This window comes from Colias croceus, chromosome 24, assembly GCF_905220415.1.
Source record: "Colias croceus chromosome 24, ilColCroc2.1".
NCBI classification, from domain to species: Eukaryota; Metazoa; Arthropoda; class Insecta; order Lepidoptera; family Pieridae; genus Colias; species Colias croceus.
Window position 1 is genome coordinate 4,549,112 of NC_059560.1, and position 144,179 is coordinate 4,693,290.

General features: G+C 30.7%; 1 protein-coding gene across 1 annotated transcript; it reads left to right on the top strand.

Annotated features, from left to right (window-relative positions):
- Nucleotides 1–11,584: 11,584 nt before the first annotated feature.
- LOC123702910 (dopamine receptor 1-like) lies at nt 11,585–108,347 on the top strand. The gene is made up of 8 exons (XM_045650758.1): nt 11,585–11,816; nt 88,474–88,620; nt 98,789–98,876; nt 101,800–101,980; nt 102,540–102,668; nt 103,718–103,963; nt 104,761–105,008; nt 107,648–108,347. Exons 2-8 carry the CDS (start codon nt 88,591–88,593, stop codon nt 107,953–107,955), a joined length of 1,230 nt encoding a protein of 409 aa, XP_045506714.1. The 5' UTR covers nt 11,585–11,816; nt 88,474–88,590; the 3' UTR covers nt 107,956–108,347.
- The last annotated feature ends 35,832 nt before the right edge of the window (nt 108,348–144,179 follow it).

A 144,179-nucleotide genomic window follows, 5' to 3' on the forward strand; every position in this document is an offset into this window, starting at 1 on the left:
TTGAAGCTATGATATATATTACTACTATATACATTATAATATTATATATACTACCTATATACATACAATATAGCTATTTGTATACTTTTATATTTGTTTAGTATTTGTAACTTGATGTAATTTATAATGATTGAATTAGAAATAATTAAAATTGTATTTATCAAAATCGTTCAAGTGTGAATTATTATTTTTATATAATAACTAGATTTCCGCCCGCGGCTTCGCCCGCGTTTGCAAAGGAAAACCCGCATAGTTCCTGTTCCCGTGGGATTTCCGGGAAAAACTATCCTATTTGTTAATCCAAGTTACCCTCTATATGTGTGCTAAATTTCATTGTAATCGGTTCAGTAGTTTTTACGTGAAAGAGTAACAAACATCCATACATCCATACATCCATACAAACTTTCGCATTTATTATATTAGTAGGATTTAGACAAATCAAATATTCATTTGGATTGCAAAAATAATTATTTATCATTAATAAAACTAAATATGTATAATGTATATACTTTAATTTTGATCTTCCCATAAATATGAAAACAACCGAAATAATTCCAACGATGTAAATCTAAATCTCTTTAGATTCGGAAATACTCATTTTAGTACAAAAATACCTGCTTAGATCTTAAAAATGTAACACTTATTTTCAGCAGTCGTATAAAAATTGAATTATAATCAGTACACTTTATTCACGAAATACAAAATTGACGCGTAAAATTTTTCTACGTTTTATTTTTATAAAGCTTTATATTGCTCAACATTTCATAAATAAAAAACAAGGAAATACGAAAAATAAACCTTTAAAATTAAGAGGAAAATCCGCACCCAAAAGAACGCCGATTAACCGAAACGCCAATTATCCGAATTGGTCCTAAGTGTAATGGTTTTTTTTGCTAATATTTACCTCTATAATTGTATCTAGTATTGCAGAACTGTTTGTTGAACTGAAAAAAAGTGTTTTCTATGCGTGACTTTTCGTATTTCTTTATGTCTGACAGTCTGACTATCCGAATCAACCCCGGTCCCAATTAATTCCGATAATCGTGGTTCTACTGTACTTAAACAAAGAATGTATGTTGAAATTAACATTAAACAAAATTCGAGAGAATTATAAGTAGAAATTGCGTTGTTAATTAAATTCTTTGTAGTCACAGGTGACTTGTTAGAGTGGAAAAAAGATTTCACAGGTCGTTAGGTATTCAGAGCGTTCCAGTGCTTTGCAATAATGCGGGAATATACGGGCCTTTACTTGGTTAATAATTAATGGTCTCTGTAGGTGTTTAATACTCTGTGGTAATTGATAGAAAGGTACATTAAGTCGTAATAATATAGGATACCTACTGGATGTAATTACCTTTTGTACTTTGTTCTTTATCGTGCGACAAACGTTTATTAAAAAATAATATCATAATATTATCTACCTTGATACAGTGGTTGCCGCGTTAGCGTAGCACCGAGGGGTCCTGGGTTCGAGTCCCGGTGGAGACGAAGAAAAAAAAAATGTCTCGGTCTGGCAGGACACAGAAGGCTCATCTACTTGTCCCGAAAGAAAATCGATCAGTGAAACAGATGTATAATGCATCTGCCCCTTACCCCACAAGGGTACCTACATGCGACTCCACTACTACTACGTAGTAAACAGCTTATTTTTGTCTCCGTCGTACCTATATAATCTATTTAACTCTGTGTGTAGATAGTAGAAAAGGTTTAAATGAATTCTTTAATACAGCGGTGTTTGATTTAAGTGAAGCATTATAAAAATTATCTTCAAAACATTATTGGCTTTTCAACTCAAGTTAAGAAAGATCAACATAATAAATTGCATCTATAAATTATTATTGCAAATAATCTAATAGGAATGTACTATGTACATTAATAAAAAAAAAAACACACACAATTTTTTCCTTTGTATGAACAATAGATATAATAAAAAATAAAAAAATACGAGACGCATCCGTGTGTTTACAAAATGTTCATAGTTAAACTGATATTGCAAGTCGGAGATAACTCGGATGCAGGTTTATGAATTTAATACAATATTATTGCATTATGTTTAGTGATTCCATAATATTCAAGAGTATTTATAGGAGTTTTAAACGCATTCATATTTTTTTATAGTGTATTGAAATATGTATTGAAAGATGCACTTGTTAAATTAAAATTCTGTAGACAATATATAAATGTCAAAAAAACAGCTTTCCCATGTAGAAATAATTCTAGATCCAGATTAAATATAAACCTGCATGAAACAATAAAAACTTATTATTTGCTTCCTATTTTTAGTATCTTGCATTTTCCTGACCACAGTTTTATAATTACACCTCATATTTTAAACTGCAAACTTGATTTCTCTACGGACTTTACAAAACAAGAAGAAAAACATATTTGCTCTGTACCCGAGATGTTAATCGAATAAACATTTGCTGAAAACTTATTATGGTGAAAAAATAGCGACGGAAAGATTTCTAACTGACTTCAAAAGAGATTTCGCGACTCGCTTATTTTAACATCGGTATTTTAATTTTAATTTCCGTAGGTTCTTATGAATCTTATGAAAAAAATATATGATTATTTTAATTTCCTAAGGATAGATTAAATCGGTAAAAGTTCAAAAATTAATGCGGATAATATATGTTTCATAAATTGTTTAATCATGTCAAAATCCATAAAATGATTACATTAAAAAATCTTCTTCGTAAAATATGATACTTGAAATTTTTTTAGTCTTTATATTTTATAGATGGAATGTGTAAATGTAGGAGATTAAAATTTTCTAAGTAGCCACCAAATTCAAATTATTGTAAACATGCTAACTTGCTACGAAAGACAATTAACTCACACTCGACACGAGAACGTTGATATAAAATAATTAGATTAAAACAATCTGTTTGAAAAGGTGTTTTGTTTTTATGATATCTCGTAAGGTTGCTTTCTTGTTATAGTGTGGACATAATAATAGGTAGTAACAGTGTTTCTACACCCTCCAATAAGCTTTTATTACAAGAACTACGTTGTAAAATGTAATAGGTTACATTATACATTATAATCGAATAGTTATTACTTTGGTTATTGTTATCGTATACAATAGTTTGTCATAATTATTTTCAAACTAGCAAAATATAGTATTTGCTTCACTCCTTAATTTTGATTGAATTCCATTCTGAAAGTATCAAACATTACTTGATTGTTTATTTTTTAAAGAGCCTGGTTTATTATTAATGCAAAAACAGCATATGGATACATAGATAATTAATTTGAGACAGAGATAGATTTGCAGGAAACTGCGTGGTTCAGTATATAAAATCAGAAGTCATACCTAAGGACTCCCAAATCATAATATATTAAGAAAGTTACACAATACATACCACAACAAATGTTACATTAGATTGTTTATATAATTGACAAGAAGAAAGCATGTATAATATACGTTGAGATCAAAAGCATTCCAATTTCCCAAAGTTTTACAATTTGTCTCTCTCTTATTCTTCGATTTGACGCAAAATCTCATAGGATTTGATGTTTATTTGTATTGTTTGTTACATTTCCGAATTTATTTACATAAGTTACTGTAACTTGGTGGAAACTTCAAGGTCTTAATTTATACCGATGTTTTCATAAGAAGATCTATATTGGTTAGATATTAGAGCCGGTTCTTTCATACATACATACATTTAATTTAAAATTACTTTTTATTTACTGTACTTAGCAATAATATAATAATTTGTAAAATAAAAGAAAAAAATATTTATAATAGAAACTGATTCTGTGAATGAGATTTTTATTGGAAATATTAATCAAAATATTGGATAAATTGTAGATTCACGATAAAAAATATGTTTCATAGTTTCACATACAAATTTAGATTTTATTTTATTTTGAGATTACAATATGCATTTAATGACCTTCCGCGACGAACTAACAATTCTTCATAAAAGTGTTTATGTAAGTAACTGTAGTGTTATATCATACAGCTAAAGAATAAAAAATGAGACCAACTTTTTCAAATAAAAATGCATTAGATGCAATTCATTTGACAATTATTGTAACTGATGTTACAGGCGTTTCCTTTCACAGTAACCATTCCTTTTTATAGTGCAGTTTCCACGATAGTTTTATGCACTTTAATGTTTTTTAATGTTTATAGAGTACATTTATACCAATTTAATTTTAAAGCGGCCTTTTTATTTTGCTGCTGAGATCAATTTGTAATTTATCTATTGTAATGTGTACACGCTTAATGATCATTTACTTATACACTTACTTATAAATAATAATATAACCTATATAAAATAGTCTATAATGTTTTCTGTAATTTATACAACATATTTTGAACAGGGTGCGCAATGCGCATACAGGCATGAACTTTTTCACGCAAAAGCGAATTTTAATATAAGTAGGTCATAGTGAATCCGTGTCAAAAAAAACCTTTCAGACAAATATCTATTAAGTTTTTAAATCAATGCAAAGCAAGAATAAATAACTTGTATTAAACAATCTTCAAATATCAATCCATACTAATATTATAAATGCGAAAGTAACTCTGTCTGTCTGTCTGTTACTCAATCACGCCTGAACTACTGAACTAATTTGCTTGAAATTTGGTATGGAGATATTTTGATACCCGAGAAAGGACATAGGCTACCTTTTATTGCGAAATATTATGTACCACGGGCGAAGCCGGGCGGACAGTATGACATTAACCATTGAAACATCTCAGTTATCAAAAACAATTTAATTCTAACAAGCCAAGTCGACTGTAAAGAAAAGGAAATTAAAACGGCTGGTGTATATTTATTCTTGATAAAGGAATTATTGTTTTGTGATATTGAAGCCAAAATGAAACTGCAATGGCTTATTAATAACTAGCTTTCCGCCCGCGGCTTCGCCTGCGTTTTCAAAGAAAAACCCGCATCCACAGTTCCCGTGGGATTTCCGGGATAAAACCTATCGTATATGTTAATCCAAGTTGCTCTCTATATGTGTGCTAAATTTCATTGTAATCGGTTTAGTAGTATTTGCGTGAAAGAGTAACAAACATACACACACACCATCCTTACAAACTTTCACATTTATAATATTAGTAGGATAAGATAGAGCAAAATATTAACAAAATAGTGTATTGCTAATATGTATAAGATAACAGTTGTAGGTTAATTTGCTTTGACTTCATTGAAGTAATAAACTTTAGCAATTTTAGATCTCATCTTATATTCATCGTAACTGCACTACGCTTCCTTCATTTTTAATTATTATACGTAAATATTTAGTTAGTTAGATCAGTAATTGCCTAATCCTAAATAATTATACTCTTAGTCTGAATATCTTTGGAACCCGACTTATAGAAAAAGACGAGACAGTCTAGCAAAGCACAAAAGACTATTCTTGAAAAGAAAATCGATCATATTATTATCCCGACACTATATAAGGGACTTCACACGTACAGAAAACTAAATTATACAATTAGTAAGCTAGTTTTATTATCTCTTAGAATTTGAAACGTCTCAGAAATTCTTTTCAAATGTTAATAATTAAAGTGATCTTAATCCAGTTATGTTAAGAGCTTGCCACTTAGGCATTTTATTTATTCGTATTTTTGCTTTCATTTTCTACGAGATATTTTAATGATGAGGAACGAATTGGAAAAGGGAATTTCAATTAATTAATTTCATAAATATTATATATGTAGATTACATAATATAGTTAGACTAGCTTTCCGCCCGCGGCCTCGCCATCCTTTGTCTGAAACCTAACAAATTATATACCAAAACCTTTCTCTTGAATCACTCTATCTATTGAAAAACCGCATCAAAATCTGTTGCGTAGTTTGAAAGATTTAAGCATACATAGGGGCAGAGAAAGCAACTTTGTTTTATGCTATGTGGTAATGATATAGGAAATAAGGTACTTAAATACGCGTAAATTAAGCGTCTCATTTGAAAACACAGTCAAACTTTTCTTCTAGTCTTAAATAATAATACTAAGAAGAAAGTTTCTCAGAAGCAGATTGAGTGAATCTTTAATTAATTCTAAATTTAAAGAAGCAATAAATGACTTTATAATTACAACGAAATCAAATTCCTCTAAAAACCTCTCATACGAAAATAAATAAAAAGGTGTTTTATAAATGTTATTTGACCTTCTTAAATACTTGGACCGTTGGACGTTCGTTTGTGTGGAATGCGTGGAACGAAGCGAACATTTCGTTTTTCTTTATTAAACATTCTGATATCATCTTGTAAAAGTCCTGGAAATCTATAGATGCCGGTATAATAAAGCTAATGAATTTGTACGTATCTTAGAGTTTTCTCTCCAAGTAGAACGATGATACATTAGTATTATGGGCCCTTTTCACAATGGGCAACGTTGGCCCAACAATGGTTTGCCGACAATACCGCGATTATGAATATATCTACAATGACGGCGAATCATAGACATTTAGGCCCTCTACACTATAGTCAAAGAATACATAATAGTAGCTAAACGCTACAGAACGGACGCTTTCCGCCTCCCGCCAAAATTAAACACTTACCTCACCCGCACGATCACGCTATAGATGGCCCGCATTTTTCTGCAAGGACTATACGCAACGAAGATTGACAACATTACTCAAATTGACTTAAAGTAATTTTATTATTTTGGATTTGTGATTATCGTTTTTTGTAGAAAATGGTTAGATATTGTGCTGTTTGCGGATGTATTTCATCAGAAAAACGCGAATTTCTTTACGCTAGTCACAAATGTGCCAACCATAAAGCGTTAACACACACATTTGCAGTCTCTACAGTGTGATTGTCAAAACGATAATTTTGTATGGAGTGTCCGCGGTGTGCTATAGTGATTGCCTCTACCCGCCCAACGTTGCCCATTGTGAAGAGGGCCCGATACAATACTTTGTTGGTAATCAAATTTAAAATTTTCACTATACTATGAAAATAAATATCGCAAATATGATTGTTCAATGTACATTGACGCTTTTTATACAGTACCCACTCTTTATCGATTTTCATCACTGGTCCAAGATATACGTACCTACATATTGTTTATAGATTGAACATTTTGAAGCGAATTTCTCTTTTGTCTTGTTAAAAATTCGGCTCCTTTTGTCCGAAAAAATCTCTGAACATTTCCGATTTTACTTTTTTTCAATCACTGTGTTCCTTTTATTATTTGCACGTGCTTTCTGAAACAGAATAAATAAATTTAATTGTAAGAGTCCTAAGAGTACTGTGTTGTAAGAGTCCTAGTACATTTTTCTTATAATTAGATAACATTTGAATTAGTTAGATAAGAAGAGAAGAGAATATTTTCAGGTTTTTTAACCGACTTCAAAAAAAAGGAGGAGGTTATCAATTCGGCCGGTATGTTTTTTTTTTATGTATGTACACCGATTTCTCCGAGGTTTCTGAACCGATTTACGTGATTCTTTTTTTGTTCGATGCGGGATGGTGTCGAATTGGTCCCATAAAAATTTTATTCGGATAGGCGCAGTAGTTTTTATTTTATGAGCATTTTTGTCTGTAGGTATTTGTAAATTTTGCAAGTGCAACTTTGAAGTCGGTTGTTTTTAACGCAGTTATCACTTGTTACATAATAACCATCGAATAGGTTAAAGTTTTAAGGAGTATGAAAAATAGATGTTGCCCGATTATATGATCTACCCAATAGGCACGCATTCTAACTAACATTGATCTAACTAACATTGTGACACGAGAACTTTATATATATATATATATATATATATATATATATATATATATATATATATATATATATATATATATATATATATATATATATATATATAGAAAAAAGAAGATGAATATGAAACTTGTAAAATGATATTTATTAACACAGCTATATATTGATTATTTTCCCAACGTGAATGGACTTGTGCATCGAACCCTAGCTTATTCGGTTGAAAATCCAGCCAAGCCAGCAATGTGCTCAACCGCAAATGTAAACATAGTTCGATCACCTCGTGTTACATGCTTCATGTGTATGTGTATAATTATAATATCGAATTTATTGTCCTTATTAAATAATAGAGTACAGTTTCAAAGGAACGTGTATTCTTTAAACGAGATCAATGCTTAAAGGATAATAATTTCGTGTAAATTTACGCTCAAAGAACAGACAATTGAGTGAAATAATAGCTCACAGTAGTAGTCGCTTAAAAATATTAATTTAGATATCCTTCACGATTCAAGTAAATAATATCCTGTCCTGTCCTCTATGTTGTGGTCACCGATTGAAGCTCAGAGCATTTTTTTTTATTGTCGATAGGGAAGCGCATGACCACAATCTCGCCTGATGTTTAGCTGAGATGTGGTCTAAGATGGAACGTGCTTCCCTAGAAGATATCTGTTCACTCTACGCTTGAAGACCCCCGTATTGTACTCGACTGGAAACACAGATTCAGGAAGCATGTTCCAGTCCCTCGCGGTTCAGATAAAAAACGTGGAATCGAACCGCATCGTGGCATTTCTTCATTGCCATGACATTTTGCGTAGAGGCTGTTTTACCACCATACCAAATCATACTTTTTTAATTAGTTCAGAACAAATAATATAAATGCATAATATATCTACGGATAATACATATATACCCATATTTTTACGTTAACAATAAAAGCACGAAATTAAAGATTACTAAATAGTAAAATATATCTAAATAGGAATTCATTTATTAAATAATCCAACCGTAAGATTTTGTGCCCCATGATTTAGCAAATTATTACAAACTTATATAATTAGGATGTGGGTTGAAAACATCGTGATAAGCAAAAGTTGCCTTACATAGACTTTCACGGGCCGCTAGGTACTGACCCTAAAACATCTTTTATATTTAGATGTATTGAATGAATTTTCATTTATTAAAATGTATCCATTTAGAACTTGAAATATGATGTTGATGAATAAATAAATAAGATGCTAATTCTCAAGGGATGAACATAGATCTTTAGTCTGATTAAAAGATACGAAACATCGGTTGAAAGTTACTATACAGGATGTAATCGTTAAGTGTGCACAGGCGATTGTATGGGAGGGTTTAAAGATATTTTTTTTGATATTTCTCGTTTTATTTTTAAAAATTTATTACGGCCCTTTTACTCATTATGTTAAATAGTTTTTTGTTATCTGTAATAGTTACGGTATAATCACTTGTGCACACTTAACGATTACACCCTGTATAATGCTTATATAATGCTCTACTGTCTCGAAATAGGTTTTTACGTGTATTTTTTAATGTTGGAATAAAATAAATATTTCAGGACAATTTTTCACACACGGCACGATCACCACACCAATAAAGTTGCAACTGGTTGTATTATAAGGCATTTTTCACATCCTAGTTATTAGATTTGTTAAAATTAGAATATTAATATTGCTTGAAGTACAAGGAATTGGATGGTTCATAAGAATAGAAAACGTAAACATGTACTACGGGCGAAGCCGGGGCGGACCGCTAGTAAACAATATAAACAGCGAAGTATTCAAAATAATTGAGTTTATAGCAAATAAGTTAAACGCAAACTACCATAACCTACTATTTCAATATCACATTTTAAAGCAATTATGTGACTAAAATCAACCATTTCTCAAACACACTTTTGTAATAAATTATCATCATCATCATCATCATCATCAGCCCATATACGTTCCCACTGCTGGGACACGGGCCTCCTATGAGGGTACAGGCCATAATCCACCACGCTGGCCAAGTGCGGGTTGGCGGATGACACATGTCGTCGAACTTTTTAATTCTTCGACATGTCGGTTTCCTCGTGAGGAATTTATTATTTTACATCGTGATGTAAAATAATAAATTATAATCCGTAGATAATATTATTATGATAAATTAATTCCTGCATAGAAATTGCAATCTGTCAAACTAAATTAATTCCTAGTTATTATTAAGCCAAAAGTGAAAAATTTATTATTTCCATTTTATCAATAAAACGATATTGAAGCCTCACTGTTACAGAGTATTTGAAAAGTTTATTAATTTAAATTGGAATAACAATCCGATGAAATTGCTTTGAAATGGATATAAGAATGGAACTATGGATTTGCGATGATTCATTATTTTTATCTCTGTAGTATTGTTTATCAAATAACGCTTTAAGCTTTTTATATAGTTTCAACAGTCAATATTTGTAATTGATTTTAAATGTTGATTTGTAATATTATGACGAACAATAACAAATAAGAACTGAAAAAAACAATAAAAACAGTCCTCGCCATAATGCTGATTTCTGTAGGTTATTTGTTTTGTGAGGTATAGATTAGTTAATAGATTAAATAGTTATGTAAGCAGAGATAACTATATTATTATGGTGTGTATAGCATTTTTTTAAATGGTCGTGACCACAGACTAATAATAATATACTACGTATACAAGTCGTGACTCCGTGTTGGTCCAAAGTCGTAGCAAGCGGCTACAGTACGAACGAACTGAATCTCACGAAAATCACATACCTAAAGACTGTAGAAAAAATGAACTATGTATGAGGTATATTTTGTAATAGTGCATTTTTAATGAATTTAACCTTAAAATTTAAAACTTTGGAAATTATTTTTAATATAAACCTTGTTTTGTTAAAAGAATACGTGTGGCACTCGAGGACTGCCGCGGCCGCGGTAAACCTATTGCATAGCATCGCATCGCTGTGCCGGTTGGAGTGGGGGGGGGGGGGTTAGGTTTTTTCGTTACGGAATTTTTACATTCGGTCGCCGCGCTCAAAGTCTGAGATAAAAGCTATGCAATATCTTAAAAATGAATATTGAACATACATAGTTTATAACAAAATGTGCGCAAATAAAGTCGCTAGGAAAGCTAGTATTCTACAATAAACAGTTTGTCGACCATTCATTTACTGGTGTTACTCAATTCAAGTTAAAACTATTTCTTCATGGTATGTAGGGACATCAAACATTTGAAAACTATCTAGAACTTTTGATTTAACTTCTACACGTGTAAAAGTAGTTCTATGGAAGCAATCAAATAATTTTACACCGAAGTCAATTGGTTGATTCATTTGTCCATTGAATAACTAACGTAGATGTCTTATACGTAGATGATAAAGTAAAGACTCGTGTCTTCCTGTGAACTATTGGATAGACGTATTTTACATAGGTACCATATTTCACTGATAGAAATAGCATTTTTTATAAGTTTCCACTGGGAATAGAACCCAGGATGACCATTTTAACGACAAATAATAATTAACTTATAAACTTTCGATAATATTTTTTATTACCGGACATTTTTACATACTAAGATTTTTAAATTATAATCTTAATTATAATATATAAGCCTATATAAATAATATAAATATAGCCTATATATAAGCATAAGTATAAGCATCTAAATAATATATATAATAATATAACTAATCAATATATTGAGACAAAACACATGACTTACCTTAAAATTTTCAAATCCACATGAAAATTACACTCAAAATACTAATAAAACACATATCGTAGCAAAATATGCTCTTCGTAGAGCATGGCGGCAATCTGCGGCAGTAGACTCTGGGGCGCCGTTCATATCGGCCACTAGTTGAGCGCGCCAACCAAGTTCAAGAGCGGGACAATTTGGACAATTTGAAATTCGAATGCATTAACATTTTTTTTTTAATTAATAATCTGTGGTGAAAATTTGGCGCGCACGTTGACGTTTTACTTCTCGATTGTTTTTTTTAATCGTGGTTTTGTTTGTGGTCAGGTTTAACGTTTTGTAATAAAATATTTTTTGTTTTTATGGACACGGAGTGGAAATATTGCTTCAAACACGCGAAGTTTTTACTTCAGGTGAGTTATGTTATGGATAAAATTCAATTACGGCCTGCAGTTAAATTTTTATTATTTAATGCGTCGCATATAAAAGTTTATAAAATTTTTAACCTTCTAATATTATAATGCACAAAAGTTATTTACTAATTTTAATTGAATTAAATTACTTTATAAGAATTTATTAGATTATAATTTATTAATAATTATAATATTTATTTCTCATCCATATACATAATTTATTTAACCTATTGTCTGAATTGAATTTAAAACACTTAAAAGAGTTTAAGCTATGAAATACGAAGATTTATATTACAGATTTATGACATTTTGATTTTAGATGATTATTTTACAGGTACATTAGCACTATATTAAAAATAACCACTTTCAAAATGCGAACTATTTCTATAATGTAACTTTTTTGCTATAGTAGACAACAATATTATCTGAATTTGTGTCTTAATAGTTTTAATCTGTGTTTTGAAATTCAGTTCACTACATCTTGTTGTTCAAATAATAAAAAATTGTATCAACAGTATGAATTTCCTTATACTTACTGAAATAAAAAGTTATGTATTTCCAGCGACACTTGGGCTATAATAAATGTTCAAAAAGAAAACTTTTTAATACAGAAATGATCTGCCAACAATCATAACGGGGACTACATTGCGAAATTTTACATTATATTGTATTCTACGAGGACAATTCCTTTGAAATGTTATTACTTTTCAGTGTTTTAACACTTTTTAACATACGAATAGGCGTCTAAAATGACTTTTATAAATGCAGAGGTAGATAAAGCGTATTTTTCTTGCTTAAAATTTGATTTTCTTCTTAATGTGTAACATTTGTTCGCATTGTCTTAACACTCAAGTACCTACCTATTTACATAATAATTTCTTTATCGTTTAGAAAGCGACCAATTAGGCTAGATACAACTAAGTAATACCTCCAGAAAACACGTATTTTTAAGTTCTCCCCTAAACATACTCAGAATATTTATTTTAATTTTAAAAGTATTACCTAAGATTGAGATGCTTCAGCTAACTATTGAATTTTCCAGAATATAGAAACCCTTCCTCCGAAGTGATTTGAAGCGATAAAGCACTCATGCTGCGAAATTTAGCGCCTCAAATTGAAAATAACCCTTGGTTGTAGTTAAATAAAGTTCAAAATCCCAAATGAAGTTTAAAACAAAACAGAAATTTTGAAATGAATAATGTTTGATATCACCTTCATTAGAGAGAAAGAGAATAGCAAAGGAAGCAACATTTTCGCGTTAATTTTTTCTGAAACTTTTAAGTTCACATTTTTTTTAATTTAGTATTACTTTTGTGAGACTTCGCTTTATGGTCATTGAGATAATATGAATATGGAGCAGACATCACGAACAAAATCTGTGCGCCAAGCGCGGCGGCGCGGGGCGCGCGAATGACGGCTAGACAGTCATAGATTATGCGATGTCACTGACTCACCGCTATAGCGGCGACACTTTGTTTCATTCTGTCTATTTTATTGGGTGCCACTGATTACATGCACGTTGACTTGAAATTTTCTTTGTACTTACTTAATATTTATTTTAGGTATAAACTGACTTTACTACGCGGGGCTAACTATATCTGGCATATAAGTAAATAGTGACGTCATATGGAATAATTTAATTTTTTTCGTGTTTTAGGTTCAGTCAGGGAAGTTTTATTCCTTACAAATTGAGCCTTTTTTAGAAAAAAAATAATTTTTCCCTTTCTTCACGGCCCAGACATGGAAACCTTGAATAGAAAAAATATTAATTACTTATCTCTGAACTAGCAGTCCGCCCCGGCTTCGCCCGTGGCACATATTTCGCAATAAAAAGTAGCCTATGTTCTTTCTCAGGGTCTTAAGATTGTCTGTGCCAAAGGAGAATGCCCATGAAAGTATGGACCACAGTACAGTGTTGCGTCAATGCCAGAGTGGTTTTGGAGGGTTCTTCGATATTCAAAAGATTTTTACCAATTGATTTTTTTGTGATAAAAACAGGGGTTTTCAAGATATTGAGAAAAATGTGAAATAACCTCAAAACTTAAATAACCCCGATTTAGTTAGGTTTATGTGTGATTTAGGTAACATTTTATCGTCCATAGGTTATTTTTCGATTACTTAACATATTATTTAATCTATGCGTAGAGCTTATGCTTTCAGACAAAGTCTATCTGTTCATCGGCTAGTGTAGGTAGGCACCAGAAATCTTCCGGGACGGATTTCAAGAAAACCTAAATATATACTTAAAAAATGCCAATTGAGTTTTTATTCGGTTTATGTAATTCGGTTTATGTTGTTGTTGTTGTTGTTGTTTGAATCATTTTTTCACTACATATTCGAAGAAAGAAACAAATAAGAAATAACTGGTTACCTACCAAGCTATGTCATAATAATTTTTTTTTTATATATACATATTTATATTATTTTACTTCACTATCTTTGTTAAAACAACCTACAGTGTATAAACAATACCTTAAAGAGTGATTTTATGTTAATTGATTTTTTTTTTATAATTCAATGAAAACAATAATCGATATTAATACATTTAGCTATTTACCATAGTAAATGTAATAAGTTACCGCTTGGTTACCGTGGTAACCTGTAATGGACACTAATTAATCTATAATAATGGATCTAAACAATTACATGTCTTATTAGATTTTACAAAACATTCCCTGTTCAAAATATATTTTCCGATGGTAAGAAGGCCTCTAAATTGCCGAGATTTTTTTTTAATAGTATTGTTGTCTTGATGCATGAGAAAAACCAGTACCAAAAATGGGCATTCTCCTTTCATCAAAATCGGTCCAGTAGTTTATGAGCCTATTAATTACAATCAAACAAACAAACAAAGTTTTCCTCTTTATAATATTAGTGCAGATAAATAAATAATAATTCAATTATACGTTCAAGTCAGTAGCTTATACAATATCAATTAAAAACTTGATTAAAATCAATTAACAAAAAAAATTGGTGATTGAGTAATTGATTTTCATATTTCATGATTTCACCTTTTTTCAATTAACAACCAGTCTATGCTTTTCTAAATATGTAAAATTATTATTTTATACTATAAAAATATACGCCAGCAAATATTACTAACAACACTTATTTCATTCCCAATGTCATATCTTAAATTTTTAATCTATGACAAAATGTCGCCCGCCAAAAATTTTGCTCTAACTAAGTTTTAAAAATTATTATCTAATTACTTACTGATGAAAAGTTATTCCTTTGCACTTTTCCGTATTCTTTGTATTATTTGTGCAATATCGTAACACACACGTAGACATATTTGATGCGTTTCACTTTAAAACAAATAAAAAATGAGCGTGACGTTCGCGCCAATGAGCGGAGCAAGCGACTGAGTGCAGTTACGCCAGATGACGTATGTTGAGCGGAACATATGTGATGTAGGCGGTATCGACTCCATATTAATATTATCTCAATGTTTATGGTCTTTAAAATGGATTTTAAAGGAAGATTTAATGCACGAAACATTGTATTTTGTGTGGTCTTTTTTATACGATAATCTTTTGAACGTGAAAAGTAGGAATTAAAAGTTTTTCTGACTATTTTAAGAATTCTAGAACGAAAAAGAAAGTACTTAAATGTATTTTATAAAAACAATCCAGAGGCATCTAGAGAGAAAAGAAACTTTATTAGAACTTAGATGAGATAGTTCTTGTAATTAATTGAAATAAAATTTATATAAAAATGTGTAATAAATGCTAACTATAAATTAAATATTTCTTAAAAAATTTTGGGTTGCAAATTTATTTGTCTTAGGTACTTATCCTTAATAATTGAGATTTGAGCCTATTTTATTTATTACTATTTCAAATTCCTTCAGTACAGACTCGCAGGTAGAGCTCGCAGGTATCGACATCAAACTTGATATCGATACCTGCGAGCAGTAACTACTGCGCAATAATGGCGCAATAGCTTGTCGAAAATAATTAATGAACACCATAATGTGGTTTCAAAATTTATTTTCCCATAAAATCAAGCTATATGAGAACGCGTCACAGTCGTGCAAAGATAGAAATATTGGTGATTTATATGAAACATACAAAAAATAAACGACAACACACAATAAAATATACACCGGTATATTTCTAGCTTCAGTATTTATGTTCACTTTCGTCTTTCGTTCTAATCCCAAAGAAAATAACACATCGAACTGTAACAAAAAACACAATAAAATAAATGTATTTCGACATTCAATACAAAAATTACAAAAAGGTACTTCATTTTACCATCAAATCACAAAGCGCAGGTGTTGCCGCTGGATTTTCAATAGCGGCAAAATAGAAATCCGTGGTCGTACTGTCATCAAATGTAAAGAAAACGACAGGCTTTGACAAACAATATTCCTATTTATTCTGTGTTTCAAACATAATTTATGACGACGATTGGAAAATTTAAAACATCTGTGTGCTTTTTTTGATGAATGTTGAGGTTCGTAATAAGTGGTGAAAGGTAAATTATTATTAGAGTAGATCTTATTTGTAATTTTGTAATAGGATGTGTACTGTTATTTCTGCGATGACTAAAGAAGGTATAATATAATATTAACTGTTGTATTGTGTTGTTGTTGTGTCGAAAATACTAAAAGAAGGTACCTAGGTAGTATTTTCGGCCAAATCGATGTTGCAAATCGATGATGCGAAGCAACTGTTTTAGTTTATATTATTTTACGGTTATTTTTCTTTTTTTAGTTAATGCAATACATATAATAAAAAAATATATGAGATTTCTTTTCCGTGTAACAAAGTTAAACCGTAGCTATAAAGTTAACAACTATGGCGAAGTTACTTGAATACCCGGTATTGGGATACATTTATTAGTATTTCTTTTACCAATTTTTTCGTTTCGTGTAAAATATCATAAATTTATGATATTTTGTTGTGAAGATTAAGAATTTATATTATTAATTTATCCGTTCAATTCTTGCAAATTTAATAATTTATTAATATGAAAAGTTATAAAAATGATATGTATAGGTATCGGAATTCGTCCTCTCGTTGAGCGCTATGATTCTGTAACTTTTAATGAATATAGTATAGCAAGTAGGTACCTACGCTTACAACTTATGAACAAATCACATTTTGAATCCGTTAAAATGTATGGAATATTGTTCTAAAATAAAACACCAGATATGACTCAATGAAAATCTCAAAAAAATAAGCCTTCGTCAGCCATTTTTAAGACACAGGTATTAGAGGGTGAACGTATTGCCATAATCCGGACATAATTCCAAAGATTTGAGGAAAAAATACACAGACGCCTTAATAATAAAATACTTGCTACAGGTATCGATTTGAACGTGTTTCGTATTTATTTTATTTATAAGCAATACAAGAAAATAAAACAATAAGTAGTATACACGTATGTATTTAGAAGAAGGCCATTTATAGCTAAAAAGAAATCTTCTAGGCAATCTGTAGCAAGGATTATAACTACTGATATACTTTATTTCGATTGAAGAAAAGAAGCGGAATGAAAACATACTTTCTATTAATCATAAAAAAATATTGGTTTATTTTTACCTATAGGTAATTATCATGTTCAATGTTTCCATTTCTTAAAGTAAATAGTTATTTCTATAAATACTTACCTTCTAAGCCAGGTCTATAATAATGTACCTTTAAAATTGGCATGATTTCGCTCAAGATATTAATAGGTTCATTATATTTGCATTCTAATTAAATTGATGTAGTGCATAAACGTCTGAAATTTAATAATTATGAAATATAATTATGATTTGAACGTGTGAATATTATGTTGCAGGCACGTGAAGCAGTAATAAGCTTTGTTATAAGATTATACACGAAATATTGCTAGAGCATGGCGATGTTTATTAAGAACTTAATAATAGGTACTAGTACTTATGAAACTTACATTTATTTGCATAATATATTATTTACATGCAAGCAGAAAGAGCCTGATAAGCTAAATAATCAGCATATAGGTAGCATGTTATGTGTATTAGTTACTACTTAGGTCTTTTATTAAATTATGTTGAAAAAAGAAACAATTTTATGACATTAAATAAAGGTTTTACGCAATAGCTTCCCCAATGACCTATTAGTGCTGATTTACACAGGGTCAGTAACTGACTACAAATTCGAGGCAAATCAGTGCTGACCCGAAAAAAAACCCTGTGTAAACAGATTTGAAGTCAGTACAGAGGCTTGAAGTCTATGTAAACAGTCAAAGTCAGTCACGGCGCCGAAATTCGGCGCCGTGACTGACTCGTCTACTGACCCTGTGTAAATCAGCACTTATACTAGTAGACGCGGCATACGCCAACATCATTGCACTAAAAAACAGCGTAATTAATACATACCTACTTACTAACGCATTATCACCAATACAGTTGTTCTCTCTTTCACTCTCACGCACGAGACATAATACATGTCTCACTCATGTACTTCGTAATAACAACTGCCGATTAAAATATAAAAAGAACGTCCAGCCAAGACGCTGAATGGTGCGTGACTAAGTGAAACTCGGGCACTTAGCTGAGTTTTTTCTTGCCAAAATAGAGAGCGGGTAACGTATCTAGCTTTTTTATATATCATAGAGCTTCCCTACATAAAATGCAAACATTTTCTAAAAAAATATACACAACATACATGTAGGTATGTATAATAATCTATATATCTGATCCACATACAAAAAATACAAATTTAAAATGAAAAGGAAAGTCTAATTAAAAATTATGCCCTTAACTTTTGCTCTCATCAAACAAACTTCAACAAATTCCAGAGGACCCACACAAACGGTTAAAACACTCAACTGTCCTCAACTTGTCAAAAACTCTTCCAGTTAAATGCTATGCGTCGCTAATGTTTAATTCGATAAAGTCGTAACAAATGAAATAATTATATTATATTTATTTCTGTACCGCGCGGCTTCAACCGCAAAAGAAAAACGCGCAAAATCAACTATTTCTCGAGCTCATGTCCTATTCTGAATTCTGATGTATAACTTATATGACTGTAAAGTTTCTTCCACATTGTCCAGTGTTTTCCTGAAAGACTAACAAACATTATAATCCTCCATCCATCGTCAGAAACTTTAGCATATATAATATTAGTAGGACTAGGAAGGCCTAGCGACCCGCCCCGGCTTCGCATAGGTGCAATTATGCATGTTATGTAAACATAATACTAAAACACATACATAAAACTATTAAAAAGTCTGCATAGAGATCCGTTGTGTAGTTTTTTAGATCCCAGCATACCTATATAGGTACACACAATGAAAAGAGACTTTGTTTTATACTATGTACAGATAAAATATTATACGAATATTATGTAGTCACTATAATGCTTCTAGTATCTACAATAATTTAGATTCTAGCTCGTTTTGACAACATTGAAAAAATGTATTTCATACAGTTATTTCGCGTGGCGTGAACAAACATTTAAGCAAATAAAATTCTAAACAAACCGCTAAAAACTGTATCTGTCGGAATGTTTTTGCAGACTACACTAACGAATATATCAACTGGCAAATAATCTATTGAATAAACTGTGTATCGGAATTTTCAAGAGACGAATTAACAAGCACTTTCTTTGCGGGCGTGACTTACCACCTTGGATCTCGTCACCACTTTTCATCAGGTGGGACTGGGGTCATACCTATTTACGTATAAAAAAATGTATTTAACGTATAAGCATCATCATTAGATAGTAGCTACCTTCACTACCTTTGCCCTACCTTTACCCGTGAGAAATACAAATATAATAAAAATTTACTATAATTTACTATAATTAACTTTACAGAAATTCGTCGAATCACGCGTGGTAGGAATAAGATGGGATGGCGCGTAACGGAAAAATGTCACGCGTAACGAAAAAATGTTACACTAAATTTTTTTCCAAGCCCGATAAAGAAGTTTCACTTCAATAATGGTTTTAGAGTAAACTCGTACACGTTCGCAAAATTAAATTTATTTTAGTTTACATCTGAATTGACGCGACTTATAATAATTGACTTATTACTTACAAATTTTTAATCATACTGCATCCATAATAACACAGTAAAAGCCCGATTACTCGCTTGTTCAACTAATTGGGTGCGATTATTTAAATTATATATCATCTGTAAAATTTCATATAATATTTTCACGTAGCATTGTGACAGGTGTGCCGTGTGACCAATTCTGAATAGGGAGTAAATTGAAATTCATGGCTTGCCGACATCAAAGGAAACTATTGGCTTTTGTGATTCAAATAGGTACTGTTGTTTTTGTGGTCACTTTTCGTAAACACTTTTTCGGTTTGAGTGGAAGACAGTTTGTGAATGTTTTTCTAAAGTGTTGTGATAACATGTTTCACTACAGATACTTTTAGGGCTAATTTTTCTATCGTTGGTTAAAACTTATTCATCGAATAATGTATTAAACTACCATTTCAAAAATGTATTCTAATTGGCCGTATTTGACAGTTTACAGGTGACATTTTAAAATGTTCGTGTAATACTTTATTGGACGGATAAATTTTAACCAAGGATTGAAAAATCGGCACTGAAATAAACCGACTCGAAAATATTAAATGTTTTTTTAATACTTACATCTCAGGAAAATAAAGTTATGTACCTACGTATAAAAAAATACACATAGTTTAGAAAATACACTGCACATTGAAAAAAATAATTCAAATAATTTTGCGTGGTGGCAATAGATTGCAGAAGGGCAAATATTAAAACATTTTGCAAAAAACATTCCATCACACTATTGTTCTTTGCAAAATCTGTCACAAGAGAAAATTATATTCCATAAAATCCTCTGTTTATCTTACAATTCTATAAAACACTAGATCATTCTATAAAACTAGATATCGCGGTCGTGGATACTTTCATAAAAAAGTCACTCATGATATTCATCATTCATGTATTTATGTATTGTAATCAAATCGGAGTTTGGTGGATAAAATTTATTCATTTTAAACTTCGTTTTAGATTACTCTGAAACTATTAAAGCTTTGTACAATTACTTTGGATTGAACGATCTGAACCCTTTGTGGTCAGTTCCCTGAATATTTCTATTATCATGTATTTTTGATAGTGCGTAGAAATACGGGTTTCGATTTGAACTTTGAACTTAAGTAATATAATATTGTATGAGGAATAATACGTTTTCAGTTGTCTCGAGAATTATGTATGTTAATGAACGTTCTATAAATTTTAAAAATATAGTGTCCTTTATAGAATCGTAAACTATGTAAGTATTTGATTATGTGATGAAGAGCTATGTATGCATGATCTCAAGAAGGTTTCTAGTTGATCTTTGATAGTATATTAAGGCGAAGCCGGCGTACACAGTTAGTAGTAATAATTTATATAATAAAAAGTGTATACTGGTTAAATACCTTACTATTTACTTAGAACCTTGTTGAAACGTTGTCGTAACAGTTTTATTATATTACTAGCTTACCGCCCGCGGCTTCGCTCTCTTTGTCTAAAACCTAATAAATTATATACTACAACCTTCCCCTTGACGCTCTCGCCTCTATCTATTAAAAAAAACCGCAAAAAAATCCGTTGCGTAGTTTAAAAGATTTAAGCAAACAAAGGGACATAGGGACAGAGAAAGCGACTTTGTTTTATACTATGTAGTGATAATCAAGACAATAGGTCGTTTTTCCCAAATCATTATGAGTAAAGCTTTCAAAATTCAAAATATTAATGTATTTTTTATACATGAAGAACATTGAATACTATTAACACAGTATCTATACTAGTACGTACATATGTCAGTATCCTGTCAGTCATTGAAATTCGTATGATCATAAAATGGTTCCAATTAATTAATATTAATTAATTAAAGTTAACTTTATAGCGTCGTTAGCGACACATTAAACTGTAATACAATAATTATCGTAACAAATTTACGATCGAATTACGACTGTTTCTAATTATTACGTATTTCTTTTGCGACGGAAAAATAATTGGAATTAAGAAATAATTGCTTTTTTGAATTAACAGAAACCAATTATTCATACTTCAACTTCGAGGACATTATAACTTTTTTGTGGTTTGTTATGTAATTAAAAAAAATAATGTAGTTACACCATGAACTGAATTCTTCTATAATATAAAAATGAATCGCAAAATGTGTTAGTGAGCGCATAACTCGAGAACAACTGAACCGATTTCGTTAATTCTTTTTTTATTACATTTCTTGAAGTACGAGGATGGTTCTTATGGAGAGAAAACATAAAAATGTACTACGGGCGAAGCCGGGGCGGACCGCTAGTATTATATAACTACATTTTTGCATATTTTAAGAGATTTATCGATTGTTTTGTTATTAAAATAAAAACCTATAAACCTGATACCCTTTTATAAATTTGTATGCTCACGCTGAACTTTCGTGTGTTCAGGCATTCCGTTACACAAACTATTATTAAATATTTCCCTGTATAACAACAATATTTTTTAAACTTTGGCGTACATTTTTATTTTATTTACTATTCATATAATAATATTTGGTATGAACAATGTTGCATATTGGTATGAAACCGTAGAATGTTATCAAACTCAAAATATAGTCTGCATTCTAGAATACGGTATTTGGTTTATCTCCATCGGTTATTTACCTTGTGTTGGTTATATTCTTTGATGTATAAATATCTATTTACTAGCAATCAAATTTCTAACATTTTGTTTCCAATAATAGTTTCCTTGTCAAATTATTAAGTTAAAATTAGTCGACTTATATCTAAGCTATGCAATCATACCTCCATGTTTCAGTAACATGAGTTGGTAGTATCTCTAAAAGGCTATAAGGAAAATATTATGTAAGTCTTCAAAGAACATTATTCATACTATAACAAACATATTAATTTTCTTGATTACAATATTGTGTTGCTGTTTTATCGTTAAGATTTGTGTAATACATATTTCTTCACACGTGAGAGTCGATAAATGACTATCTAATTAGCACCATCGGCTATTTTTTTATAATTTGTAAGTCAGAGACAAAATAAAATACCTCGTGAGGCGTCAAAATCAACTTCAACAGTTCAGTGCTTTGTTTAGCAGTTTTAACGTAGGCGTTCGATCCCCGTCTGATAAATAAGGTTTCATGTATTATGCAGAAGGGCCATCGCTAAGTTGGCTGTGTTCCAAATACCTGTACTATTTACTTAGAACCTTGTTGGAACGTTTAAGAGTCGTAACAGTTTTATTCTATTATATTTAATAGGCGAACGTTTTCTTTTAGAAGCGGGTCGGGTGTTAATGGCACAAACATATATTTAGTTGATTGTTTTCCGACTTTTAGTATCAAGGAGTGTGTGAAAGTGCTTCTTGTGTTTGGTTTAGATATGGATATAAGATTTAATGGCTACGTATGGAGTACTTTATGATGTTATTGTTATATAATTTGGTATTAATGGGCGCTAAATAATACATTGATCTATAAAATATACTGATATATATTTATAGTTCTTAAAGTTTGAATATTTTTTTAATTATAATTATATATATATTGAGAACTTCTACAACTTCAGTCCTTCTACAACTTCAGTCCTATGATTTCCTGACATTCGTTATTATCATTCAGGTTGTAACTTGTTTTCTATGACAGATAAACAAAAATTTATCATCTGAGTTTATTTTAATTGCCAAGTTTACAACTGTGTTTATTTGAAGATAATTAAATCTTTCATCTCCATTAAAATGAAAGAGGCATCTTAAAAATTGTTCATTGAATCAATTTAATCAAAAGTTATAATCTACAAGTTTACTTTGAGTTAAGATTGGACCGGTTCTGAAATGCTTCAATTATCTTTGTGAATTATTTGTCAAATTCCACTTGTAAGCAATCAAAGGCATCTGTTTTTGTGACTAATGAAAAATAAATAAAGACGAAGATTTCGTTTATATTTAATAATCCGCTCAAAGACTTGATCTTATTGCATTTGGACTTGAATCACTTTCGTAATAAGGCTATTTCTTAGTAAACAAATAAGGAAAGCTAATTATTCCAGTTAATGATATTATACAAGCGCTTTATATAAATCGCATTATAAAGCTAAATTACTCACAATATATTAATTTCAACTTATCATTAATAATGTTTATTTCATATTTCTATAACATATAAAATTAATGTATTGCTTAGCCCAAATCTTCAGAACAGCTGAATCGATTTCGTTAATTCTTTTAAATAATATTCCTTGCAGTACGAGGATGGTTCTTATGGAGAGCAGGCGAAGACGGGGGTGACTGCTTGTTGTTTATAACTATATTAAATCCTCTATTTCTTAAGCACTATATTGTAAAGATAACAATACTTTAATAAAATTACCAGACTTGTGATGTGTTAGATATGCCTGATAAATAAAATACCAAAGAAATTGATTCTATTCACTCCCAAAACCAACACTCAAATTTGCAACAAAGCTTACACAATTGGTTATTGAATCCACGTTTCAACGTTTTCCTTTCCAACACTTCTGAAAGAAATTGCGTTGACGTAAGAGCTAGTTTTCACGCCTGTTTGTAAGTGTTGAGGAAAAACGGGATACATATTGTTACTTTGCGTCTTTGGTCTGTAAACAGTATCATATATTTGTAAAGAAATATGGTAAGGGGAAAGGAATATTAAATATACAGAAAGTATTTATTATAACAATAGTAGTAATATAATGTAGGTGATTACAGCATTGATATATATTAAATACATTTAGTTAAAATTAGATATTGTTAACTACAACGCCCATAAATGTGTCGTAGCACGATCTCTATGCTGCTACGATTATTGTAGAGGTAGCGTAGTAAGTCGTAGCACTCTATATAGTGTTTAAAGATAATGATTTCGATCTTTGTACCCGACTGCTTCAGTAGGATATGTTATTATAACATGAAACAAAATATATTCAATTCTCTATTATATTTAACTCGTATTAATTATGACAGAAGGTATATTAATTTACTGGCTACTTGAGAAGACCTTTATTATAAGCTCTATTTTTCTATATCCAATCAAGCCTTTGAAAACTAATTACCAGCTCCTTATCTTTAATAACATAGCAGTTTGAGCATTGGTTGTGGCATGTATAATTATTTTTCTTAAGGATTATAATTATAAATGGTTATTTTGCTCCAATGACGTGTACTTCAAAGGTTTTGTAGGACGTAGTTTAATTACTGTTATAGGACACATAATAAGTCTCTTAATAGTACGTCTAGCTGTATTAAATTTGATTGAACAAGTTGTATTTACATAAAAAGATGGAAATCATATTATGAAAGATTAGATGCAGGATTGAACGATTCCAATGTTGTCCAAAGTACGGATGAATACAAATACATCGTCAACTGATTTCATATGTATGATTTGACGAGAGCAAAATCTCAGTTGAACTATTTGAGTATGATATTTCTCATATGAAGTTTGTTTCAAGAACGTTATCCTATTGTACTTATACAAATATCTAATAATTACTCAATTCTCAGGAGATATTTCATTATTGAACTCACAGTTTTACAAAAAGATACAGACTAAAGTCGCTAAACGATCAAAACACAGCTTGTATAATATCGTGTTTACATTTAAATACAGTGGAGTGAAATTCTGAGTTGTAAAATTTCATGGTAGGTAAACGCAGGTATTAACGACCCCTCTAAGGCAATTTCAAAATCAACCATATTTTTTAAGTATACTGGTTCTTCTAAAGATTTATAATTTCATTTTATATGCTAGTGTTATGTATAAAAAATGTATTTATTGAAGCAAATACATTCTAATAAAGGATTATCTTGTAAAAAATAATTTACAATGTGACTTAGTCGATTGTTGCTATTACCGACCCATAAAAACGGCTGTGAAGCTATTAACGATTTTTATGCAGCTATTCCCGATCGTATGTGAGAGGAAGCCTTTTTCCAGCAATGGAATGTATAGAAGCTAGTGATGATGATGATTACCGATCTTAATAAAATGAAATAAAAATGCAAATATATTCGTATTTTTTAATTGTAGTTATTTTTAATAAAACAAATGAGTACCTACTTTTTAGTAATGAACTAAATAATTATAAACTTTTAAATTAATCAACATAATACTATTAATATATGTACATATATTAAATTAAGGATTTTAAACTCTAGGATATTTCGTTATGCTATTTGATTGATTGCTTCGGCGAGTTGTGTTTTACTGAATACTTTTCGCCGCTTTCGTGGCTCCATATTTCTGGAAAAAATATACCTAATTATATGTTTTATGTTAATTTAACCTAAAAACCTAAAAATATAATTTTTTTTAATTTTTTAAATTTAACCTAAAAATATAATTTTTAATAGGCACCTATTATGTCATAAAAGTAATAAAAATATATTTGCACGCTCAATTACGAGCAGAATGTTTAAGGATCAATATTATCTGTATATACAAACATCTTTATTCTACATTCTGCAAATAAAGCAATTTGAATTTGAATTTGTAGATCAGAAACTAAACAATCTATATTCGATCGGTAATAGCTTCCTATAGTTGCTATTGCCGACCCACATGGGTCGGTATTAAAGTATGTAAGTATAAACCTAAATTGTATTACCGACCCATAAAAAAATGGTTATTTTAATTCATTTGATCATCAGACTATAAAATAGATTATAATTGATTAATGTCATACAAAATATGAACAAATGCATATTGTTTAAACAAAAAAAAAACAATGATTTACTTCTGTAACTATTCGATAGGGATCCTCGAAAATATCATAACTTTGTATAAATTGACAACGCTAAAAGACACAACACTAGACAAAAAAGTTTAGTCGCTAATAGATTTTTATGAAGACTCATAGCTTAGATTTAAACTGGTCCATAAAACCACTTGTGTTAGTGTGATATAATAACATAAAAGAAAATAAAACAAAAAGTTACGTTGCTGCCATTGCCGACTTACGGGTCGTTGATACCTGCCGCGGCTTAAACTGGTGAAGCTAACACCGTCCCATTTTAATTTTAAGTTTTATCGTTTCAAATTACTTTTTATTAATAAAATGTTGTAAGAAATGAAAAGTTGACACTTAAATGCATTGACATTTAGTAATATAAATTAAAGTATAGATGTCATTTGTTTGTAAATGTCTTAAAAAGATACTCACAGTACTTACCCGAAGGAACAACGGAACAGTACGACACGTCCTGCTTCCACGCTACCCCGCAGCAACTTACGCATTTTAACTCTTTTTTGCTCAGTTACTCACTCTAACGTTAAAGTATACGATGCTCAAGTAATACATTCGTGTATAACTTTGCCTACCTATAGCTAAAATAGTTCTGGAAACGTTTAAATTTCGAATTACTTTTATAGGTCGGTAATACCTTCAGATTTTCGATGGGTCGTTGATAGCTGCGTTTACCCTATTGTTTTCAGCGACGCCATCGAATTTTTTCATTTGTAAATTCAGACGGTGTTTTCTAATTCCGTGCTTCATTAAACTTTTTATTATAATATTTATTTAAATATTAATGTTGTCACGAACTTCTATTCTCTTAGAATAGGACTAGAGTTATAAATAATTAGACCAAAACATACGTTCAATAAGAGAAAATGTAACTTAGGTAATTCATGTTTATCAAAATTTATGCTACATATTATATGATAAATGCGAAATTTAGCTTGTTTGAATAGTTCTATGGAAGATTGTCAATAATAGTAATGATATCAAAATTACTGCACAAATTTTGATGACCATCGCAGTATTGTAGACCTATAAAAAAAGCAGACAAACTATTAAAGGACTATCTTTTTTGTGAGAGGCTTGTATTACATAAATCAAAACAATAAGTCACAAACCGTAATACAATATACATGATTAAAACATACACTTTATGAAACGTATATACATTGGTATATAGAAATCTAAGAAAGAAATATATAAAAAAATCTAGAAAGTAAAGCTTTTTTAGTAGGTCTTATCCATACAGAGAGATTATGTCTACATACCTATAGCTAATGTTACGCTAATCTCATGTTAGGTCAAACTGGCTTAGAGGGATCAAGCTCTTTTGAGGTCATTTAGATCGTACGATGTGACCATAAACGGAATTTGGAACAAAATTGTGTGGAAAGGGGCAATTATCGTCTGGAAATTGGTTTATAAATTGTCTTTGTGCTTGGTTGTATAGGCTAATTTTGTTTGTGTATTGATTTTAATGTAGTGATGAATTTTAATTATTTTGAGGGTATATAGAACATAGTTATTAACGCTTTTAATTAACGAAGAATATGTAACTACATTTATATACCTATTATTGAAATACATAAGCGAAAGCTATATAAGTCTGGGGTCTATATTTTGATGTAAGGAACTTTGTTCAATATTTTTTTTTTTATAAGAACCATTATACACTACTACTTAAGAATTTTACATACCCTATGTATATTATAAGTAATAAAATACTTATATCAATTAGGTACGATACGACACGATAACGATACGATTTGATCGTATCGCAGTCGTGTCGTATCTGCAATATCTATTCGTAAAGCTAACCGGATTTTCTCACATCCCCGTAACATACTAAATTAAACAACACCCCGTCGACGTGTTTACTAATTTTATGGAATATATTATCTTACATAATATTATGTGCTAGTAACACATGTTCTTATACAAATAACGAAGCTATTGTTACGTCTTAGATTGTGTTTGTTTTGAATAATTGTTTCATCTTGGTGTTCATATTATTTGTTTTACATTACGTTACTTCTCATAGAGGATTGAGTTAATACTAGGTACATATAGATGTTTATGGTAAAGTAAAGGAGAATGTAAACATATAAATTATTTTAAACAATTAATTTAGGTATATACCGAGTGTAATCGTTAAGTGTGCACAAGTGATTATTCCGTAACTATTGCAGATATCAAAGAACTTAAAATTGATATCTAAAGTACTATTGAATAAAATGGCAATAATAACATTTAAAAAATAGAACGAGAAATATCCAAAAATGTTACATTAACTATAAAGCCAATATCACAACCAAAAATTATACTTACCTACATCAATTTAAATCGGTATGTTAATCCTACACCTTGGATCTAAATTAAACGTCAGAATTCGATAGACCGTGGTAAACCACAGCTATCGTATCAATCTGGTAAAGAACAGACAGCTACGAAAACTAGGTTAAAAACAATCTATAGTGTAATAATAAAAGCTCAATTGTTTTTGTTTGGATGCGCTTATCTCAGGAACTACTGGATTTCATAAATTATTTCTCAGTTTGATATACGCGCTTATCTCAGGAAAGTGTTCTATTCGATGACAAAAATTACAATATTACTGTGATATGTACATGAACCCTGAGTGCTATATTCTATATAATATCTACTAGGAAGCCAGAATATAATGCTAACAATTAATGTAATTTTTTTATTCAAATACTCAATTTGCGTAAATATAAATGGTCGCTTAAAATGACAAATTCACATAATAGAGGTACATTAATCTGATTGTAGCCACAGACGGATTACCTACAATCATAAATTCATATTCACTATGAATAATCTAATAGTACTCTATGACCAATGCACGTGGAAATTAAATCTTAAATAATGATAGCTTAATATGTAAACGAGAATAAAGTGAGTAATAGATTTTAGTAATACCTACGTACTACGTACTAGAACGACAAAATTTCTACTAATTTTTATCGTTAAAACTGGTAAACCAGTTTACTAGAAACAGGATTAATATTATTAAATGATTTTGTGTCTGTTTATCTTTACGTTAAAAAGGTAATTTATTTATTTATTTATTTATTCTTCACTGTATTGGAAATACAAGTAGTTAAAAAGGTTAATTAGGTATATCAGTTTTTATCAACAGATTACAAGGGCAAATCCCTACTCTTATAACGCACATAGAATAACAGAATAAAATAATTATAATACTTTTTCTTATAATAGAAAAACAAGTGTAAACAATAGATGTGGCTTTATATAGAGAAGAACAAATTAGATTCAGCTATATGATGCCATACTACATCATACAACCTACGCTGTACTGTCCGCAACACTTAGATGATATTTTTCTTATGTGGCTAGTGCTCTTGCATTCTATAATTTTATAAAATAAGTAACTACAACTAAAAAAGTATATGTTTTCTTTTAATATATGATGTATATTAGCAAGCAAAATATATAAAATATGACCAAAATATATATTATATAAGCCAAAGTTGACCAATCTTAATCGCGATAATGTCGTGTTTGAAATTCGGACACTATGTACAATGGAAATAATGCTGCTTTAAGACATCATAAAATTAATACCTACCTTTTGCTGAACCAAACCTCCCATTGGGATAAGCTCATAATTTTCATTTAATCCCTATAGTAGTTAATTAAGAGGTTATAAGGAGCTATTAGTCATTGTTAAAGACTTATACACGGATTAATACGTAAACTTTTTTTAATGATTTATTCTGATTTTTCAAATACTTACTAACGAACGAATTGAGTCAGTTTCACTATTTGCTGATAGTGTTCCTAAAATTCTTATTATTTGTAATTTGTACCGTGGGTGGACCTGGGTTCGATTCCCGGTGGAGAAAAAGAAAAAAACAGTGTCTGGCAGGACATAAAAGGAAAGGAAGACACCTATTCAAACTCAAACTCAAACATTTATTTATTCAATTCGACTTCTTCTAGAAGCACTTTTGAATCGTCATTACATATTTTTTACATTTACCATGTTATTTGTCTTTAAGAAAATCGATCAGTGAAACAGGTGTATACATATTACCTTAGCATATTACATAATGCATCTGCCCCTTACCAATTAGAAGACACGGGACTTTTCTTAGAACATAACTAGGTTAAGTTCTGTTTAGCTGAACATAGCTGTATGTTCTGTTTCGCTTATCTGTGAAGGTAAAGTGGCTACAATTTAAACAACAAAACACTAGAATATGATACACAATCCAATACCACGATTCGAGATCATGTATTCAAACCCACGCTCAGCACTTTGCTCCAGCAATTCGCTTGATTTCCTATCTATTTGATTTATTTGTATATAACGTATTACGGTATGTGGATGTTCTTTCTTGTGTCGAAATATACGTTGGTTGTAATTTGTTGGAATAATAATGGTGTTATAGATAATCTTGAACATTGTGATAGTTAATTAATGCTGAATTGTAATAGCACCTTTTTTATCTACATTCTTGCAAATAAATGTAATTTGAATTTTATTTTTATTTTTATTGTATGATAGGGAAGCGCTTGACTATCTCGCTTGATGGAAAGCTGAGATGTGGCCTAAGATGGAGCGCGCTTCCCTAGAAGGTACCTGTTCACTCAATTTGTGTATTATAATGTGATAATATTTGTAGCAATAAAGCCACGAGATAAAATGTTTTGAAAGAACTAAAAATTTAACGATTACTTTAGTTTCGTCAATTTCTACGACTTAAAGGTAAATTTTAAACATTTAATGGCTGTTGAAACGATATCTTCCTCAAGTTTTTACCCTACAAGACTAAACCTGATTTTTTTTAGTCTAAGAATCGAACATGGAGCTCTTCGTCAGAATAATATGTGTTAACCAGTGTACCCAGACGGACTGATTGTGGTAAATGATTTTCTGTATTTGAAAAGAGGGATTTCTATTGTTAGCTTTACGGCCAGTAATAAATGTCACAATACTTCAATGTACAAAGCTTTTGTACATTTCATTTATTGGTATTAAATTATTTATCTCTATAGACTGTTTATTGAATATTGTTGTAAAACGGTTTTGTACTATTTTGGTAAAGGAGCTATTGACTTATATACTTTTCAAAAAAATTAACAGTGTTTACGAATATGATATAAACAAGAATGTGTCTCATTTTACCCTTCTCAATTTGTACCAACTTTCTTTTTCTTCTCTTGTCTTAACGCTTTAAATAAAACTAAAATTTATTTTAATAAAGCCTTATAATTTGACCTTCAAATAAATACATTTTTTTTAATGCTAGTTACTTTCAAAATTAACACTTTTTAAATTCTTAATACCTATTTAAATTACAGCATGTTTTTGTTCTAAAGCGTATAAAATAAATAACTATAAGTGAAATATAAACACATCCCATCACAATCGCATAATTATTCCCCAATAACATCCTCCTGACTGTAATTAAAACAAAGATATTCTAACACAAATAGCTGCATGTCATATGCAGTCGTGGTTGACCGCGTATCTGTAGCACACAAAACCGCAAAACCATCATACAATGCTCACTGACTGACTTCAATATATAAGTACCTATGTACTATTAGTATAGTATCTGTGGTACTTTAATTGTTCATCTCTTTATGTAATATGATAAAGCTGAAGAGTTTGTTTGTTTGAACGCGCTCTCAGGAACTATAGGTCCGATTTGAAAAATTCGGTCTTAGATAGCCCATTTATCGAAGATGGCTATAGGCTATATATATTATCACGCTAAGACCAATAGGATCGGAGCAATGCGGGTGAAACTGCGGGGCACAGCTAGTATATAATAATAGTATTTAAGTGTTATCTGTATTTTTGTGTGGGTGCATATTTAAATACTGACGGCTACGTCTAGGAAAATTCGATTTTTTGCGTCGAATTTATTTTATTTGGATATTTTATTAATTAGAAATTATATAAATTTCATACTGTTTATTTACCTGTGAAAGAGGAATGATATTAAATTAATAATGATTGAGTAAACCTCAGATTTATCTTTTATTGACCTACATTTAGCGAGTATTTATCAAAAAAGTAAAAAGTAAACACAAATATTATGTTCGACGAACGCGCAAAATTCATATTCAAATAGAATTTTGATCATATTTATATTTGCGTATTTATAAACAAATATTATGTTGCAAAAAATAGTGGCAGTCGCAATTTAAAATAACTTTAAAAAATAAACATTCAAAAAATTAAATATACATACTTTTATTTAATGTTTTATTTATTAAACAATTAAGTGTCAACGAGGAGTCATATTTTTGTTTTATATATTTTTAAACTAGATTTCTGCCCGCGGCTTCGCCCGCGCAGTCAAAGAAAAACCCGGATAGTTCCCGTTCCTGTGGGATTTCCGGGATTGCGTCATTTTCCCGGGATAACAACTAGCCTATGTCCTTTCTCGGGTATCAAAATAACTCCCAAATTTAATGTAAATTGGTTCAGTAGTTTAGGCGTGATTGAGTAACAGACAGACAGACAGAGAGAGTTACTTTCGCATTTATAATATTAATAATGGATTGCGGATGATATTTTGACATTTTAATTATAAAATTTTTCAACATGGGCGATATTATCGTATAAAGTCCTATGGAGCTTTGAGATATAGTTTTAATTTATTCATAAGAGATCACTGGCCTTAGAAATTAGAATCAACATAATCAAATTCATAGTATTAATGACTCAAATCGCCATGTTCTTTTTCTGTTTAAATAGAACAAATTCAATATAAAAATTTCAGGCGTGTCATGAATGTGTCTGCAAAAAATCAGCTACATCAGACGGGTCGTATAGAATCGCAAAGTTGACCTAAACATACAGAAAAAGTAAAATATAAGATTGTACATACGTACTTGTTAATACGTCTGTATTGGCAGAGGCTTTGTATCGAAAATTTATATCTGATTTTTAAATATTTGACCCCTATAACCTTGGGAGCGTCGCCCAATAAGCTCTTTAGAATCGTTTATAAACAATGAATATTATCGTTGAATTTAAGAGGCGTTTGTGGAATATTTTTGAGATTCTATCAATTAGTTTTAAAGAAGTATGTGAGTGTCTAATATCGATCTCCTATACGACAATTTTATGTTCTGTTTATGCTCTTTCTGTGCGAATTTAGTATGCAATAAATATTAGGTATATCTATCCTAAATTGCAGTCGTATCATTAGTTTTTAATATTTGTTGGTAAGACTCTAAAATAAGAAGTTATTATATACATCATACATAACGAATTTTAACCATACCAACCATGTTCGGCTTTTCTGAGTAGGTAGTATGATATTAAAAGCGATCTTCAAAGTTCAAAATCTGAGACTTCCCAAAATAATGTGCAAAAATGAACAAAAAGACCTCAATTATCAAAACGAATGTTTATCGTATTTAACGACGTTTTAAATTATATCTACTAAAATAGCATGTAAAACTTTGTAAGACTAGAAATAATAAGGACATTATTTTAAGTTGACTTGACGTTGACGAGTTTAGATTCGTTTATTAAAATTAAGTTTTATTCTCAACTCGTTTACATTTAACAAAAAGGTTTTGAATCTATATTTTGTTTATTTTGATTTATTCTTATACTTATATCATCAGCCTCTAAAATAATGTCGAAATTAATGTAATACATAATAAAAGAGGTTTCTGTAGACTGTAGGTATAATTTAATATAATGATGGAAATTGATTATACTTTTCTTAATGTTATAGTAACTTATTATTTTATCAAACTAAATTATCCATTCGTACTAAAATTATAAATATAGATGTAGATCTACACGTCTTTCTTCTTTAAATCTGTGAAAGAAAAAGATAGGCTACTTTTCGCGAAAATAAACTTAAAAAGAATGCAATGTCCGGAACAGCGATTTCTATGAATGGGCATTTGTATTAAGAACTTTAGTCGCACGATAAAATGAAGACAAGTGAAATCAAGAGCGGAATTATAAAAAAATAAATTTTAAAATAAATATGTTAATTACACTCCAATATAAACCTCACATTATTTAGCTTTAATTATCCTATACTAGCTGTCTCCTGTGCTCCTGTTGGTCTTAGCGTAATAATATATACCTAACTTATAGCTTATTACTTGATAAATGGGCTATCTAACACCGAATGAATTTTTCAAATGGGACCATTAGTTCCTGAGGTTAGCGCGTTCAAACAAACAAACAAACTCTTCAGCTTTACATTATTAGTATAGAAAACCTTCTTCACATTATTTAGTATCAATTATTAGCCCTATAAATATATCAGTTCTGTTAATAAAACGTTGTTTTAACGCTCATGTGTATCCATATCACTTACCATGAATTACACTGATTACATTGCATGAAACCACAAGGCAGCTATAGCACCTAAGTTTAATTAATATAGTTCACACATCGCTTGTATATCGAGTCGATAGAACTAATGAAAAGTCAATAGTCTGTTATTTACAGGTGCAATGTTGAACAGTGCTTGTAATCTATTTCGGCTATTTTTTAGTAATGTTAGGTACCTATGTGTGTACAGGTAACATACAGGTATATTATTGTGTATTAAATTCGTGAAGTAAATTATTAACGTGCCACCCTATGTAACACCCTATGTATATTGAAATTTTTATATATAAACATATTTTGTCTATGAAATGAAATTAGTTTTACTGTATTGTACACGTTGGTCGTGGTACTACATTCATTATCTCAGACATAAAATATGTTTCTTACAAACACTATAATGACTACAACAGTCAATATAAAGGAGTTTTACTATCCCATTGTTTGGATTTTGTTCTTGTTTGGCTACCTAAGTACAAATAATCCTCAATCCCCAACCATGTTACGCCAAAATTCCTCCAACAAAAAGGTATTCTTAAAAATAAATCCGAACATCTAATTACGTGAACATTTCAACAAAATGTCTTACCTTCTAAATGCCTTCTAAGCTGGTTAGCAATGAATTATGCCAAGATTAATATCAATCAAGATGAACGATGTCACTCGGTATTTGTGTAACGTCACGGCTGACAAACTTTTAGATATTTTGACAAAGTTCTGAATTTGTCGGCTTTGTAAAAAACATTTTTTGATGAATTTTGTAAAGATTTTAGCGAACAATTGTGTAAATTCTCTTGAAATTTAGAATACCTATTTTGTTTGAACCAAATAGGGTAGATAACCTAGTTTTATAACTTCTTATTCAAAAAGATACATAAAAATATATTATAGAGAGTATAATATAGGCGCTTAGTATAATAGGCGATAGGAAGATAAACAAAGATGTATAGCAAAATAATATTTATACAGTCTTTTATTAATTTTTGTAGGTCGAAACAGAAAAAAGTATCCTTGTTGTTATTCAAAAAAGTATTATATTATTTGATCTGATTTAATGAAACTTATGCAACAGGTTAATAAAGTATGACAATAAATTACCCATGATATGATATATATTTTTCTATATACATATTAGATACTAGCTTACCGGCCGCGGCTTCGCCCGCTTTGTCTTAAACCTAATAAATTATATACTAAAACCTTTCTCTTGAATCACTCTATCTATTTAAAAAAACCGCATCAAAATCCGTTGCGTAGTTTTAAAGATTTAAGCGTACATAGGGAAATAGGAACATGGGGACAGAGAAAGCGACTTTGTTTTATACTAGGTAGTGATACTAAACAGTATGTTTTATACGGTATTTCAAGTATTTACGGATATATGTAATATGTTATTTTCAACGTGGATTGACCGCCCATCGTTTTCAGAACGGAAATTGCTCCAAACGCTGCATTTCACATTGTGTTTAGAAATCATGTTTTCATCATTTTATCAGCCGTACTAGTTTCCTTCTTTATTCCTCGAATAATAAGCTTTACTTCCTTATGAATAGACTATATTCGTCTGCGTTTGACACAAATCTTTTGATTTAGCGCCGTATAGAAATGTACTAAAAATATATAGAAAATTCGTTGTCAAAAATCGTAGTACAAAAGATTTATAAATTTAGTATGTGTGTTAATAGTATTACTTGATTACAATCATTATATTTTGTGGTAATCCCCCGTAATAAATAATGCACTGAATTCTATCCTACTAATATTATAAATGCAAAAGTCTGTGAATATGTGAGTGTTTGTTACTCTTTCACGCAAATAATACTGAACCGATTACAATTAAATTTAGCATACATATATAGAGGGTAAATTGGATTAACACATTGGATAGATTTTATCCCTGAAATCGAACGGGAACGGGAACTATGCGGGGTTTTCTCTGAAATCGCGGTCGAAGCCGCGGGCGGAAAGCTATACTAGCTACTTACATATTTTCCGTGCAGTTGTTTAGTTTCCATATAATAATCTACATTTTATTAGCTGTTAACAAAACAAGTGATAACTGCGTTAAAAACAACCGACCTCAAACTTGCACTTGCAACATTTACAAATACCTACAGACAACAATGCTCATAAAATAAAAACTACTGGGCCTATCCAAATAAAATTTTTATAGGACCAATTCGACACCATCCCGCATCGAACAAAAAAAGAATCACGTAAATCGGTTTAGAAACCTCGGAGTAATCGGTGTACATACATAAAAAAAAACATACCGGCCTAATTGATAACCTCCTCCTTTTTTTTGAAGTCGGTTAATTAGTAGATAACATATTGCTCCTTTGCTTTCAATTGCATTTGACTCAAGAATAATTGAACGTAAACATGCTACGTAATAAGTTTTCAGTAATTATGTATTCAGATAAAGTTATTTCTATCTAATGAGAAATGATGGTTTATTGCACGTTCCAAAGAAGTTATGTTTAGTTTAGGAGCTGGTTAATTACTCGATTGCCAATAGTGCATATTCATTTGATACTGTCTTATAATAATACTGCATTGATAATCTTTAAGCATGCATTTGACTATAAATTATTGATAGTGTCTAGTATAGCCACAGTTTTCATTAATTACGGTTTCATTAATAATAATTGTAGTAGCATCACGGAGCTATGAATCTGTGAATATGAAGTAGCTTATGTATCATTCTAAAGATTAAATTGTTCAATTAGGTGTATATATATCGTGCCATAGTAAATAACGAAAATTGAGCCTGTATTTAAAAACGTTAACAATCGTCCGTTAAAATAATATTCACATTCAAATTCAAATTCAAATTCAAATTCAAATTCAAATTATATTTATTTGCAAGAATGTAGTTACAAATTATTATTGTATCCAAGAACAATATTCCTCGACATTATACTGTATAAAGCGAATGGCTTGTACAAAGTTAAGGCTATATATAACCTATCCCTTTATTAATTTTAGCATACACGTGCAAATAAAGACCTTAAGTGGATTCTCTGGACTTACTAATTAAAAATGTCAAAGTAACGGAGTTGAAAAAGTTTAAGCTTCCCGGGAAAATACAGGTGGATGGTGAGTTATTTAAAATTGAACTTTATGTGTGTGGGCTAAAGCGGATATTGGTGGATTTGTAAAAAACAATAAAGCTTTAGTTCTAAAATCCTTTTACTGCAGTTTCTAGTTCTGTAAATGTTTGTAATGGGGTAATTTTTAAAGTGGAAACGTTTCTGCACAATGTAAATGTGAATTTACAAACGTTTGGTCACATTTGTTATTTTAATTTTAATTTATGAAGTCAAATTGATTAAATTTATTCCTTTCGTTATTGTGATATTGAGTAACTAATATATACAGCTTTATATTTTGTATTAGCTTCCCGCACATGGATTCACTCGTTTTGTCTAAAACTTAACACATCATTATATTATACGATAGCACTACAACCACTTTATCTATTAATAAACCTTATAAAAATCCATTGCATTGTTTTTCCCTACAATATTAACTGCATACGTATCTATATCAACTCTAGTACAAAAAATATTCAAGAAGAAAGCAAAAACATATTATTTCTGAAACAATAAAGTCTAAAACGTTCTTACGGAAAAACCTATTTTCTGTCTGTTCAATTTCTGAATTCAGAACTTTTATCATTCGAACTCCATCTTCATAAGAAATATTGCTTCTTATTATTTTTTCAATTTTGCGAACGTTGAGACAATTTATTACGTATTAGAAATTCCGATATTAATATTGATATCGTATTCGTTTTATTTGGATATTTTTTGGGAAATAACTTCATTTAAATTTAGGAATATCATTTGAAAATCAAATTGGAAAGAATCTTAATATTATATACTATCAATAATATCGTCGTCTCAAGGATGTCTCTATAATAACCAAGAATTTTATTTTAATCATAATATAATTTACTATACCGGCTATGTCTTGTGTGGAAGGCGTCGGTCGCCTCTAGCACAGGTTTATACCTAGTTGAGGCGATCGTCGAGTTCAAATTGTATTGTGTTGTGTACCTATTACTTAGTACTAAATAAACGATTTTTATTTTTATTTATTTTTTAATTAGGAGGTAGGAAGTTGAGAGTAGTAAATAAATATTTTTAAAATGAAACATCACTTTCCTGCTCTATAATCTTGAAGGAGATGGAATTTAGATTTGTAGAGCTAGCGCGCAAGAGCAACTTTTGTCTCCGCAACTATTTTGTCTCCCCCATTCAACTCTATGGGCTAATAAAAAAGTCTCCCGGGAGTTGCGTCGCTACGTGCGCGAACTTTCTTAGAGCTAGCGCGCAAGAGCAACTTTTGTCTCCGCAACTATTTTGTCTCTCCTATCAACTCTATGGGCTAGTAAGAAAGTGCGCGCACGTAGCGACGCAACTTCCTTTAGATTTGATGGGAGAGACAAAATAGTTGCGGAGACAAAGTTGCTCGTGCGCGCTGGCTCTTACTAGCCCATAGAGTTGATGGGAGAGACAAAATAGTTGCGGATACAAAAGTTGCTCTTGCGCTCTAGCTCAAACAATTGCTGGCGTGATAGTTATTGATATTCATTTTATATTATAATAAGGTTGATATAAATGAGCAATAAGTATTTGCAAATTAAATACATAATATCAAATGTATATATTATTATATAATGTATCTGTTTCCATGTTTTTGAAGGGCAATGCTAAAGTGTATTAATTGTACTTTGAAATGGAAAATGAGTGAGTTAATGAGTTGATTAATTATAACAGTGCTCTTATTACGGTTTATATTTGAGTTTTATGATTTCGAATTGAACATGTTAATTGCCAGCTTTCCGCCCGCGGCTTCGCACGCACTTCACGCGTAGCAGATGTTCGTCTACATTTTAATTCGTATGTATAAAATTTGGAAATATACTTTCAAAGTTTTATATTACTTTTTTTTCTGACAGATAGAATGAACTAGAATTTAATAACAGTGATGTCCTGACTGTTGCTATAGGTAAACCAGAATCTGATGGCAATTGGGGAAATCAAAATTTTGAGTGTGCAACCCTAGGGAAAATGGACTGACCGATCTTGATACTGCTTATTTTTTATTTTGTCCTCAACATCATTAGTCACATTACATAAGTGAACAATACTGTACCAAATAATGAGATATCCACTTAATATTTTGTAGGTACTACTTACATGTATAATATACATATTACTTTATCTATGTAATACATATTATTATTTACACATACCTATATTTGTATATTCAATATCATTAAGCCATGTAAAAATATGGATGTAATGATAATGCAGATCAAAACTAGATAATGCTAATATTTTTTTTTATAAAATAAAATAAAATAAAACTATGTTTATTTTCGTAAGTAATAACAGATACACAAATAATTATAAAATTGACTTGGACAGCTTGGACTTGACGTAAAGCCGTATTGGAAACTCCTGTAATAAGTTTTCATAAAATTATATTGTAATCAAAAAACAATATTATAGTTAGTTACCTACTTATAATATTTTTAATTTTAAGTATCAAAACGGGTAAGTCCAATTTACCAATAAAATATTCAAAATTGAAAATTGTGATGTGTTTGACCCTTCTTCATCGAATGTTTTTCTATACACATTATAAACAACACCTCTTGCTTGTGATCGCAGCGGCTTTTTCGACACCTTCGAAGATTTTTTAGACAAAATCCTAAAAATTATTCAAGAATTGCAAAGAAGACAAATAATTTGACAACCATTTTGATAGTTGTCAAATAAAATTGCCATATGAAAATCTTTTATTTCTTAAATATAAATATGCCATCAGATTCTGGTAGACCTATATTAGCAATGGTACGCAAACGTCTAAAATCTAAATGAAGACATTAGTTTTTCTGTATTTACTATATTTGGTACCTATTTGTACTGAATATTGCCATGGTATATCATCAATTTAAAAAAATATGTACGGGTATCATTTACATTATTATGATTCAAAATTATTACATGCTTACATAATATATCGTTACTTAATATCGTAACGATAAAACGTTAATTCTACAAATAGTCGATGCAAATTTGCTAGATGTAGAGTCACGTAGAGTCTAGAGTATAGATTATAGACAGTTAATTAGACGACTAATATATAATATTACTAGCTTTCCGCCCGCGGCATCGCCCGCGTTTTCATAGAAAACCCCGCATAGTTCCCTTTCCCGTGGGATTTCCGGGATAAAACCTATCCAATCTCTCAAGTTGGATCAAACTGCACATGGTGTGTGAATTTTATTATAATCGGTTAAGTGGTTTAGGAGTCCATTGAGGACAAACATTGTGACACGAGATTTATATATATTAAGATTTTAAAAAGGCAATATACATTTTGTTCTTACTCAATTACCGTAACGATTAAACGTAAACTCATATAGTATACCACCTATAGTACAACATAAAGCTAGTTTGTCAGCTGAAGTTCCTTTATCTTCTATGGTCATAGATAGTAAATAATATCTACTGATAAAACATAATAGTTATATAATATATAGAAAGACAAAATATTTGTTAGTCATTATACAAATCGTCGATAAAATGTAAACTAAAATGTCCTTGTTAGCTGACGTTTAATGAAACAGCCAACAATGAACTCCGTAGACGCTAATAGTTCACGATTTGAATTCCAAATAGCAACTGCTTGTGAAACTGCAAGTTTTGTTTTATTTCAAAGACTGCAAGTTTATAACGAGGGCTTCCCGTTTAAGGTGGAACAAACGATGATTATTTGTCCGTTTTCTTGTTTTAGTTTACTGCGAGGGAAAATATACCCCGATTGATCTACAAGACTTACTGTTGAAGTAAAATTTTGAAAAACAAATCAATTGATAATTCTATAAAAGAGATTATATTATTTTGTTGCAGTTCATTACAATTTTTATTAAAACTAGTTTATACTATGAACACTAGGTACGTTACAAGATGTTCATATTATGTATTTGATATTTATATTTCTTCACCAAACAGAAGTCTTACAGACAATCTATACTAATATTATAAAGCTGAAGAGTTTGTTTGTTTGAACGAGCTAATCTCGGGAACTACTGTTCCGATTTGAAAAATAGTTTCGGTGTTAGATAGCCCATTTATTGATTCATCACGCTAAGACCAACAGGAGCGGAGCAATGCGGGTGAAACCGCGGGGAACAGTTAGTATTTATATAAATGAATTCATGAGAATTGACCGATTCGAACGAAACAAAGTTGTAAACATGTTTACGCAATTAGCGATGAAGAACAAATCATAAAACGAAATCCAATATTTAGAATAACAATATCGAATAATTAGTAAAGTTATTCAAATCCGGCCGCCATTTATTAAGTCCATTACTTAACAAAGATTAATAAATTCTTATCCGGAATCATTTGTAACATTTTGCCAATATCTTTGGCTTATCAGATAATAAACAATCTTGAATAGAAACAGAAACGGTAATTATTTATGGGTCTCAATTTTTCATGTAATATTCAACATTCCATATATTTATTTAAAATTGTAATACAATATTACGTTGCATTTACATGAAACGAGCCAATGCTCATTCTAACCCCACTATGTCATTTTTTTAGTGTAAACTTAATTATTTCGTTATTCTTAGTGCGTTCGAAAAGATTGTATGCAATGTTCTTATACTGAACAACACTGAATACTAGTTTTCGTATACACTAAAAGATCAAAAAAGAATGCTCATGTTCTAGCTCTAGCTCTATGTTTGTTTGACATAAATGCACCGTTAAACATAGCATTATAATTTTTGACATCATAATACATACACACTTCTAATACGCGATAATTACTGTGAGCTGTATCGCATTGTAGTAGTAATTGTACACATTTTGTTGGGTTGCGATCTGCTCGTGATATTGATGTGGCGCCTATGGGCCCGGCAAGATCGCGACCTGTTATGTGTATTTAATTTTAAATAAATAAATAATACCTACATTTTTTAATTCAAGCGTAAATAAATCATACAGTTCCTATTATACTCTTCCTCACTCTCTTCTTAAACTTGAGAACAAAGATCTTTTTATAAGAATCCCATACTATAATAACATACTACCATAAAATATTACAAAAATACGGAATTCGTTTCAGTTTCATTACGTTCGTGAAATATCACAGTCAATTCCTGTTTCCAAGAAAAAACGCAATATCAATGTATTAAGTGACACTACTCAAGTGGAATATTTCCAATCTCATGTTATTTATCCGTTGATGAAAAAGCTATGTAAATTACGCGGGATTTGAACCCTCTTTGCTAATATACTATGTATTATATATTCACGAGGTATTGATTGAAAAGCGGCGTCTTGAGTCACCTGAAGTCGCCTGTAATATCCTAACTTGTATTTTCTTTGATTTTACGCGAGTATTATATCTACCTTTAGAAGTGTAAATTGAATGAATTTAAGAAAGTTAGCGTCAGTTTCCCTGTGACCACGCTCACTGTGAAGTGTTCGAATCGTCGGGTAAAATATCATCCATACTAATATTATAAATGCGAAAGTAACTCTGTCAACAAAAAATTTGGTATGGAGATATTTTGAAACCCGAGAAAGGACATAGGCTACCTTTTATTGCGAAATATGTACCACGGGCGAAGCCAGGGCGGACCTCTAGTAATGAATAAATGTGTGTTTGTTTTTCTTTCACGTCGCAATATAGCGGTTTTATGATTTTTGATGAGTGATACAGACTTCTTTGTACCGCGTTAATATCTAATTCACATGGGAATTGCCTAAACTTAAACATTTATTTAGGATATTCAATGTAACATCGATGTTAACACGATGAATTACAATGAGGACACTATAATATTTTTTGTTTGACTATGATAATACATGATTCTTTATAGACATTTATCTTGTTCAGAATGGATTGATGTTTTCGTGACTTTCCCAACAATCGATTTTATTATATGTTAAGGATATATTTGAAGAGATATTTATTCTTATACTTACTTAATTTGAGATTGAACACACTTTGACAGTATTTAAAATATTGTTTATCGATATATTTTCAATGTGTGTAGCAGAATAAAACATCTATACAGAGGAATCAAATACCTTTATTTCAATGGAAGTTTGTTTAAATTTGTTATCCTTCTTCGTATAACATTTGACTTGAATAAAACAACAACGTTCGCCTTCAAAACACATCGTACGAGACACAAAGTCATTTGATTACTTTGTTTGTGTTCTCTGGCTTGTCACTTTGAAATATTAAGAACGACTGTGATACGACTCTTGTTCAGAATTCTTGAACATATTAAGAACTAGCGGTCCGCCCCGGCTTCGCCCGTGGTACATATTCACGTTTTCTCTACATAAAAACCATCCTCAAACTTCAAGGAATATTATAAAAAAAGAATTAACGAAATCTGTTAAGCCGTTCTCAAGTTATGCGCTTACCAACACATTTTGGGATTCATTTTTATAAAATAAGATTTCAAAAATCGTAGAAATATAGATTTGTTTCTTCCTGTATTAATTTAAGTTTTAAAAGATAAGCTGGCGCTCGCAGCTTCGCCCGTGTAGTAGCTTCCCTAGAAAAAAGGCCTATATTATGCTAATAAAGATTATAATCGACGTTTGTAACAATTTCATACAGCTCAGCTGTTTTGGCGTATGAGAGTAACAATCATACAAATTCTATACTACATACACGTAAAAAATCTATTATATAGTATTTACACGCATGTAATATTTAAAAACATTGTATATAAAAGAATTAATATTTTCAACTCTTTCATAAAGCTCTGCACATCGTAACTATGGTTAGAGAATTTTATTTTAACCTCAGTTTGAATCACAAAGCGGTCTTGAATTTATAGCCTCGTATAGGCCTTCGAAGGGTCACTGAGAGTGGGTCAGCAACTTTTAATTAAATTGTACACGATTTATGCATGTACAATATACATGTTCATTGATTTTTGACTGCTTTATGTGTATGGGAATAATACTTGGTTTTATCCGCGTATTCGTTCGCGCGATGGTAATTTTTATAGAAAAGCTACTAATCATTTTTTGTAGACACTCGTTTACATCCAAAATATTTTCACATTTATTTTATGAAAATAGTATCAGATTTATCTTAGAAAATAAATTTGGATATCCTTCTATTGATTAATCTTAAATATTATTTTGAGTGAAAATTATACACCTATGGAGGATCTATGCTTGATAACCAGTTTTTTTTATCTTGCGGTCTCGGAGACAAAATTGTTATGTTTTTCTGTGCATTTAACTTTGAATATTATTGAACGATGACAATAAAAAAATGTTATTATTTAACAGCAGTTGTTTGTGTCTAACCCCTAGCATTCAAATAAGCCGAGTTTACATTACAAAATTGAAACTACTGAAGCCCGAGAGTCTACGACTAAATTTATTTCATATTCTGTTTGTATCTCATGCTTGCTTGACTTTAAAATTAAAATCGGAACAAGATTTTCCGTTACACAGAAATTTCTAATTATTTACATATTTGAAACTATTTAACATAAGAAAGAATAAATATACCTTCACGCATTTAGTCAATTTTGTCGAATTAATTAAAAACAATTATTTTATAAACATTAGTATCATATTTAGGAAAAATGCAACTAATCAAAATGTAAATATGTATAGTATTTAAAGTTTACATTAGAATCACTATACAATGCATATAACTATAGAAAATTCGTTTCACATATTACATTTTAAACTACCTAAAACCCACTTTACAAATTGTTGTTATAACGATCAAAACTCTCGCGCGCTCTTGCACTATAATTTTGTGAGCAGATTGGAAGTGGTATATTTTAATGAAGACCCGACATTGGTTTGTAGGCACGTAGCGATGTTTGACACGGCTCTGCGCTCATTTTCCACTTTACCTGTATTTACATGAGCATCATAGGTAATGTAACCTATCTCGTTGGTACGGTACGAAAATCCTACACAAATCACTGTAGATTATGTTGAACTTTGTTTAATGTGAATATTTTGACGACAATGACGCGACGTTGTTATCATAGACACGTATAAAAAGTTAGGTACATGTTAGGTAGAGTCAAACTCAAACATTTATTATTATTACTTTCTCTAGAAGCATTTTTGAATCGCCATAACGTAGTTTTCTCATTAATCATCGGTTCAGAAAACATATTATGCAGAGAAGAGTTGCTATTAGTTATAACTAACATAAGAACAGATTTTAATAATTTTTTTGTATTTGTCTCTACTTGCATTAGCAAAACTGATAAATATATTTTGAAAATGATGTTATTTTTAAGTGTAAGTAATTCATAATCAATTCATTGTTTATCACATTATATATAATTATTGAAATTGGTGTTATATTAAACGAACTGAATAGTCATTATCAAAATCAATCCAATCAAATCAATCTTTGTGTATTTTGGTTTTAAATTACATATTTGTTTATTTTGCACTATCTATCATATAATGTTCAATTATCAACTATCGATTCTGCTTTTAAAATAAATGTTCCAAGCTCATTCGAGCAGATATTTAAAAGGTCAACCACGACCAACCCCAAGAGCAGTTATTATATTATAGTGTAGCAACACAGACAGAAATAGGACGAGTAACAACTAGATGGCCATTACAATGGGCCACCTTCACAATGGGCTACGTTGGCCCAACAAATGATCGTCGATGTTTGCCGCCTCTATGCCCTCTACACTGTCGTGATTGCCTTTACTCTCCAAACGTAGCCCATTGTGAAGAGGGCCCATTAGGTGTTCTTTGAGGAAGGGAATGTAATAAAGCCGCTGTATCCTACACGAAATAAGCACATACGGATTTTGCTGCAGCGCTTAAAGCGCTGTTTTGCTTGCTCCATGTAATCATGCATTTTTTCTGAAAAGCAATTTTAGCTCTAATTGTTTTTGGCTGCAGCGATAAAGCGGCTGTATGGCCTCTACAAATAACTTTTCAATCAAGCTTTAGTATAATCCGCACAGAAATTGTTTTAGTTTGTTGTTTCCTTAACTATAGCGATAGTTTTTGATAGTATTATTTGTATTTAAAATATATTTTCTAATGTAGTGCGGTTTGTCTTAAAATGCTCTATATCGTACAAGCTTCAGATAAACGTTTTGCAGCCTTTACATAAAACTATCTGTGTAATAAATTCCTCCCATAATCTTTCTCCTAATTGTTTCTATACAATACTTATTAAAAATGAATAATAAACATCAATACAACTTTCCTTTTTAATACCATACACGAATGGTTTATTTATTGATACACTTAGCTTTTCAAAATTGAAAAATACTCCCATACATCCCCATAAAGAACTGGCAGAAGCAATCTTCAAGATATCCGGAACTTTTCAATTTACGTAAGCAAATTTGTACCAAGCGAAGCACACTTGATTAGTTTACTAAGGTCAAGATTAGCTTATCGCAGCCTATTTCGTCGCATAATAGTTTTTTCATCAAATTGTAATATGACGTGGGTTGGTATTGACAGTTCTGATAATATGATGATGTGTGATATTATGTGGCTTTAAATTGTGTTTGTAAATAAATAAAAAATAATGTCTCTGGACAATATTCCAGAGGTGGCGCGAACACCCTGTGATGGCGGGTGCCTTTAAAAAAAAAAAAAGATAATATGATGATGCATACAATTTGTTTATCAACGTCCCTCACGTTGGCGTAATAAATATATATTTGTTTTTTTTGTAGTTTGTAGAGAAAAGTATTATAAACTAGCTGTGCTCCGTGGTTTTCCCGGACGAACCGGTAAGCAAAATCAAGTATTTCTAAAGATTATGTGCTATAGCATAGGGAAAACCACTAAACGTATTTTGATAATATTTGGCAGTGATGTAGCATGCTATCTTGGTACGTACTACACGTACCAGCATAGCATGCTACATCACTGTCAATTATTATCAAAATACGTTTAGTGGTTTTCCCGAAAAGAAGTAACAAACATACATACATTGCATACATACTTTGATTGATACATACATCTTTGCATTTATATTATTAGTACTATCGATATCGAATAAAATATAATCACAACTGTTTCTGCACGCTTAGATAATTAAAAGTTTGCGAGAATCATGGAGTAAATTTAACGAGGCGTTAATTAAGAGATCTTAATTTTCTGGTTGTAATGAGTACGAATAATTTGCTTCAGAAAACACCTACGTTACAACCATCATTGTTGTTTTAATCGTTGGTATTGATATAGATAAGTGGGTAAGAAAGATATTAAAACCAGAGCTTTTCCGACACGAAATGTATCTAACTATCGTTAATACTTATTTATGGTAATTCAAATTTTTGCTGTAAAAGTGTAAGTTAGCAGTAAAGTATTTTACTAAGAATTTAAAATATGTAAAATCAACTATTATTATAATATCCCAAATTGCCCTAAATACTCCCAACTCTTACTAGAATAAAAACGTAAAAGTATCATCATTATGAGCGGATGTTATACCACGTAATACCAAACATAACCCTTAAAAAGTGGCACAAGGAAATACATATGTATGAGAAATACTTAAAGAAAAGAAGTCCATAGTGAGCTCATTAAATAAACGGTTACCATGGTAACGCTTATGGCAGTTCTTTACGAAATGCGAACAATAAAACATAGCGAAATTTATATTTCACTTTGAGGTGACAAATGGGTTGCCATATTCAACATGGTTTATGTAAACGCAAGGCATTTTACTCAAACAAAAATGTTCCGTAAAAATACATACATTCGTTGTTTAGTAAATTGTTACTTGCATGAGTCGACGAATGTAGTATTTTAGGTTAGTAACAATTTGATAGTCAAATCACTTACGCTGGAACATAATGTAGTACAAATTTATTGGAACAACACAACATTTCGTTGTTAAAATTTCTCATTTTTCAATTTCCAAATTTTAACACGAATCGTGCTAAATATCTCTGAAACAATTTGCTTGAACAACTAGGTTATTAAAGACTCCCGAATAGGGGCTGAATAAGTATTTCTATTTACTACGACGAAGCACGCTCCATCGCTCAAAGCGCGATCAAAAAAAATATCTCTATACAATATAGTAGATTGATAGAATTAAGTAGGCATTGTTTCATGATATAGAACATTTAAATATAGGGTTGTGAATAAAATATTATCTTAATGACCATCATCTCATCATATCATCATCCGCTCGGGGCTCAATGGTTTAACATATTATACTCACAATATCTCTGGCACTGTGGGTACATAATGGGTGATTTGGAGCACTTACCACCAGGTGACGCGTCTGCTCTGTTGCCTCCTATTGCATAAAAAAAATATACCCGCATGTTTGCTCTACAAATAAATACATATTTTACATGGTAGACATTTTATATTATTACAATATTTAACATTTAAAATGTAGCTCTTAAGAGCGCTTATTCAATTTAACGCAAGTCAAAATCTCCGCGATCTATTACGATAGATCGCGGCTTGCGCTATCCTTTTACTATGAACAGCATAGGTCCACAGGAGAGCGCCGAGCAACATGTCCTCTCTCTGGGAAGGCTCGCTGCCGACTAATTTTAATCGGGTCGCGCGCAGTGTTTTATAGTACTTTAAAAAAAATTGTAGAAAAATAATAGAGGTACCTTAGTTGATTTTTTAAATTTTATCTTATAAGTAATACGTTCTTTTATTGCAATATGTATAAATTATATTCAACTAAGTCAAATATCTTGGTGAAAATAATCATTTTGTCGAGTATAATTTCTAAAAAAATTCACATTGTTCGGATTTTAATTTCGTAAGTTAGGAGTCCAAATTAAAAAAATCTTTTAACTAACTATTTTAATAAGGATTTTTGCAGTTAGTAAAAAAAAATGTGTGTTAGATCTGTCAGCAATTTCAGATATTTTTAGCTTCGAAATTGACACTTAAAGTGAAATCAAGTAATCATCGGCTCAGTTATCTTGATGGTATTCACAAATACTGTATTAATTGAAAAAAACTCTTAACTAACTATATAGACAATAAAATTCCCTAAAATTATTAGTAATTCATATGTTTGTAAGATAAGTGGTTGATGGACAATCTGGTTTGAAAAATCACATATTTGAGCCAAACAGCGCACGGACCGCGTACACGGCCTTAAACTGAACCCTGTTAATTCATCTCCTTTCAAGCACGTAAACAGATTATCTCGAAATACACATTGAAATAAAATCAAAGGCCGTTATTCGTATCCGTATAATCGTGCTTATTTACACGGGCCACTTGTTTCCTTTCGCTACTTATTTCTCTTTCGCTTTTAATTTTAGCCGGGTTACTAGGTAGGGTAATGCCACATTGTAACGTATTTTTTTATTCAAATTTATATTGTGAAGAAAAATATAAAAAAAAAATACAAAATGGCACTCGGGGACTGCCGCGGTAAAGCTATTGCATAGTATGCCTTCAAGCCACACCTCCGCCCGTCGGAGTGGGGAGCGTGAGGTTTTTTCGTTACGGAATTTCTCGATTCGGTCCCCGCGCTCAAGGCCCGCGATAGAAGCTATGCAATAGCTTAAAAACAATATAAGGTAATTCAACGGTAGTATATTTCAATAAATATTTCAGATAAATAGCGTAAAACGTTATGTCTTGAACTACATAATATTTTCATTTCAAGTTTCACCAAAGTCGGTGGAAGGGTTAACCGTAGAAGCATAAGAGACAAACTATTCTGCGCGATTTCATCTGTTATTGAACCTGCTAACAAAAGTAAGTACATAATATGTATTTTATAGCTTCTATTATTCTCGTTCATAAGCTACACCACTAGCAAGTACAATCAAAATTCAATCAAGTGGTTTTTGCGTAATAGAAGAACAAACTTACACACATATCATCCATCTATCCTCCCACATGTTCACTATTATAATATAAGTGGGATATATCTTATGTGTTTTAAATAAAATATACTAAATATAATAACACAAAATAACTCCTGTATAATATATGCATCGTATTAATCATTATTTACATATAGTTTAAACATCTAAATGTGGCTCAACCCTAATGAAATCCAAGGGTTTGTTTATATAACACTGACCCGTAAAGTTTAGAAATGTTTTCACACCTGCTTGCTTATCTTTGAATAAAATTATCATATTGTTTTTATTTTAACTTTTATTTATTTATGATGATACTTGACGCAGTGGGTTGAGTCTCTCAATGCATGAAAGGTAGAGTCTAAAATAGCAAATATTATGTTTATAAAATACTAGCTTTCCGCCTGCGGCCTCGCCCGCGTTTTCAAAGAAAATCCCGCGTAGTTCCCGTTCCCGTGGGATTTCCGGGATAAAACCTAGCCTATGTTGCTCAGTGAAGATGCAGCTTTCTAATGGTGAAAGAATTTTTGAAATCGGTCCAGTAGTTTATGCGTGAAAACCATACATACACACATAATTAAAAACCTTTTCTCTTTATAATATTAGTATAGATGTTGTTTAGTTTTCAGTCCAAGTATAGGAAATAATATTAATCAATTATGTAGTCTATGTCGTTACATAGTACAAAATATTTGATAAGCGTCTATGTTTAAATATTGCTATAACTACCTTTTACATATTGATTATGTTGCTATGATTAAGTATTTTAAATCATATTGTCCTCGATAACACATTAAACTGTCGTACCTACACTTTTCAAGTGTAAAGGCTCACTAGAGCTGCGAGGTAGTATCTCGCTAAGGTCTAGTGGGTAAAGTGACATCAGCGCGAGATGTTTACTTAGAGCGGCAGCGGAGGAGTGCCTTTAGGGTACCAACGGTGACGTTCACAGGCCGAGTCAGCAGGCTTATTGCGCACCCATCAACACGCACTGGACCAGCGTGATGGGTTATTATCTGTCCGAACCTCTTCCCTCATATAAAAAAATAACGATATGAGAAATTATATTGAAGAGTCCTTGAGAGACGCATTTTACTTCAATATTCTGTCTAATAAAAAAAAACAGTACATAAATAATATAATAATCTTATCTCCATCCTAAAGGTAGAACTTTACGGCAGACAATTTCTTGAAAGATGAGATTCTTAGATTTTATATGTCATCATATATTATATTTTAGTTTATTATACAAGTATTATGTGCACAACCACTGCATACTCGTGTATTCTTCACTATTAATAATATAGTTGAAAAAACAAACAAGTACGCTGAGCACACGTGTCAGATGTGAAACTTTTTTGGCAAGATTCAAATAAACCAAAATCGTCACCACTTCATGTTATGCTGGTATTACCATTTAGCGACCTTGAAATTTTACTCTCAACGCGCCTAAAAAAACATGCTTATTGCATAAACTCATGAATTTATTGTAACCAATCCTCCGGGCAAAATCGAATGTAAAAGAGTCGGTTTGAGTGCTAACGGTCAGCTTCACCTGCATGTTAGTATGAAATAGCTATAAAAGGATGTTAAAAAACGCGTTTATCCATCCAACATCAGAACACATAAACGCGAATATTTTATAAATAGAAACGTGTGCAATAAAACCCTTAAAACAACCTATACCATTACTTAAATGGCTGTAAATTGTGATTTAAGGTCCCGTACAACAATTACGGGGTGCTAAAATTTATTTCTCGTGAAGTCGTAACGGGAAAGTCGTTCTTTTCTCTATTACCTTATATTTATGTGTGGTTACTTTTATAGACAAGATTATGACCTTATTTTTCACTCGAGTCACTTGTATGCACGAATGGTTTTAATGAAAATTCATTCCGTAAATGTGAAACATAAAAGTCAGTTAACTGTTTGCATTCGAAACGTCGAGAACAATCGAGTGTTTGGTTTACTTTTTTGTTTTGTATTGTTGCCAATAAATGTTTGCTTGATTGATTTATTAGGAGTTTTTTTGAAGTTCTTTTGGCGCGATGGAGAATAATGATGAGAGTGAATTTCTACGATGCGCGCGCACACCGACACCTAAAAACAGCATGAAGTTAGTTCTAGGTGGTATGTAACTATGTTCAAGTTGTATATTCTAGTATTTTATTCCATACGCTAAAGAAGTATAACTTCTAACGCGTGTACATAAGTACACACACTCTTTTTTTTAAGTTTAATCGAGTGTGTTGGAATATAGTCACACCTAATATATAATAACGGTTCCTTAATTCAAATAGGTAAGCATAATTAGAGTCGTCATTCCTTTAAAGTAAAAGCAATAGCTTAGAAAGCTTCACCAGTATTTCATGAAGCATTATTCCATATTATCTTAGAAAGAAAATTACGAAAATCACGATCACATAGTAAAAATATGCTCAAACTGTATGCAAAAAAAAACAAACAAAATTACAAAGCAAATGTGAAAAAACTGCTATTGAACACATAAGAATGTTAATGGTACCCACTTCCGTCTTTATGTAACTACTCATGTTTAATATTAATTAATTATTATCAACTAGGTATGTTTTCCTTGTCTCTCTTATTGCTAGGTGTTGGCAAAAATAATATATGTTCACAGTGGAAACACCACAAGGAGACATCTTCATGTATCTGTATAGTTAATAAGATCTGTTTTGTCTTATATATGTACCTATGTCTCTGTATGTTTTCCAATAAAGAAAAAAAGAAAAAAAAAAAACGAACAATCTCTTAAAATTGGGAATATGGACAATATTAACAATTTTAAAATGAAGCTAAATATTTTCCAATCTCGCCACAGCCTCGAGAATGGCCACAATGTCATATTGGATTTCTTTAGAAATTTTTATTAAAATTCTTTTGAAACCCTCTGTCGTTGCATAAAAGTTACAGTAACTGTATTTATTTTTGGAAATACAGAAAACGTGAAAAAGTGGTGAATTATATTGATTTAGTGTAAATAATGTGAAAAAGATTATCTACCTAAGTGATGTTTGTTAAATTCGATTTTAAATACTAAACAGTAAATATTTGGTGAGATTTTCGTTACCAAATATTTTCTTTTGCATAATTTTACGTTAAAATTATGAAAATGTTTAAATAACCAGTATTTTTCATACAAATATTTTGAATCACTCCAGAAACAGCTCAAGCATTTATAAAACGCACTTAATGTATCGTATTGATATTTTTATAAAAAGCCAAAGAGACCTATAAAATTAAATTAGCAATAAACCTATATCCGATTCCTATTTGCTTATGAATGTAAAAGAACTTATGAGCTCAGAAAACCAATATATTATCAGAAGTGGGCCTAGGGACTACCCTTTGAACCTTCGAAGGGTTTTGCAAAAATGAGTAGGTATATAATATTCCATATAGAATTATTGGCTATATTGATTTTAAATGGATATTTGAAGTTGAAAAATGTTTATTAACCGACTTCAAAAAAAAGGAGGAGGTTATCAATTCGGCCGGTATGTTTTTTTTTATGTATGTACACCGATTACTCCGAGGTTTCTGAACCGATTTAAGTGATTCTTTTTTTGTTCGATGCGGGATGGTGTCGAATTGGTCCCATAAACATTTTATTCGGATAGGCCCAGTAGTTTTTTTGATGCTATGCTATCGATGCTATCATAAAAGATGTCAGAGATCTGACGTTTATGTACGTTTGTCATTTATGTACTTAAGTCACTTTTTAAAAGCTTGTTCGATTACTTCTTACGTTGTGTATGTAACGAATATCAGTGAAACGAATAAAAAAACATGAATGAATATTTATTAAATTTCTATTTTAATAACGAAAAAAATTATTGAGAACATGCATAGGTAGGTCCTATATTTAATTTCATATCATTCTAAACGAAAAAGTTAAATTTTTAAGATGAGTGAAAAAAAAAACATTTAACAAGTTTAAAAGTAGGTCATTATTGAAGGAAATAAAGAACTTCTGTATATACTAGACGTCCAGGAAATAATATAAAGTTCTTTGAATCGTTATAAAGTTCCATCTTTATAACTTTTGTTTATTTTTTCTATTTGCTGATAATCTATTCTAAGTAGTTATTCTTCATCTGAATGACTTTTGAAAAGAAATATTCTTGTTTCTTAAATAAATTCAATATTATTAAGTGTGAATATTTTGCTTAAACAATATTCACAAATAATAATAACATCTCAAACTCACATAAGACTATCACTTTACCTTATTATTTTCATATTCTTTTTCTTTCATTCACAGAAATCTAATACTGAACTATAACGAGGCTGAAACAAATAAACCAACGTTTAGCTAAACTCGTTTAAATCAGAAAATAGAAAGCGAAAACTACGTCTATAGCCTCAACCACGCAAGTTAAACGTCCGATTTAGTAATGACCACAGCGACTAAATTAATAGGCCACTATTTATAACAAAAATAATACTTGTGTTGGCTATATGTTAACGTCTTTGTGGGAATTCGCAATGTTACTTCATATAGAATATTGGTGTATTTGCTAGCGGTTGAGCATTTTAGCATATGGTAGCAAACATATGTATAAAGACTTAAACATGAAACAGTGTCGTTACAGACCTAAGTCTATAAGTAAGTTATTTTTTGTTAAATTTTGACAAAAATTGAGCTTCAATTATTATAGTCTTAGAGCATTAATTGGTTTAATTGCTCTAAGACACGAGGGACTGTGTATAGTATCTGTATATATACAGTTTACAATTTTATGAATTAGAAAGCAAGATGACATGTTACAAAATAATTCTCAAAAGCTGTTTACGCTTTTACCTATTTTGCGTTACATTTGAATGTAACATAAATACAATAACATCACCAAAAACACAAAATAATTACATATTGACATACTATGCGTGTTTCTTTAACTTCCATGTGTCACGCAATGGCTTGAAATATAAACTAGCTGGAACCCGTGGCATCACTCGATATCCGAGTAAAGTATAGTATATTTGGTACGTAATCTATCTCTGTGTATAAATTTTTAATAATCGAAAAATCATGACAACGGATTCGAATTCGCCCCAGCATTGTGAAAAACGCGGGTACGTGATCGATTTCTTTCTTATCCTTAAAAATTTCATTTCGAAAGCATTTGAATGCTATATAAATAAATATTAAATCTATCTCTGAACCAAATTTCACACAGATCCGATCAACTGCTTATGTGTGAAATAATAACAAACATACATCCAAACATTCTTTCCAAATTTCGAGTTTATAAATACTTGAAGCGTTGTAGCCTACTGAAGGAAAACAGCTATGCAGATATCAAACATGACGTCACAAAAAGGCGTATTTTAACACACTCAATCTCAAACATTTATTTATTCAATTAGACTACTATGGAGTTTCTTGCCGATTCTTCTCCATAGATACTGCTTTCCGAATCGGTGGTAAATGTTAAAAATTATGTAATGACGATTCTAAAGTGCTACTAAATAGTAGTCTAATTGAATAAATGAATGTTTGAGTCTGAGTTTGAGTTTACTTCTAGAAGCACTTTTGAATCGTCATAACATGTTTTTAACATTTACCACCGATTCGGAAAGCAGTATCTATGGAGAAGAACCGGCAAGAAACTCCATAGTTGCTCTTTCAACAGATTCAACAAGAAACACTACATAGTCAAAAGTATGTTGAAGCAAAAATCAAACATTTTCAACATGAATTGAACCATTCTTAACACGTGTAAGTAATATACAATTCAGACCCTTTATATTATTATTGACTCTTCCTATTGCTACGTAAAATAACTCCAAAATGACGGACCCAAATAATACAGATGACTCTGACTACGGAATCAAAGATATTCCTATTTGCTTACAACATTCAATTCAACTCGTTTTTTAATCAAGTTAAAAGGTGGATACATGACTTTCGTTACGTATGTACGAAAGAATATTGGATAAATGTTGCTGTTGCTTTTTCTTCTTGTTAAAAAGAAGATCTATTTAAAATAGTACATATTTGCCACAAAAAGTACGTAATATATATAGTATGATAATATAGAGAAAATTCTATAGATAGGACCTCAAGAGTTTCTTGCAAATTCTTCCCTGTGCTGCTTTTTAAAAAATTATAACTTAGTTTGTAGTATAATTCAGAATGCTTCCATGATTAATCTAGTTGAATAATTCACATTTGAGTATTTTAAATTGTAGAATAAATATTGTTAAAGACAGGTATACTTTTTTCCATGTATTTTTACATTCTTGTTTACATTGATCGATTACAAGCTGCCGGTAATCAATACTTCTCTGTCATGATTACGAAAACCCGTATTTACAAAGGGACTTTCCGAGCGGTAAACATTCTATTTGGAACAAAGTCTCTAATACAAAGGATATAAGTATTTGATGTTTTGGGTATAAAATTTGAATTGGTATTTAGAAGTGTTTGTAGTTACAGAATTAGAATTATTGTAAAGCCATTTTAATAGGCAACATTTGACAGTTCAACAAAATTCAACAACGTAACCTAGTAACGACGACATAGAATAACATGATATTTCGTTTTATTAGAACTGCAAATTTGGTTAACTTTTTTCAATTACAATTACATATTATAATAATAATGACCGATATAAGTAATTTTAACATTTCATTTTACTGATAAATCATAATTAACATAATAAACAATTTCTGAATTGAAGAACTGACGTCGCTTCAATTTTGTGTCAATAAACCTTTTTTCTTTTTAAATACCAGAGACGTTACTCTAAAAATCGAAATCTGACATCTAGAATCGAATGCATTGATTACTTGTGAATAAAAACCATCATAAATTAATAAATTCGATTGTCAAATGTTTCAAATCCGTATCGATTAATTCACTTTAATCGATGTTTTTAAGCAGGTTACCTCTCTTCGAAGATAAAATTGATAGACGTCAAATGTTGCCTATTAAATTGGCTCGACTATAATAAAGTTTTTTGGAATTTTCAAAATACCAGAAATTCATTTGTTTTTCATTAGGAAGCTATCTTATTAGTCACTCATTTTGAGTACATTGATTTAAAAAGTCAACGATATTGAATTACTGTTTTTCGTACGTAACGTACTAATTCAATATGCTACGAAATTCGTAGTCTACGCGTAGCATTCGTAGTACTATGCTACGCGATACACAGAGCAAGTAATATAGAAAGAGACGGCACTCAGTACTTCGATTTCGAGCTCACGCACACATATGCATTCCTTATCTACCCGTGAATCTTATATACCAACATAGAGAAGTTCACGTCAAAAATGACCCACATTGCTACCAACATTTAAAAATTCACGTTGCTAGTGATGTCCCTTTAAGAGTACAAGTATCGATAAAACTTAATATCGATATCGATAAAATTATCGATGCTCGGTACAGCACTTCTAACCCTATTTATAATTTCTTATTCAAATTTATAGGAAGGAAAAATAAAACACTAACAATGTAGATCAATAAGTTTATTATGTATAACATTTTTATATAATATTAAAACTCACTATTAACAGCAAAAATGAATAATTTCATTTGAATTTTACTGAATATCTTAATTAGGCATGTACCTACTTATGATGTAGGACTTATTCGGCTTCAATAGTAACTACCTATATGAATACAACAGCTAGATTCACATTTTATTCTTTTCCTTGAAATATTTAGCGGGATTTCTGTTGGATAATCTCGTTCTAAATTTCGATTCCAATATTATAATATTATGCAATTATGCATGGTTGCCGTTCGGTTCGCCATATTGGAATTATACAAGAGCCGTTGTTTTCTTTGCTGTTTGCACATAATAAAATCTCTTCTCCAATTGATTCTTCAGGCAGAACATGTATTAGAGAAATTTTCTCATAAATTGTTATGTAATTATTATATTACATCCTCCTATATGAACAGTCATTGGGTTAAATATTGCAAATATTGATTCGCAATCACAATCATTTACACATAACACTTTTTTCACTTTTGGCAGAAATAACAACAAATTGGAAGAGCAGGCTCAGTTAAATGTATTTGGGATAATTCAATGTACAGTTATTAGCCGAGTAAATAACAAAATCTACGATAAACGACGAACAAATTTTATAAACTATCCTCTTGCTCTATCCGAAAACAAACAATAAACGCCATTTTGAATTTAAAATTTCATACAACAAAATACAAATCAACATCAAGTTGTCTATGACCATTGACAAGAAATCGAAGGAAGAAAGAAATAATTTATTTATGTATCAAGTTAAAACTAAAATATACAAAAATAAGGTCAAAAAAAGCAGAAATAATAATAAATAATTAAAACTAAATTAATTTTATAATTTATATATTATTAAATCGGAGAGGCCAACATTAGAAATATTTTTTTATTTTTTCTAAATGGTGGCTTACAATATTCACGGGTAGCTCTTGGAAAAGTACAATATAATATGAACTCTATATACATGAAATTAAGTTTAAAATTGCTTGATAATGTAAGGCTAACCAAAACGATGTTCTAAGTGTCGGCCCACTGACGCGATACGATAGACTCGATTTTAGAAACAGTAATATTAATAGAGCGCCTGGGGGTTTTCACCTCGGATTAGAGTTATACATACTTGTTGATTGTTTTGTGTTAAATTAAATACATAGTAAATTGGTCATATATCACAAAAAATATGACGATTACTATTTGTTTAAAAAGCTGGAACGGTCACATGGACATAATAACTCATAACTAACATTTATCGCTTAATTTACACTACTTTAAAATATAAGCAAAAATTAGATAACTCCTTTTTATTCGATCGTTCAAATAGATAATAATCATACATGTTCGATTCAACATACTTTAAATAAAGCCTTGAACGTAACTCAGTTCTATATACTTATTATATGTAGGTATATAACCTACATGCGTGATATAAATTTTAGCCCGCTTCTGGGGTACTGAGCTGAGAAATTACGTAGTTACAATGAGTCGCAGAATAAATTATAGGTTTAACACGATTTCGACTATTTTATAGTAATATAAGTGATAACTGCGTTAAAAACAACCGACTTCAAACTTGCACTTGCAACATTTACAAGTACAGACAAAAATGCTCATTAAATAAAATTACTGGGCCTATCCAAATAAAATTTTTATGGGACCAATTTGACACCATCCCGCATCGAACAAAGAAAGAATCACGTAAATCGGTTCAGAAACCTCGGAGTAATCGGTGTACATACATAAAAAAAAATATACCGGCCGAATTGATAACCTCCTCCTTTTTGTGAAGTCGGTTAAAAATAGATGAGACATTGATCACATTGACAAAATCCAATGGTAAACGATAGATATACACATTGTTTTATGAATCTATAACTATCATGACTTCGTTGCAAAAAACATCACGTATTAACTCTGTGCAAAAAAGAGCGTGTGTGCCGAGCACACGTGTCAGAAGTGAAAATTCTTTGGCATGATTTAAAGATAAAAAAATCGTCGTGACCTTGAAATTTTACTCTCAACTCCCCTAAAGATGTTCTTCACAAATTGAAGGTATGAAAATCATTAAAATTTATAAATAATATTGACATGCATCAAAAAGCTACGAAAATTTTACTGAAATGTAACTTTGGATATGTTTGTGATAAATAAAAATGCATATTTATCCCCACATAAATTTTTACCTGACAATACTCGTTATAAAGATAATATCTCATAATTTAAAATCCATTACTCTTGTATCGTAATATTTTTATGATACACATTCCGTTGATTCAACGATACGTCAAGACAATGTTAGCTTTATCGCATCGTAAATGTTTTTTATAGGCATATGTATCTACTATTATAAAATTGTAAAAAAATTCTGTATTTTTGAAGTATATATTTTTTGATAAGTGCTTTTGGAAGTGAATCCATGAAGAAAATGTCTATCTACGTATTGTTTTCTTGGTTTTGTTATTACGCGAGATTTATTTTTTATTAGATAGATTTATTTGAGAAAAGTCTCAAACACGCAGGTAGATTTACACATTATAAAGACAATGTTTATTGTTTAATCTCACAAACTATGTGTGTATTTTTAACATCGCGTCGTCAATATAATATATTGACAAAGCTCAAATTTGCTTCAATCAAAAAATAATTTACGCAAATTTTGTTTTATATGTCCTCTACATTTCTGAAACGTAAGTGCTATGTTGTAATATTGATTGAATATAATCACATCTAGAGATCTATAATTAAGTACAAGAACCACCCGCTGCAAAATGTTCCATAATGAATCTCTTCATCGAAATATTCATGAAACATACCTACGACAGAGCTGCATTGTAATACGGACACAATGTATCATCAGTATCGTGTTACATGCAGGAAACCTGCCAAATTTCATGTGAGAATACACAGCGTATTGGTATGAATTTTATTGGAGAATATATTTATCACAGCTATATCTACTTCTACACCAATGTTTATTTTTTACTAGCGGTCCGCCCCGGCTTCGCTCGTCGTACATATTTCGCAATAAAAGGTAGCCTATATCCTTTCTCGGGTATCAAAATATCTCCATAACAAATTGCATGCAAATTGGTTCAGTAGTTTAGGCGTGATTGAGTAACGGACAGACAGACAGAGTTACTTTCGCATTTATAATATTAGTATGGAAACATATTTATCACAGCTATATCTACTTCCACACCAATGTTTATTTTTTTATTTATTTAAATTTAGATTATACATCCACATTTAATTACTAAAGTGCTTAAAACTATGTTAGTATCAACTAGTTACTAAAACTAGACAATAAATAAAAACTACGCTATCAATTTAAGCAATAAGTTTTTATAAGAAGCATTAAGCTTCGTCTTTACTGAAAAAGATAGGCCATTTTTATTAGGTATCAACTACGAGGCAAGCAGTTATGTATTAGTTGAAATGGCTTAGAAATCAAAAAAGTTCTTAAGCCTATTCTATACATAGCATTCCGCCGTGCATAATATGCACAATTAATCCCATAATCAATAATAGTGCTGATTAATTTAATATCCCTGAAAGCTATTAGCTATTAGCCAGATTAATAACCTTTTAATTAAATAACTTGGCGCGGAAAATGAGATATTGGTAAGAGCATTTAAGTTTCTACGACGTTGGACAATGGTATGGGTCTTATGCTTTGTAGCTAAGAATTCTCTACGGTTTTATACCTTTACTTTGTGATATGATGGAAATTTAATCTGTGACAAGGTAATAAGCACAAATAGGTTAATAAAAGTGGCTTACTAGAAGATTCAAATGTTGGTCACGCAAAATATGTCCTTGAAATAATTTAAAGTTGAACATAAAAAATTGTGGTTCTTTTGAAGTGAAACATCTTTAGGTGCATTTAGAGTAAAATTTCAAGGTCGCGTCATGGCAATACCGCCATGTCATGGATAAGGCGACAATTTTGGTATCGTTGAATCTTGACAAAGAAGTATCACTTCTGACATGTGTGCTCGGCGCGCATGCTTTTGTTGTTTAATGCAAAAAAATATATAAATGATTTTTTTCAAATCACCTCACTTTTTCCTACATACTTCGTTCTACAATTAAACTTCAATAGAATCCACCTAAAATATCAATAAAGTGCGATGTATAGAAATTTGAAAACACCAAAGAAATAAAATTTTACGAAATTGGCGCTATCGAACACTTTCTATTGAAACTGCTCTCCATTCGCAGTATATTTTTCAAACCTTTTTCGTTTAGTTCAATGCAAAAATGTACAAAGGATTTTGCACTACTTTTTATCCTAAGTGTTATTTAGTTTGTTTTCACTCCTCATTGAATGTATGTAATTCTTTTTAAAAATTACTAGCGGTCCGCCCCGGCTTCGCCCGTGGTACATATTAACGTTTTCTCTACATAAGAACCATCCTCGTACTTCAAGGAATATAATAAAAAAAGAATTATCGAAATCGGTTCAGCCGTTCTCGAGTTATGGAATTACAACGAAAAGTGGCATTGATTTTTATATATTAGATGATGTTGGCATTATCTTCTTCTTTTATATAAAAATGAATCGCAAAATGTGTTGGTAAGCGATACCGATTTCGATAATTCTTTTTTTATTATATTTCTTGAAGTACGAGGATGGATCTTATGTAGAGAAAACGTGTAGGTATATGTACCACGGGCGAAGCCGGGGCGGACCGCTAGTTTACAATGAATTTGAGTAAGATGCTGATTTAAATATTATGTCTACTAAATAAACACTAGATAGGATACATATTTTTATATTCTTTCACGCTAATTATATTCATTTATTTGTGTAACTAAAACTCATTTTGTAACATAGTGCTTAAATATGAGTTAGTACATTACATTAAAAGTTGAGGATAAAAATATGTTAGGTATTGAATTAAGATAAAGGCACAAGAATAAGTTATAGTTTGAATTAGTTTATTTTCATTGGGTTACTATGTGGCTGAAACTACTAACTAAATTTACTACTTATTATTTTCACTGACTTCAAGAGAAGAAGGAGCTTCTCAATTGTACTGTATTTTTTGTAAGTTCGTTATCACAGAACGTTCGACTTGGTTAACCGATTTTGATAGTTTTTTTTATATTTATTTTTTAGTTCTGAAAGTTTGAAAGCGGTTTAGTTTTTTGTTGAAAAATAATTATTATAACATAGAAAAATTTAATCAAATGCAAACTTCGTAAACTATGCAAAGAAACTTAAAGAATAATCCAAGAAAATCGAAATACCTTTAGAAGTGGTTTTGGACTGTTTTATCTAGGAATATGGGTCAAAAGTGTTAGGTAGACGATTGTCGATCAAATACAGAACCTTTTGTTCGCTACTGAAGTTCTGTCCAAATAAAGAACACCCTTTACATCAATATTATAATATCAATATTTTGAGTACATTGTTATTTGTAAAAATATATTATCATACATATAGGTTGCTAAAGGATATAGTAAAAATAACAATAGAAATATATCTCTGTGGTCTGTATTTAAAGGTCTCTAGGGAAAGAATTTCCTTTACAGCAATGTCTCTGGATTTTAGCAAAAGAGATATAAAAAATAAATTATTTAGGTACCCATAACCATTGTGATATTTATAAACGCAAATTTAATCTATTAGTAAATTAACATAAGACCATTTGAAAGTACGTTAAAATTGAGTAAAAGAAATAGTGTTTTTATCAAAGAAACATATTCTCTGTAATTGTATATGTATATCAAATATTAAATGAAATATATATTATAAAGGCGAAAGTTTGTATGGATGTATGGATGTTTGTTACTCTTTCACGTAAAAACTACTCAACCGATTACAAGGAAATTTAGCACACATATAGAGGGTAATTTGGATTAACACATAGGATAGTTTTTATTCCGGAAATCCCACGGGAACGGGAACTATGCGGGTTTTCCTTTGCAAACGCGGGCGAAGCCACGGGCGGAAATCTAGTATAATAATAATTAATTAAAACGTTTGACTTTACATTTCGTTTACCGTCATTTAACAACTTACCTACAACATTTGAATTGGAAATTTAGATTAACAAACACACATGATAAACCCATTATTTTATATACATATTACATATATAATTTACATATTTAACCCATCCACGTGTACCACAGTTAAATTTAACCGAACATTGATGAGATTGGTAAAGTGTAAAATGAGCTCAAAGCGTACGGCGAGAAACGCAGTCGAGTGTGTTACCCATTGGAGCGATCTGTCGCTTCACGTGAAACACACGAACATACATGCAAACTTTGTGTGTGTATTGTTTATCCATGGATTGTAATGAAGCGTACTGGTATGTTCTGAAATTTGTATGATAGCAAAAATACAACAATACTCGCGTAAAGTAGAGTTCAAACAATCTGAAGATTGTACATTTTATTAAAGTATTTCTTGTTCTTATCGAGTCTGTATCTTTAATATAATTATCTTGCTTAGTGCTTTTATGTGAATTTATCTATACATATATTATGAGGTAGGTATTTATCCCTTATATCAAAATTCTTAAAAAGACCATAGGTATTATCAAGTCACTTATATTATGTATAGATAGTAATAACATAGTATAAACAGAACTTATAATACGATAATATAAAAGATTATAGGTAACTATGTGTTATGACGTCACATACAATTTAAACATTTATAAAATTCGGTATTAAATTACTTCAGGTTTAAACGCACGTAAAAATTACACTAAAATTTTCCTTAAAAATACATTCACAGCAATATTTTAAAACCTACAAAAATCATTCGAACGTTGAGTAGGGAACCAATTTCGGTTGCCCGCAGCCACTTCGCTCGGACCATTACGAAATGTAAATTCAAGTAATCGACTAATTAACTAAAGGTAACGAGATTTACATAGCTCACAATTAGCGAACCCCTGTTTAATGGTAATTACCTTTGTAAAATGGGTAAACTCTGATCTTGTATTTGAGGATTCGCAACATTTTTTGGTAAAGTTTAGGGATATATTTTAGCACTGCCAAATGTGTTTAATTTTTAATTCGAAATTCGAGTTTGTTATTTAAAAAAAACCTTTACCTCCTATGAGTTAAAAGTAGGTAGCACGTAGCAGCTATGGGTATTAGATAATAGATAAATTCTGTTTTATAATAGAATTCTGTTAGATAATAGATAAATTCTGTTATATTTTCTAACAAATGACAATATATTTGTAATTACCAACACATTAATCATATAAATATAACGCTATATGTTGTACAAACTTAAATAATATTGTTAAGAGGAAAGATTTGATTTTTTCATCTATTTGTATTTCTTACGATTTATCGCAAATTACTCTACTATATTTTTTTTACCATCAAAAAGTTACATTACTCCCAAATGTCAAACACCATTTTTAACCCTAGAGAATTGCCATATAAGAAACAGAAGAAGAAGAAGACTACTCGAGCAAAGCCGGGACAATTTATATTAAGTTCAATATCATATTATGTTATTTGCTTAATATAGTAAAATATATATTAGAAATGAATAAATACACACCATTTCCAAAAACATGTTATGAATTTAGGACATGATAGACATTCCCGTTTCAAATTATCTAATGTTTATGAATATTGAGATACATTTAATACTAATGGAATACTTATGTATAATTAGATTTGAACATGTACATCAGTGAATTTATAATCGGATTATTTCGATTATACTCGGATAACTATTAACTAGTGATATGTTAGACAGGTTTTGTTGAATTACAAATACAAATATAAAGCCGTGTCCGCACTGCGGATATTTTCCGCGCGTATTTTTATCTGCAATTCTGTAACATATTGAATACAAATGAACATAAATACAATAAAGTATAAATTGAAACGTTATTAAAAACTTTCTTTTTTATCCTTCATAATTATTAATTTACAACAAATATTCTGGAATATTATGAAATATACCTTTCAAAGTTTTATATTCTTTATAATTCTCCATCTTATATACCCTTATGATTGACGGAAAAATAATTATGCAGCCATCGAAATTCTGAACTGAAGCTTGTTATGTAATATTTCAGTAATCAAAAAACATTATGAGTTAATTATACAGAATTTTCCTTCAAATCCGGACAGGTAGAGTTAAACAAACTTATAGATAGTTCTACATGGCCCTACATAATAAACCTCGTATTTTAGGAGTTGTATTGTTAAGTACATCTTTAAAAAACCAAGCCGGAGGGACTTCTTACATTTATCTTAATTAAGTGAAAACGGGTTGGATCAAACCGTCTTTAGGTTTCCCGTCTACGAAAGATTTCAAATAGAAAATGAATTCATTGACCTGTCTTTTGGGTCTGTACTGAATAGAAAGCTATCTGGTTATTAGTCGATAGAAAACATCGTTACGGTAAGATAAAATTTTATCTATAATCATTAACTTAATGTAACGTTAAATGTAGAATAAAGTGTAACGTTAAATTCTTCTCCATAGATCACTGCTTTCCGAATCGGTGGTAAATGTTAAAATAATTATGTAATGACGATTCGAAAGTGCTACTAAATAGTAGTCTAATTGAATAAATGAATGTTTGAGTTTGAGTTTGAGTTTGAGTTTGAAAGTAATTAACATTTGTTCATTTATTTTCTGGAATAGAAAAAAGTTAAACAATATGTGATGTAGAGTAGAGGTTTAGAGGAATAGTTGATAAAAAAATACAGACAGAAAATTAATGTTTCGTATAATATATAATAATAGGTTAAAATATCTACATATAAATATATAATACAACGGCAGCAATTTAATTGATACAACTTCAGTCAGTCAAAATAACTACCTAATAAATTTATTTATTTATTTAACATAATCTTAATTCTTAGACGATATAATTTACATTGATGCAATCCTAAACAAAGTTTTTCAAGTTTTTCTGTGCACCATAAGCCCACAAACCGCTACATATGTTTTAATACTTATTGCTAGTTCTCAATCCTAATGAGGGTACTTAGAAAATTTTTAGTGACGAGCGACATCGGTAATCTTGCTGGCCGTGTAAACATACAGTATGCTCCTTTCGTGAATCTATAATATTGTATTATTTGTATTTATATTTAGATAGAATTAGAACTATTAGAAATGAACCTATTTTATTAATTTAAGACACTCTTTCATATTAATTGTCGTTGAAATAATAAATCTAGCAAACCAATCACGTAATAATTTACTACAAACGATGACGTATACTAAACAATCATTATAAATTTTCCTCGTTAAAGGAAAAACTTATAAGAGTATTCACGTAAAAATAAGTACCTTCTTACAATTGAAAACTCCGCAATATAACAACTAGAAATTATTTGTAAAAGCTTAACTTGCTCTAATAAGCTTTAGTTGTAAGTACCTACTTGTATTCGTAGTATTTTCTCGAAGTTTGAAGAATATTTTATATTGTCCGTTAAGAAATTTTCTGTTCATTTTTATTTTCTTTTCTTTTACATGACTTTTATTCCCAATAACGAAAACATTAAATACATTATGAAACACTAGATTTCCGCCCGCGGCTTCGCCCGCGTTTGCGAAGGAAAACCCGCATAGTTCCCGTTCCCGTGGGATTTCCGGGATAAAAACTATCCTATGTCTTAATCCAAGTTACCCTTTATATGTGTGCTAAATTTCATTGTAATCGGTTCAGTAGTTTTTACGTGAAAGAGTGACAAACATCCATACATCCATACATCCTTACAAACTTTCGCCTTTATAATATACTAGCTTACCGCCCGCGGCTTCGCCCGCTTTCTCTAAAACGATTTGAGATTTAAACTATCCTATCTCTCAAGTTGGATCGAACTGCACATGGTGTGCGAATTTTATTATAATCGGTTAAGTGGTTTAGGAGTCCATTGAGGACAAACATTGTGACACGAGATTTATATATATTAAGATTACCGCCCGCGGCTTCGCTCGCTTTCTCTAAAACGATTTGAGATTTAAACTATCCTATCTCTCAAGTTGGATCGAACTGCACATGGTGTGCGAATTTTATTATAATCGGTTAAGTGGTTTAGGAGTCCATTGAGGACAAACATTGTGACACGAGATTTATATATATTAAGATTACCGCCCGCGGCTTCGCTCGCTTTCTCTAAAACGATTTGAGATTTAAACTATCCTATCTCTCAAGTTGGATCGAACTGCACATGGTGTGTGAATTTTATTATAATCGGTTAAGTAGTTTAGGAGTCCATTGAGGACAAACATTGTGACACGAGATTTATATATATTAAAGATATTAGATATAGAATACCTACATTAATTATATAGAAAGAAGAAATCTAGAAATCTTAATATTGGAATGAATTGAGACTCAAGAAAACCACACATTAAAATAGTATCTAAAATTGCGATAGGGCTATATATTTTATATCTAACTAGTGGTCCGCCCCGGCTTCGCCTGTGGTACATATTTCGCAATAAAAGGTAGCCTATGTCCTTTGTCGGGTATCAAAATATTTCCATATCAAATATCATGCAAATTGGTTCAGTAGTTTAGGCGTGATTGAGTAACAGACAGACAGACAGAGTTACTTTCGCATTTATAATATAATAGTATCGATATATGATTACCTGATAGGTAATTATCAATTTATATTAAAAAGCTAATTTATAAATACCTATAATTGTTTACTACATATGTATAACAATGATAAAGTTGTCGGCTAATTCCAGCCCCTCTATATCTTAAAGTGCCATTGAGATTTGAAGCAAGACGTCTTGACCTAATAACATGTTTCTAATTCACACGTGTTTTATCTAATAATATATTATCTATTATAGATTTAGGTTTAAATTGTACTAATGTGTGCTAATTTATAATAGTTTATTTATTTATTTACTCTTTATTGTACAACATACTAAAATAAAAATACTTGAAACAAATACAAAGAAATAGTTATTTCTTTATTTTATTTTATTTTATTTTATTTTATTTATTATAGAATTTCCAACAAAGTTTCTTTGTTTCTTTGTAAATTATACTATAAATAAATATGTGCATTATAAGGACTCTAACCACTAAAACGTCAGATACTATGACCATAACAGGAAGGTGTCAGGCAAAAAAAAAAATGTATTGAAAAGTATAAGTCTTGACCACTATACTCAATAAGCTTCAGAATCGTTAAATATTCGACTGAAAATTCAATGTAACAATTAATATTCTATTCGAATAATAGATACTTAATTATCCTAATCTATGGAAAGCTGGATTTAAAACATAAGCTATTGCATAGCTTCTATCGCGGGCCTTGAGCGCGGGGACCGAATCGAGAAATTCCGTAACGAAAAAACCTCGCGCTCCCCACTCCGACGGGCGGAGGTGTGGCTTGAAGGCATAGCATGCAATAGCTTTACCGCGGTAGTCCCCGAGTGCCATACGTCGTTTTCTTTACGCCAAAGATATAGGATAAGGTTCGTTGTAATTTTTATGGAAGCTAACCTATAAATATACCACAACCCAAATTATCTAAAGATAATATTGATGTAAAGTTTGAAAATTGCCAGCTTTGCGAGGCGATAAATTTATATTTTTTTCCATATTTAGACCAAAGCTACGCTGGATATTCCAAGAAATAAACGTCTCGAAGGATAAAAATATGAATAAAAAATTACGTATCATTCTTACAAAGTACTTAATGGGTATTTCCCAAGTTTTGTAGGTAGATTTAACAATATTACAAGAACAAAATTATGAGTTTGAATTGTTAAAAATCACTTTTCGTTTTAGTAAAAATATAAGTCATAATACATATAGTGTAATATCATCATTTGAATTAGCAAACAATAAAAAATATAGGTTACTAGCAGTCCGCCCCGGCTTCGCCCGTGGTACATATTTCGCAATAAAAGGTAGCCTACGTCCTTTCTCGGGTATCAAAATATCTCCATACCAAATTTCATGCCAATTGGTTCAGTAGTTTAGGCGTGATTGACTAACAGAAAAACAGACAGAGTTACTTTCGCATTTATAATATTAGTAGGGATTATATAGGTTACGTTTAACTAGGTACTACGCGATTAAATTATGAGCTGAAACTAATCTATACTTATATTCTAAAGCTGATGAGTTAAGCATAATCTCAGGATTAACTGGTCCGATTTACAAAATTATTTCGGTATTAGATACCTAGCCCATTAATCGAGGAAGACTATAAGGCCATATCATTACGCTAAGACCAACGGAGCGGAGCCATTCGGGTGAAACCAAAAAGCACAGCTAGTATATTATATAAAAAGTACATACTAATATGAATCAGATAAACAAAAAATAACAAATAAGTAGACTTTTTTATGAAGAGCTCTATTTAATAAATAACGGATCATCTTCAAATGGATCTGTATTAAGCAGGTAATTAATCACAGCGTCCGAAAATATTAGATTTAACATAGCGTCCAAAGTGACAAGGTTAGATGTCGGCCAAGAGGCCCTTGTATCGAGAAATAGTTCAAGGTTCTATAGCTTCAGAGATACCTAATTACTGAACGAATGTCATGTAAAAAATTGAAGATTATCAGGTTTTACAGTTTTATATTAACACGGGTGTTTGTGGTATCTGGTATATCCCTCTTACTAATAACTTTTATTAAAACTTAATGTATAATGTTATTATCCATCTCAATGTCATATAAATATTATTTACAAAATTTTAATTGGTAAACATTAATTTAGACTATATAATATTATAAAGCTGAAGAGTTTGTTTGTTGTGACTCATGGTCCGATTTGAAAAATTCTTTATGGTTTAGATAGCCCATGTATAAGGCTATGTATCATCTCGCTAAGATTAAAAGGAGCAGAGCACTGCGGGTAAAACCGCGGAGCACAGCTAGTTGAGAATATACTGAAAACTTTGAATCCTACTTAGTTTAAATAAAATTATCCTACACTCATTACTTATATTATATCTTGAAATGCGATATAGGTTTCAATTATACTCACAACATTGCGTTCTAAGCACTCGCCTGAAACTAGTTAATAAAAGCCAGGAAACATTTTCTCGCAAGATTTCATTCAAAATACATTCCCATTTTTATCCTCAAAATCAAGTCTGAAATCTAGTATCTTCATTATGTCTTTTGAAGTATGAATAGGTACGAAATATTAACAATTTTCTGTTCCCGTGAGGTTTGTTTAGGATTTTAGTCATTCCTTCCAATATTAAACGTAATATTTATCCATTCACGTCGCGTAGCTAAAATTTTAAACTCAAAATACGGCGATATTCTTTGAAATATGTCGACTAAATTAGATAGACACATTTTATAAATTGCTACGTGAATTTCACGGCTTTTTGCAGTAAATTGGAATTTATGGGCTCTATTCTGTTTATGAGTTTTCTGTGAATTATTCATTGAGTTCTTAGGACATTTTAAACATCTTTTGCAAATTCCAATCCTTCTCTTTTTTTATTTTTAATTGATGAGATACGTCTACAAGAGTTATTTAAAGAAATAGCATAGTAGCATAGTAAGAAAATTAATCGTATTGTTTCAGATTACAAACTTAATTAAACAATATTCATTCAAAACAGATTGAAAACAGTAAGCCCTTTAACAAATATACTAGCGCAAAAGTCTACACAATCCATCACATTTTTACCTCCCAAATACTCCAAGCCTAATAAAGTTTCAAACAAAATCCATCTCGAAAACTGGGGATTGTATAACGTTTTAGACGTGTACTAATTTGTAATAGTTATTTCTTTGTTTCTTCCATTTCGAAGAAATAATTACCTCGACTAGACAACGGGCAGACGGGCACTGGTAGCCTTGACTGCCTTAACCCGTTAAAAAAAGACATTTGAAGAATAGGGTCGTTTTATTTCCATCTATTTGATAAGGAAAATGGTTTTTGTCTTGAATTTCTATGAATAGTACGTACTAACCGCTTATTCCGAGTTTGATTGCCTTGCAAAATATAATGTGGCTCTCCATTGGTATAATAATTTTTACATAATTGTAGGAGCAACTTACAGACGTTGTGTATACCTATGTAATATTAGTATAACAAAGGTACCTAGTTGTTAAAATCTTTAACTATTGCAGAACATAATATATTATGCTAAGTTGTAATCACAATGAAATAAGATAATGCATTATCATTACGATTTTTGAAGTGAAACTTCTTAAGGCGCTATAAGAGTAAAATTTCAAGGTCACGTCATGGCAATAGTCACGTCATAGAGTAAAGCGATAATTTTGGTATCTTTCAATCCAAATAAGTTTCACTTCTTACACGTGTGCTCCGCGCACACGCTCTTTTTTTAATATTTCGTCAGTAAAAAAAGTACAAAACATACTGTGATAAAAAAGTGAAGATAAAAGCCCTTTTTAGTTATTTTAAAGTCTAGTATCTGATGCCTATGCGTGGGCCCAGTTGGATTAGAAAGTCCACTTCTCAATGAGGATTGTTGATGAACTAATCAAAAGTGTGCTTGAGGGATCTCAATTTATATTGGGAATGATTTGAAAATAGATTTAATTAAAGTAGGTTGAGAGATGAAAATACAATCACTGGAAGTTTGTAGAATGTGAAAATACATTCTGTATTTACAACAACAATATAATTTAAGGTTTGCAGTTTTCATTTAATAAATAATTAATCAATTCTCACCAACTTTAACAAAAATTGTACCTATGTCAAAATCAAGATATGATAACAAGTCTTTTTATATTCTAGTAGCGGTCCGCCCCGGCTTCGCCCTTGAAACATGTTTACATTTTCTCTCCATAAGAACCATCCTCGTTTTTCAAGGAATATTATAAAGAAGAATTAACTAAATCATATGAACCGTTCTCGAGATATGCGCTTACCAACACATTTAGCGATTTATTTTTATATTATAGATATTCTTATACATTATACACCGATTACTACGATATGCTTTGCTATGAATAATAAGAAAAAATTGTTTTTGAATCTTAAAAAACGGAAGACTTGGATAAAATTTACCAAAAAACATGTCGAACCAGCGAAGTGATGCTAAAATCTTAAACGTCCAAATCCACTCGTACGAGAATATAAAATTCGATCCATTATAAGCTAAAACGTCGGAAAGACAATCCTTTTGCGATGTCTATATATGAATTGTCACTTCACTAAAGCCTTTGGGAATCGTTTATGGAACAGCTATATATAGCTGTGTATAGGTACAGGATGGGAATTTTGAAAGAGCCCAAACACATAAGTACCATTAAATACTGGAGATAGCAAATTGTATTGAAAGGAAACATTCCATAATTTAAAAAAAAGTAAAGCATTTAAAAATAAAAGAACATTCGATTCCAAGAAGTGACATTTAAAGATTTTCGAAACTTCACCTGCCATGTCCAGGAATTCAGTATGTAAAATTTCAAGTATTTTTTAAGTACTTTTCCTCCATATATACATAACATTAACATTGAAGTGGTTTTAAGATGCCTTACAAAATGCGGTAAACGCTTCTCAAATATTCACCTTGACTAACAAATTTGTTAACTCGGTGGTTGAAATTTTGAAGTAAATTACGCTCTTCGCTTGTCGTGTGAAATGTCTTGTTATTTTGATAGGGATTTTGTTAATGTGCTCGATTTTAGATGTATGTTATATTATGAGACTAGGTATGCCGCGCGGATTCACTCAGACAAATCCATGTATTTCTTTAGCATGTATTATTCTGATCTATAAACCTATCTATACTATAATATTATAAAGCTGAAGAGTTTGTTTAAACGCGCTAATCTCAGGAACTACTGGTCCGATTTGAAAAATTATTTCGTTGTTAAATAGCCCATTTATGGAGGAAGACTATATAATATGCTTTATCATCACGCTAAGCGGAACATTGCGGGTAAAACCGCGTGACACAGCTAGTATTACTATAAATCGTCTAAATCCATAGCAATCGTTTAATTTGCATTGTTTGGATATATGGGACGAAAACTACTTATAATATGTGGTCATTAAACTCAAACTCAAACTCAAACATTTATTTATTCAATTAGACTTCTTCGAGAAGCACTTTTGAAACGTCAATACATATTTTTATCATTTACCACCGATTCGGAAAGCAGTATCTATGGAGAAGAATCGGCAAGAAACTCCATAGTTGCTCTTTTAAATCATTTCAGTATTACAATTTAATTTTACAAAATATGTAAGTAACCGTACGTATTAGATTAATGATATCTTGGATCGAACGTAAATAGATAAAATTATCTTGCCACTTAATTATAAGTTTACTGTACTTCTTGTTGTAAATGGAATAGCTTTATACGGAACTTTTGTATGAATATTTTAGGTAATTCTTCACTTTTGGTAGTATATTATAAGACAATATAAGCGAAGAAATATTATAAATATAAAATGTACCTATTTGAATTGGCGGAATGTTATCTAGAGCAAAAGATATTGAAGACAATAAACAGTAAAAGTAAAAAGAAACTTCAGTCAAGAGATACTTCTTTACAGTTCCCTCGAGAATATTTTTACAAATGAAGTCATAAAAATTACTTTGTGTAGAAATATATTTTTTGTTTACAATTTATAAACTATTTCATTTCAATTGTATTGTATTTTTGTACTATTGTTGATAGATGAGTTTTTTAATAGTACCTACTTAAGCAATAAAACAGATTTTAAATATGGTTTGGTATTCAATTAGGCAACTATTCCCAATTTTATTTGTTTTATTAAAATACAATAAAATATTATTTATTTATTGTTTAAAATTGTTGACACTATATGAAAATATAATTATGAAATGTCCGTTTCATTATAAGATAATCATTTTAGCTACAAACATACAATTTATTTCTTTGTACCATATTTGTTGTACCATACTATATTCGGTATTTATTATGTTAAAAGATTCAATACCATTCTATAGAATACCTGAAACATTTAATATTATTCTCCGTTCACAAATTGTCCATTCTATTGAGCCTGTGAAAGCCTACTTAATCCATTTTCACTAGAGTTCAATGCGGTATACGAATACTATTAATACTTATACTATTGGCTTAGTATTACTGTACTTCAAACCACTTTAAACTGTAAATTAAACTATTTTTATTTGACTATTATTTAACTATTATATTTGTATGAAATTTATAAGTGTTGCCAAAAAATATTATTAAAAATAATTATTAATTACAATAAAGTATTCCCATCATCGTTAAATATTATAGATACAATACAACATGATCTACGCAAAGAAAAAAAAAACACAATACAAAATCAACGCGAAAAAACAATAGCACACAACATAGAGACGCAACATAATAAAACTCGGTAGACATTTTGGAACAGACTGACTTTATTGACTTCACAGATAATGTCACAAGTTGGTGACACTCAAGAAGCTTATATCTAATACACTGGAGATTTCGGTATGAACATTGACGTGTAACAAGAAAATATTGCCCAGTTCATGTTTTTTATCACTTTCACACCTAACTTGGTATTGCCACTGTTAATACAAAGTTTTCCCAAGGCTACTATGTATGCTGTAATATTCTGTGCAAAAGGTTAGTTTTTGTACATGAGTTTGTTGATAAATTGCCAACAACGTCATTCAGAAGCATTGTTGGATGAGACAATTATTATTTATGCTAAATAAACTAAGTATCTGAACCAATTATTAAAAAGCGATACTCCCTGATTATGGGTAGTCACCATAATAAAATTGTAGCAACTCTCACTTTGTCGATATGGCATGTGTGTCAAAAAAATTGCGTCGCTTCGAATATTTAAGTTAATATTGTTGCTTATTTAATGAATATTTTCCGAATATAAAGAATGCATTGTATTGTGCAAAATTGCAGAAGTGTTTGGACACCAAATTCTGGCATAGAATTTCACAGGCAAGTGTATATTTACGTTATTTACAATATTCCTCAATACTCCTGCATTTAGGTACCTGTTTAGAATCATTTCAATGGCAAAAATTGTCTAATTTAGCATCATTTTAGTAAGCAGTCATGTTAAATTTGTTATTTCCCTAATACTTTATCATTTTTCAACAAGTTTTCAATAAACAGATTTAACAAGTAAGGTAACCATGATGACGAGTTTTTATGGATAGCGAAGAGAATATATTGTAATAACAATATTATGATGAAAATTTAGAACACCATTTTAAAGATTGTTACTAGTAATGAAACAACACATGACATCGGTATTGCACTCACATGTAGTTATAAGATTGTTCGTTTTTACATTGAAATTTATACTTTTTTAACTTACCTCATATTTTTTTGTTTTACGTATAATTCAGCTTTCCAAAAAGTAAAATAAAAAGAAATATATGTGCCCATCAAGGTTACTGAGGATTACGACCCAGAAAAAAATACCTTTTTAAAAATAAACTTTGTAAAGTTAGCTGAAATTTGTGCAAGGCTGCTATAAACAGTTTTTCTTTGATGATTCTGGCTTGAAATTGACCCGTCGAAGCAACGCGTTTAAAAAGAAGATCTGAGTAGCTAACAATTTGGTAAACAGCATCTGATGCAAAACACAACTTTCCTCTATTTACAAAGGATGTTAATGCTATATATCGGTTCATATCCAAGCTTTGTAGCCAAAAGTTATTTATAACTATCATTCTATACCAATTAAAATTGTATGTACCTACCTATAAAGTATGACCATAATATTATAATATAAATACTGTTATAAATATATGTCGTTATTATTTATAGACCATGATTTTTAGTTTTTTCTATTTTGAAAAATCCTGAATTTACAAACCAGCGTGGTCACTCGACAGAAAGAGACAAATAACATGACTGACGTCATTGAATGTCATAGTTTCTTGTTTCAAGTTAATGGTCATAGTGCAATCTCCAGTGTATTAGAGGATATAAGCTTCTTGGTGACACTCAAGAAGCTGGTGTTTATAGCAGCCTTGCACAAATTTCAGCTAACTTTACAAAGTTTATTTTTAAAAAGGTATTTTTTTCTGGGTCGTAATCCTCAGTAACCTTGATGGGCACATATATTTCTTTTTATTTTACTTTTTGGAAAGCTGAATTATACGTAAAACAAAAAAATATGAGGTAAGTTAAAAAAGTATAAATTTCAATGTAAAAACGAACAATCTTATAACTACATGTGAGTGCAATACCGATGTCATGTGTTGTTTCATTACTAGTAACAATCTTTAAAATGGTGTTCTAAATTTTCATCATAATATTGTTATTACAATATATTCTCTTCGCTATCCATAAAAACTCGTCATCATGGTTACCTTACTTGTTAAATCTGTTTATTGAAAACTTGTTGAAAAATGATAAAGTATTAGGGAAATAACAAATTTAACATGACTGCTTACTAAAATGATGCTAAATTAGACAATTTTTGCCATTGAAATGATTCTAAACAGGTAAATGCAGGAGTATTGAGGAATATTGTAAATAACGTAAATATACACTTGCCTGTGAAATTCTATGCCAGAATTTGGTGTCCAAACACTTCTGCAATTTTGCAAAATACAATGCATTCTTTATATTCGGAAAATATTCATTAAATAAGCAACAATATTAACTTAAATATTCGAAGCGACGCAATTTTTTTGACACACATGCCATATTGACAAAGTGAGAGTTGCTACAATTTTATTATGGTGACTACCCATAATCAGGGAGTATCGCTTTTTAATAATTGGTTCAGATACTTAGTTTATTTAGCATAAATAATAATTGTCTCATCCAACAATGCTTCTGAATGACGTTGTTGGCAATTTATCAACAAACTCATGTACAAAAACTAACCTTTTGCACAGAATATTACAGCATACATAGTAGCCTTGGGAAAACTTCGTATTAACAGTGGCAATACCAAGTTAGGTGTGAAAGTGATAAAAAACATGAACTGGGCAATATTTTCTTGTTACACGTCAATGTTCATACCGAAATCTCCATTGGTGACACTCATAGATAATAGATAATAGATCACCAGCAATCGAATATTTTAAACACAAAGCATAAAGACGCCAATAAAATATTCCACCAAACCATATTATATTACAATAGGTACCATTCAAAATCACCAAAAATACGTTACGATCGCAATCATAATTGCCCAACTTTCACAGAATCGCTCCACAAATAACAAGTAACAACTTACGGTGAAAGCCGATTTTCATCTTATCGTATACAATTTATTTTTTATCAGAGGCTTCACCTTATAGGAATTTAAGAGGAATCTACATCACATTCCACGCTGTTTTTCTTATGAAGAGGGTCAGTGTTTATGCTTTTAGTATTTTTATGTAAATTTCACGATAGCTTTGAGATCGGCTTATGAATAACTAATTTATACTATGAGGTTATTTAGTAAACATTCATAAAAATAGAATTTAATGAGCATTTTACATTCAAGTTATAGATAGGTATAATCCATAGTGTGACTCAGAAAATCAGTGTTGCAAAAATTTCTAAAAACAACCTATACAAGGTGTAATCTTTAAGTATATAATAATATAATATATTTATTTCTTTATTTAAACAATTAGATTACAGAGATCTATTTATGTTAGTACGTGACTTATTAACTAATATTAGTAAATATTAAAAATATACTAAGTTAAGTGTGTATAAGCGATTATTCCGTAACTGTTGCAGATATCAAAAAACTTTAAACTGATATCGAAAGTACTTAACCTAATGAGTAAAATGGACTTAATATATTTTTTTAAATAAAACGTATATGTATGTATATAGTGTTTATGGACTAGATACTTAAAAAACATTATATATTTGAAAACAAAGACAATTAATTATATTGAGCCATAAGGCCGCCATTTGTACATTTTGAATGGTTTTGTTTCACTTTTATTTTAGTCCGTTGTACAATAATAAATAAATAAATTACTTATACCTTTTATATGAATGAATTAATACATATGAATATTATAAAATAAGATCAGCTCTACAAATTCAATTTTCTAAATAATAACAATTCAAAATAAGATTGATGGTACCTTCAATACGTATGATCTATTTACTTACAAAGATCAAGTACCAAGGCGATCAGTTAACGAAAATGAATCACTTTGAAACCGCAGTGTCCGTTGGGAGTGATTTAGTATTGCCACAGATAATATAATACTAGAATGGCTACATTTCATATAGCTAGTACGTGAGAGTTTTCTTAGTGTTCAAGGAGATTCGTTACTCGTTCTTTAATCAACTAATTTGTTCTTTTGAGAACGGATTTGTTGTATTGGGAAGTATTGCTTTTAAAGGATTGTCGTAAAAAAAGGCTCACACAGGAACAAGTAATAAATACGTTAATCGAATCCTATTATTACACTCTGTATATTATAATCTTCTTACATAGTATAGATTTAAAAATTAAAGTTCAATTATGATATAGAGCGATACTTTATTATTAAACTACTTATTTCGAACACGCTCGAAATGGCAGCATAAAATATGCAGTACTAGCTTTACGCCCGCGGCTTCACCCGCGTTTTCAGATAAAAACCCGTTCCCGTAGGATTTCCGGGATAAAACCTATCCTATGTCCTTTCTCGGGTATCAAAATATCGCTATACCAAATTTCATGGAAATTGGTTCAGTAGTTCAGGCGTGATTGAGTAACAGACAGACAGACAGAGTTACTTTCGCATTTATAATATTAGTATGGATATAGGAAGTTATATCTTTTATTTATTAGTATTTGCTACACGAGATCTGAAAATTCTGCTTTCCTGAAAATCGTTCCCATACCATTTTACAATTACCAAATGGACGACAAATTAAAGCTATGGTTGCATCTGGTGGGTCAGGTATTCTAACTAAAATGCGTCCTTTACCCTTTGAGCTTACCCTGGAAATATTTAAAGGTGCACTAGTACAGTACGTTCATAGCAACTTACCGCACTTTACAGACCAAATTGCTTGCAATATAAGGCTTCGTACACATAATTACCATGCTCTGTAGAACCTTTGGCAAGAGCTTATAGTCCGATATGCGCCCAACTTTACAAAGGCCCAACAAACTTCAATGTAGCACAGAAAGGGATTATTTTAGATGAAGAAAGGGTTCTTGTGTGGATTTAAATTGATTTGAAGTGGGTTAGCATTTGACAGATACGTAAATGATTCTCAAAGCCGGTCAGATTTTCAGGCGTTTATTCACCGCAATGGAATGGATTAAGCGAAACAGGCATATTATAACAGATTGAATATAATCTAATAATTATTCTAATTTATGCGAACACAAATCCCAAAAAAGTAAAGTAATTAAAATACGTTTAACTGTGTTCAATTATAACTCATGTAAGTAAGACGACTTTATTTTCTATTTACTTAGACGTAAATTACTTTATTTCTTTCAATATTTTTTAAGAAATAACTTACTTACTTACTTCAACGGCACAACGACCCAAAGAGGATCTTGGCATCCGACACCAAAAGTTTCCAGGTTTCGCGCCTTAGCGCCCTGGTGTTGAGGTCTTCTACTTAAAGGATGTCCAGATCTTTTTGGACTTCGTCTCTCCAACGGTGACGAGGTCAGCCGACGGGGCGCCTACCGATCGGCTTGCTCATGTTTAAGAAATAACACAAAACCAATTTACGTAATCCATTACTTAAACGATATCCTAATAATCACAATAAATCATAAAGTTTTATTGGATTCCTAAAATTGCTGGCAATAAAGTGGTACGAAAATAGATATTGTATCAACACGAAACATGCCATCAAATATTCCAAAATGAATATACTCTGCTCGAGTTTATATTTTTTTTTTTTTGGTTTTTTATTCAAAATGCTTTATAAACTTCTTTATAAACTCTTTATAAAAATATACTCTGCTTTCTTAAAACTATAAATAAAACGAATATTATTCTTTATAACTTCCAACAAAAATGTATGCAAATATATTTAAACTGTTCCGAACATAAGCAACCCAAATTATTCGTATGATAACGAATTCTATTTCGGCTTAAATTATAAACTATTTTAACCCAGGAATTGGATAAAATTGATGGAACAGTAAATAATAAAACGTAAGAGAAAATATAAAGTTTGAATACTAAAGGAAACTCAATTTCGTTTATCGGAGACTAAACCTTTAACCCACTTTTAGTTTTGCGTTGATCGAAATTATCTGACAAAAGTAAATTATACTATACTAGCTTTCCACCCGCGGCTTCGTGTGCTTTGTCTTAAATCTAAATATATACTAAATACTAAAACAATACAATTATCTACCAAAACATTATTTTCTTTTCACTCTATCTATTAAAAATACCGCAAGTATCGAAATCTGTTGCGTAGTTTTAAAGATTTACGCATAGAAACATAAAGACAGAGAAAGCGATTTTGTTTTATAAGTACTATGTATTGATTTGGTGTAAAATCTTTAAAGCTATTAAAAATACTATGACTTGACTTCACAGACGTGGTTAAAAGAAGATGGGATATATTATATCTGTACCTTATATCATATAGCTTTAATCAGCTGCTATGTGTATTGTGTAATCATCATCATTTTCCTTATAAAATTACACGTTTATAAAACACAAAACCTTTCACAATATATTTGTATGCTTAAAGACAAATGAAACTAAACAGACTTGTAACATAGCTAAAAATACCCTTACAGCTACCAAAATATAACGATCAAACTTCGCAAAATGATATCACGCTACTACAATTTGTTACTTTGTAAACGACTCCAATCCGATTCCTAAACAATTTCACCGTGGCATTGTAATTTGGCAATGTTAATCTTAACGATCGATAAATCCTGCCGCGGTAATACCATCTCTGTAATCGTTTTAATTAAAGTCCATTATTGCTTAAATTGATTGTTATTGAAGTAAGTGGAATAAGAGATAGGCTTTTACTGCTTTCTGAGAAGCTTGTGTCGTAAAAATTATGCAATTGTATCACAATTGTTAAAACAAAATAGCTTTTTATTTTATAATCTAGAGCTTTTTAAATCAACAATTCTAATTGAAGTTAGACACAAAAGGCAATACAACTTCTAAAAGTGAGGCAATTCAAACTTGCTACATACATATTAATGTGTTCAGGCATTTATAGGATAAATCAAGTTTTAACACTAGAGCGCTCGCGCCTAAAATTTTCCTTGAGTGCACGCGTGGGTTACATATGTCACCCATTACGACGCACGTTTTTTTTCATAAAAATCGTAGTTTAAAGAGTAAACGAAGTATTTATTTATGAATCAACTTTATTTTTAAGTGATGAAACAAAAAAAATATCAATATTTTCTCATTTTACTTAAATTATTAGCTAAACATAAACCTCTGTGAAAAGTAACTAATTTTTTACTTATTGTGATCAATCACTTGTTTTTACTTTGGAAACTACAAATTTGATAAAAATAATCATCTAATTATACAGTTTAGGAATAATTTGTGCTTATCCAATAAAATTTTATTTTCAATAAAAAATAAGTATGTCCTAGCACTCGAATATGAGTATTTTTTTCGATTTAAGTTACGAATATATATTAATAATTTCTTAAAAGTATAAATTTATCATAAGAGCAGTAAAAAATAAAAGGGGTATACTTGATTTTCACTCTTAATTGTATGATTTCAAAAACTTCCTAGAACACTCGCGCGGGGGACATGCGTCACCCATGTACTTTTATATTTTCGCAGAGTACACTTCGTTGCACCAAGGAAGCTGACACGCTGCTAAAATGTCCGGTGATTCATGGTAGTCGGGGAATACCTGAGACAACAACACTCAAGCACGATTCTTTAAAAAAATATTTAGCAATATAATACACTGGGTGACCTATGTCCCCCGCGCGTGCGCTCTAGTGTTAATTAGAAAACTATAATGGCCAGTTTCATAACATAGAGAGGGTTCTTTGTATATCTTGTATTTAAATTGACAAATAATGGATGAAAATAACATCAAAACGTGTTTATATATCAACACTATCAGGATATGGAAGCATGAATCCTGAAAAACTTTCTAAGGAAGACAGCATATTGGGGTCTTCAAGCGTGGAGTACTGGAGTGTGAGTCAAAAGAGGATTTACAAAACTATTATTTATTTGCACAACGTTCGAAATTGGTTTCGGAATTTAATTTTATCCTTTCTATTGATATCATTAATTTACTGGAGACTTATATTATATGATTGTCACGTAAATAAATAGATAAACAGTTACAAGTTCAAATCTTATTTAATTAATAACCGCGTAATAACTGTTAAAGAATTGCCTTCGTACGTTTTTTCACCACTAAAATTTTCTTGTTGATAAGTGACAAATTGACTCGGTACAGAATAGTTCAGGATCCATCGCCCATTTTTGCAAGTTCAAGCTGATTTTCTGTGAGTAGCTTTATTTTGATGAGACGCCCAATAATTTCGTGTACGAAACTCTCGATTGTGGTAGCTAACAGAGATAACAAGGATAAAATTTTTTGATTTGATGGTTCTCAAATATTTAGTATGCAATTTGTAGGACAAAATGTCGAATTATATAAACATTAACTAAGTGAAAACAAAAAAATCAGCTTGTTAGTAATCATTTATGATGACCTCGTTATCGATACACTTTGGAAAGGGGGACTCTTTGAACAAACCATAGATTTTGTAGGACAAATATTTTTTCGAATAATTTAGATAATTATCTTGAGATAGAACAAAAAAAAATTCAGTTGGCAATAAATATTTGAGAACCATCAAATCAAAAAATTTTATCCTTGTTATCTCTGTTAGCTACCACAATCGAGAGTTTCGTACATGAAATTATTGGGCGTCTCATCAAAATAAAGCTACAAACGGAAAATTAGCTTGATAGTAGTCACTTGCAAAAATGGGCGATGGATCCTATATGAACTAGAAGCAATATCCCTCTAATATATTACATTCTCAATATAAGTGTCTTTTTTTGGTTTATTATTTAAGTTTCTATTACTTTGCATATATTCGATGTAGTAGAATAACTTTCGCCGTTGTTCTCTTTGCTAAAATGGTATGATTATTTTATGTGTTTAGTATTGCGGGTTATTTTTGAGGTGGACAAATATATTTTCATTAGTTTAAGGGTTCTTTTATAATATTTAAATATTTAAACGGTTTGCTCCTTCAATTTTTCAAACAATACAACTTAATTGCATTGTGGTCGTGTATATATTATGTTTTCGACATTCCTGATTCCTTCATTGTTGTGACATATTGCTCATTTATGTTTTGATAACCAATTAAATGTACAATAAAAGCCATCTTTATGATGAAATCGTAAATAAGTCTGCTCTGGTATCTCATATTTTATTGGTATTACGTAACCGATATAATATCGGTTACGTAATAATATAATACAGATAAAATATTTATACGTAATACCGATATACATTAAACGCTATCATTTAACTTACAAGCTTTAATATTATGAACACTTATTATAAAAACTTACTTACTGCAAAAAAGTAAGTTGGTTAACTAAGCAGATCCGAGCCAAAAGCAGCTTTCATATAGAAAACCATGTTATCTAACATATATCTAAAGGTAAACCATAAATAACCAAGGAATTGCATTTCTATAATTGCAATAAAACTCCCCCTAAGACAAAAATGCCCATATTATAATATTATGTGGGCGTACCTACATCACACCTAATTCCTTACCAAATATTTCCATGCATTCTCCAAAATCTTGATCGTAATATCTTATGCCACAGTATAAACAAATACAGAATGTATAATTTTTCAATGAGATAAATATATCAATAATTATATTATGTTTTCTTAGCAGGTACCTAATAATTGAATAATCACAAGATTTCTATTAGTATAATAGATTGTTCCTAAATATAGTAATTATGGCTTTGTGTAAGTCCCATTGATTATACTAAATAAGCAAGTATTAATTTCAGGATAATAGATCCTGAAAATAATACTTACTTATTTTATAATTTCATTATAAAATGTTACCAGGAGTTAAGCTCGTACAGAGTATAATTTAAACGCTTTTTACTCCCGATATCCGTCACATTATTAAAATTGATTCAACCTTTCACGTGAACATTTACTAACTAAATTCCGAACTTATTACTTACAGAAATATGAACTACACGAATTCATTAATAACACAATTTAATTTTTTAAAACTCACTTGAATAGATAATTATTTTATGTCTGTACTGATAATTATTATCCTGTACTTTTATCCATCCTTGTCGATAAACCTGTTTTTAACAATGAAAAAGCAACTCATTGGATCTCTTCGGTACCGTCTATTTATACTCTGTGGCGAGACAAACTACACAAAACATGTATTATCTGTGCTCTCGCGCCAAATTGCTTCGGTGCTTGAACATTCTCGGCGTAAACCATTTAAATTCACCTAGAGAGAATCCATGTTACCGTCGCCTCTACGGAAATCGTAAATGTGTTTGTTTTAAGGTTGTATGTAGCCTCTTTGGTTGTTTAGTAAGAACTAGTCTTTAAGAAAAAAAAAACTTAACTTAGAACAAAATATGATACTGCCATAAAATTACTACTTAAAGCCTTATTCATTATTTAGTCCTAAATTGTAATAGCTGATGAATTCTTAAAAGGATTTAAGTATCTTAATGACGGTGGGTAAGAGAATGTTTATGGGAGAGCTCCTTTATGGTTAGACTAAGTATATCTTTTACCTCACACCTAGCGTTCAAATATAAAGCCGTCATGATTTTATGTAAATTATTAAGTTCGCTTTAAAATATACATCAATATAAAAACTTGAGCGATGTCGAGGGACATCCGGATGGAACGAAGTGTTAAGTTAGAGAGAGACAGACAGAGATCCACGCGCGCGCCGCACGGCTTAACAGCTCTAGGAAAAAGTGTCGTGACAACTTTTCGTAAGAATTTTTTCCTAGCGCGTCCGCGCGTTGTTCTCACAACGCGTGATAAGGAACTTTGTTCCGATTAAAAAAGGAAACACCAAATTTGTTGCTAAGCGCAAATTCGAGAACGGCCCCATTCTTTAATTTATTCTTATGGATAGTAAACGTTAACATGTACCACGTGCGAAGCCAGGGCGGACTGCTAGTTTTAAATACAACAAAATAAAATACACAAGAACAAGAATTTTAATTCCAATGTCTTAAGTCCATAAATATGCATCACTAGCAAAACAAAGATCAGGAGTAATACGATTGTAGAAGCATTCCATCTCATTTGTGCATACCACTTGTGCAAACAAGAGTCCATTAGTCCTCCAATCGAGTCTATAATCCCGTTGCATAGAAACCATTTGTCTTCATGTAAAAATGTTTAAACCGTACGTTCAACAAAGTCGTTTGTATTTTTCCGTTCAATCTTGTGCATGGATTTGAATTGCAAAGGCTAGCTTGGTAATAGGTTTTCTTTTTCATGCTCGTTTTGGAGTTTTGTAAGCTTTTAACGTTAATGGGGTTGGATTAAATTGGAACTACATTTTCTTGACGAAAAGCTCATAAATTGAACATGTTAACATTACCTAATTGTTTTGTTACAATTTCGTTACAAAATATATAGAGGCTAGAGCTCACAATTATTTTATTAACTTATACTAAAGAAAAATGTTGCTATGTACTATATTCAATATCTTTAAGATACACGATAAATTAAACAATAGCAATTTATTTTATCCATTTTACCTCTAAGTAACTCGGTACTTTCTTAAAACATGATTACAAGCAGTCGAAACTAGTACCTTGATTAATATTTGATCCATCTCCCATTAAAATTATTCCCACTAAAATGTACTATAATATCTATATTATATATAAAACTCAAAGGTGACTGATATTATAGTGATCTATCAACGCACAGCCCAAACCACTGGACGTATTGGGCTGAAATTTGGCATGCAGGTAGATGTCATAACGTAGGCGTTCCCTAAGAAAGGATTTTAGAAAATTCATCCCCTAAAGGGGTAAAATAGGAGATGAAAACTTATACCATGAAAATTTATCTTTTTCACGCGAGCGAAGCTGCGGGCAGCAGCTAGTTTCACTAATATTATTCATGATAAACGAAATTCATGATAAATCCACATGAAACACAATTTGCTCTCAAATTGAGGTGTATTACGAGTAAATTTTATATGAAAGTTTCAGCTGATAAATTATTCATAGATTAAATAACTCGCGTCATCTATTGGAACGTGATAATGCAAAATATCGAATGTACGAGCTAGGATATTGGAGATTTTAAGCGATATTCTCAGATAAACGATAGCACATCTGAAAACAACGCTGCATTCGTGTAATGGGAACTACGTATAAACGGGAGAAGTTTAAGTAATAATGTACACTACTAAAATCATTCGTTATATCAATTACATAATATATCTAGGTACTTATATTATAATCTGAATTCTATTGCTATGTACGTTATAATCGTGTAAGTTTGTGATGTAGTTTTATTCTTTGTAATGTAATTTTGTTTCATGATGAGTACACAAAAAAAGCGAATAAAGCTGTTGGCTCCAGCTAGTCTAATTTATTTATTTTCATTTCGTCCCGGATTTTAAACACAAAACAACAGCTAAGCCAGCTTTTGTGAATAAATCAAACTCACAATTAATATCATCTAGTTATGGTATACCTACTTCGTGATAACGTTTTAAAATAGTAGGTCAAACATAAAAGCCATTAAAAACTTTGGACAAATGGCAAAGATATCAAAAACTATTTTGATAGCAATTTCTTGGAGGAAACTTTTTCTTTGATCTTCTTTTATGTGAATTTTAATATCAGAGTCTTTCTGTAAAGATTGTTTGGTTGGTAGATATAAAAATGTTTGTTACTATATAAAACAACTTAGAAAATCTCATTATATTTATGACGCAAATAATTCTGAATTTACAATAGGTATATTATGCAATTAACTCCGATTTTGCAGTCACAGTTTTTATATGTAGCCTTAGTTACATATTATATTCTTTAATACATAATTATTGTACAAGATACAATCTATAAGAATTATTTCAAGTATAGAAAAAAATCGATCACGAGGCGGTATTCGAACCCACCAATTCGCACCATTTCTCATTTTTAAAGCATTCGAATGTTATACATACATACGATACAATCTATTCACGTATACCTATATAATATTTTTATCAAATAATTGGACACAAAATTCATTTTTAACTTATCCATTCTATTCCAGAGATGTGACATTTAAAAATGGAGTTTGGAACATGGCGGTTGAGGCGCCCTGGGAGCTTCCTGCTAAAAGAAGACACGAAAATTTGAAACGGCATGCGTCAATATAGATAGGACTACAATGGAGTACAATTTTATATCTCCGACCAATGTGAGTATACTTATTATAATATTATAAACATTAATTATATTAATATTTAGTTCTTAGTTTTCTGACCGCAGCTTTTCTCGTTTTTAGATTACTTTTTTTAAATTGTTAAAGAGAAAAATTATAACTTATAAGCATAAATTTCACTAAAGTTCAAATAATTTTGGTAAAAACAAAGTTTTTCATACAATTTGTATAATTACGTGGTAAAAAACTATTTATCTGTATGAAAAATTCATTAAAAAATCGATTAGGCTGTCAATCAAATATTATTTTATAACCAAAGTCCACGCTCTTCATCACTATACATAATATTATAAAACAAAGTCGCTTTCTCTGTACATGTGTCCCTTTGTATGCTTAAATCTTTAAAACTACCCAACGGATTTTGATGCGGTTTTTTTAAATAGGTTATTCAAGAGGAAGGTTTCAGTATATAATTAATTATTTGTAAGTAAGCTAGTTATTTGTATATCGAAACATACGAGTAAACAAATTAATAACATTAGGTATACCCTTTTTCCATCCTTGCCGCAACATCAAGATTGTAAACCCTAAGAGCCACTCACTCGGATTGATTGGTCAAAGCCCTTTGGAGGAAGATCACCTTCCTTACTTACAGTTCAATTGCTATAGGAACTATATGGGTCACCATAGACTATATATTATGTACCTATTACCTACCTATATAAGATTGCGTCATCCTGGCTCTACTAAGCTGTGCCCTGCGGTTTCACCCGCATTGCTCATCTCCTATATGTCTTAGAGTGATGATATATCTGATATATAGCCTATACGCCTTCCTCCATAAATGGGCTATCTAACACTGAAAGAATTTTTCAAATTGGACTAATAGTTCCTGAGATAAGCGCTTTCAAACAAACAAACAAACTCTTCAGCTTTACAATATTAGCATAGATAGATTAATTAAGTACGTGCATGTCAAACTATGACGACATATTTACAACTTTTGCAAAATAAATAATTACTTTTACTTGTAACAATTATTGCTAATCAATACCTTATTTAATAACTCCATCGATTATTATTAGGTATGTTTGTTTTTACGTGCTATTTTAAAGTTATATAAGAGCACGGTTATATACGGTAATTTATAAGATAATTTAGTTCACTTTCCAAAAAAGATATACAGCAATATTTTGTACAAAGTCTACAAGATATCGAGTAAGAAATGGGTCAAGTTTACACCTTACCTTTAGACCCTCGTATCATTTGTATGTATTTGTAAATACATGTTCAAGTTAAAGCAACATAAATAGTTTAGTAAGACCCAAATATTTTCAAACTTTTTATTCTCCCATGCTAATTTAGAGTCCCATTTGTATAACAAATACAAAACTTTAGGGAACGTCTTTTAAATATTTTTTGTGTTGATTGGTAACAAAAAAAAACAAATCTTTTCTCTTTAAAATAATAGTTAATACGAGTTTCAAAGTGTCTTTCTTTTTATCATTCCAAACATATTTTCATTATTTATCATGTTTCTCTACATGTACCTAAGTCTGTAAAATTATTATACTTTCAATTCATCAACTACAAATAATAAATATCTACAAGAAGGTATCAGTACTCACTGCTCATAATACAGAATATCTAAGTCTAACAGATCATTCATTACAAGTACTACACGTAAAGAAATAACTTTATTACATTACATTCTAACAAATCTCACCTCTATTCACACTCATACACGTATAATTTCGAACCAAAATCGCTAAGCATCTAACCGCTAGAACGAACTATTAAATACTAATTTTGTGACATGTCGGCATTCGTTACAAAGGTAATGAATTCGGAATATTTCGGTGACACGTGATGTTTGATGAGCGGTAATAGCGGTAAAGCGAATTAACATTGGTATAACTGAAATTTATTACTTAAAACGCTCTATATCTATATGTAAAGCACATTATAGTACCATTTTATACTATTATATTCTCAATAGCAAATTATAGATTTGTAAGTAATAATATTCAACTTTTTTCATACTATTGTATTCAAAGAATTAAATTTAAGATTGGTAGGAACCAGTGATATACCAATCGATTTCATTGATGTATCGATATTTGAATACTCGTAGGTACTCATCTAAAATTGATTACCTACCTATATCTATTGGTTTCTTCTTTTTTAATATCATTTTATTAAACTAACCGCTCGTCCCGACCCCGCTCGCATTAATCCAACATAAACAGGATATACACAAAATGAAATATAGCCTATAACACTTACAGATAACTTATCTTTATATTGAAAAAAATATTTTAATAATTGGTTCAATAGATTCTAAAGTAACTTTATATTCTAAGTATACTTTCCCACGTCACAAATTCATATGTTAGTATAGATTTTAACAAAAATATAAGCACTAGCTGTGCCGCGCGGTTTCACCCGCGTGGCTCCGCTCCTGTTTGACTTGGCGTGATAATATATAGCCTATATCACTCGTGGCTAATGTAGCTTTCGAATGGTGAAAGAATTTTTAATATCGGTGAATTTTTTTTAATCTTCAAATTTATGAGCCTATTCATTACAATCAAACAAACAAACAAAGTTTTCCTCTTTATAATATTAGTGTAGATATAAGAACGTAATTTTACCCGAACCGAACGCTATAAGATATAAGAACACATAAACTCTGACATTTTCATATTGAAACATAGGAAATTTCATCGAATCTCCCCTGTACAAAGTTTACACAGTGGAAGCTTGTGTCACATTCAATGTGTAGACATTTATGTCTTCCGTAATGTATTAGCTGAGAGAAATTTCACGTATCATGTCTAAATAAGTATGGTGTATGTAGGTAACCATTAACCACGTAAGGTGTTAATAATTTAGTACATCGAATTGTTATTGTTTTGTTAATGATTATTTAGGAATTGAGAATCTCATAAAATTTTAAAGCAATTTTATTCACCGTTTTAATTTTTATGTGGTGAATAACTCTAGTAGGTAATATTCTTATACTAAAGAAAATGATTTTCTTATACTAGATAAATTTATTTATTTCCTTCAACTGAAATCCCCTACCCCTATATAGATAATAATAATTGATAAACAAGTGATAACTGCGTTAAAAACAACCGACTTCAAACTTGCACTTGCAAAATTTACAAATACCTACAGACAAAAATGCTCATAAAATAAAAACTACTGGGCCTATCCGAATAAAATTTTTATGGGACCAATTCGACACCATCCCGCATCGAACAAAAAAAAATCACGTAAATCGGTTCAGAAACCTCGGAGTAATCGGTGTACATACATAAAAAAAATATATATACCGGCCGAATTGATACCCTCCTCCTTTTTTGAAGTCGGTTAAATATGATAAGTAATAATATTTTATTTTTTTTAATGTTATACATTGAGTAAACAGGAGTAAATGTTATACACAGAGAAGTAGTTATTTACACGGATTATACTGTTAAAGAATATTGAAATTCTAACAAAGTAAATTAAGTCTACGAAATTGTAGGCACGGAATCGAAGTGGAATGTTGTTCAGAGCAATATAAATATTTCAAGGGTCATATCTTTGCGATTAGACATTCCAACGTGTTTTGCAATAGATCTGTTACTATCATTATATTATTGGATAAGTTCCATTTTAAAGGTGATTAATTTTGCTATACAAAAAGTGAAATAAATTTATATTTAGTTTACCTTCTGGTAAAATATAGTTAGTATTATATTATCTGTGGTATAATGTAGGTACATAATATTTGTCCAAGTTATTAGGTAATATTTAACTTAAACCACTTGTATTTATGTAATATAATAATTTGTATATCCTATCCTACTAATATTATAAATGCGAAAGTTGGTGAGGATGGATGTGTGTGTATGTTTGTTACTCTTTCACGAAAATACTTCTGAACCGAATTACAATGAAATTTAGCACACATATAGATGATAAATTGGATTAACAAATAGGATAGGTTTTTAAAATGTTGGCTGTTTTAAAATGTTGTTTATTGATTAACTACTTCTCTATCCTAATTTGTATTTATTCTTCCTAAATATCAACGTTATAACTAAACCCTTAACATAAACCCGTAACGAACCTTTAATTCTGCTACATATATTATTGCTATGAAAGCTAATATATCAAATTTCGAAACAATTCAGCCGTTCAAGTTGGCCGCTACTCCACCTGAACTAGAGAACAGATAATTCTACAAACGGGCGAAATTCGAATCGAAAATTAAACTTTAATCATCTGCTAAGTCTTTAATTATACCACGAATTTGTAGTGTGCTATTAATTTGAATTATTTCTCAAATAAAGAATTTCGTATGAATGTTTATTACGAGTATACTTACTCAAAAACACTAGATGGATTAAAATAATCTTGCCTTAGGTATTTCTGAGTGACATAGACTATTATTTAAGAAGTCATATTTTTTATGCATCAACAAGGGCATGGGTGTAGCTAACTAGCTAGCCATGGGCTCAGAGTGGGGCAGCAGTATAAAATAATATGTAACTAGCAGTAAATAACAACACATAGGTATTATAAGTTGTTTTTTTTATTTATTATAACAACATAATTAGCGAGTCTAGGTAGGGAATATTTAACGATAGTTTCCAAAACTGGGTAGGACTCCCTGCCAGAGGTTTTGCTCGATGCGTCGGTGTTTGTGCGATGCATGGCATTGTAAAATCAACTTCTAAAGCGTCTACGATCACTGGAGCCTCAGCTATGAAACTACAGCTGTGATCGTCCACATTTTCACGATGTTTTTTAATGTGTCTATGATTATTTTAACATGATTCGCACACTGGAGCAAGTCAATGCTTTTTTCTGTAACACATTCACAATCGGTTGAAGCTGTGCGAAATATTTCGCAATAAGGCAAACAGACTTAAATTCTGTATTTATGGCAGCGCACTGCGCAGTATAGTTGAAAAGCCATTTTCTTGTAGCATTGTTGCTTTCTTTCGACAATTATCGTAACTTGTGGTTAAAAGAGCCGTGGTCATTTGGATATTATTTTCTTTGAAAACAGCAGAATGTATTCATATTTTTGTGACCAACGCGTAGCATAGCGTCGATATGTTAGGGACGTGCTTACGACGTTATAAAAACTATCCCTTCTTACAAGTGATAGTTTTTATTCCGTTGCTTATTCTTAGTACTGATTTTTCAATCGTTTGTTAAATCATAACTTATTACATTATTCGATGAATAACGTATTAAACTACAATTTCAAAAATGTACCTATTCTAATTGTCCGTATTTGACAGTTTACAGGTGACATTTTAAAATGTTCGTGTAATACTTTATTGGACGGATAAATTTTTGTATCAAATAATTTTTGTATCAGCCCCTGAACTATGATGTTTTTAAGCATTATTATTTCCAGCATGGAAAAATGACAGCGCTAAATAGGTTGTGCAGCCATTACTTAACCACACTGGAAAAAATACTGCTTTCTAGCAGACATCATCAACTTACTTAGCAAAAAATTGGTGAGGAGCTTAAATCCAGGAAAAGGACATAAGAATACATTTTATACCTATGAATTAAAAAAAAATTAACAACCGGGGCTGCTTACAAACAGCTGGTACGTTATGTACCGTATAATGTACAGCCTTTTAAAAAGTTAATATTAACATTTAGTCAACAATAATAATAGTTCACATAATATATTTTCGTAATTCTACCTACATTTACTTCCACTTATGTATCAAGTTTGCTGAGTTACAGCACGAAGCATCCCGTTTCGCCGCTCATTAGTTAGAAAAGTGCTTCCGACCACCCAGTTACTGTATTTGTTCTTTGTCTCTGAAACTTTTGTACGCTTTATTATCATCATCATTTCAATGAGTATAACCCGGCTGAAAAGGGATGGTGATTCGATGTGGGTGCTTTTTAATTTTATTAATTTATAATGACATCACTTCAATGAGTATAACTCGGCTGAAAAGGGATGGTAATTCGATCTGCGCTCTTTAATTTTGTTGGATTATAATGAGGCTCAATATCAACTAAAGATTATGTACAATTAACAGAGAGTCCTTTTCAAAATTTAGGTTTAATTGAAGATACTTATAATAACTCTATGTCGTACTTAACCCGTAGCATTTGGCTACTCAGTTTTGCTATTATTTTTATAAATTGCATTAGTTCTCATAGTAACGAAACGGCCAAGTCACATACTTAGCTAGATGTACCTAGAGTTTGTTAAGTTAGGGCTTATAGAGTTAAGACGTGTAGAGTTAGACGCTTGTCTCTATGTAGAGACATGATCTTCTTCATAGTGCAAGCCCTATGTAGTATGTACGGGTTTTGGCAACATTTTACAAATGTATTTATGTTTATAATAAAAATAAATACTCATCCAATACTGTAATAATAGTCCTGTCAATAAACAAATAACAATTTTCCGTCGAAAATATTCCTTTAAAATATATGGAAATAAACGATAATACAATTACTGGAGTAGTAAGTAAACAAAGCTGCGCCCATTCATTTACGAGATCTTTACGCTCGAATACCTTAACAACAATCGGTGCTGTTGAATTAACTCGCGTATATTGCAAAATGGCCTCTATGTACAGGCAATGGAGCGTATAATCGCTTGAATAAATTATTTTGCCAGTGTGTTAACTTGTAAATCAGGTGCTATACATATTCATAGAAATGTTCTCATTCAGTCGCATTGATCAGGTCTTTATATAAATGGTTGATACGTAAAATGCGATGAAAATGTCTGTTTGAGCTTTTTTGAAAAGGCAGGAAAGATACATTTATCTTTTGAGGCACTAGAAAATGTGTAGAGGTTATTTTAATATCGATGTGACATAAAAGGTTTATTTACTTACTAGTTCTTACTTCTGAGTAATGGCTATTGATCTGCAGTATATTGTAGGGATACTAAAATGGTCTGGAAGATATAAATTTATAAAGAATAGAAAAAATTCGATCACGAGGCGGGACTCGAACCCGCATCCTTCGCGCCATTCCGGGGCGGATGCCTAACCAACTCAGCCACTCTAAGACACATAAAACTGAAGGAATGGATTAAATTCGATTGCTCAGGCGGGTCACGAGTGGCTGAGGTGGTTAGGCATCCGCCCCGGAATGGCGCGAAGGATGCGGGTTCGAGTCCCGCCTCGTGATCGAATTTTTTCTATTCTTTATAAATTTATATTTATAAAGCATTTGAATGCCATAAAAACCAAAAAATATAAATTCATTGATCTGGAAGATATAACCACGTATAACATAAGTAACATGTATAGGTAAGTATAAAAGTATTAAATATATTAATAAACTCTCACCGTTATAATAATCTATCTGCATCCCCTTACCCCACTTGGGGACATGGGACTTCACTTTTACCGTTATAATATCACATTATCAAAAAAACCCTTTAGAGTTTTTTTCCAATATCGTATAAATATAATTAACAAAGACATATTTATGAAAATTGTATCAAACTCAAATATAATGTTTAAAAAAAACAAAGGAAACAGAGCTGTATTAGTTATGATGTATTATTTATTCTTATACACTCAGCAACATGGAAAAATAAGTTTTAATGCAAAAGTTTTAGCTGCGTGAAGTTATACAATGTTTCCTCTGGAAGTATTCCATGATTTTATTCCAATATTTGTTGCAAATGAAAATTGAAACTTGGCATAATCATTTTCTCTGTGCTACTAATGTTAGAAATGGCATTGTTTTTTTGTATAGTGTAGGTATACTTTTGTCATTATTTCTGTAGTGTATATTATGTATCTTATTCGCAATTTAAATGCTGTACAATGTACATTTATATTTCATGGTGATAAGAAACAGTGTTGTAATTACACCTGCGCTTTTTTATTCAGTCAGTCTGGCAAGGAAGGGGGCAAATTTGCAAAGGCAAAATCTCTTTTATTAAAATTTAGTAATAATACCTTACTTGAAGTGTTAGCATACGTTTACATAAAACCAGGCCCTATTATATTGGCAACGTAAAACTATCGTCTGAAAAACTGTAGCAAGCCTTTACATTTTTGTTATGGAAATATTGACCAATTTTGGATACGTACTAGAGGTACTCAGGGCCTAGGGCGGCAAAATCTTCAGAGGCGGCAAATTTTCAGAGAAAATTAGTTTACAATGTAATTTTTCATAGACGATTATTTGTCGGTGAAAACAATCTTAAATGAATGTTACAATTAAAAAACGAAACGATAAACTTACCTATAAATTTTTATAATAATTTTTATATGCAATAATGGCTTTGCCTAAGGTTAAATTTGGCTCTAATTGCTGTCTATATGATACAGGCTTCAACTTCCATTAAAGTTAACACAACTTTAATATGTTAATCACAGTTCACACAACTTTATAAATTATTCATTGATTAGATAGGTCAGACAACTCTAGGTTGTTGTGCTATTTAGACAACGTTTAATCTAGATGATATTATTATCATAATATAATGTTATTTATGTATCTTACTCATCGCTTTTTTTCATCACATTAAAAAAAACATCGTGATAATATACATGTATAAATATGTACTTATTTATATACCTATGTACTCATGGTATAGGAACATATAAAAATATATAATTCCCAAGAATATTAGGAATCACATCGCTGACCCGTTTAGGTCATTTAAACTGTCCTCAAACTAGTTTTTGCAAGTTTGGTGAAACATATTGTCTCTACAGACCGTTTCAGAGGTCAACGCGATTTGAATCCCTTTTGATAGCTTAGAGTTCAAAAGTAGGAAAATGGTACATATACATAGTTTAAGGCTTTGCTAGATAGAACGCGTAACTATATAGCGCTAAATGCGTTGTAGCACTGTTTGACGGTATATTACCGTCTACGTCAAATATAATTATATTGTCGTTATCAGCGCACGCCAATCGCTTACCTGATGCTGCTCTATGACGCCAATTTGTTTTGTACCATGCGCTGATACACCGTCAAACCGAGCAACAACACTCTGACGCACGCTAAGAACGCTCTTTCTGGTAAATCCATAAAGCGTCATAGCACAGTTGACAGATATGTACTACGTCATAGCGTGGCATCACTTGAGCATGCTAACACGCGCTAAAAACGCGTTCTATTTGACAAAACCTTTAATACCTACTCATTTGTTATACAAACTCAAACATTAGGGATTTAACACGAACGAAGTTCAAGCATCGTGACTTTGTAATGTTTGAGTTTGGAAAATTCAGTCTTGTTACACGGTAACGCCTGTATTTATCTTTGACTAAATTAATTATGTACGAAATTATCATAATACAATGTGAAATAAGCGCGTATTTTATTGTTTTCTACTTTTCTGCCTCTTATAGGATTATTTTATGTAGGTATGTTTCGATTCAATTAACAATAGGATCGATTGAGCACCATTTTGTGACGTCATAGATGTTAATTCAAACCTTGATTCAAACGAATAAAGAGTCTAAGTTACTAACACTTGTATTTATTAATGTAAGATTGAGGTAATAAAATAAACTGTTATTTCCATGCAAATTGGATTTCTGTAAACTAATCTATTATGTTTCATGTTTAAAATAACATTAAGTCATATTCGATCTATCGTTCATCTGTATCGGTTAATATCCATGGAGAATATTCAACTGCACCTTAAACATAACAGTAGGAAAATATTAGGCTACGCTTTTAAAAACCCAGTACAAATTGTACACGAAAACATAATTAGTTCGCTCCCATCAATCCTTAATCTGAGGGAGAAAGATGAAGGGCTGATAAATGTACGTGATCTTTGAAACAAGGGTGTACTATCACCTTGCATCTAACAATTACGGAATCCTACTGAGATTTTACCTTATTTTGCATGTAAATTATTTAATGAATGCGTACAATGTACATACTAGACCTTAGCCACGACTTCTATAAAATTTCTATTAGTTTATTATGTGATATTTAAAAATATCCATCTTGCAAACATTTTTCTAAATTAAAATTGTTTTAAACTAATTGTAACAAGGTTTTTTTTAAAAAGGCCCTTACTATTTTATTTTGAACATATTGTTAGGTCATGATGTTTCATTTAAAATCCATCTTGCTTCAAACAAGGCTTTCTAAAAATCGAATACAATAATAGACACTTAGATAATGCTCTTATAAATTATATTTATTGTTATATTATTGTTCACAGGCGGTGATAGGCACGAACGAGACGACCGTCGAGTATGAAGACGCGGAGGACCCGGACGCAGTTACACTACTCTCTATTTTGGTTGTCGGTAAGTTTGTAACTATCTGACAGACGTAACTTTTGCTCTCAGAGCGGTAGTAGAATGATGTTATTAATATAGCCATTTATATAAGTAGAGTGATTTACACACTCTACTTTTTAGATAAGTAGAGTGTAGACGATCGTACACAAAAAGGACAGTTCAATTAAAATCTGAAGTTTTTGATATTAGTTTATACAAACGATTAAAAAATTCGTCAGCTTTATGAGCATAAACGGTGTTCAAAATTAAGTAGGTAATATCAGGTCCCTTAAAGAAAAAAAAGGACTTAAACTCTCGAGTGTTCAATTATCCGTTTGTCACTAATTTCAACTCAACTTAATTCTAACTCATTATTAGATAGACGATAAAGATTGCTAAATTATAATAGTTTACATAGTACCTAATAAACTAGCTACAGTTTTTACATCTTAAACACATAAAAAGAGAAAAATAACATTATTAATTTTAATGGAAATCGTCTTGGAATAGGGAGATTATAACTTTTGTATTTTATTATAAGAAAAAGATTAACTTTCATTATTATATTCAAGACAGAACAGAAACCAGTAATTGGATTAGAACCCAAGTTATGTAAATTAAGAACCGAATATAATTGTGTAATAATGTCCTATAATATTTATTTATTTATTTATTTATAATGAAATCGTATTAAGCAACAGCATGTTATTCAATGCATATTTATTAAAAAATATTTTAGACTAATAAATTATATATAAATTAATTATATATAATAAATTATATATAAATTCATTCATTCATTCATTCATTCACTAATGTACCTTCACAATTTCCAATCTATACTTAATATTATAAAGCTATAGAGTTTGTTTTTTGTTTGTTGCTTGAATGCTCTAATCACAGGAACCATGTGTCCGATTAGAAAAATTATTTCATTGACATTTATATAGCCTATTTATCGAGGAAGGCTAATATATCATCACGCAATAATAATCATAATCAAGACCAATAGAAGCGGAGCAATGCGTGTAATATGCTACCGTAAACACATGGACTCCTCTAAATACAGACTATACGCTATAATATTATTATTAATTTACTGAAAACACAGAAATATTAAAAAATACATGACAATATAATTATGAATACTGCGACACGATTATTTACTATTATTTTACTTTTGTCAAGTTAAACGTTAACCAAAAAGTAAATTACTCTACCAATAACTGTAAATGAATTCCCTCGTATTTCCACTTTGTTTATATTTGTTTTTCATTTAACTTAAAGCCACTGTAATTATCGGCTATCGATTACAGGAAGCCTGTACTTGACAGGCAACAGAAAAGTGATTTATACCCGTTTTCGCAAAAAATATGCCGTGCTTCTTTCGTATATTCTCTTTTATTATTAACGTGTTTTTTGAGATAAACAATCGCATAAAATTACATTTACAGGTACAGGAATTGGTTTATTTCCAAAAATCGAGGTTTTGTGTTTATGTTTAAAAATCAGACTGTTTGTCTAACAAATTTAAAACTGTGACGTTAAAGAAAGCACAAAAGTAATAAAAGTGTCTCAGCTAATTAATTGTTGGGAATACATTGTTATTATAAAAATGATTACTTGATCATTTGTTACTTGAACATCTATTAGAAAATAAAATAAAACAAATAGTGAACATAATTTATTTATTATATGCTTAATCTATATCCAGTGTTTGTGCACATAAGTGAACTTTAAACTGTTCTGCGTATTCTGTTAATCACAAACAGAATATATACAGTTATTTCATAGTTAAATTACGTGATTAGTGTTTAAATTTCGGCTTAGTTATTTCTACAAATTCTGCATTAACGTAGGTTCAAAATTCAATACATATGCGAACTTATATAAATAAATACAAATATATTTGATAAAAGATAAGAGCTTTCTGTACAGTCATTTACATATTTCAAGCATTTGCTTGTAAAGCAATTTGCTTGAAATGTATTACCTACTTATTATATTTCAACTCCATGAAAAACCTTAATTTATGTCTTCTCTAACGTGTCTGGTAATTATATACTTCATTGTAAAGCCCACCTAAGAACCGTTATTTAGCGTCTATATTACATAGATATTATAAAAAGGTACAAGACGTAATAAGTATTTTTATTAAGCTTAGTCATCGGCAACGTATAGATAGCTATAGGCTAACATATTAATATTTTTAAGAAATAAATATTTGACTCTACGCACGCGCGAACGAAGTCGCAAGCACAGCTACTCTATAATGTATATTTCGATTAAGATTACACGTCTAGACGTAGATTAGGAACAAAACAAACAAACAAAAGGGTTTCTGAATAATCTCATGGAATATTGATTGTCATGTATGAATATCGGCTTTACAAACAAAGCTGTAATTTCAATAGCTTTGCGTTAATAGGACAAGTGTTTACATTGTAGAGTGAAGGTCGAAAATAATAAATCTTCTATTATAATTATCTAAAAATAATTTGCTTTAAAATTAAAGCTGTGGACCTTATCTGAAAAATACAATAAACTATGTCTTATTCCTTTTCAATGTGTTATGTACCACACATATTGGATTTTGGAATTGTATTGATATAAGTAACTTAATGCGTCGATTCCTATAGATACGTATGAAATTTCCTACCTAAAACTAGTAAGAAATACATCTCTAGACACGCATATTTTCAAGCAATTTCTACTATTCAATAAATGAAACACAGCATAGTAGGCTAAATCTTTGTACATATTTATATTTACAATTAAATAAATGTAGGTACTATAAATAAAATGTTCAGAAAAAAATGTCTTCTTAAGCTACCAACCACATCATCAATCTAACATTCCTATTTCTTTTACTTATGTAGGTCCCAAAGCTTTTTGTCCACTGCCTAACCCAATATGTTCTATAATATCTATAATTATACAGTATTTTCAGGCATATTCCTCTCCCTGCTCATATTCGTGAGCGCAGCGGGCAACATTCTGGTCTGCATAGCCATTTACACGGACCGCGGCTTGAGAAGGATTGGCAATCTGTTCCTGGCTTCACTGGCAATCGCTGATATGCTTGTGGCAGCTGCGGTTATGACGTTTGCTGGGGTCAATGACCTGCTTGGGTGAGACTACGTATTCCTTTTTTAATAAATATTAGATAAGATGGGTAAGGATAATAATTGGGTTGAGGAAGATTGGCAATCTGTTCCTGGCTTCACTGGCAATCGCTGATACGCTGGTAGCCGCGGCGGTTATGACGTTTTCTGGGGTGAATGACTTGCTTGGGTAAGCTTTTTTTTATTAATTGTAAAAGGTAATAATGGGAATGAATCAATGATTTACTTTTCTGGTTATGAAAAATGAACTAAGACATTAAAGATTAAAGATTACATTAAGATATTTTTTCCATAAATTATTCGATCTATATGAATGAAATAAAGATTACATAATAGTTAAAAAAATATTTATTAGCAGACAACATTATCATACAACGATCACAATTTGTTTTGCTCTGCTATCTATGGGAAATGAATTTTTCCAAATCTCAAATAATTGTGTAAAATTCAATGAAATCCGGAAAATTGACGAAAGAATCGATTAATTATATAAATAAGTACCAACCTTTTTTAATATTTTTCAACTCTGTAAACAATGAAGAATAAATAAATATTAATTCATCAGGTACTGGGTGTTCGGCGAACAGTTTTGCGACACGTGGGTGGCGTGTGACGTCATGTGCTCCACGGCTTCCATACTCAATCTTTGTGCCATTTCATTGGACAGATACATACATATTAAGGATCCGTTGAGGTAAGTACAGATAAAATAGAGTTTAATTGGTTGTTAAATTCTAGATATATATATCTCTGCATTAGTGAACTAAAAATAAATGAAGAATAAGAGACATTTATGAATTTGCTGACAAAATATCGGCAAGTGTGTATCCGCCTTCATCGACAGGCACTTTTGAACATCGTGAGGAATTAACCAATAATTAAAAAACTAGCAGTAGGATTTTTTCTTGTTAAAATGTAAAACAAGTTTTTTGTATAGAGGTAGGTATAGATTTTCGAAAATGTTTTTGATAAGCGCAATTGACTTTGTAAAACCATAAATAGGTTGACCCGATTTTCTATTTTGTTGTTCCCTCGATTCTGGAGAGCGTTAAAACGTAAAATTAAGGTTACAATCAAATCTATTTTCGACGCAAAGATCAACGGGTCATGTAGTTTATTATAGAGTCATTTGCATTCACTATATGGATCATATATGTATAAAATTTATATCGGAAATGAATTTTAAAAGTTTTCAAGTATTTATCTATAGTTTTCAAATAATATAAAAAAAATCGAACCCGCGTCTTCGCGGCAAAGACAGCGGCGAAAGGCAAAAGACGCGGGTTCGTAGCCCGCCTCGTGATGTAATTTTTTCTAAGCTATAAAACCAAATATCACACAATTCCCGTGTTTCTAATATAACTGTAACAGCCACTCAGAAAGACTATTTGAAATTTAAATCACAATGGATTTGTTCAACATCGAAGAACGTGTTCCGAAGATTCAAATATGAACTCGAGTTTCTAAATGCATGCACTTCACGTTATCAGAACGTCCTCATTCCATATTTCAACCCGTTCGAGTTTTATTTGAAATCAAAATATAGCTATCTGTATGTCCAAGATTCTTACATTTTAGGGCCGTTCGTTCGAACAAGTACAGCAATAATATAAGTATATAGCGTAAATTATTACACTGATTATTATTTGTCTTGTATTTGGTTTGTTGTTGTAAAGCTTTCAAAACCAATAACGAATAAAATTTGGCCTTAAAAGTCAATTTCTAACCTATTCTTAATTGCAGATACGGCCGCTGGGTGACCCGCAAGGTTGCCATAGTAACCATAGCGCTCATCTGGCTTCTAGCTGTTATGGTCAGTTTTCTGCCCATCTCCCTGGGTCTGCACAGACCGCCAGAGGAGACAGTTACTACGGAGAGACCGCCTCGGTACCCGACCTGTGCGTTGGTTCTGACGCCGACGTATGCGATAGTGTCGAGCTGCATATCGTTTATACTGCCGTGCATTGTTATGATTAGTATATACTGCAGGTAAGACAACTGCTTCTTCTTGTATGTACGTTTATCTTTAAATATAATTATCTTTCATAAATTGCTTATTATAGTGCATAATATGTTTATCTATAACAATAATATAGCAGTTTATTGTACATATAGAAAAAGTATATTCTGATGATTCAAGTGTTTGTGAAGTATAGTTGAATGAATAAATGTTTGAGTTTGAAAAGTACAAAATCTATCGAGGTGTTTTGATCCTAAATCGTAAGTCATGCATAAAACTGGTTAGAAACAATTTTATTCAAATATTTCTATCATTTTATATTAAATATTTGTTTATACGTATATTTGTATACCCTACTAACGATATTGATGAGACCACTGAAGTGAGAGAAAATCCCGTGAAGACAAAGTTATAAGTACTCTTAAACATAAGTATCCATCAGAGCCTTATTAACTGTGGTCCTCTTTATAAGATTTTTGAGTCACTTTTACAATTCCTTAATAATCATAAATCTTCTGCTCTAACAAAATATTGGAAGCTTTTAAATCTCTATTAAATTTCATCAAATAATATTTAAGGCTTTTTTAAACTAAAAGTAAGTAATTCATAGATGAGTCTAAAAAATATAATGTGATTTAGTTAATTATAATGAATTTTAACGATACAAAAAGTTAAAGAATTACATTAAAGTAAAAAATGCTCTCATAAAAAATGTAACTAAGGAAGTAAATATGGTACTTTAATCAATGGAAATAACAAAACAAGCTAAGTACTAAGTTAATAGATACCTAAATAAATTTTCGTGCTAACAAACATTATTCCACAGATTATACTGCTACGCACAAAAGCACGTGAAATCCATCAGAGCTGTCACCCGGACGGTTCAGCTACCAGACAACCGGACCAAGTCGGTCCGGACGCGTGTCCACACGCACGTTCACTCGTCTCCCTACCACGTGTCAGACCATAAAGCTGCTATCACAGTGGGCATTATTATGGGAGTCTTCTTACTGTGCTGGGTGCCGTTCTTCTGCGTGAATATTGTGGCTGCGTTCTGCAAGACATGCATACCAGGTAAATTCATTTTAATTATAATTCGTAGAAATTGAAGTGTATACATACGCACGTTCACTAGTCTCCCCAACACATGTCGAACCATAAAGCCGCGATCACAGTTTTCATTATAATGGGAGTGTTCTTGCTGTGTTGGGTGCCATTCTTCTGCGTGAACATTGTAGCTGCGTTCTGCAAGACATGTATACCAGGTAATTTGATTATAATTGGTAGAAATTGAAGTGTATACATACCCACGTTGCCTCATCTCCCTACCACGTGTATTTATGCTCTATAAAGAATGAATATTGTCATATAACAAACAAGCATAAAATATTTTAACGAATAAAAAAGATTAAATTAAATCCAGTTAACTAAATTTTGTCCGTAGTTAAGTCGACCTACACCCTGATAAATAGAGATATTTTATATAAAACATGGCAGTTCAGTCCCTTGTATCCATGCAAAGATTATCATCTCAGTAGTATTTCCATCACAATAACTTTGGTAAACTAAGAGGGATTAGAGGATTAGCCGTAATACATTACACTGGTCTAATGCAGATTGATGGATACGATAAATATGCACAAATATTTGGTCACATGAGAAGATAAGAATAAAACACAATAGCACTAAGGGAAATGCTTTCTATATTATTAGATTTATTTAAATTCGGGACGAAACTTTATCATGATGTCTTAATACAATATTATGAGTGAGGAAAAATGATCGAGGTAGAGCAGAGAGAACTTCTAGAGGTCTTCTAGAGCCATCACTTTCCCACATTGGAAGTAAAACTGCTATGTGACATCATTGTAAGCCTTCAGGATGACAAAAATTCAAAAATTTCTGCCTATCTCTCTATTTCTTTCAATTCCAAAACTTTCAGCATTTTCTGCCAATCTTGGAAGCATGGTAGATTAAGATGATTAAAAAGCAATTAAAATTAAAAAAAGACGACGTGTGGCACTCGGGGACTGCCGCGGTAAAGCTATTGCATGCTATGCCTTCAAGCCACACCTCCGTGCCTGTCGGAGAGACGAGCGTGAGGTTTTTTCGTTACGGAATTCCTTGATTCGGTCCCCGCGCTCAAGGCCCGCGATAGAAGCTATGCAATAGCTTAAAAACTTAATTTACATCTAAAAATATATATAAATAGCAATGGAACTCAATACGCCTTCTAAACGGGGAAATGTCAAAATTGTAATCAATACGATTTAATTAATCTGTAAATATCCATTTGCTCTTAACTTCCTGTTCTATATTTAGGAAGAAATAAAAAACTGAGTGAATATAATTGTCATTTAATATGAAACAGTTCGGAAAGAGTTCGCAGAAATAACGATGTTTTAAGTAAACACAGATTTTGTTATGATTTTACGTAAATATATTTTGTACGTTTTTAAATATAAATAAATATTATTCTTTTATCGAATTATAGTGAATTATAATACAGCAATATCAGCTAATTGACATTTAATCATATAATAATGAACATAAAATATAGTCAAGTATTTTTTAAATTAATAAGTAAAAATTATCAGTTATTGGAATCATAAAATAGTTGCTTAAATATTTATTAATGAAATTCTCTTATAAACTTTAGTTATTCTAGTTTATTCTAGACTTTAACAAAACGGTAGTAATGATTAATGAGGCTCGGGTCTGAGGACGGAAGTTTTAACGCTAATGTTGTGGAAAATATACCTACTACATATTTTAAATTTATTTTCTACATAAAATATTTGCATTTTCTATGAAAATTATTTATGTAAAATAAATACTTCAGTATATCAGTTTTATCATTTGTAATATATTTTTCGATTTATATTGCTTAAGTATGGTTTAAATTGGAATTTCATATTCTTAAAAATGTTAATCCATTTCAAATTATTAAAGTCTTAAATTTAATCACATTTCATATTTTTAGTTACTTAGATAGGTAATATTTGTTCTTTTTGTATGTAAGAATTTTTAATATAAATACCATTGAATTTATATTTTTTGGTTTTTATGGCATTCAAATGCTTTTTCTATTCTTTATAAATTTATATAAATACCATTGTTATTATAAAACAATTAAACACATAAATACCGTCACATATACAAAGAAAACTAATAAGCGATTCTCTAATAAATATAAATAATTAATATAAATGCCTGAGCATTTCAGGAGAATGTTCTTATAATTATTTCCTTGGTATTTGGGTCAAGCGCGACAGGAAATATCAACAAAATTATACGTAATTATTTGTGTTGGAGATGTTGTTCTTAATATTGCTTTCAATTTATCGGATGAATTAAGATTTGGTATTTAATATGTTTGGATATTCGATGGAAAAAAAGTTTTGTTTAATATAAATATTTGGAGATAATATCAAAGACTCAATTTGCTTAGAATTTAAAAAATCAAAGCAAAACGTAGCTTCATAAGAAGTACCAATATTTAATTAAAACTCTGTAATTTGTGCGTTAAAATGGTATACTTATATTTTGATTTCAAAAATAAGCTTTTATTTCTCCATGATGATCAATAATACTAAAATATATTCAATTAAAACGACCTCTAACCTTATCAAGCTGTATTGACAATGCAATCTAACTTTTCACATTAATTGATCAACATAATTAAAATACATTAACAAGAAACTTTATTACAGATCTCGCATTCAAGATCCTCACATGGCTCGGCTACTCAAACTCAGCGTTCAACCCGATAATATACTCAATATTCAACACGGAATTCCGGGAAGCGTTCAAAAAGATCCTAACCTCAAAATATCCTCCTTGCTGTGGTTACCAAACTGTACGAGCGAATACTCCAACTAGGAATGACAATTTCGTCACAGACTATGGGACAAAGACGCTCGTGGTTAGGAGAAGTGGGTCTTTAGGATTATCAGGAGTGGACCCTACGCCTCGTTCGTCTGCGGAGTCGGTTAGGCCGCTACGGGACTATCACATTTGACAAGAAGACGGGGGTAGCAACAATGGGCTACTCGATAAGAGCGATGTGGTTTAATCGTAAGAATTGTTGAGAGTGCGCTCATATTTTGTATAGATTTCAGTTATTAGTATTGTCACAGTTTACTAAATAGTTGGTACGTATGATATTGGCGTCTCTACTTACTAAACTCACTCTGCATATAATAATGTTCCGTTAATGATCTGTGTAAGGCATCATACAGTGTATTTGGTCTGAAAAATTTTAGCTTTTAGAGGATACTAAAAAGTTTATACATTTGCGGTTTTAAGCATACTATAATATGAATACTCTATGTACATTAAATTGTGTCGTCACCGCTAAAACTGTAAACGGCTATTAACTTTACAACCGTGAATTTCTTAAGAAATGTCATGTCGTAATAATATGTGATTTTTTTAAAAATACTTTCCGCGTAGTACTAGTCATAATTCATCTTACGATAGCGAAGACAATCGTAGAAATTAATACTACTATGAAATGTAAAAAAGACATACGAAATAATTGATTATTATTTATAAGGAAGAAGTTACAGGATTCCAAAAGAGATCATCTAAAATCTCGATGAGACAGGTTAAGACTTCATTTGACTGAAGAAAATCAATCAGAAACCTATGTATAATATTTATGCCCTTTGATCTTAGGAAATAGCGTTTTAAAATTGTGTCGTTATAAAATATAGGAACCGTTTACTGGATATTTTTATTACCAACTTTAGTACCAAGTCTTTGAAATTTACTGTCCTATATTTATAGAATAGGAAATTAAACTACAGCATTTTACTATATTATGTATGTACATACACGCTGGATTTTTGCATAACTATATACAGTCGACTCTCGTTATTTCGAAACTCGAGGGACTCTCAAAATATTACGAATTATCAAGAGTTTGAAATATCAAATGGTTCGAAATTTGTGAGAGGAAATAAATAAAACTTCGAATTATTAAATATTAATTGTAAATCAATTATTTTATTTATTAAATGCTATTCTACAGTAACCGAATGATAACTAAACATACCAATTCGTTAGAACTTAGAAGTGTAAAGTCAAACTAATCATAACAAAAACAACGGCTCATTGAACAAGTTTGAACTTGTCACAAAATGTACCTACCTGACTACCTGCTTACAATTTTTCCGCCTCTTTCTCTCTGCAACTTTGAATTGTAGAGTGTTGGACGCCGATGAGTTCGAATTAACGCGTCGTTTTGTTATAATAGCAATGACATTTTCATTCGAATTACCAAGTGCACAAAAATGTATGGATTTAGTTCGAAATATAAAGAGATTTTGTAGGGACCTCGTGATAACTTTGAATTATAGAGAGGTTCGAATTATCGCAGGTTTGAATTAACGAGACTCGACTGTATTCCAATATAGCTATACAGAACATAACCTTCAACTGTGAAAACATTATGTATAATTAAAAGAAGCTTGTATAACGTATCTGTGAATAATTCGTTTAATTTAAATTATTTTATCAAAATATGGGCGCGCTTTCATAAAATGACATGTTCTTATAGATATTAATTACGTCTCTTGTATTAATTAAAATATATAAATGTAAAATTGAAAAGGCATAAAGGTTCGCGCATATTCGGGGTAACCTTTTAGATTTGACTTGTATGTTAAAATGTTATCAAGTTGAAATTTTGTTGCATAAATATCTGATCTTGTCCTTTATTTATCCACATTACATTTAATAATATAATTATTGTCCTTTCTTTATATAAAGTGACTCTTTGCTTTGTATAAATTATTAAGTATTAAACACTTTTTTCTAAAGCACGTAACAACTCACCTAATATGCGCAAACCTTTAACCGTAAGTTTAAAAAAATATAATTAAGAGATTATAATATTAGGTATCAGTATTATTAGACAAGAAAATAATATAACCTCATTTACTTCGTATAACGTAGAATAAACGAACTCTATAATGAATATAAAATACCTATAATTTGTAAGAAAAATAAAATATTTATAAAAAATCTACCAAAGCTAAATTTAGTTTAATTTTAAGAGAACAAAAAATTCCATTCATTGTATTAGCGTATAAAATTTCCTGTGATACTTTTGTAAATAAATCTTAGTCGAGCTTTTAAATATTTAGTTGATAAAATTTAATCAACGGAAGTTCTGAGGATTTAATTTGATTTCGCTCAATTTGATAAAAGATTTATCTTATAATATTATTCTCCCCTTTTGTAAAGGTTACTTTAAATTATTCATACGCGATTTAATGAACCTTCATTGTTTAAATATGACTTCCACTATTTTATAAAACACTAGCCGTCCGCCCCGGCTTCACCCGTGGTACTTACGTTTTCTCTACATAAGAACCATCCTCGCACTTCAAGGAATATAATAAAAAAAGAATTATCGAAATCGGTCCACCCGTTCACGCGTGATGAGCAAGGAAAACGGGTTTCTTTTTTATATAATATATAGATTATTTATAGCCTATATAAAAGTGTTGAAAACGTTATAACAAAAGAGAAGTACTTTTATTATAACTTGAAAATTTATTAAACTCCGTGATCCCAATACGTAGAATTCTCGCCAACTTTCAAAAAATGAAATGTCGAATATTTCTGTGTTTCATCCCCTGATACATTCTACACGTGTGATTTTATTTCGATTTTCGTATTTATTATTTGAAATAAAAAAAAAACACGTGTAGAGCACACGTGTCAGAAGTGAAACTTCTTTGGCAAGATTAAACGATACCAAAATTCGTCTTACCTCCTCAATGACGCGACAGTATTGCCATGACGCGACCTTGAAATTTTACTCTCAACGCGCTTATAGAAGTTTCACTTCAAAAACTACATTACTTATAATAATTATTGTAGTATGAAAGAAGTTGAATAAGTTAATTAGTAGTGTATTATTATGTTATTGTTAAAAAGAATTATTCTATGTAAAAAAATGTTGTAAAGTTATATTTAAATTTTATTTTACAGATCTTTAACTATATAAAAACTTTAAAATATACTCATTCTCAATGATTCTTTTGTCTGTGATATCCATTCCCTATTGAATAAAATTTAATAAATGTTGAATCTATAGAATCGAAGATATATTTAAAATTAATAAATATATTTTATGTAGTGTAGGCGTTAGCGCAATAAATTTTTAATATAATTTATTCATACATAAATGGGGAAAAGCGCTAAGAACATTATTAGAGTTAGATGTATAAAATGTATATTACTTGTGTTAGTCGTACATATCGCTGTCATTTAGAATATATCTTTAGTTATAAGGAATGTGTTATGTTTATAATTATTTGGGTAATAAACAATGTATCTGCAACCTTTAAAATTATCGCTATCAATAAAAAAACGTAGAAAAATGTTATTATTTCTTTATCATGTTACATTATTTTTTATCACAAGTGCACACATGCGAAAGTTGAATAGAACACTCATATATTTTAAACAACAACCAATGAACAAAAAAAAACAATTGTTGAGTAAGTATTTGACTTGAAGATTTCTATACTTTTAAAACAATTAACAATTTAAACAATCTATTTTTACCTTTTAATATAACATTTTCTGTCCTTATTTTGACGTATGTTTGTTTTCACAGCCGAAAGTATACACATTTTAAAAATCAAACTTCACACAATAAGAAATATAAGTCAAATAATATTGTACCTTATTACGATCATCAGAAAGTAACATTTACAAAAAACCAAACAATTACATGTAATGAATGAAACAGCATGTAACCTCGTTATTTCTAAACTCAACTCAATTTTAAAGTTTTGCGCTTTCATTGGACTATGAGAGTTTAAGCTCTGCGTTTAACTTTTAAACTTTATTAGTTTTGCAACCGACCTCTGAATTAAATTGTGGAGTATTTTTACTATATTTTTCCACATGTGGAATGTTTTTGTACTTTATATTATGTAGCCTTCCTCGATAAATGGTTTATCGAACACCGAAATAATTTTTCTAATCGGACCAGTAGTTCCTGATGAGCGCGTTCAAACAAACAAACAAACTCTTCAGCTTTATAATAACTAACTTTATATTAAGTATAGATAGGTCTATTATCACGAAATACCCACATAATTTAAGGACATGTACCTAAATAAAATAGAATTAAAATATAAAGATCTATAAAACTAACATATAGTAATATTTTGATGATATCCAAATAAAGTTTGTGAATTTGTTTATACCGCTTTTCCTTTGATGAGGTGCTTTTCTTAATTTTTGCTATTTTACGATACAGATACTATTTATATGAGCTAAAACATTAAAATCGATTTGCTTTAATACTTACGTTGACATTTTTTACATATAAATTTTGGTTTTACCAAAAAAACTATGAACGCACTAATCCTGCTGTGGTATCTTAGACTAATACCAATAGAAGCGAATATACCTACACGGATTAAAATGTATACTGAAAGTGTGCTAAAAGTGAGTAAAATTCGATAAAAACAGCATTTCTCGATGCATTCATTTCAGATTCAAATAAGATTGATGGTAGAAGCAATACATCAAAAAATACATTACGCAATTTACAGGTTTTACATTATATAGGAAATATGGTCCCATTTTATGATTGATGACTTCGGGAACACCTTTTTATCATTTGAATGTAATGACTTTCCTTGTCACCAATTTGTAAAAGTGTACTTATAATATTGAACGGCCCCATTAGTTTTATTACGTGATTATAGTACCATTTGGAAAAATTATAAGAACTAAAAGTCGCTCTTACTTCGTTTAATTAAATTATTTTTATTGAATAAAATTATTAAAAGTCTGAAACAAAATTAGGCTAAACTTCAACTATAGAAATAATTGTAATTATTTCACGATCATATTTTTTTTTACGATTAAATAATCGTGCAGAAAGAAGAAAGATTTACTTTAAACCAAACTAACGAAAGCAGTCTCTATTTAAACTAATGTAATCTGTATTTAGTATAAATATTTTATTTTTATTTTATTTTATCTACAAGTAGGGTTTTCTCCTAAATCAACAAAAGCATTCTAGTCTTGTTGCAGTTTAAAATTACAGAAGTTAGGAACTATGCAAATTAGACAGACTATCCCTGGTATGTTTGCACGGGTTAAAGAGATTATCCAGTACACTATAGGTAGCAGTAAATTTTTGTAGAAATAGAATAATGTATTCAGTATTGCTAAGTTCGCTTTTTGAATCTGAACTTTTTTGGGTAACTAGGTACCTATTTACCTATCTACAAAATTATGTTCTTATTGTCTCTTGCTTTATTAAAAAAAATATGTACTTTGATATTATATTAAACTAGAGAGGATAAAACAAATGCGTATATATAGCTGCATCTACTAAATATAATATAAATAATATTATATTTAGTAGATGTAGATAAATAATATTATATTTAGTAGATCTACTAAATATAATATAAATAATATTATATTTAGTAGATGCTTGAATTGTAATATAATATAATATAATATTATTTATATTATATTACAATTCAAGACATTCGTAAACCTAATTGCACCATCTATATAAATCTGACCTCATATCTATACACTTTACATTAATTGATCGTTATTATAATGTATTAATTTCCCTTTGATATTTGAAACTCCAAATGGCTAAAGCCCGCATCATCTTATCGGACACATTTTCAAAGCATTTGCAGATTCATTGTTTACACGAGTTGGAATGTTGCAAGGTAATTATTGTGAAAGATTAACGTTTCAACAATATAAGCAATATTATTTTCAATATAATGTAATTTATTTTATGTATAAATAAAAATATGTTTGTAGTTCTATGAATTCTTATAATGTATATAATTTATAATTACTTATTACATGTATTAGATTAAGGAGCAATTGCAGTTAATAAAAAATAGGTATTGTAAATAATTTTCTATGCTCTTTCAATCGCGAGCTTTTGAACTTTGAAGGAAAATACTTGTACTTATAAATTTCTAGTCAAAAATAAATTATAACGAATATTATGTTTTTTATTTGTTTTCCTTTATGTATAATATACCTAGTTCTATGGCTAAAGATGTAAGCGGCAATTAGTACAGTAAAATTTATACTATATAGGTTATTTTGTATGATTAATAAAATCAAAATTAGTAAAAATATTTAATTTGTCGATTTACATACAAGTAGATGAACCTTGCAATGCTTGCTATAGGTATGTACTTTTTAACTATATCATAGATCAATGGAATAATAGGAACACTTCAATTAATGTTACCTTAATCTCTATGAGATAAAAGAAAAATTAGATTTTTTAACGTAACAGCGCTTCAAGAAAAGAACCTATAAAGTAAGTATTGGTGAGTATATTATGTCACATTACACCAAAATTTTGCACTAAAGTGTAACTAGAATTAGACAAACAAAATACAGTTTTTCATGTTTTTCACGTAGGTATCTATGTTATAATAATATAAGCTCGCTTTGCCTGCGTGCATTACATATCTCGCGAGAAGCTTTCCTCATACTAATTTTAACCTCTTATTTCATTTAATTCATGCTGTGTCGTGACAATCATACCTACATTCCTACTAATATTATAATTGCGAAAGTTACTTTGCCTGTCTGTATTCACGTCTCAACCACTGAACCGAATTGAATTAAATTAAGCAATTGGAAGACATACAAACCTTCAAACTAGTACAGTATTTTGGAATTAACATTAGATTTCCACCCGCGGCTTCGTCCGTGTTTTCAAAGGAAAACCCGCATAGTTCCCATTCCCGTGGGATTTCCGGAATAAAACCTATTTTATGTGTTAATCAAAGTTACCCACTATATGTGTGCTAAATTTCATTGTAATCGGTTCAGTATAATTTGCGTGAAAGTGTAACAAACACACACACACACCCTCACAAACTTTCGCATTTATAATATACAGTCAACTTTACAATGATCTATTTAGCTCACAGTTTAGCTTATATGCCAGTTAAAAGTATTCAATAGGTATTTTAAACCAGATTGTGTAACTAGACCAAAGTATAATACCTACAATTTTACCTTGCTACATAATCGTATAAAATACAAGAAAACTTTTAAAACGAGGGAAGATTAAAGTTAAATGAAAAGAAAACTTATAAATTAACCTCAAAATATGAGGGGTGAGATAACGCGGGAAATCATTTTTCAATGTCGCTTCTATTTCATAGAGTCGTTGTATTATGTTGTATTACTTGGAAATAATTAAACCATTTCACTAGAATTATTAAGAACTTCAAAGTGATAGTCTTGATGTAATTGTTTTTCATTGGATATTAAAGTGATTTTAATTTGTTATATAATACTAGCTTTCCGCCCTCGGCTTCGGCCGCGTTTTTAAAGAAAAACCCGTTCCCGTAGGATTTTCGGGATAAAACCTATCCTATGTCCTTTCTCGGGTATAAAAATATCTCCGTACCAAATTTCATGAAAATTGGTTCAGTAGTTTAGGCGTGATTGAGTAACAGACAGAGTTACTTTCACTTTCAAGGTTTTTATGTATGTATGGCTTTCACGCATAAACTACTGAACCGATTACAATGAAATTTAGCACACATAAGTATAGAGGATAACTTGGATTAACACATAGGATAGGTTTTATCCCGGAAATCCCACTGGAACGGGAACTATGCGGGTTTTCCTCTGAAAACGCGGGCGAAGACGCGGGCGAAAAGCTAGTATAAGATAATTTAAATAGTGAAAAGTCATGTTCTTAGCTTACGTAAAGTTTATCAAAACGTTTCTTTTTAGTTACCCAAACTAATTAATTATTAACAAATAATCTATCTGAGTCATTTCTACACATATTATTATTCTAATTTCTAATAATACGTTATCGTGTACGAGTCTGAAATCTGAATTAATCATATTAATCTGGGGGCACGGTAGTGCCCCCGCCAAGACGAACCAAGCGAAAGCGAAGCGCACGGGCACTACCTACCTTTTCTCGAAGCGCTTCGACGTTTTTTTGAACCCTCATATCTTGGGTTTGGGTTATGCTAGATCAACAAAATTTTCGGGATATATAGTCAATAGCGGACTTATTGAATATATTAAGTTTTAATTACATTAGCTTTTATAGTTCAGATTTTATTTATATCTAAAAAACGCTAATTTCGTCACTGACTCACTGATGATCATCAAAATTCTTAAGGTATTTCCTAATGTCCTAGAAAGCTGAAATTTTGTATGTAAGCTAGTATTAGCACACAAACAACAAAAAAATTATAAAACTTGTAACTTTCATCCCCCAACCCCTTAAACTAGGGGATGGGAGTTTGTATGAGACCTGTAATTTTAAATTAAATTTTGATGACGCTAGAGGTCTAATCTAATAATCTAAAACTTGGTTCCCCTAGATATATGTATAGGTACTCCTTGTTAAAAAAAAATTAAAAATTTAATCGACATATATTGAGACATATACTTCAGATCAGATCATATAAATATGAATGAATAGAAGTGTTGCGAACGTCTCCTGCCTCTTACGTCCACACAGTAGCTAAAAATAAAAAAAATTGTCCTTGACAAGAGAGTGGGCTGTAAAAAAAGGCGTCTCTGATGTGCAAGAAATACACCCCAAAAAATGAAGAAAAAAATAAAAAAAATTTTTGTTACAAACAACTTACAAAAAGAAATGAAATCCCACCAAAAACATTTTCATGTAAAATGTTGCCAAGACGAGCCCATATGACTCGCACTGTCAAAAAGTTATCAGATCTCATGTAGAGCCAAGCTTCTAACACTACACGCCCTAACTCTACAAGGCCTAACTTCACAAACTCTACACCTTAGTCATAATATGTGGCTTGGCCGTTCGTTACTACAAGAACTATTGTATAACACAAAAGTAATGAACAGTGAATTAATTTTTCACCTTACGCCGATGTGAATGTAGCGAAATGGCCAAGCCACATATTTTGACTAAGGTGTAGAGTTTGTGAAATTAGGCCTTGTAGAGTTAGGGCGTGTAGTGTTAGAAGCGTCGCGTACGTAAGTCGCGTACGCGCCGTCAGTCGCGTACGCGCCGTCACGCTGACCGGTTCTGCTGTGCAATACATCTCGTGCTACAACTACAATGTCAAAGTGCGATAACTGTAACAAGGGCCTAACGAAAAGAACACCAGGATTGGAATGCAGCAAATGCGGAAAGGTTGTTCATGCAACCCAATCATGTACCGGATTGTCCTCCAAACAGCTCTCCGCCTTGCGTGGCGCCGGGAGCCTTGAATGGACCTGTGAGGAGTGTCAAATTAACTCGCCTCACAAAAAATCATCTTTTATAATACCTTTAGAGGAGGAAGAAGATGATAACATCTCAGAAGGGAACCAAGGTACAAGTTGTATAGACACTAACAAATTCCTAAAAGATATTACTTTAGAAATGAAAAGAATACTTAAGAAGGAGCTTCAGCCCATCGAAACATCCTTAACCTTCTGCTGTGACAAAATCGACGAACTAACGAGAACTGTTGAAGCCCAAAATAAACAAATAAAAGAACTAGAGAAAAAATATACTAACCTCAAAAACGAAAAATCACACCTCGATCTAGAAATAAATGCATTAAAACAACACGTGCGTTATATGGAACAGCAGCGTCTGGATACCGTCATAGAAGTTGCCAACATTCCGTCTCGTCCTAATGAAGACCTTCATGACTTATGTAACAAGTTAGCTGATAACCTAAATCTAACCAAAGAAGGAATCTCCAACATGAAGCGCCTGGAAGGAAAAAACGGACAGGATGGATGTATCCAACTGGAGTTCAAACAGGAGGAATTATGTAATTTGTGGATACGTGCTTCCAGACGCAGAGAGGTACTCGTGGGACAGGTAGTATGTGATGCAGCAGTACCAGCAGCTAAAACCAAAGTGATAGTACGCAAAGCCCTAACTAAAACAAATAAAACCCTGCTGTGGCAAGCTAAGCAAAAATTAACACCAAATTATAAATATGTGTGGTTCCAGAATGGGAATATATTAATCCGTAAATCAGAGAATGATAAACCTATTGTGATCAGAAGCGAAACAGACATTGAAAATCTCCTCAACCAGGCAGGACCAGCACATCATCGGCGGTAATAGATATAGTATTTTAAGTAGGTCACTATAGTTCAGCCGAATATCCCAAGCAATAATTTAGAACTTTTTAATTGTAGTACATATAACTCATTTTGTAAAAAGGTTCCATCGTTAGCGAAATCTCAATTTAAGTTAAATTTAGTCCATATAAATGTAAGATCACTAATTAAAAATTTTTGCTATGTTTTAGAATTAATAAACAGTTCATGTTCACCAATAGATATTCTCATATTAACTGAAGTAAACATTACAGATAATATCGCAAATATGTTCAATGTAAATGGCTATATAATGCACAAAAAGTTACGTAAGAATAAAAAAGGTGGAGGTATTATAATATACATACGGAACGTTCACGTATTTACATCCAAACATCACACTTTAAACCACTGTGAATCAATCATAGGTCATTTAACGACTAATCACAAATACGCTGCAACAATTTGTGCAATATATAGGCCACCCAACGAAAGTAAATACTTGTTCATAAGGGAGATAAAGGATCTTTTATCTAGTAAGCCTTTTAAACACTTAGATATTTTTGTTATAGGAGACATGAACATAGATATAAAAATAAAGGGTAACATTCAAGATTTTTACATAAATAGCATGGCCGAGTGCGGTCTAACAAGTGTTATAACCGATTATACAAGAATTGAAATAAGAAACCAAATGATAACGCGTAGCGTAATCGATCACATTTTTGTAAGGACGCAACTGTTAGACGTGTACTCGGGCGCGCTCGGCACTGCAATGGCTGATCACCGCATGATCGTATTGTCGTGCATTGGACAATCATTAACACATGTACAGGATGACTTTAAAGTCATTCGAAAAATAGATAACATTAAACTTAATAATTTGCTTGATCATGTTAGCTGGGATGACTTTACGAATACAGAGTGTCCAGATAAATTATATAATAACTTAAAAAATACCATCCAAAATTGTTATAATCAATCACAATTTGAACAAATAATTTCAACATCAAGTAAAAGAAACAAAGACCCCTGGATTACTAACACCATAAAAACTATGTGTGAAAAAAAAGATTTATCTTTTATAGACTGGAAAAATGACCCGACTAATAAAATACTTCGATTAAAATACAATAAATTACGTAATAAAACGCGTAAATTCATAGAAAAATCAAGAAATAATTACTATCACAATCAAATTAATCAAAACTACAACAACAGTCACGCTTTATGGCAAATTTTGAATTCACTAACAGGTCGCTGCAAAAATTCAATAGACAACGGTATCTTAAAAGCATTTCATAAAAATAACATAGACATTAAAACAATTGCTAATAATTTTGCACAAGAATTTTATTATAGTATCAAAAAAATTATTCCTAAATGCAATAAGCGTCTATTATGTGAAAATGATTATTATTATCCACAAAATAAATCAATGCTACTTAAAAAAGCTACCAGAGAAAAAGTATGTAGTATAATTAAAAAACTTAATACCAATAAAGCTCCCGGATTCGACAACATTCGATGTATTGACATAAAAAATATATGCACTAAAATCGTAGACATAATAGTTAAATTTATTAATGCATCTATTGTTAATGCTAAATATCCTGTCGAGTTGAAAACTGGAATAATCCGACCTATTCACAAAAAGGGTACGCGAAGTGAGTATGAAAATTATCGCCCGATAACCATTCTTCCGGTATTAGACAAAATCGTGGAAAAATTTATAGCCGAACAAATGCAGAATTTCTATGCCGAAAATAAAATTTTATCTGTCTCCCAATTTGGATTTCAACCGTGTAAGTCAACTTCACAACTTTTGTCAAAATTTACAGATGAAGTAAACTCATGTCTCGATAACAAAAAACATGTACTGCTACTATTTATCGATTATAGTAGGGCATTCGATACACTCAGGCATGACACTCTTATACATAAACTAGACAACTCTGGTATTCGTGGACCTCTTCTGGGATGGTTTAAAGATTATCTTGCTAATAGAAAATTCCGTGTAAAAGTAGGCGATGAAATGAGCAATGAAATGACCGTCACCGAGGGTACAGCACAAGGCTCTGTGTTAGGACCTTTATTGTACTTGGCGTATGTAAATGATATGGAACATGTGATCAACCACTGTTCTATCTATCAATATGCTGATGACACCTGTCTAATAGCCTCAGACAAAAATATTAATACTGCAGCTCAACAGTTACAGGAAGATTTTACGCGTATCCTAATGTGGTCGCACGACGCGGGTCTTGTCATAAATGTTAATAAAACAAAAATAGTACATGTACACTCGAGTCATTTGAAAAACTTTAACAATTTTAAAATCACGGCACACAATCACGTATGTCTTCACAAAGCTACATATTACAACCCAGACTGCTCGTGTGAATGTGTGGACCAAGTGCCTTATTATACTTACTTAGGACTAATTGTTGATAATAGATTTAATTGGAACCATCATATAAACTATGTGTGTGATAAACTTAGAGCCATACTCTCAAAATTTTATATTATCAGAAATAAAATACCATACAAAATTCTTCTTTCTATCTATAGATCATTGGCAGAATCAATAATACAGTACGGTATCACAAGTTATGGACGCACATTCAATACTTACATCGATAGAATCACAAATTTACAACTAAGACTAATCAAAAAAATTGTACCTATTAATATTAAAAACAAGTTTAAAGATAAACCTCTCGAACTATTTAGCTATTGTAATGTACTGCCAATAAGACAAATGTTTCAAAAGTTTTTTCTCATAGAACAATTTCATAACATAAACTTTCAAAATCCCATTTCGCATCAGTTTGCTACCAGACAAATAACTAATAATAAATTAATTATTCCTAAAGTACACAATTTTTATGGGAAGCGTACGGCAAATTTCCTATTACCCACTATACTTAATTCTATGCCACAAAAAGTCAAGAAGGATGTTAATATTAAAAACTACAAAATAGTATACAAAAGATATTTTCACGAATTAATTAAAACAATAAAATAAACATAAAACAACATTGTAATTTGTAATGAACACCCTGTAATAGGTAAGGAACCGGTTTATGTACCTAGTTACTTCTGAGAGCGACTGTGAGCGTTGCCACAAACCTCGTAAGGTTTCGCATCGCAAAATTGTATTTGAAAGAAATGTGAAATTTTGTTTTATTAATAAATAATAAATAATAAAGCTTGGCTCTACATGAGATCTGATAACTTTTTGACAGTGCGAGTCATATGGGCTCGTCTTGGCAACATTTTACATGAAAATGTTTTTGGTGGGATGTAATTTTACTATTACCTGTTAGTTTGATTATCTAAATCCTAATAAACCCACAAAGCAAATTGTCATTGGGATATAATACCGCCAATTTAATCAAATATATCACCGTTGCACTACAGATAATTTAGAATATTAACAGCTTCCTAGAATCAAATGGACTATAATGCATAATCTGTGCAGTTTCATCAGCTGTTGAACATAAATTAAACGGAAGATTCTAGATTGATAAATTGCTGACTGTTATACCTTAAAGACTTGAGTTGTAAAAGAATTGCCTTTGAAAAGAACTATTTTAGACTTGCGCTACAAAAAGATTCTTTGTGTATTATGAAGTTTGTTGTTTCTTTTAATATACGAATATAATGAAGAATATCACTATCACTTCATAGTGTAAAACAAAGTCGTTACATCTGTCCCTATGTCCATAAGTATGCTTAATCTTTAATGCTGTGCAACGGATTTTGAAGCGTTTTTTTTAATAGATATAATGATCCACGAGGAAGGTTTTAGTATATTAGTAATAATTAGGTTTTAGACAAAGCGGGCGAAGCCTCGGGTGGAAAGCTAGTAACATATTAAAATGGCTGTATAATGTATTTGATTCGATGTAACTATAGATGAACATTGACATGACATTCATCTATGATTGTGATTTTTATAATATTAACTGAATAAGGATCTTATTAAATTTACAATACTATTTTACATTGATTTGTAGTTTATTAAAGTATTTATAATATTAATACACACTTCATAAAAATCTTCGTTCATCTGAAAGCAATAAACACTTCATAATTGTTTGAAACAGGTTTTTATCATGTTTACAGAGTTAACGAAATAAAAGCAGACATTTTTAATGTTGGCATATTTTCTGAATTGGAACTAATGAAGATGATTGTTGGTTCGGAACTCTTAAATTAGGTCGGATTGTAATATTTGACTTTTTAAATTCCCTTGAGAAATTGCTTTGTGAATGTTTTCGTGATTCCGCTTGTACAGGTTTAATTCTATTATTGTTAGGCAATATTGTTTATTCTGATTATGAAGCGTAATATGGGTTTGAAGTATTAAATATTATTTAATATTTACTGTGAATAAAAAGTTAACAGTGAAGTAGAGTTCACATTATTTTAATACATATTGAGATAATAGCTGTTAGAGACAATTTTGTGTTGCTTCTTCCACTTTATAGAATTTTATCATATTATAATTTTGACTCATTTAAGTTTCGCTACTGCAGTCTGCAACGAATATATTATATTTTTTTATTAGATAATGTTTATAATATATAAAAGTGTTTTTCTGGTTAACTATGCGGAGCCGATTATTTGCATGGCAATGTAATTGGCGAATTTATATACGTTAGACCTGTACATTTGTACAACCAACAACATTTACGCAAATAAAGATATTTAGTTTTAAAGTGAAACTTTTATTACATTGTCTCAAACTTTTTGGTCTGTGTAGCGCATGTCGCGTGACGCACGATACGTACGATAATTATCGTACAAATACGATAATAATTTTTAGTTAAATGTCTATAGTGAGAAAAAAAGTTTCACTTTTACCGTGGTTTCATAAAACCACACAACATTTTTTTTGTTTTTACAAATATATTAAAAGTCAATTACTTACTATAAAGAATTTCAAGCCTAAATACATGAATAAATGTAAACAGAACCATATCCTTGTAGCTATTTAGCATAAAATTGCAACTTTGTATGGAAAATTGCTGAGAAATAAGAATGCTTTATAAACTTTACTACGTGTATTACTGTTTTATAACGTTACATTTATGAACCTAGGTATATGGGTTATATATTGCTCTTTAAAAAGTACGTAAAATGTTACAGGAAAACAACGCCACAAAGGAAACAAGTTTAAATAATAAAAGTTTCACGTACAAGCATGCTATTTTTGAAATTAATTTGGAATAATTAATCTTATGAATTAAACTTATGGTATTATTATAAATTTTTCTTCTTTTTACTGTAGTGTAGCATAAAATAATAATTTATTCATCTGAAAAAAAAACTTTATTTAATTTCAATATTAAAGAATTGATATTATTTAACTACTAGCTTTCCGCCCGCGGCTTCGCCCGCGTTGTCAGAGAAAAACCCGCATAGTTCCCGTTCCCGTGGGATTTCCGGGATTGCGTCATTTTCCCGGGATAAAAAGTAGCCTATGTCCTTTCTCAGGTATCAAAATATCTCCATACCAAATTTCATGTAAATTGGTTCAGTAGTTTAGGCGTGATTGAGTAACAGACAGACAGACAGACAGAGTTACTTTCGCCTTTATAATATTAGTATGGATTGGTTTCATTTCTAATTCTTAAAAACCTATTCAATACACTCGGCTTACAAAGAAGGCTTCGGACACTAAAAGACTAACAAAATAAAATTAAAAAACAGTTATTTATTTCCTATATAACTATACTATATAACATAACAGTATATTTAAAAATCAAAACTTAAAACAGTAACGCAACATCGCAAATTGAAAGGCTAGCCTAAGCCTTACAAAGTAGGAGTTGAAATATATTAAAAATCTATTGTTCAACGATGTTTCACAAATCCTCGGATTTACAACTTCTCAACAAAGCTCTTACGTGAAGAACAAAATAGCTTTTATATCTTCCTTGCGACTTACAAATTCTCTCTGATAGTGTTAAGACTACCTTAAATTTTGTATAACTTCACGTTTAAAGAACTGTTTTGAACAGCTTTGTGACTCTTTTCTATGAAATGTATTGTGTTTATTTATTTACTCAATCATTATCTCACTCTTTCCAAAAGAATACTTTTATTTATATGCATTTAATTGCACTTATTATGTTGACTCATATAAAGATAACGATTTTCTTACATATTATGGCAAAATATTTTTTTTTTCAATATCTATAAGAAACTACGTCAAAATTCAACGAGCTTTAAAGCTACACTTTACGCAATATAAATAAGAGTCCTAATACAAACACATGTCGTAAATAATCGTAGTATTATCGGTATCACAAGATATTATTGCTATCAATAATTTAGTTCCACTTATCTGCTCTATCATTACAAGTAATTGTCATTAAAATTAATTATAACCCACATACAAATTCACTAAGGGTATCGATAGTAACATTTAGCTATAACGTTCAAATTGCCAATAGAGAGTCTCTTTTCATATTCCCTGAAGGATTTTGAGCATCTGGTTACTAGAAATGCATCTAAAATGAACGCAGAACTTCCTAGAATCTTGAGTAATTAGTTTTCTTAAAATATGCTATATAAATGACATAATTTCATTAAAAATGGCGCTAAAAATATCAAAAAATATATCTAAAGACGAAGTCAGTCACTTGACGAAAGATATATTAATTTGATTAATTTGTAATATTATTTGTTTGTTTGTACAAGTTAATCTTTGTTTTGATGGGACACTGACAGATAGCCGATGATTATTACATCAGCTAGATAGCCGGGTCTGACAGATGTCAGTGTGGGTAGGAGTAGGAGTTCGGTAGGAGGCTACATTTTACACTTTATACTCCCACAGAAAGACTAAAAGGAAAAACTCAATTACACGAGTGAAACCACGACACGCAGCTCGCAGCATCAATAAGATCGATTGCTCTCTGTATTGGAAACAAAATATACTTATCTATAGCTAAATTATATTATGTTATTCAACGTCGTGTTAAATTCAAGGAATTGTTCAGTCTGTGGAAACATTGTGAGCGAAAGATTTCTCGGAAATGTGTAACTATTTTCAGTTACTTTAAAATGTAGAATTTGAGATTTGTTACCAAAAGTGCTGCGTAAGGAAGCGGTATTTTAAAGTTTTGACTTTTATGGCTATTTCTGGAGCATTCTTCATAATTTTCATATTAAAAAAAATTAAAAGATATCATATTATTATGGAATCTTTATTAAATTACGACTGCATAGTACATTTGACTCAGTAATTCAAAACAAGTCAATAGTCAAATCAAGGTAAAATATTACCAAACGCTTAATTACGCATATATGCTTACAGGAAATTTAAACAAAATTATGTTAATTTATATATATATATATATTTAAACCTATATTAATATTATAAATGCGTATGTTTGTTAATATTTCACGCAAATACTACTGAACCTATTGCAATGAAATTTAGCACACATATAGAGAGTAACTTGGATTAACACATAGTATGGGTTTTATCCCGGAAATCCCGCGGAAACGGGAACTATGCGGCTTTTTCTTTGAAAACGCGGGCGAAGCTGCGGGCGTGGGCTAGTTTATGAATAAAACCGTAATAAAATTTCGACAGTTCATGACTGACCGTTCATGTTTCTCATTTTGGACCGGATATTATAGAGCTTAATGATTTCAGAATATAATAAAATTTTCTATCAAACGAGAATCGAATTTGCAACACCGAAGGAAATTCAGTTGAATTATTGATCCGGGATAAAAATGAAATGCTCTTAAAATTCCTTACACGACTTATTTTCGCCTCGAGGTCGTAACGATAATTTCTTCTTTTATTTTTCAGGAGGTATGACATATCTATAGCTGCGCCCCGCGGTTTTACCCGTATTGCTCCGCTCCTATTACCTAGCATGTTGATGGCATATGGTCTTTCTTAATAAATCGACCACCCATCTATGATTTTCTTTTTCTAAACGAAACAGCTGATGTGTAAAACTCTTCAGATATGTGACAAGCGTTATCAAGTTTTTTTTTTCCCATAGAGCTCAAAGACACAATTTTGAAACATTTATTTCGAAGTTTACTATAGAAAGTATGCAGGAGATTTAAACTTTTTCTTTTGATTATATTTTAATAAGTCCCCTCATTATTTTGTGCATTGTGAATGCATACAATAACTTTGTGAGATAGACAAAAGAGCAGTTATATGGAGATTACCGTTAACATAGTATTTTTCTTTGCATTAAAATATATCTCTTTATAACATGACTATACCTGGCACATTTAATATTATTAATCTAAACAACTTTAGTTATAGGTTTTGTAAAACATTTAATACACGACTTAAAAATTAAAATTATTGAGTTGTCACCGATCGTGTGCAAAGTTTGAATTAAATCTGTCCATTGAAAGCTTGTCAAAATCGAGTCAAGGGGTCGGTTACATACAAACATACATGTGAAGCTAATAACAGCGTTCTCGAAATAAAAGAGGAAAGGTAAACAAATGATTTGAGGGGCGAGTACGAGTAGTCGGCCACAAACTCAAATACTGGTTCTGTAAACACATCTAGGTAACTACTTTTGTGAAGGCTTTCTGCAACATTAACAAAATAATATACACCTGCTAATATTATCTATATATGCGACAGTTTTTTTGTTTCTCTTTCGCGAACTACTGGACAGATTTGGATGAGACTTTACGAAGACAGAATAACGCATAAGCCTAGACACTTTTCTGCAGGCACAGCTAGTAGGCAATTGATGAAACGAGCGCTCTAAAAAAGGAAATTATTAAGACATACATGTACCTGAAACCGAATAATCAGTTAATATATTAATATGTTATTTCGTTGATTCTGTTCTGTTAATATTATTATATTTAGTTATGAAAGGAAACTCAAAGAAATTTTATGATAAGGCTAGTTATCATTTTGGAGAATGAAAGATGCAAATCTTACGGGCTATTAAATCAATGCTCTTTGTTTGCTTTTAAAAGCGCAGATAACTTAAGAATTTACAACAATGGTGATGTATAACTCTGTACATCATTCTTTGTTCTTCTCTTCCCATCTTTAAAGTTCATGCAATAATCTATGAAATATATTATTTCTACAAAAGGTTACCAAAAACCACTCTAATGTGTAAAAATGGGACGAAATGACAACAAATTGAAAACAGACTAGCTAAGCAGATAAAACTCACTTGAATTTAAACTTCTTTGGGAACATTAATTTAATATCGTTGTATATTAGATACTTTCGTCACTGAATATAATGGCGTTTATAACCTTATGTTAGGCAATAATTCTTGATATAGCATATTCGCTTCCTGCATTATCGATCATATGAACATGTAGACTAAGAGCAAGATTTGTTTTATCGAGAAATTTATGTGTCATAAAGGAAAAAAAGTATCTATGTAATTTAACTTCTTTTATTATAATTGCGAACTGGTGATGATGTATGGATAGATGTTTGTTACTCATTCACGCAAATATTACTGAACCGATTACAATGAAACTAAATTTGGTATGTAGGTAGCTGAAGTCTCCGAAGACGTAAGGTAGTTTTTATACTGTAAATCTGACAGGAACGGGAACTATACGGGTTTTTCTTTGAAAACACGGGCGAAGCCGCGGGTGGAAATTTAGTATTCCTTAGGTATACTGATACCTTTATTCTTCAATAATATTTTTAAAATAAGAAGTCCTTTATTTATAAGCATTGTACACAATTTTCGTAAAGTTTGTTATCTTTGTGTTTAATTAATTAAATTCAAGACAGTTCAAGACTAGCTTTTAAGAAAATCTTTGGATTCTTAGTTACTTATAAAAGCTAATAATTAGAAACTGAACACTTTGTAGAGCTATTAAATATCACTGAAAGTGGAACGTGATTTGATTATTATTTGTCCTATTTATTGTACACTAATAAGTTATTTCTTATCTAATTATTTCATACACAAATTCAATTATTATTCGAGCAACACAATAATTGATATTCAATCTAATCGCTTTTAAAATATATTAAAACCTTATATTATCAGTTTTCTCAATCACCAAGTTTATGATTGTTGTATATTAAAATGATTGCAAATAATTCCCTACGATAAACATGATTCACAAAACATTAACCGACTCTTAACCTATAGCTGACATGTCACATTTTCCCTAACACGTTTATACGATGGACGTTTTAGGCAAATTTCATTAATATCGATTCACGCTTTCTTGACGTGGTGTCACTACGTCTTAAATCTTGGAAATTTCGTTACAACGCGAAATTTCAAAGCCTCTGTAATAATGAACAACTGTTTTTACATATTCATGAACGTTAAAGTCATTTTCATTTGGATTCATTAATGTTTTACTGGTGTTCAAATATTTCTATTTACGTTCTATCGTATAGTATTATATTGTCTGTGGTTCTCTTTATGTTTTCAAATAGAGTTATTTATCTTAGTCTGCTATTAAATAATAATACCTAGTTAATTTTCTTTCATTATAATTCATCAAACACTTATCATTTAATTGTTATAACTAATATTGGTTTCATTTGTTTTCATATTATTACGTATAACACGAATATAATAAATTCTTAATTTCCAAGTACCAATTATTCATCTACCTACTATGATAGTATTTATCATAGTTAAACTATACCAATTACAATAAATAGTTTTGAAAACATAATATAAAAACATGAAAACCCAATACTCTTTGCAAATAAAAACTGCAATTCCATTTGATTAATTCGTATTGAACTAGTATTTGAAAAACGGCAGTAATCCTAAAGATTTAAGCCTAAAAACGTGTATTTTATGAAACGTTACACCGAGCTCTATAATAATTGGAAATTGACTATTCATATAGAGTTCATCAATACTGGCTTTAGTATCAACTTGTGTGTACTTTTTTTTTTGGTAATCATCAACAACTCACTTTTGGGGGAAAAAGAAAGCATGCAAACCTCCTTGACGGCCAAACCCAAAGCATGGTAGCGGGGACTCCGGGATCTCTTGTATAACGCACCAGAGCTCCCGCAGCTATATGCCAGACTTCCCTGCCTCATTATCGACTACCCAAAGTAGGGTAGTAACCTAGGGTAGAACAGTCACAGGACCGGGAAGAGGTTATAGGCGGCTCAATACCCCCTTGAACCGCCCTCGATCCTGAAACTTGTGCGTACTAACTAGCGCTTTCTTAAGTTCTTTATTCATTCAACTAAACCTATGAGCATAACAATATAGGGTGATAATATACGAGCGGTTTTCCCGCCGCGGGAATCCACTCGCCAAAGCTGCCTCAGACCATTAAACTATACACGCACGTTTATCGCTGATTTCTGTTCATTTGAATATATATATTATAATAACAAAATTTACGCCCATTCAATATGTCAGTATACACAGATCTTATAATGTCTATTTTTCCACAAATAAATTAGGCAACATACAACACTAAACTCATAGAAAAAAGCGTAAAAGACAATAATATTTCACCTAAAGCTATAGTGAAGAAGCAAAAGGTTGAAATACACGACCTACAAGATCATCCAATATAAAATTTAGCTAAGTACTCCCCACAGAACAACTTAGTACATAAAAAGAGAAAACACACTTTTTCTTTATTTCGCGAAAAAATATTTACGAACAATTGTTTACAGACTTATAAGCTTGCTAAAACCTTGAGATCTGAAAGTGACAGTTATAACTTATGAAGTTAGAAGTTCTTTGAAATTTCTTAATATAATGAAAATGTTACACTGGTTTTGGCAGTTATTGTATTTAAATCTTGAAAGAAAGTTAATAAAGAAAAGTTAATTTAGTAATTTTGATTAATTATAGCGGTAAGCAATGTATGTATTTTAGTACTAATAGTCATCATAATCATCAATCAAATAAAAAACAGTAAAGCGTATTAGCATCACTTAATAAATACAGAAAATGAGAAGTTTCATTTATCTTAAAAAGTACATTGTCAATATTAATCGATTTCATACCAATATTTTCATGGAAACATACCTACTTTTAATTTCAACTTATTCCAAATGGATTTTTTCTATATTTTACTACTTTAAATAATAATGAACACCTATGCCCCGAGGTTTTACCCGCAATGCTCCGCTTCTGTTGGTCTTAGCGTGATGATAATAAGCCTTGCCTTTCTCGATAAAAAGGCTATCTAACGCCGAAAGAATTTTTCAAATCGGACCAATAGTTCCTGAGATTAGCGCGTTCAAACAAACAAACTCTTCAGTTTTATAATATTAGTTTAATAAGAAGTGGGCACAGGTCAGCCAGTAATTAATATCAATACTTGACTAACATAATCTACTAGTATTCCTCTCACGTAGACTTGAGCAATCAATAGCCACATGTGAATGGGGCCTTAATTATTGAGAGTGTGTATGTGATAAACCAAACACGATCGGACAAACCAACTAATTGTTAGCAAGGAGTGATAATCTTGTAATCAGAGTGTATTTGGTCTCTGTTTATTTAGTAAATAGTGACATAATAAGTTTACTGTTGGGAGTATGATGATATTAATTTTATAACAAGTATTATTTATTATTTGATATCTCTACGTGATTTAAGCTGGAAAGAAATGAAAGAATAAATACAAATATTACAAAGCTGAAGAGTTTGTTTAAACGCGCTAATCTCAGGAACTACTGGTTCGATTTGAAAAATTATTTTAGTGTTAGATAGCCCATTAATCTAAGAAGGCTATCATTACGCTAAGACCAACAGGAACGTTGCACTGCGGGTAAAACCGCGGGGCACAGATAGTTTATAGGTGTCAAGGTCTAGATGTTTTCAGACTGCAATAAATAGAATTTGAATACTTTAAACACTTGAAAGCATTGAAAGCAATTCAAATAAAATTTATATCAATATTTGAAAGTAAAATAAATGATTTTAAATCAAGCACTTCAAGAATCTTCAACGTCTTACCACAAGGTTTTGGGCAAATTCAATTTACGCTGTCAGAAATTTGTGTCTCGGAAAATTGATAAGATCTTAATTATTTGTTACTTGATTGTTAAATAGCTTAACGTTTTAGATTGACATGTTTCATAATACATTTTAATAGCTTAACTTTAGGGTACAAAGGTTTGTTTAAGATGGGTAAACGTATCTAATGGAAATCATTTGGCTATTCGAGATCTCGTGTGCATATAATTGGTATTAATGGCTTTTATATAAATTTGGGACAAGATTCCAAGTTTGCGATTATATCTTCTGGTGTACAGACGTTATTAAATAAAATATAAGCATAAGTCCTAATAGGAAATACTTAGAATGCTTAGGTAACAAGGCAATTCAGTGTTTAGTGTTTACATATTCTGTGTCTTACATTTTTTTAAGTAATATCTTTTGATATAGATATACAATTTCGGTAGACAAAAATGAATGAGTTTATTAATTGAAAATATACACGTATTGCAAAATATTGTTAATTTCTTATACCAAACGTGAAAAGTATTAACAACAGTCACAAAAAGCACACGTCTCAATATTTCCAAGCCGTATCGTTTATACGAAATTTGTATAACAATACCATCGCATAGGTACATTAAAATTCATTGTTTTGGCAGCTCTTTTACAGTCAACAATACGTCAATTAACAACTACCGTTTGCATAACAATAGTGTTGGATAAAAGGGACTTCAATAAACTGGCTTTCATTATCACGGTCCCAACTTTTCAATTTAACTTCGAACGTCAAGCCTGTTTTCTTTGAGGCAATTCACAATTATTTTAGTTATTTTGGTGATGCTGAAATTAAAGTGGGTTGTTAAGGATTTGGTATTCTCTATAGCTTGTATTACTAATGAGTTCACAGATTAAGTGAATGTCATTGTGGTATTTTGATACAGAGAATGCTTAGTAATTCGAATACATTTTGTTAGTGGTTTGATTTAAATCACAATTTTAACACATTGGTTGTGTTTAAAGTCCTGTTTTTGTGAAAATAAAAGTATATAAACTGTAGAATATTATATTATATCACAAATGTAGATGTTTTAACTTAAATGATTTTGCTTTTTTATACACATGTTATTAAATAGGTTTTAACTTTTAAATAGTTTTTATTTATTTATTAGTAGATGATAAAGCTTAGCACTGTTAAGTGCTCGGATTAATACATAGGTGTGTTAACACGTATTAACTTGAGAGCTATCTAGTTTCAATATACCTAGGTTAGGTGATAACATAGTAGATAGTATAATCGATAGCAATGCATTAATACTAGATATTGTTAAATTTGATTACATATAAATTGGATTTATAATGAACCTGTCTAGTGTATGTCATCAGAATATTAATAATATTGTTGTGATATTGAATCGTTATTGGTATATATCCTTTTTATTTAGATATATATGCATCAAAAATTTATGGGGAGAGTCACTTTGTACTTTATTTATTTATTTATTTGTTACACTATTCTATGCTAGTTAATAATACAAATGACTTAAAACTAAAACTTATAGCTAGACTAGCACAGAGGGAGGCCTTATCACTAAAAAGTGATCTCTTCCAGACAACCCACTGTGCGAAGTAATAAAGGAGGAGGTAAGTTAGAAGTACATAACTACATAAATAATAAATGACACCCGCACATTATTTATTAAAAATATATTCAAATATTCCATATTACTTCCTTCATATCTATGACCCACATCTCCTAGACAGGTATAACCTATGTACCTTTACATAAAATCCAAGCATCTAAACCCAAGTTTCTGAATCCGAAAATTGACACATAACCTTAATAACATCATTAACCTCTGATATTGTTGCGCCTGTAGCTGGTCCTCTTGATGCGGGATCCTCACCCTTTCTCCCTTGGCATAAAAGCCTTTTTTCTCCGAATATTTTGCACGTCAATGAACACAATACTCTTTTGTTCGTATATCTTCATCCCGCAGGCATTTGACACTATGTTATAATGCGGGGAATTTGGTAGCGATAAATATATGAGTGAAATTGATACCTTTGAAGTTTTCATGGAATGTTCTAGACGCCATTGCTTTGTGCGGATACAAATTATTTGAATGTATTTGTTTTCTGGAAACGGATTTGCGGCGTTCTCTCTTAATCGAGATATAATTTAAACGTATAATGATTTTATTATAACATTAGGATATCATTTACATTTTTAATAATCTAAAAAATGTGTTTTACTAATTCTAATTAACAGAAAATAGATACAATGTAATCATTCTCTATTATTCGTCATTTCGTGGTAGTTTCCGTTATGCTGCTTCAAAGTGCTGGAATAATTTACCTCCCCCTTTACGAAATCTTTCTTCAGTGCCATGTTTTAAAAAACGTCTGAGGTTTTTGTTGCTCCAGCATCAGAAGCAATTACCGATAGGAGTTCGGCCCGTCGCCACATATTTGAGCCATTGATCATTTTAAGGTATTTTATTGTGTATTTAAGTATATAATATCTAACACTCTCCCACTGTTCGCAAAATAAAATTAAGGTGCACATTATATTTTTTCTCTACCTATGCTACTTAAACACACTTTCATAATTATATGTATCATTTAATACTGAATCATTGCATCTGTACAGTCACGTGGTCTCCTCTGAAAATCAGTGCAGTAACACATTTTAAATAATGTTTGCTGCTTTGCTGACGGGGAGTCCTTTTTGCCTCTATTACTATCTTTTTTTTCTGTTTTGTGTATTAATTACTAAGAGTTACATGGTGGCAAATAAAACGATTTCTATTTCTATTTCTATTTCTAATATTATAAATGCGAAAGTTTGTAAGGATGTGTGTGTGTGTGTGTTTGTTACTCTTTTACGCAAATACTACTGAATCGATTACAATGAAAATTAGCACCCATATAGAAGGCAACTCGAATTAATACATAATAATCATAAATTATCCCACGGGAACGGGAACTATGCGGATTTTTCTTTGAAAACGCGGGCGAAGCCGCGGGCGTAAATCTAGTAGGTAAATATTTTTGGAATGTCTTATCATATGACTTACATAGGACAAAAATATTATGTTATAGAGTAAATAGTAGAGTTAAGTAATGTTACAGAGCTTTAAAATAAGATCTTCATTCAAATACTTTAGAAGCCAGAGCACTAAAATATGATTAAAATTTAGGATTCCTTTTTTGAGAACTAATATTTTTAGCAACTTCTTGTTCAATATAGAGCTTAGAAAATAATTACATGTAACTTATAATGTATCAGAAAATTGTGTGATAATGAGGCAAGATTATGTTTCCAAAAAGTACATTACAATTACGTAATACATAAATTTTTCAATTTTTTTTTATCTAGTAAATAAGACATTATTTCTACAATACAAATATGTTCCATTCTTCAAATACATACTTGAAAACAATTAACCAAAAATATTTTTTATGTCTAGCAAAACTTCATCATTTTAAAGATTTTATTTTATTTAACAAAACCCTTTACAAATTACATTATGTACAAACGTATCTCAATAATCAATTTATTCACTCATAATTTAATTATTTATTTCGACGGAACCCTCAAAACTGGAAATCTACTCGCTTTTATCTTCTTATTAAATAGAAACGGCCGCTAATCAGTTTCCATCTAACGAAGTTTATATTTTACGCTTATAAAAACATCGTGGACAGAAGAATGTTAACCAAAGAGACTTCAAATGTTTAATCCAAATCAGTGGTTTGGTTAATTAATTTAAAAAAGTTTTTACGTAGCCTATCTATTAAGCCTTATCTTGGTGGATTGTGAATACTAAAGGACAATAATTAGTAGTAGTATTCAAGCATTTATAAATGTTTTAAATTATTTTTAAATCTGGATTACAATATTAGTTTAGGTGTTTGTTACAACTCTACTCAAACATTGCGCAAACGATTTCATAAATGTATTTCCTTGAAAGCTATTTTTACCCAATAATATAGTTTATGAATGAATAAATAAATCAATTTCTACATAGTCTATAATCTATATACAGTGGTGGTCATATAATTAAGAACGCTGATACAAAGGGAAGATTTTTTCAGACTAAGATGCATAACTAATTTCATGTAATTATTTTTATTTTTCTCGATATAGAAATACATTTCCAACAAATCACTGTGTTCATTAATGCATGTAATTAGCCTAAAATTTAATAGACAAACTTTTTACACTACTTCTAAACATAGTATTCCTATTTACTGGCTGGTCACGTAATTAAGAACGCTAAACAGTTTATACTTTTATTCATATTTGAATAGAGTTGTAGGTTACTGTTTGTATAATTTTGGTGCCATTAAGTGTTGCAAAAGATTAAAAGTGATTGCTTCTTATTAAAAAAAATGGGAAAAAATAAAAGTTGTCATAAATCTACTAGGGAAGTTATTATAAAACTTCGCGGGAAGAATTGGTCTTATAAATAGATAGCCGACCATTTGCAATGTTCAAAAACTATGGTTTTCCACGCCATAAGGCATTTTGATACGTATCAAACAACTTCGGATGTCCCACGTATGCCAAGACAGAGAAAAATAACTCATCGGGATGACCGAAACATCGTCCGTATGGCGAAACAAAATACTTTTAAAGGATCCAATGAGCTGAGAAAAGAATATTTCGGGGAAAATAACCCTTCAGCAATCTCAGCACGCACTATTCGAAGACGTTTGGTAGAAGAAATATTGTATGGTTGGATAGCAAGAAAAGTACCCATGTTGAAACTTTGCCACAGACAAGCCCGGCCTAGGTTTGCAAGAAAATATGATAACTGGACTGTGAGACAGTGGAAAAATGTACTTTTCTCTGACGAAACGAAAATAAACAGAGTATTTTCCGATGGAAACCGTTATGTTCGACGTCCTCCGAATACAGATTTCGACCATAAGTACACGAAAGTTACATTAAAGCATGGTGGTGGAAATGTAAAAATTTGGGGGTGCTTTCCTGGACATGGTGTTGGACTTGTAAAGTTGATAGAAGGTAACATGGATCAATTCCAATACAAAAATATACTGGTAGAAACAATGTTACCTTATGCTGAAGAAGTTCTAACGGTTATTTGAACATTCCAGCATGACAATGATCCAAAGCACACTGCACACACTGTAAAGGAAATTCTAACAGCGCAGTCATTTTCTGTTTTGGACTGGCCAGCTAACAGCCCTGACCTAAGCCCAGTAGACAATTTGTGGTTTGAAGTAAAGAAAAAGGTTTCAAATACACAGTGTCGAAATTTAAGGGAGCTGTACGACGTTTTCTTAGAAGAATGGAACTCTATTTCTCTAGCAAAATGTCAAAAATTAATAGAGTCAATGCCTCGCCGGTGTAAAGTAGAAATTAAAAGACGTGGACATTCTATTAAATATTAATTTTAGTTAAAAATGTATTTACTTGCTTTATAAATTTTTCGCGCAACGTATTATTGTATTTTTTTAAATTAAACTGTCATACAAAACAATTTCCGAGCAAATAAATAAATCGTTCTTAATTATTTGTCCAGCTTCACTATTATTTGAATTTGCTGCTTTGGTAAAATAAATTAGTTTTGAAAAAAAATGGTTGGCGATTTTATTATTTATTCTTAAACTTAGTTGCTCTATTAATGTGGCTATTTTATGACATAACTAGTTACTTTTCAGAAGGTGCACATCTCTGTGTATGACATTATTTAAATAAAAATTTCTAGTACTTCAAATCGTTCTTAATTATATGACCACAACTATATTTTTACTAGCTTACCGACCGTGGCTTCGCCCGCTTTCTCTAAAACGATTTGAGATTTAAACTATCCTATCTCTCAAGTTGGATCGAACTGCACATGGTGTGCGAATTTTATTATAATCGGTTAAGTGGTTTAGGAGTCCATTGAGGACAAACATTGTGACACGAGATTTATATATATTAAGATGACGAGGCAACCCAGGTACGTTTATTACACTGTGTTTGTATTTTAATGTGTTTTACTTTAGATGTTGAATGAGTTTATATATAATAATTATACCTAATCAAATTTATAAAATAATGTTTTTGTATAAAGTGAAATAATGAAACTATTCCTTATTTATAATAAGTGAAATATAATAAACATACGTAACTTCTTATTATGATTAATTTAATTACAAATACAAAACTAATTTATTGATTTAGTATCTAAATAGTAATTTTTTTTTTAAATTTGTTTTAGAGTGTTAAACATTAGCTTGATTCTAGAAAGATTTAAAACCAAAACTTCTCTCAAATTGACTAGAATTCGGACAATTAAACGTCTATTAAACTAATTGCGTTGTATCTCAAAGGAGAGTCGTTAAAACAGTAATAGTGAGTACCTAATAAAATTATTTTCTGAGCAAATAAACTAAACGAAATGCTTCTTAAATAAACAAGGTTATATTGGCCGTACCTAATAGACAATTTTATCATTTCATTCAAATAAACACTTTTGATTTATTTATTACTCTTTAATGAAACTATACACGGGATACGTATTACTATTGTGTACAAAGCAAAATGCAATATAGTTTATTAGACGGCCTTATCACTTGGAAGTGATCTCTTCCAGGCAACCGAAGCAAAGGTAACGAACTTAATAAAAATAAATTGTTAGGTCAAAAACGGCAAAAAACAGAAAAACATTATAGAAATTGATTTCGAGAATTTGAACAAAATCAGAATCACACGTTAACAACACACAAATAAGTTTATTCTACAATATTTCCAACTGAAGAGATCCAATCATAAACTATTAATTGTGGATTCAGTCTGTCAAACAACACTCCAATTAAAAACTGGGTAACTTTTAATATTGCGAACAATTATCGAGATATGAATATTTTTCAGACCGATTTAATAACATTGTTTCGTTTTATAATGGCTACAAATCTCACAGCTGTAACAAACTTGAATTATAGGACGAAAACAAAAGATTTTCGACGTAAATAACAATGTAAATGTTTTGAGTAAGCGCTTTCTAAATAAAAAAGTAGTATAAGTTGTGTTAGCTAGCATTCCGCCCGCTCTTGCTCGCGTTGCATCTTCCGCTATCCATTGGTGAAAACAGAATGAAAATTGGTGCTTTAGTTTTTGAGCTATTGACAAGCAGACGCAGCTGGGGACTTTGTTTATACTATAAATGTAATGTAAAGTAATGAAATGTTATATTAAATATTGCATTATTGGAATGTTACACTGAAACAATGCTTATTATTTCATTAGGCTTTATAATATTATTTAATTTAAAATACTAGGGTTGGAACACACTACTATAGTTTTTTTGAGCTTTTAGTACCTTACCTTATAAGGAAAAGCCTTACTCTCTTACTAATAAAACCGTGAAATCAAGGCCTAATACGAAAAGGTCCAAGTCTTGAATTTCTTGTTTCGTATCGGATTATTCGTCTTACTCTAGTGTAGTGCCATTATTCGACAACAGATTGAATCCCCCTAATCATGGAGATTTGTTTTGTTTCTAGGAATGAGATGGATACTTATTAATGTTGTAACACACAAGCATTCGATGCACGCAACTACTAACTAGAATTATTATTGTAATTAATCGTTAAAGAGCAAACACGTGGGTAATAATCAAGAAAGAAAAAGATGTTATGATATCTACGTTGTTTGTTTATATTTTAGAACTCATTATTTCCTGTCATATTTTACAAAGCTATGTTGTGTGAATAATATACATGTAAGCCCCAAAAAATATTCATTCAAACACAATGAACTATAAAAGTTATATACAATAAACTGATAGTTCGAGTAGGAATTCACGACGCGACGAGAAAGGTGCGTGGCATTATCATCCAGAAGTTTGCTGATACGTAGGTATATACTTATAAACAATTTTATTGAAATTTTGCACGCAAACCACGTTTTCTATGAAAACTGTACTCAATATATTAGTGCGGTTGTTCACAACACATATTCATTTATATAATACAGAGCAAGCCACTCACGCCAATCCGAGTCCCCGAATAAACGCTGATCGTCTGAAAGGGCATTACAACGATAATTAAATTAGACCCTTATTAGTTGAGTCCCGTACAGCCAAGAGTGATTCGGGTTCACACAATGGAACCTAATAGATGTTTTATGTTTATTCTCCATAGTTCTGTCTATGAATACCCTTTGAAATGGAAGGCTTTAATTCTAAATTGGAAGACAAATTTATAGGAAACAAAGCTTGTTTAGATTTGTTTAATTGTAAGGCCAAGCAAAGAATTTAGCCCATTCTAAAGATGATAATAAGAGGTAGGTAATTTGTTTAAAGCTTCCAAGATTTCAGTTTATTCTTTGTAATTAAATGTGCGATTTCTAAAATGATACCCAAATATTTTTCTCATTAAAAAATTCGTAAATATACCTACTAGAAAACTCGGTTAATTGTCTCTTCATTTTGAACAAAAGTATTGCGGATAGACTTAAAGATGATAAGACGGTATTTCTAGAAGCGAAAGAAAATCTAATTATTATTAAGATAGCTATAGTAGTTAAAGAATACGTTTAGAATATTTTACTATAATTAAAACAACCTTTTCTATTTAAATATGAATGCGTATAAATATACTATAGGCGTTTGTGGCTTTAGGCTCAAAAACAAATAAAAATAATGTTTTAACTTTTTAACTAATAAAAGTTACAAACATTTTTCTTTGTTGTTGAATACAGATAAAAAAAAACAAATTCACAGATGCTCAAAATTAAAGTCGGCACCTGTCTCAACTTTGATTCGAACTTTCCACGACCGAGCTTTTCCAGTTTAAAATTGGAGACACATGCTTTGAGTGAAATAAAAGAAACAGTTCAACGTTGCCATTAAATAAATGCTGTCAAGTTTTTGTTTATGTTTTCTTTTTATGTTTGAATTTGGAAATATTTTGTTAATGTTTTTTATCGTAGCAATTAGGTATCTATACGTATATTTTGATGTAGCGAATATTATAAAAAAACGACGTGTGGCACTCGGGGACTGCCGCGGTAAAGCTATTGCATGCTATGCCTTCAAGCAACACTTCCGCTCGTCGGAGTGGGGAGCGTGAGGTTTTTTTCGTTACGAAATTTCTTTATACGGTCCCCGCGCTCAAGGCCCGCGCTATGCAATAGCTTAAAAAATCTATTTTATTCTTACATATGAATATCGAGAGGAGAAACACATACAGTATAAAATTAATATTTTATATAATTACATCAATTTAATAATAAGCGTATTAAAAATAAATTTCATACGAATTATGAATATTATTACATTACAATCTCAGTCTGTAAATAATTTACAAAACTTAGCTGAAAATCCGAACAAGAGCTTCTAAATTCTTAACTAAATTATACAATACTTAATTACCCAATTTTGTTAAATTAAGATTTTATACAAAATACATTTCGCAATTCTTTTGAATACGAAACTCATAGGTAGCCGTGTGTTAATAATTAAAAGATAATTACTTACTGAATTCGTCATATCAATACGATGAATTCGTTATACACTGCTTGGTACGTAATTTAAATTTAAATTTGATCATGAAAGCACGTTTCTTATACACGAATGAACATTATATTCGAACGTACTCTTACATACCTATATTATTATTTTCTTGGCAATATATTTATTATAAACAGAATAATAAAGATGACTTGCTGTTGCCTGCAGCTTAGAAGCGAGATAGCGTATTATGACCCCTTATTTCCAGACACTTTACGCCGTGAATTGAACTGACTGGCAAATTAAAATTGTAATCGTAATAACCAGCAATAGTTAATTATGGTATAATATGAATTTGCCAGTCAGTCTGGAAATAAGAGGTCATAATACGGCCCCTCCCAATTTCATATTATTAAATCAATAACGTTATAAAATAGATAATCTGCATCAGACCTCAGAAATATACCACAAGAGACATTGAGATATCACTACAAAGTATAAAATAAAATTGCTTCCCGATGTCTGTCTGTTCATATCTATGTTTAAATCTTCAAAAATATACGGGTTGTTCCGGTTTTTTTTTTAAATATAATGGTTCTGAAGGAAGGTTTTAGTATGGTGAGGTGTTAGACAAAGCGGGTGAAGTCAAGGCGGAAAGCCAATTAATGGAATCCAACTTAATAGCATTCACCTACAATCCCCTTGTTCGCCCAGGTTTAATCTATAATCTAATGGAGAGCTTAATTTACGTAATTGTCACATCCATTTCGGATATTGAATAAATAACATTTAGGGCCGATTTTTCAATCCTTGGTTAAAATTTATCCATCCAATAAAGTATTACACGAACATATTAAAATGTCCCCTGTAAACTGTCAAATACGGGCAAGTAGAATACATTTTTGAAATGGTAGTTTAATACGTTATTCGACGAATAAGTTTTAACCAAGCATTGAAAAATCGGCCCTTATTCATTTGATTTATTATTCAATAGATAAACAGCTATGCTGAAAGCTCCTTACTTTTTACAATACCTTTTATAATTAAAGAATGCATTGTAATGAATAATTAACTACATTTTTGTTTAGATTTTCAGTTACCACTCCTATTTTCCTACTGTGTTGTAAAGTCCAAAAAAAATTTTAACATGCTATGTAACGAATTACTTACCTATCATTCGTTAATGTTAAAATATTTTATGTACACAAAAAATGCTTTTGGAGTAAATAAATAACTCTTTTAAATAAGGCGTTTCTTAATATAACAATTTATCCTATACCTTTAAGCCAAAATACAGTCTCTTGAGTCCTAACTCAAAAAGCACATGAACGCAGTATTACCAGGCGACCCACATGCCCAGTGAAGCCTTCATCCCCTGTGGATATATTTAGCTACCCGCAAACGGCTATTTTAAACTGTTACGTCAATACAGATAAGTATTTTGTAATGTTATATTATGGTAAATTATGTAAGCACAGATAATATAAATATGTGTAACACTCAAAATCGGTTCAAGGTCACGGCATCACGCGTGAACGGGTTTCGTTTATATATATAGATAAGTAGAAAAATATAATATGTAGGTAAGCAATGTAATAGAGTATCAGTTTTAAAATATTATCTGTGGCAAAGCTATTTGTTGCTATAACGAGTAATAGAAGAAATAAACGTTTTAATCCTTTAAAAGGTCTTTTATTTGTACATAACAATTCATCTATTTAATTTTAACACAAAATATGTCTAGTAATTAGGTAAATTGTGATATTTTAAAATCGTATATTATCAAATTTTCCCAAGTAAGGGGATTTTTCGGGAATTTTCATTTATTTAGACACGATTATTTTCCTTATTTCACTTATTCATTTGGGGCTTAAGAAAAAGTGCAGCTGTTACAATAACATGACTTCACTTCCTTGAATTCGGAATTTCCGACCGAATAAATGGGAGTCCTAATGGACTTCCTCGGACTTGGGACTTTCCATTCATACAGTTACAAACCGTTATATTTATCCCTTTTATTACGTATTCAAGTATCGTTTTACGTCAATACATCTTCAAACTTTTGGGTTGTTATTTGTTATTTTTATTGAGGACTTCGTACTTTTCAATAAGTATATATTAGGTTGTTTAATCACGAAATTTATATATAATTTTAAGGTTGATAAAGGTGCTATAAGGGCCTCTTTATTACTGTTCTTCTCTTCTTACCTATATTGTTTAAAGATAAATGTTTTTTTAGACTTCCAACAATCCTTTTGTAAGTCGACTATACATATGTAGATTACTTCTGATACAAAGTATAATATCCTCTTTAACCGTAGGTGCTCCCGGTTATAAAATAATATGTGAGTATGTATTGAATGAATTTTTATTTTATCCCTGACTGAATAATATTTTTACTGTATACAGTAACAATCAGTGAAACAGTGAGGGTGTCCTGAAACGACTTAAAGCTTTTACGGTTTAATAATAATAATTAATAATATAATATGTTCTGTTTATCGACGTATTAATGCAATTCTTACCTGTGTTCTACAGTAGATATGCTTAAAATTATCTCTCTAATACTGAAAACTATGTAACTGTTACTAATATTATTACGCCTTTCCTTATTATATTGACTCTCATGTTTCTAATTGAACAAAACTGAGTTAAACTTTGAGAGTAGAGTTAGTATGAAATATTATCTTTTATTCAATAACTAACCCGTAACTTTGTCTGAGCTATTTTTGTACGCCAAGTAATATTAATCATAATAAATAAGCTAGTAAATATATAGATATTAACGTAGCTGCTTATTATTTGAGTATTAAATATATAATAAAATAAATGGAACTACAACGCCTATTAGTCGTAATTAATGAACAGCTAAAATATCTTCTAATATAAAAAATGGCTTTAAATTACTTTGTTAAACATCGCTTTAATAAAAGATACCTACACCGTTAAACTTATCACTATACTTTTGAAATGAAACAAAACTTTTATAATCAATCCTTAGTTTATACTCCAATCTTCGAAAAGACCCTTCTTAGACTCATCCATCGTTACTTTCCTATCCAAAAAACCCTTGTTTAACTTACTTATAGCACTATATACTCAACATCCATTGAAGAACTAAATAGATTGCGGCGTTCGATCACCAAGTCACATCATGTTTGCGATTCAATCTGGGAACAAAGGCCGTACTGCACCTGATTGACACATTGTCTTTGAACTAAGTTAGTTAGCGACGTGAAACTAGATACCGTTTTTATAGTTAACGTGTAAATATTGCAAAATAGGACAGGTTTTGCAACATAGAACAGGTTTTGTGGAGTGATTTTTGAAAATTTATAAATAATTTGTTTTATGATTAAATATTTTAATAAATGCAGTGAAATTTCTAGACGGCAAAGGAAAAGTAGACGATGAAATAAAAAGTTAAATAAATAAGTAACCAAAAAATACAAAGGTATTTCATTCTTTAGATTTTAATAATACAATGAATTGTTTCGTCTTTTGATTGAAAATAGAGAGTAAACAAATAAAACAAAGTTTTGTAGGCCAACATTAGATATACCAGTCTGAAGGTTTTCATTATTTTTGCTCCACTAAGCATAAAACATATTAGTATGAGCATGATATATCGATAGCATGGCGTAGTACTCGAAAACCACTCATCAATTCATCAAATACCGACACCACAGCAATATCGTCTAATTTCTACAAACATTGTATATGGTCCATTGACAATG

Excerpts from the sequence above, each read along its gene's own strand:
- LOC123702910 (XM_045650758.1), top strand. The coding sequence starts at position 88,591 with ATGGAGTACAATTTTATATCTCCGACCAAT. Across the intron at positions 98,877-101,799 it reads ACTCTCTATTTTGGTTGTCG|GCATATTCCTCTCCCTGCTC; the intron begins GTAAGTTTGTAA and ends CAGTATTTTCAG. Across the intron at positions 102,669-103,717 it reads CATATTAAGGATCCGTTGAG|ATACGGCCGCTGGGTGACCC; the intron begins GTAAGTACAGAT and ends TCTTAATTGCAG.